Raw genomic sequence first — 144,179 nt, 5'->3', positions numbered from 1 at the left:
CACTCCCAGCCCTGTCCTGCACAGCTTCCCGTGTACTGTTAGGTCTCCATGAACCCCACACCCAAGATGACGCCAGCAACTTGGCGTGAGGGTTTAGAGCCCAGGCTGTGCTCCACTGTGGGAGTGACAGGCTAAGATGCACAAACCCACTTCAACATTGACAAATCATAAGGCCCAGGACGCATTCCACATTGACTCCCACCCTAACACCATCCAGGCTCTCAGCCTGGGCTTCTGTTCCTACGGGCTACGGGGCAGCATTCCTGCACAATGGCCCGATTAACAGAATTCCTTTCCCGCTCCCATCTTTTGCCCAAGACTCTTCTTCTACGTAGCGAGCATGGGGTCCTGTGTGTAGGGCTGGGAGAAGTGACTCTCAGGGAACAATCTCATCAGAGCCGTGCCTTCCGTTGTGGAGCAGCCCTTTCCAACAGCGGCCTCAAGAACCCCTAAGTGTCCTCCTGAGGAGCAGGGAAGCCTGCTCGTCGTGAAAGGGAACTGGGAAGAGCTCAAAATAGTCCAGCCCACCAGGTCAGCCCAGCCAAGGTCAGTTCCGCACAGACTAGAGAAAAGACCCCAGCCAGAGAAGTAATGGAGAAGTTCAGACCCAGCTCACAGCCCATCGGTCCATCCCCGACCTGGGGCCTGGGGCCTGGGACCTGAGACCTGGTACATGGGACCTGAGACCTGGGACCTGGGGCCTGGGGCCTGGGACCTGGGACCTGAGACCTGGTACCTGAGATCTGGGGCCTGGCTGTCCCAGGCCGGGGTGGACCAATGGGCCGTGAGCTGGGTCTGAACAGCCTTAAGTCTTGTCCAACAGGGGTCTGGGTGTCTGGTGTCCCAAAGGGTGGAGCTTGAAGGAAGAGGATGAGACTCTCCCCGTCTCCTGCCTGGAGGATCGATGACAGCTGAGAGCTGACACGTGGCTAGATCTGGCCTAGGCCTCCCTGCAGCCTAACAGCGAGCCCCCCTGTTCTTGGTGAGAAGTGAGCACAGGCACAGCCATGGAAGCCACTGGAGACCCTTTTTCTGGTCATCTTGGGTTACCTCATGTCACCGCTCACCTCTCACCCCTCTGAGCCTATCTGCTATCAGATCAGCCAGCCCCACACCACCACACCAAGCCGTCTGAGTATCAGCATTCTTCAGACTTGACTTTCCCCAGGGAAAAAAAAAAAATCCAATCCATTCAACTTCCCTCTCAAAAAGATCTGCATCGCCAGAAGCCACTCGCCCCTCCCAGGGAAGGGCCTGACAGGCCGAGAGCCACGGCAGAAGAGCACCTCCCTGCCTCCCCACCGCCCTGGAGACCAGGGTGGCACAAAAGCTCCAGTGACAAGAAAACATAATCCCGTATTGCGAGGTGCTGAATGATTCTAGAATGAGGTTGAAAGGAGATCTGAGTCACTCGGGGGCCAGCCTCTCTCGCACGGTGAATAATTCAGGCTGCCCGTGTGGTGGGGCCCTGGATCACAGGGCTGGCCACAGCGGGAAGTCGGGCGGAATGCCGCCCCCATCCCGCGGGACCTTTTCCTCCCTGCCACTGTGTAGCCTTGGGCAGACCGGCCCTTGTTGACCTTGTCCCTTTGCCACATATAAAGAGAATTCTCAGGGCTCCTTTCACCCTGACAGCTGCCTGGCGTTGCCTTCATTCACACTTCCTCCCCTTTTTGGTAAATGGAGGGCTTGGTCTGCCTATATGCAGGAGGGGTTGGACCCACTCCCCAAAGTCTCTTCCAGCACCGCCTCCCAAGAGCCCACCAGGTCCTCTACTGAGAGTTGGGAAAGCGGAGGCATAAGGAGCGTAAGAGACATCTCCAAGCTGACCCAGCTCCCGGCCGAGGCCAGCCAACAGGGCAGTTCCCCATGGGAGCAAAAGGGCTCGCCACAGTCTGTGAAACACAGGCTGACAAACTCAGACCGACAAGCTCAGGCACCAGTGAGGCTGTTTAAGACTCAGCAGGCCTGCATTCCAGCAGAGCTCTTCTCTTATCGGGGACCCCAGCAAGGTCACAGAGACTTACCTGGGGGAGGTAGAACAACTGTCGAGGCCTCCAACTCCAGGTCTAACCACTCAGCACTCAGCGGTGACTCTGACTGGTAGGGATGCTGTCACCAGGCTTGACCCTGGCTTCCCAGAACATAGCCTCGGGTATCCCAGGAAGATCTGGCCTCGGCCTCCCTGCAGCCTGAGTGTTGCTAAGGCCCCATATGGTGCTACCTAAAGTCACCTCGGCACCCCCACCCCACCCGCACCCTCCTCCGGGGCCAGGGGTGTACTCACAGGAGACCTGCCTCCACTGCAGGGCCAGCCTGCCCCTCTGCTCAGGGCTGCTGCCCGGCGCCAGCATGGTGAGGCCCACGGCTCTCTGGGCCCTGTCGCTCTGGGGAGAGAGGAGCCCCTGGGTGCACCGCCCGTCAGTCCTGAGGGAGGGAGGAGCACTGAGCGCAGGCCGGCGCAGGAGCCCCGTTCCAGCCCAGGGGTTAGGGAGAGGGCCCAGGTGTCTCTTTACACTCCTCATGCCCTCTCCTGTTCCTCTCAGTTATGATTCCCTGGGTGGGGGGAGAAGAGGAGCCGGGAAGCCTTCAACCCCCTGGGGTGGGGGGAACAGGCTTCGGCTTGCCAGGAGCCCGAGGGTCAGGCACAGCGCTGCAGGGCTGGGGGCGCACCCGAGTGCCCACCCAGCCTCCTCTGCCTTCTTGTTGATCACTCAAATGTTTTCATGACAACCTGGTCTCCCATCTGGGCATTCCTTGAGTTATAGGTGGAGAAACTGAGTTGTCTCTGCAAGGTGAGCAGAGTAGGGTCACAGGCCACAGCTGTCACCTGTCCCTGGAGGCTCCCCTCACCTGGGTCCCAGTTTCTCCAGCCCCACCACAGCTCACCATGGCCCCAGGGAGGCAGGGGCCAGGCCCTTGGCAGCTGCAGTCGCGTACGGTGTGAGCCACTGGACGGCCTGCCGCTTCCCCCTGCACCACCGCCGCCCGCGCAGAGGTGAACAGCAGCGCTCTGTCTTCCGCCAGCCGGGCTATAATAAGACTCATCAGCTCAGGGGTTCATGCTGCGGCAGCTGCTAGGAAGAGACGGGGACACAGAGGAGAGGTGAGATCTCAGAGCAGGGGCGCTGAGGCAGCCGGGGTGCAGGAGCAGGCTTCCTTCTGAGGGGACAAGGGGGCACTTACCCTTTCTAGGGTCTGCCCCCCAGTGTCTCCCAACTGGGACACAGGACGTGTGCTGGGGTCTCCACTTCCTTCCAGATGGGAGGCCCAGGCTGCCAGCCCATCAGAGACGGGGACAGGGGACTGGCATGTGTTTACCTGCTGCAGCTGGCAGGGGCGGGGACGGCTGGGGAAGGAGGGAGTATGCCCGCACCCCTCTCCTTCGCCCTCCACGGGCTCCCTGCGTCAGCCCACAGCTCCAGGCGGCTCCAGCCTCTGACCTTTCTTGGTTGCCAGATTTGTGCCTGGGTGACTCCGGGTTGCGGCCTGCCTCTCCCTGCCCCATGGGCCTATGTAGTTCTGGGAGCCCAGGAGACAATGTCAGAGTGAAAAAGACAGGCCCCGAGGTAGATGGAGTTGCCAGGAAGCGTCAGTGCTGAGCCCAGAATCTCTGCCTGTTTGTGCAGGTTTCCACTCGGGCGTTAGGGTCCTGCTGCGAACCCTGTTGCCCCCGTCTTCTCCCCTCGGCCCCCTCAGCCCCTCCTTCCTTGGGTGCTCCTCAGGCAGCCACAGCAGTGCCCAGTTAGAACAGGACAGTCGGCTCTGACCCCGGCAAGGGCAGCCTGCTGAGGGGCGGAGCGCTGCCCTCTCGGCTGCCTTTCCACCCCTCCCCCACACAGTAAGGGTGCCAGTCCGCCCAGGGCCCCGCAGGCGCTGGCAGGGGGGTCACAAGACTGGGCCCAAGTGTGGGATTGCAGGCAGCCCGGGACCCCCCACCATGCAGCCTTCAGGAGGACAAACGTCCCTGGCATGAGGGGTGGAGGAGGCCCTGAGGGTGGCGATGTCATGGTTCTCTAACCACTGTCTCAAGGCCAGGCCCAAGTGGGCTCCTGGTGCCAGTTGGCAGGGGTGGGGGCTCTGGGTTCAAATCTCTGGCCAGTTCTTTAAACAAACTGCTCAAACCCTCTGGGCCTCAGCTTCTTTATGCCTAGAAATGGTGACCGCAATACCTGCTTGGTGGAATTTCTATGAGGATCAGTCTAGTGAAGGGAAGAGAGTTGACACACTCAGTGCACATCACCATGGAAATCCAGGCAGAGGCTCCTGCTCCAAGCTTGGACTTGAGCCCAAGACGGGCATGAGGGAGCAGCGGTTCCTCCCTCGGGGGAGAGGGTGTCAGCAGCAGGTCGGTGTGGCGGCTTTCTTTCCCCATCCCACCAACCTCACATGTGAGGTTATTTCTCCTTCCTGAGCACCGCGGGCCTGTGGAGTCTGTGTATTTCTGCCCCACACCTATGGCCCTCGCAGACCTGCCTTGCAGCGTCCACGCTGTCTGTCCCTCGAGCCCTGACCTTCAGCACAATCTCTCTTACTCAATCAAGAATGCCCATATCAAGAGCTCACAGTCCACGGCCACCCAAGGCATAGATGACGATCCCTTGCCCCAGGTCACACGGTAAATAAGGGACTGGATTGCAGGTTTCGGAGCCAGGCTGCCCATCACTCCCTGGCGACTGTCACCGGGCAGTGGCCCTTTCAGGGAGATACTTATGTGTGCACAGAGCAGGGCACACACACAGGCCTCCCAGACATGTGCTTGGAGCTCTGTACACAGCACGGGATGCACACACACCCACAGAGAGCTGTGCAGCTAGGCGTGTGCTAACATACATGGGCCCACATGCCTGCACACACGCACACGCACCTTGATGGCAGCACTCCAGCACTTCTCAAATGCCAACACTCAGGCAACCGAATGAGATGCCTCTAAGTTCCCAAGTGCCCCCAGCAGCCGTATGTGTAAGCCACCTCCAGCTTGGAGCTAAGGTCTAGAGAGAACCTCTGCAGGGCAGTCCCTAACCCATGAGATACTTCCTATGCTCAGGGGCCACGTTGAGGCTGGAGGCCCCATCCAGGCATCTGCTCCCACTCCTCCCGGCTTGCTGCAGGCAGATAGATAGTGGAGAAGCCCTCCCACCCTAGCTCAGGCCAGTTTCCACCTAAGGCTTCTGCCTCCCCTGGGTAGGCTCCTGTTTTGCCTCCCACCCCACCCTTTCCCGTCCCTCAGTGTCTCCCACACTGTGAGCCCAGGGGTTAACCAGCAAACAGGCTGGCGAAGGTGGCCTCTTGTGCAGGTCTGGAGGTCCCATCTCCAGCCTCGAATGGGATGTCACCTGCACAAGCCAGGCAAGTCCCCACAGTGCAGACACACAGGTGTTGTCTTGCAAGGTGGCAGGACACTGTTGACCCTGGTATTGTCTAGAGAAATGTGATGCAAACAGGGCCCGCAGGTCCATGCGGATATGCCCCTTGCCGTCTGAGCAGCAAATCCTGCTTTCCTGGGTTCTTGGGCTTCCTCCTGGACACCAGGACCTTCCCAAGAGCGAGAAAAGCAGCGCAGCTCGCAGAGGACACCAGTCATACGCGTGTGGCGTCACAAAAGGACTCCTAGGGGGAGGTGGGGCTGCAGCCAGCACTCCCTAGTTCCTGAGCCTCTGTCTACCAACACCTCCATCTAAAGGGCCCCTTCCCACCCCCAGAAGAGTGGAGCCTCCTTAAGGAAAGGGGGTGACCTACATTGGGAAGCTGGGAGAGCAGCTGCCGTGGCAGGCGCTGACAGCTGCTGAAATAAATTCACAGTCTGGGAGGGAAGTCCCTACCCAGCGTGCAGCATGGCGGACAGCGAGATCTCCGGTCTCCAAGTCCCATGGCCTCATCCACTCTGGATGCTGGGCCTGCTCCTGACCCAGTCCTAGAGACAGGGAGACCAAAGATGAGGGGCTAGGCCTCCACGGAAGCCCTGGCCTCGCTTCCAGAGAGCCAGGATGGGAGAATGAGGCTGAAGAGCTCAACGCAGTCCAATGAGGAACTCTGGAGGGCCAGAAACACGGGGCTTTGAGTGTAGCCCATTGCAACTCAAAGTGCGGTCCATGGATCAGCAGCATTGGTCTAGCTCGGGAGCCTTGTAAGAAGGCAGGCTCAGGTCCCACCCAGAATGACCGAGTCAGAATCTGCATTTTAACAAGATCCCCAGGTGATTTTCATGCATATTCAAGTTTTATGCTACTAGGCCGGGCACCTCTCAGCAGGGCAAATGGCCACCGAGGAGACCATGCTGGCCTGTCCCTGAGCCTCCAGGACCCACTGAGAGGTTAACTGGGATCTGGGGAGAAAAAATTACCACAGTCGCAAACCTGTGTAGTTTTCTTAATCCTTGTAACAGCTCCCTGGGGTTCGTGTTCTTGTTACTATCATTTTGCAGATGTAGGAAACTGAGGCAACAGAAATTAATTAACTCGCCTAAAGTTAGGCAAATGGAATTATATGGCTCTGAACCCGAGCTCTCTGGCTCCCAACTCAGTTGTCTGGCTGCTTACACGTGGGGGTGACTGTGCAGGAGGCCGAGGTAGCAAAGGATAGACGTCACCTTTCCTCGGAACGGTCCTCTGCAGTGCCCATGGCAGTGCCTGATCCACTCTCGCTGGAGCTGAGAAGGCAGCTGGTTTTGTCCCCACTGCCCTGATGAAGGAACAGACTTTGTGACTTGCTGGACTGAGATGCAAGCAAGCCAAGTTCTCCTCTTCCCAGCCTCCCTTCTTGAAGTCCTGGGAGGCCCAGATCTCACAGAGGGTGGAGGGGGCTTTCTAGAAACCTTTCTGGCTGGGGGTTGTGTGCTGAGGTGAGGGGAGTAGGCCGGAGCTCTGCTGTGGGGGAGTCAAGGCTGGGGAGGCCATGGGGGAGCAAGAGGCCCCCGTAGGAGCAGGGGGTTCCACGTGCAGAGCTGAGTGGGCTGCAGCCACCCCTAGAGACTGGGGGTGGGAGCTGCCTCCCTGCTAGCGCCCCACCCGGCCCCTCAGAGCATGGAACAGCCGCACGCACTCACTCACTGCAGAGAGCTAGGCTGGGACGGCAGGAGCCTGGACCGCTCCATGCACCTGCCCCTTCCATTTCTCCTCAGATGGAGGTTAATTAATCTCGTCTCAGACTCTAGCTAGAAACCTCCAGCACACTCACCACAGACCTGGTGTCCGCGCCCTTCCTCTCACGCTTCTGCTCATGTCTATCCCTCCACATCAAGCATCCAAGACATGCAGCCAGATAATGCTCATCGGGCCTCCACCTCTGAATTCCTGACTCCTGGGCCATCACGCTAGCCCTAAGGTGCACCCACTCCCCTGGCATCTCCCCTTGGTCAAGGGTCCCTGACTCAAGACAAGGCCTCCACACCCCTCAGCATGGAAGAGTCACAGGACTCAGGGGTAAAAGGGGCATTGGCAGCCTACTCTGCCACCCCCTTCACTCTGCAGAGGGCCAGAGAGAGGCAGAGCAGCACTGGGCCCACGCCCTGGGCCTGCAGGGGCAGTGCCCTTCCGCCAACCCCAGGAAGGCTGAGAGGGAGCCCGGAGAGTGGGCAGCCAGAGCCCCGGGCCAAAGACAGCCCGAGATTCCATATGCCCAGGACGCAGGGAGGCTGCCATGCCGTCTAGACTGGGCTTCCCTTGCTGCTGCCCGTCTGGGCACCCAGGCCCGCTAGGACACATGCTCGATCTCTTTCCTGCCCGTCACCCCCATCACACACACTGCCCAGGCAGCAAGGAACTAGGTTTTTACAATTCCTATGTTTGTACTTGGAACAGCCATATGCCCTCCTGGTTCATTTTAAAACACATGCCCCATCCTCACCCCCAGCCTCCTGCACCCCCGTTTTCTTGTCAGATATCCCCCATCTCAAACAGACCCTCTGGGAAGCACAGCAGAGAAGCCTCCTGAGTGACTCCTCATGGGAGCTGCTCCCTGACATGAGGGAGGCTCAGGTGTCCACTGGGCCCTGGGGCTGGGCTCAGGGTGGTTCCCCAGGCAGGGCTCAGGGGAAGCCTGGCCGGGGGAGGAAGGAGGAAGACCAGAGGGTCAGACGGCCTCTATGCTGGCTCCTTCCTCCTCTGCCCACCCCCAGAGCTCCCAGACACCCCCAGCCATCACATACACGCCGTCCCCTCCTCCTTCCTACACTGCCCACTGAGGCCAAAGCAGCCCAGAGGCGGCCCCTGGGCTCTGGTGCCTGGGAAATGGGAGCAGGATTTGCTCCTCCTGGGCCCAGACAAGCTTCCATCAAACCCCAAAGACACCAGATCAGCAACTGAAGCAGCCTCTCTCCTCCCCCCTCCCCACGGGCCTGGCTTTCCTGGTCTCCCTCTTTTGGCAGCGCCGGTGGGGAGGTGGGGGTGGGAAGAGCTGGGCTCTTCTTGGCAGCTCGGAAGCTGCTGTCGGGTTTCCCTACCAGCTGGACTTCCCCCGCCTCAGCTCCACGTGCTCGGCTCCCTCCCCGCCCCCACCTGAGGCAGTTATCTAAGCTGCAGGGGTGTCATCTGAGTCACAAAGAGGCACTGCCCAAGTAGCCCTGACAGCCAGGTGCCAACACCCCCCCAGAAATGTGGACAGCTTGGGGGTGGGGGAGAGACAGAGCCACCAACTGGAACCCAGCCCCGGACCTGCGGGGAGGTGCAGGAATATGAACGTCTGGCTCCTGGTCAGGCTGCTCCCCTCTCCGGCACTGTTCAAATGAGCCGGGAGATTGGGAGTGACTGTCCCGCTCTGCTCAGGAGGTCCATGCCCCCTGCCTGGGTCAAGAAGCCAGGCAGGCCTGGCCCCGCTGTGTACCCCCAACCCAAGCTCAGTGCACAGGCCCCCCTAAAGCTCCCTGACCCATTTGCAGATGAACGGTTGGGTGGACAGCCGCGGGACACCCCAGCAGGTTCTCACAGGCCTGATTTTCCTGCCTTGCCCTTGGGCTAGCAGGGAAGGGCTGCAATACTCCTCTCTCTTGCCCACTCCCAGCCTCACCCTCACCAGGGAGGCTTCGTGCACAGCCAAGTGGACCCATGCTCAGCTGGGGGAGGGTTCCTCCACACCCTTGTCCAAGGACAGCCACCTGCAGGCAAGCCATGGGGAGGCCCAGGCCCTGGGTGGGTGTCTGTGCCCATGCCTCTGACATCCAGGCCCTCCACCCTGCCGGCCTCCACCCCAAGCCTTCCTCTGGCCCTGTCCCCAGCACCCGGCTGCTGTCCCATCCACTTCCCATGACCCCTGAGTTTCTTGGGGCTGTCTGTGCAGAGCCGGGCACAACGACAGCACAAGGCTCGTGGCTGCTTCTCCCGTGCTGCAGGGACCGTTTCTATGCCACCCGGACTGCCATCTGGCGCCAGCGCTGCCCTTCTCCCCACTTCCCAGCAGAATCCACAGCTCTTGTCCCCAGCGCTGTGGGCTCAGAGTCCCTGGAGTCGTGCACCTTTGGATTCTCCCGGTGCCTGAGCCCGAGCTGCTTCTTGGCCCCAGCGATTGCCCCCAGGCGGGAAGCAACTGCAGCTATTCCTGCAGGGCAGAGATGGCCGGTCCCCACTTCAGATGCCCGGACCACCCCCTGTCCCCACCAACCCTCCATTCCTTCCTACCAGTCACTTGGCACTCACCGTCTTTACTCTGACCGCAAACGCCTTCAATCAGGTGGCTCTCAACCCTCCAGTAAGACCCTCCTGGGATTCCCAGAGAAATCCAGACACCACCGGCAGGCAGAGCGCAGTGGGCACTGATGCCAGAGTCTCCACTCAGCGGGAGCAGGGGCTGGCACGCAGCACACAGCACCGGGAGGTGGAATGCTTGCGGCAGGCAGGGGGCTGCTGGGTCAGTCCCAAACTGAGAAGGAGAGAGGGATGGAGGGAGAGAGAGAGGAGAGACGGAAGAAAGGGGCGAGGGAGGAGAGCGCGCGTGTGCGCGAGCGACGAGCCGACGAGCCGGAGCAGAGCGGGGAGTGACAGCTGGGGTGCATCTGTGATGACAGCGGCAGCAGCACACACAGGCACACACCAGAGGCGCCTCGGCCGCGAGGGCAGTGCTCACCCCGGCCACGCTCACGTATCAGTGGAAAAAGGCGCCTGTGGATGAATCGCTGCCGACCCCGGGGAGGAGGAAAGCTGTTTCACCACCACCTCCATCTTCCATCCTGCGCCTCCAGGCTCTGCCTCACCCCCCGGCTGCACCTGTCTTCTGTGCCTCTCTCCTCTCTTCCCTTCCATCTGGGGAAAGAGGGACAGGCGCAGACACTGAGCAAGCGGCTGACTTTTGTTCCCATTGAGGCCCCCCCGGGAAGCTGGTCTTTCTCCTGTTTTAGAGACATGCAAGGCAGAGTCTCCCATCCTGCCTGAGAGAAGGAAAAACCGAACCCTCCTCTCAGTCATACAAAACAAGGGTGCACAGGGGTGTCCATGTGCCAGATGGCCCTACAGGAAAGGGCCCTGAGCCCCCGAAAAGCCAGGGATCACATGGTCATGCAGAGGTCACTGAGCCTCAGGGTCTGACCACCCCAGGCCAGGACTACTTTAGGAAGCAGAATACCAGAGTTGGCAGCTGGGAGCTTGGGCACAGGGCAGCCTGCAGCAGCTGCTTGCAGACCTTTCTCAGTGCCAGGGACGAGCTTGGCTTCTCAGGGCTCCTTGCTCTTATCTGTGATGGGTCAGGCATGCGAAGGGAAGAGACTGTCATTCAAGAACTTGGAGGCCTCTTTCTTAACCAATCAGGACAAAGCAAGTCAGAAAAATTGATATCCTAAGAGATGGGAAGTGGCTGATCTGAAGGCCAAGTGAGTCAGGGACCAAGCTAGAAGGAAGCCAGGGCCCCCCCAGCCTGGAGCACGAACCCTAAGTCCCCCTTCCTTTGCGTCCACTGCCTGTAGACAGATGAAGCAGTGTGCTAGCAATACATCACCATGTCCTACGTCCCTCTTCCATTTTGCCTGCTTTCCTGGGAAGATTCATAACCAGGACTGGGGTGGGGGTAGAGGAACCCCCTGGACTCAGGATGTCCCTAGAAGGATGCTCCTGCACACTCCTTTCCGTCTGTTCTGCTGGGCCCCCGGGCAGCACAAGGCTTCAGCTGCAGTGTCTTTTCCCTCTGGGGAATCCCCTGCCTCTCACCTCTCTTGTTGGTGCCTCCCACACATCCCACTTTCAAGCAAAAGAGGCTCCCACCTCCCCATAAACACACTTCCTGCTTCTCCATCTCCGTGAAAGCGTGGCCTTCCCTGAAAGCGTGGCCTTCCCTGGGCCTGCAATGCTCTCCCGCCCTTAGGTGGCCTCCCCCTTCCTTAAAATCTCAACCAGAATGTCACCTGCAAGGCGACGTTTCCCCGGAATACCGCAGGACTGGCCCTGCTCCTCCTCTGATCTCTGGTATTCTCTTTGGGCCACGCTCACATTGTGCAGAGGCTTTCCGTGGCCTGCTTCATCTCCTTCCCTATGCAGAGCTGTTCAAGCAGAGGGACCGGCCTCACCTGTTCCATGTCCTTCAGGCCCCAGCACCTTTGTGTCAACTGAGTGAGGAATGGAGGACATGAAAGAGCTCAAGACTGGGCATCAGGGGACCCAGACTCCAGACTCTGTTGCTCAGTGACTAGCTAGCTAGTGAGTTCACTCAGCAGCCCTGGGCCTTGCTGGCTGGGATTCCTGCCCTGCAGAATGAGGAGATGGGTTGAGATCTCTGGTCTCCCTTCTGGCACTGGCCTTCTGTGACCTAAGCATTCACTGTGCACCTGCCGGGTCCGCAGCATGTGTTACAAAAGATGATCCCTCTCATGCCCCACAGTCTCCATCCCGTGCAACACGCAGTCTCAGTCTCCCGGTTAGGTTTTCAAGACAGAGGAGGAGGAAAGAGAAGTAGATACAAGGGCTGGGAGGGCAAAGCTGGAGCTTCTGACTCCTGGCACCACAGCACTCAACAGTGTGCAAACTCATATGTTCATGTGCATGCTATGTGTGTGCATGTGTGTGTACGTGTGTGCATGTGTATGGTGTGCATGCGTGTGCAGGTGTGTGTGCATGCATGTGTGTTTGTGTGTGCATGCATGTGTGTGTGCATGTGCAGCTGTTTGGTTTTGCCATCTGTGGTGACACAGCAGCACCAAGGTGACAGTCTGCATGCAGAGCAAAGATGTACAGCTTGATAAGCCGCTTGCCGGCCTGGCCTTATTGAGGCTCTTTGTTATGTTGTCGGCCAGCGGAGCTGAGCTGAGATCTTACAGGAAAGCTGCATGGAGGAAGGCACGAGATCAATGTGGAGAGGCAGGCCAGAGAGGGAAGGCAGGGGACAGCCCGGAGAGGGAGGACAGGAGGGAGGGAAGGGATTCAGGCCAGCTGGGGCAGGAAGGGGTCTGAGATTTGTCTTCCTCTTTCGGGTCATGACAGACCCCCTGGGGACCAGCGTCGGGGTCTAAAACAGGGGCCCAGCGTGCACAGGCATGAGGGAAGTTTACCTGGTAACTCCCAGGAAAGCAACTGGAAAAGCCGAGTGCCTTGCATTCCCTCAGGCCCTTGGCCTGAATTTCTCTTCACCAAAAGGTGTGAGCTTGTCTGCAAACATAATATCATAAGGTGTTGTCTCCTACACACAGCTGGCTAGCAGGAGATGATGGGAGGAAGGGCAGTCCTCCCCACAAGTAGCCACTCACCTGAATGAGCAGAGCAGGGATTCTGGGGGAGAAGATTCAGTTCCCTGGGTGTCTGGAATGGAAAAACACAACTTGGGTTGTGGGACAGGAGTTGATAGAAGGATTCAGTATGATGCAAGCCAAAGGGTGCAAGCGGTTGGGTGCCGCAGAACACTGTTGACTCACTGGTAAATATATTTCCGTGCCTCACCGCCTTTACTCCCAATACCACATCTTGTCTTCAGCATCCTACAGTTCTTCTTCGTGTCTCACTTAAATCCCCATTCCTCAGTGGATTGCCTCCGAGGTCTTCAAGGGACCCAGAGCACAGCTAAAGCTCCAGGATCTCAAGTTCAGGGACAGTGAGAAGGCACAGCAAAATGGAGAGGAAGGAGATCAGCAAGGCCCCTGAAGCTTGGAGGGAAGGGACAGTGAGACCTGCTAGAATTCTGCTTCCCTGTCAAGTGGCTGGCTCAGATTGAATTAGCTTACATAGCTCAAGAACGATGTATGGAGCCACACTGTGATAGGAACGGGTTCTAGGTGCTGGGGATCAAAACTCAATCCCCTGCCTGGTATTAGCCCCAGGCAGACAATAAATGAGAAATCAAATAGATGAACAAATCATGTCACTTAGAAAATTCAAAAAGTAATGAGATAGAGAGTGAAAGGTGGTGGCGGAGGGAACCTGCTTTGTCTCGGGAGGCCAGGGACAGCCACTCCCTATAGGAGATGGTGTTGGGCTGAGACCTGATCATGGGAAGGAGCCAGCCATGTAAAATTCTAGGGGAAGAGCATTCCAGGAGGAGAAAACAGTTGGTACAAATGCCCTGGGGTTAGAATGAGCTTAATATGTTTGAGAGATGAAGTGTTTCTGGTTGAAATGAGAGAAATCAGCAGGGCCAGTTCACGTGGCCATCTTACAAGTTTAGATTTTAAGATCAATGGGGGCCAGGCGCGATGACTCACGCCTGTAATTTCTGAAGTGTTCAGCACTTTGGGAGACTGAGGCGGGTAGATCACTTGAGGTCAGGAGTTTGAGACCAGCCTGGCCAATGTGGTGAAACCCCATCTCTACCAGAAATACAAAAATTAGCCATGCATGGTGTCACACGCACCTGTAATCCTAGCTACCCGGGAGGCTGAGGCAGGAGAATCAGTTGAACCAGGGAGGCAGAGGTTGCAATGAGCTGAGATCATGCCACTGTGCTCCAGCCTGGGTGACAGAGTGAGACTCCGTCTCAAAAAAACAAAACGAAAAAGAGCAATGGGACGACATTAGAGGGTTTTAAGCCAGGGAGTGGTGTGATTTGATCTTCAGAAAGATCACTCTCGCGGCTATGTGGAGAATGGATTAGAGAGAGGTGGGATGGAAAGCGGTGGACAGCTCGGGGGTACTTGCATTAATCCAAGTGAGGGCAATGTTGGCTTGGCCAAGGGTGGTAACCGTGGAGATGGAGGGAAGCGGACAGATTTATAAAATTTTGGCACTAAGGTGTGCAGACCTTAGATGGGAGGAGGGAAAATGATAGCAATCAGGTAGAAAATGTGTTGTGAAATGGAGACGTCTCAAGGAGGGTCAGGTTTAGGGAAGAACATGGCAAGTTCAAAGTAAGAGGTGAAGCCAGCTGGACTTCTTGGGTTGAGTGGGGACTTTGAGAACTTTTTTATCTTACAAGAGGATTGTAAAACGCACTCATTAGCGCTCTGTGACCCAAGGGCAGATGACATGCCAATAGGCGGTTGCAATGCCCTAAATTTCGCAAAGGACACCGAGGCAAGACACACAGCTTGCCTTGGAGGAGCTTGGAATGGAACCAAGTGGGGGAAAATCTGCTCTGTGCCCTGCTCCCCCCATTTCTGCCCAAGGAACCTCAAAACCTACACCCCCACCCTCTCCAGACTCCCCATGTTAGAATCATAGAATTTCTTCCAGCTCAGAAATCTCATGATTCTATGCGACTTGACACTGAGCCATCCAATGGAAAGGCAGAGTCTCATTCTAGGAACAATGTGAGACCTCTTTGACCGTGGAGGCCAAGGGCAGGATGGAGGAAACTCTCTTCGATCCCGAAGAGCGGGTGGTTCTGAACACCAGCGTGATTCACTCTGATGATCCTCTTTCATTCAGCCTTTTCTGAAAGAAATCTGTCTAAAATGAATATCTAGGGTGGTCTTACAAGGGAAAAGAAGGAGAAGAGACGGAGGGGTCCCCGCAACCTGAGAGGGGCACATGAGCGGGAGGAGGAGCACGACCGTGCTAGGCCCTGAGCACACCTCACCTGCTGCTGTGCACTGTGTCTGCAGCTCTCATCTTTGTCATGAGCCAACAAATGGGTCTACCCATCCCCTTCCAGCCCACTCCTTTCAGCCACCTGGACCTCAAAGCAACAAAGACACCCCCAAAGAATTGAAATGTTCCCATATCGTAGGACCTGTTCAAGAAGGCCAGCCAGCCAGATACCACCCCAGGATTGCCGTGAGACTCCAAGGGAGGGGAGGGGCCCCTCAGGGCCTCGGTTGCTTCATCTGCAAACTCAGATTAGCTCTAGAATAACACTGTCCAAAACAGTGGCCAAAAACCATACGTGGCTATTTAAATTTAAGTTAATTGAAATTAAAATGTTTTAAAATTCAGGTCCTCAGGCGTGCTAGCCACACTCCGAGTTCTCGGTAGCCACGTGTGGCTATTGGCTACTGTTTAGGACAGCACAGCTGTAGGCCATCTTCATCATCTTAGAAGGTTCAGTGGGTAAGGCTTTGGACAGGGGTTCCCTAAATATGGTGCCTGTACTAGCAGCATCGGCCACCCCTGGGAACACTTCAGAAATTCTCAGGCCCACCCTGGAGCCCCTGAAGGAGAAACTCTGGGGGTGGGGTTCTAACAAACCTTCCAGGCGATTGTGATGCACGCTGAAATTTAAAAACCAAGGCTCTAGTCTGGAGTGACAGCCTCACACATTATCTCACTTGAGCCTCAACAATCTTATGCTCCTTCGGCCCTTCAAGGGGAAGTAGAAGTGTGACTCATCTTGCAGCTGAGAAGACAAAATTCAAAGATCACAATCCTGGAAAACGCAGGGCTGGACCTCTGGCCTGTCACCCTTCCCTGCTCCCATTTTACCCATCAAATTTCTCTAAGATCATTCCAGATTGAAAAAGCGAAAACACAATTCTGTATCTCTGTGCCGTACTGGAACTCCCGCCAACTGGGTACTGGAGAAGTGGGAATGATTGTGATGGACACAGCGTAATGGTTAAGAAGCCACATCTGCTCACGTTTCACAGATGAGGAAACCGGAGCCTGAGTAGAGAGTGGCTTGCCTGTGCCCGCCGCTCCTTCCCGACCGCCAGGACTCAGTCCAGGTCGAGAGGAGGCAGGTTCAGGGATAGGTAGGCTGCAGTCCTGCTTCTGTTATTAACAAGCTGGTGACTTGGGCAAGCCACGTGACTCTGAAAAGCCACCATTTCTTCAGCTTGGAAAGTCAGAATAATAATAGGACTGGCCTGCTGTGGGATTCAATACACTCATGCATGTGAGGTGCCGGACACGTTCTAAGCGCCCGGCGCAGTTTTGATATTATTATACCAGACACTAGGAAGCTGGCCTAGTTTTGAAATTCTTCTTCTTTTCAATATAACCCGCCTCTTCTTTCTATTCATTGGCCCCAAGTTTTCCTGGAGCTCTTTGTCCCAGATTTCTCTTGATATGTCAGCACCCGTTTGGGTTCTCCAAGCCTATTTGGGAACCAGAAAGGCAAGGGTGGCCCTTGTAAGCAGTCATCAAAAGAGAACTCTTTGCCAGCTGGTGGTGCCTGTAGTTTCCTGGAACCTGCCTGCAGCCCCAGGCAAATCCGATCCTGGCTTTGAGCTGGAAAAGGGCCTCCTTATAAAGCGGGGAAGAGCCTGAGCAGGCAGAGGGTGTGAAAGAAATGGTTACACCAGGTTCAGATCCAAGGAGCCCATGAGTTGCTGGGCCATGGCCCTGAATTCCAGTCTCCGGGCGCCACTCTTGGTCATGTGATTTGGTCAAAAGGGTGGGTCTCTCTGGCCTCTATATTCCCATCTACCGGAGAGGGGAGACTGAGCCGTCCCATCCACCGGCCGTGAGTTCCCAGAGATCTAGGGTGAATCTGCCCTCATTGTTCTCTGGAACGGGAGCCTCCTCGCTGCCGGGCTGCGTCTCTCTTCTTCCCCCACCCCTCCCGCTCCCCAGGAACCTCGGTGGCACTCTGCCCTCTGACTCAGTCCTCCCGTCCGCTACTGTCTCTCTCCTCAATTCCGGCGGAAGCACCTCCTCTCTTTAACTCGACTCTGTTTTTTTCTCTCCCTGTCTCTTCCCTGGCCTTGCCCTCTCTCTTCCTGCCCTGTAGCCGTGGGCGTCCAAATGAAGCTGGAATTCCTCCAGCGCAAATTCTGGGCGGCAACACGGCAGGTAGGTGTCAATGCGGCAGGTCGGTGTGATGTCAGGCCAGGTCGGGTGGGGAACTCACTGTGCTTCCCTGGGTGTAGACCCTCTCGTATCCCCTTGGATGCTCCACTGCCTTGAGACTCTCAGGATGCCCTCCCAGCCCCCTCCCGCTTCTCAGCCCCTCACTCCCCAGCCTGCAGGCCGGGCCTCAGCGCTGGTCCCCAGCCCCTCCCAGCCCAGTGCTGAGGGGCACGACCCAGAGTCACCCCCTCTCGCCATCCCAAAGTCACTGGGTCACCTCCCCGCTGCAGAAGGAGAGCCATCTCACTCCACTGTCCGAGGTCCAAGGTCCAGGCCCTGATGGCTGGCAAGAGATGCCAGAGACAAGAGCGGCTTCTGACCAAGAACTCCCAGCTCTGCCTGGCCCGGTCCTGTCCGTTCTGCTGGCTCCTTTCCCCTCTGCTTCCCCAGAGCCCTCAGGTCCCTCTGGGCTTCTGAGCTGCCCCCATCACCTCCCTCAAGCTCCCTCAGCCCCAATGTCCTGCAACGCCGACCCCCTCGGCCCCCATCACTCATTGCTGCGGCCTGGCTTTGGGCAAGTGCAGGGAGCCCAAGAATGAATGGGGAGGGATGGAGGGCAGGGGGCTGCGGTCACCCTCCGCCTCACCGGACAGCCAGTGCAGAGTCCACAAAGCCCCCTCCCCACACCAGCATTGAGGCGCGGGGGCTGCAGGGCCTGCACCTCTAGAAGGGCTACCTGGGCCACTCCACCAGCCAGGGCCTGCAACATGCAGCACCCACAGGCCACATACCACACACACAGAGCTAACACACACCACACGCATGTACCCTCCGCATACAGACACACATGCACACACCTCACACATGTGCTGTCTGCATACGACACATACATCCCACACCCCACACACATGCCCTCTGCATACAGATACACACCCCATGCACACACGCACACACGCACTGCAAACGCACCCCACACACAGCGTTCCCACTTACATGCGCCATTTCTACCACACACATGCATGCGGTCTCCACATTCAGTCTCTCCTCTTCCTTCCAGTGCAGCACTGTGGACGGGCCGTGCACACAGAGCTGTGAGGACAGTGTAAGTTCTGCCCGAGTGAGGAAACTGGAGGAGGGAGCCATGGCCCTCCACCCGGTCCTGCTTGCGGGCCAGCTTCCCTCTCCCAAATCCCCTCCGTCCCTGCAGTGAAGGCTCCCCACGCTGCCTTCCAGAGCTGGGGGACAGGCCGGGGCGGGTGAGGGTCCTGGCGTAACCTCCCTTCTGGGTTTCCCCCAGGATCTGGACTGCTTCGTCATCGACAACAATGGGTTCATTCTGATCTCCAAGAGGTCCCATGAGGTGAGTCAGTGGGGACGTGGAATGAGGGGGAGAGGGCAGCAGGAGGACTGGAGACATCGGGCAGCCACTCCAGCCAAAGAGAGCCCCACGGCCCCAGGAGGGAACCCTGCTCAGGGCCAATTCAGCTGAAAGGTCTGAGGTGTTCTTAAAGCCAAAGTCAACAGAGCAAGATGGCAGAGTTTGGAGCACTTTTCAACTCCGAGAGTCAGAGAAAATATTACTTCTTCATTTTACCTGTCACTAGCCTGGCCTCCTCCCATCCCTGGCAGGAGCCACTCAGTAACCCCATCTCAGGGCCCTGCCTGGCCACACTGACCCAGCCTCACGCGGGGCCTCCCCGCAGGGATCCAAGCACACCCACTCATCAGATCACGCCCCAACCCCCTCCTGCCTTTCTACCATCGTGGGGCCAGAAGACACGTCTTCCCCACTTCCTGTTCTTGTCCCATCTGGACCTTATGGAAAATTATACTCTCGCCCACCACGCGCGGCCTTCGGTGTGCCGGGGAAGAAATGGGGGGTGGATGTGACGCCTTCTCACCTGAACGCCTGGCTCGCACATCCTAACCTTCCCCTGCCCGCTGGGTGTGGGCATCTCTCCGAACTGAGCATGTACTCAGACAGGAAAAAGAGAAAGTACAGTAATATTTTTATACTTGCTGGGCTCCAAGAGGGGCCTCAAAATGGATTATTCCTTTAGCCAGGAATCAAACTGAGAAAGAAGCCCATTCCAACCTGAAGCAAATCCAGATCTATTCACCAGACATATTTCCTTGAAGCGAGGCAGAGCATCCGACCGGCCTCCTGCCTGAGCCTCGGGGAAAGGGGCATAGTATTTGGTTCTGTGTGAGCTTCACTACTAATTAGAAATGTAGGCCGGGCGCGGTGGCTCAAGCCTGTAATCCCAGCACTTTGGGAGGCCGAGACGGGCGGATCACGAGGTCAGGAGATCGAGACCATCCTGGCTAACATGGTGAAACCCCGTCTCTACTAAAAAATACAAAAAACTAGCCGGGCGAGGTGGCGGGCGCCTGTAGTCCCAGCTACTCGGGAGGCTGAGGCAGGAGAATGGCGTAAACCCGGGAGGCGGAGCTTGTAGTGAGCTGAGATCCGGCCACTGCACTCCAGCCTGGGTGACAGCGAGACTCCGTCTCAAAAAAAAAAAAAAAAAAAAATGTGATGTGGGCAAGCGACTTCCGCTCACCATGTCTCGCTGGTGGCTGGACTCCACAGTGTCTAAGCAGCCCCAGCTGAAGGCTCGCACCGCCTGGGATGTGGAGGCAGATGCAGAGGTCGTGGTCAAGGCCGCCTGCGCGCATCTCAGGGCTGTGGTCTGGCCTGACCGGGATGCGGCTTCCGATCCAAAGAAGTCATTGGAACAGGGCAGAAACCGGAGCAGGGGTTTCGGAAGGAGACTTGGGAAAGAGGACAAGTGAGGACAAAGGGGGCACCAGTGGGTCATGAAATCTAACTCCTTGGGGTAGTGTTTAAATGACCCACTTAACGAGCAGCCGTTCTCAGCCACAAGAGCAGAGAAGCCCAAGACGGTTTCATTCAACTTCCTCTTGGTGGGAGTGGGGGCGGGGCTTTGCAGGACTTAGCTCATTGTTCATCGTGGCCACCTGGGCGCCTGCGTCTGGTTTCCCCCTTCTCCCTTTCATGCCCCCTTTTGGCCATTTCACTCCTCCCCAGACAGAGTCCGGGCCTTTGTATTTTTCCATTGTTCTGGGAGAAAGCCAGTGATGACAGGAGTTGAAACCAGTGGTTGGTGTGAGGCTCTGGGATTACCTGATGCCCCCTCGTTCGTGCTCTGACCCCCTTGCCCTGGGTAACTGAGCCTGACCACGGCCCCAGGCCTCCCGTGGTGTTGGCTTTCAAGGGCCAGAGCATGGGCTAAGGCGTCCCAGAGAGAGCTTGGATTCTGGACACTGGGATGGGAGGTGGCAGGACAGAGGGACGGGATGGCCAAGCCTGAGAGCAAGCTCTGGAGCAGGGGTCGGCGAGCATTTCCTAAAGGGGAGGATGCACATTTTGGTTTTGAACTTCATGAGACTCAGCCCTGCTACTGCAGCAAGAAAGCAGCCACGGGCCATCTGTGAGCAAATGCACGCGGCACGGCTCCAGTAAAGCCTTTGAATACTGAAATGTGAATTTCAGATCAATTTCATGTGTCATGAGATGTTATCAATCTTTTGACTTTTTTTCCCCAACCACTTGAACACGGAAAAGCCAGTCTTAGATCAAGGTCCCACACGAATCAACAGTGAGCCAGGCTTGACCTGTGGGCTGTGGTTGCCAGCCCCTGCTCCAGAGGCAGCGGACAACCGTGCAGGGAGCCAGCCCTGGAGGGGAACCACTCCAATCTTGAGAGAAGCTGGCAAGCGTGTGGCATCTCGAGATAGGAACCCCTCGAGGGAACCTCTCATAACCCACTGGGCCACTTTGGTCCTATTCTGTCCAGACCACATTTGCTCACGTCTTCACAGATTGTAAAATCACTGAGAACAAGTTTGGATTAGATGTGGTAGCAGTCAGTTACTCAGAGATTTATATTTTATAATGTATTTGTTTACTTAACTCATTCACCCCCATTTTCTCAGTGATTCTATTACCTTTTTACCCTGTGTGTAGTTTTACATGCCATCCCAAATCCTCCATGAAATGAAACAGGAGAGACATGAACTGACCTTCTAGAGGCTCCTACCAGGTCCCCCACTCCCGCCGTGCTTGGCTCACCTTTGCTTCCCCAACGGTGAGGCCCCAGAAGTGAGGACGGCCCCCCACATCATCTGCTGGGACCTTATTAGTCTCACTTTACACAGGATGGGAAAATGAGGTCCTGCAAGGTTAGGGCATTAACCCAAAAACTCACAGCCACAGAAAAGCCAGAATTCAAACCCAGAAAGTCAACTGAAGAGCAGCAAAGAAGAGGGGGAAGAAGATTCTAGAAAAGACCTCTTGGAAGGGGAACTGAGCTGGGAGAACACTGGTCTTGATGGGACCTGAGCATCTGCAGGGCACAGTTCATGACCCCAGCTAGACTGGCCTCCTCTGGTGGGTGTGGAGGCTGCAAGTCCCGGCCCCCTGGGTGACACTCCTGGCCCTGAGCCCCACCCAGGTCACTCTGTCACCGCTTAAAGTGGAGTTCATTCACTTGTTGCGCTCAGCTGAGTCTCATGGAATTAGGACCGATGCCTGTAGGACCTGAAAGGCAAGGCCCAGGAATCCCAACCCTGTGTTAAGCTCTGGGCTAGTGTCAAGCCCTGGGAGTCAAGACACTGTGACAGGGCTCACTTCCTCTTTCCTCACTCTGGACAGCTCTGACCATGCAGCCTGAACTGTGTCAGGTTATGGGAGGGCAGCAGGCCAGAGACCCCACCTGGCATGGTGCCTGACACACAGCAGACACTCGATAACTGTGTGGAGAACTGAACTGGCCTGAGAGTGAGGGCTGGAGGTAGCAGGTGCTGGACTGGGAGGTGAGTGGAAGACAGGGCGGTAGAGAGTCTGGGGCTAATGCCACTTGTTCAACTGTCCAACCCTCTGTCCATCCATCTGTTTTTGCTATTTTTGAAAAAAACGTATTCATTTAACAACTCTGTAGCAGTTACCTATTGCTGCGTAACAAATTATCGCAAAAGGAGTGGCTTACAACCAGAAGACTTAAAATCTGGCAGTTTCTGTGGGTAAGGGATCTGGGTGCAGCTGGCTCAGGGTCTTGCACAAGGCTACAGCACCAAGGTCCCCAGGGCTGCTGTCATTTCCAGGCTGGACCTGAGAAGGATCTGCATCCGGTCCTACGTTGGCGGGATTCAGTTGCTCCAGGGCTGTGAGGCGGAAGCATAGGGCGGCTCACAGCAGGCGGCTTCCTTCATCAAACTGAGCAAGCCAAGGTGGAAGTCGGTCTTTTGGAACCTGATTTCAGAAAGGACACCCCATCACTTTTACCGTAGTCTGTTTGCTAGAAACAAGGTACTATGTCCCACCTACACTCAAGAGGAGGGGCTTACACAAGGGCAGGACTCCCAGGCGGCCGGGATCATTGTGAACCACTTTAGAGTCTGCCCACCACCAACTCCCACCAACCGACCCAAACCCGCCCCTCTTCCCCAAACACACAAGCGCCATCGAGGGCCACAGGGTCTGGCCTCCCCTACTCATCCACTCCTTACTGCTCCTCCCTGCTCATCTCTAGGCCTCCAGTGCCACTGAAGGATGGAAGCCCCAGCATCTGGGAGCTTGTCAGAGATGCAGATTTGCCAGGGCCCCACCCAGACCTACGGACTCAGGCACTTTGGGACTGGGGTCCAGCAGTCTGCTCAAAGGGGCCCTCCAGGTGACTGGGTGCGTGATGGGTTGAGAACCCTCCCCAGGCCTCATGGCTGCTGTGGAGCTGGATGCACTTTAGCTGGCTGCTGTCGCCTTCCTGACTGGGCAAATGTGTCCAAAGCTTCCAGCGACTCCTTGTCCCTGCTAGGGTTCACCCAGGGGCCTGGAGAGAGAAGCCTGTTGAGCTACAGATGCAAAGATTCTTCCCAAAGTCCTTCCACATCCTCCTCCCCACAGTCAGTGAGTGGGGAAACCACAAGGGTCCCGAGGGAGTGGCTGCTTGGCTCTCCTGGCGCCAGTGGTGTTCCAGGCCTGCTGATTAGACATTTGGCCTCTCTTCCAGGCCGGGGCTCATTCTTATAATAAAGAGTTATGGATGACAAGATTGCAACCCTTGATGTGGGGCCTAGAAAGAGAAGCAGACAGCTGGGGACAATGACAGCAGATTTGTGGAGCTTTGTCATATTTATAGTGGATCTGTCACCCTGAATCTGGGGACTCTGATTCCTGTCATTTGCTTCCTGACAGCACCCACCCATGGGGGCTTCAAAGTGGATCTCCAAGGGGCAGCAACTGCAGCCTAGAGAATCCGAGGCTCCATCCCAGCACCTTTCCCTGAGAGATTCCCTGGATCTCCTCCCTCCACGCCCTAGCCCAGTGAGCCAGGACCGGGCAGGCCCTCAGAGCAGGGCGTCCCTTTCTGCTATCAGGGGCGTCAGGCATGCCTGTTTGGGCCTTGGGTCCTGTTTCTCTGAATCCCTCTCACCTTCCCTGCCCCCTGCAGCCCACCCAGCCCAGGCTCCTCATCTTCAAGTCACTATCCCAGCCTGGCACGTGTTCCCATCCTTTCCACTCTGGGCAGCCTGCCTTGGCCATCTTCCGGGACACCACATGCCCTGGCAGCGGTGCTCCCTCTGCCTTCCTGGCATCCCAAATGGCCCTGCTCCACTGGGCCCTCCAGGAATAAAATTCATCCTGTCGTGGTCAGAGGCAGGCCCTCCAGGTGGCTTTCCAGGGAGTGCAGTGCTGCCCCATCCCCACCCCGCTCCTCGACATCCCTCCCAGGCACCCCTGAGTGTCCAAAACACTCCTTAAGAGACTGCAGCCTGGGGGACAGGGGGGCAGGAGAGGCTGCACAAGCCAGGAGCAGACAAAAGGAAACTGATTCCCACACGAGCCAGACACAGGGACTTGAGTCCTTAGGAGGATGAGCTCCCATCTTTAGAGAAGGAACGGAGGCTATCCCCAGGTAAGGAGGCCATGGGACATTTACTCCATCTGTCACCAGTGTCAAGAGCACCCCTTCTCTCTGGGCACAGCCTCCCACAGCCCTGCAAATTCGTCCAGGCCTGGGAGGGACTGCCCAGCGTCTCATCACTTGCTCGCCTGCCTCTGCCCCCATCTGCTCCCCCTGCAGGCTTCTGGGTGGTGCTCACAGGACCCGCCTCCCCCCGGCCTCCCTCCAGACTTGAAGGCTGGGCAGGGGGGTCCTCAACCCTTCTGACCCAGCCCCAGAGTTCAGGCAGCCCATGGGCCACTGCTTATTTGTGAATCGTCCCCCCTGAAAGGGGGCTGGGGCGGTCGGGCCCGGGCATCGTGCTATGCTTTGGGTGCCACTGCACGGCTGGTCTGGGGCTCCTAAATCGACAAGGCATCCCATGTCGACGTTTGGACCTTGGCTTTGCAGGTTCAGGGACTCTCTCTGAGTCGGGGATTTGCCCTGACAGACTTCAAAAGATACTATCAGCCAGGAATTGTGTTCTGCTGCCAGAAGAGAAGTGGCTTAAACAACTGAAGGTTTATTCTCTCATAAAAGAATAGATGAAGGCAGCCTGGGCCCAGCCTGTCCCCATCCGCACGATCCCAGCATTGCTGGAGGGGCTCCTGCCTTCGAGTCCACTTACCAGAGTGCAAGGGCAAGGATGGACATGGGGCATGGAGTATGGGGCATGGGGCAGGAGGTCCTGGGACCGCTTCCCGGAAGTCCCGCCCAGCGGCTCTGCTCACATCCATTGGCCGGTCCTTGCCGCAAGGGCTACTGGGAAATGTAGTCTTTTCGCTGAGCACATGGCTGCCATAATTAAAGTCAGGGTGTCTAACTAAAGAAGACGGGGAGAATGCATATTTTCTGCCAGCGTGACAAATCCTAGAAAAATCAAGCTATTTATTTATGGAGGGGGATACATTTTTCTAGTGTTCAGGATACACATCCTTGCTCTCAGGGACTTCTCAGAAGTCTAAACAACAGGGTTGTTAGTGAATAAGCCTAGAATTAGGAAGGAGAATGGGACAGACTTGTAGGAATTAAGACCAACCTCGTCAGAAGCCTTGTCTTCACCCCGCTGCACTTTCCCAGGGAGCAGAAGAGTCGGGTCATTCATTCCCTCACACATTCCTTCAGCAACTAGGCATGGAATAATAACTGTAAACAGGACATGGTGTGGTGCTGTGGGACAGAGGTGGATTTCTGTCCTCTAGAATCCTGCTGTCAGGTGAGGGAGTGACGGAGGAAACACACACACACACACACACACACACACACACACAGTAACTAGAATAGCGACAAGCAAGCCCCAGCTGAGAGAGTTTAGCTGGAGGCACCAGGGAGAGCTTTAGGGCTGCACCTTGAACAGGCGGGATTTCAATGCCTTTCACATTCCCATGTGCTGTTCTGTCCCTGGAATGCCCTTGACCCTCCCTGCTGTCTCCCTGCCATGTCCACTGCCTTCTTCCATGCAGCCTACCAGGGCTTTGGGTTCCCACTCCTTTCCGCCACTGTAGGAGGTGCCGGTTATCAGCCAGCCCTGTCTGAGAGTTTGCGTGTTCCCTGTCTGTCCGTGCAAACTAGTCTGAAGCTCTTGATTGGTGTCCATTTCATTCATTTTTGCATCAGACTCACCTGCTGAGTGCATTGTGAATAAAAGGTGTTATGAAATAGTTTTTGGTGGTCAGGCTATTCCAGGTGAAGAGCTAGCAGAATGTAGACAGGCAAGTCTGAGTACCTTTGTCTGCCTCTGTTTTCCTCCTGCTTACTTTTGTAATTGACCCGTCCATTTTTAGATTATAATTTGCCATGCATTTTTAGTGGGTTGCATCCTTACGTTTTAATTTTATAAGTCAGCTATTTCCACTTATACAGGAAATACTGTAGGATGTAAAGACTATGTTTTGTTATTTAATTCCAATTTGGAAAGTAATACTTCCTGACTTCATCCCGGATTCCTTGCATGGGTGCATCTGGGGACCTGTGGCCCCATATTGGCTGATTATAAGTCATAGCATTATGAACCATGGGCATAGTCCTGGGGTTATTGTCCTGAAGCTGCACCATCACCTCTTATTTGAGAGAGAACTTCTCTGATTTTTCACTGGGTGTTCAGGAGTTGTGCGTTCTGACTAGCCCTTGTCTGGAATAAATCTCTGTTCCCTTCAGAAGGCTTGCTGGAGTCTACTTGGCTGCCCAGGGCAGGCCCCAGGTGGGCACCCAGACAATGCCTACCTTTCCTTGAGATTGGCCAGACCCATGTGCCTCAGCTCCTGTACCAGCCTTGCATTTATTTTTATTGGTAGTTATCACACATGTCATCATTTTGGGACCAGGCAGCTAGAAAGATCTCCGTGAAGAACCTGACATGGCCATCAGCTTGGTTCCCACCTCCCTTCCCTACCAAAATTCCACACGGACTGAGTATGTCCAGGTACCAAGACACTTTGGGGAATTCAGAGATGAGTAAGACATGGTTCTGTTCTCAGACAGTTTTCTACCAAATATCTTATCTGGCAGAGTGAAACTGGGACTGCATGGGCATGCAGGTCACAGGCTGCCAGTGTGCAGAGGAAGGCCTCGTTCTGGCTGGAAAAGTTAGAATCGAAAGACTTCCCAGCGAGGGTGAGGAGAAAAGTTCCTCGGCACGAGGACAGAGAAAGGGTAATCAAGGCAGGGAGAACAGCCAAGCCCGACCCCAGACCTCTCCTCCTAACAATGGTTGCCATTTTTCAAGAATTTACTGGGAGCCACACGCTGGACACACGCTATCCCCAATCTTTAAAGACAGCCTACATTCAAGTTGAAATCCAACACCAAAGCCCAAGCTCTGCCACCCTGCCCTGCTGAGAAACGGCAGACTCAATAGGCCAAGGCAGGTACAGAGGCCATGAGAGGTGGCAGGATGGGGGCCTGAGGCCACTCTCAGCCAGCTAGGGGGCCGCTGCCTGGCACAGGGCACAGAAGCCACAAAGCACTGGCTGATGGACAACGAAAGGGGAGCCAGGGCAGGAGGGAGGGTCCTGTTTGTTTTTTGGAAGTGAAGACGAGAGTGACCCATTCATGCTGCATTTGAGGAAGGTGACTCTGGCAGTGCCACAGGGACTAGGGGAGAGGTCAGTGAGGAGGGCAGGTGGGCAGTGGAGACAGGGCAAGGGATCTGGTTAGGTCATTGTTGTGGAGGGGACAAATGACCTATCCACAGGGCACACTGATTGTGGGAGGTGATGGAGGGACACCAGCCCTCTCACACCGGGAGGATGAGGATACCAGTGTGCACGAGACAGGCGCTGCTTTTGACCTTCACCTGCAGAAACGTGTAAACGTGTTTTATATCTGACCCCACACACACACAGCACGTACAACAAATCCAGTTTCATAAAACATTCTTTAACCTTGCTGCAAGTGATTCACACAGAATTGTTCCAAGGAATTCTGTACCATTTAAAAATCATATTGCAACCTCTAGGCTGGTCTCATAGTCAGCTGGCCTGGAAAGCACCAGGCTGGACGGTAAGGAGGGAGCCAGGACCGGAGAGGGGCGTGGGTGGAAGGTTTCAGCTGGATGATGCTGAGATGCATTTAGAGGGAAAGCCCGACAGGCACCAAAAGCCTCGACCTGAGCTCAGTAAGTAATGCTGGACTCAGAAGGCTCCATCCTGCTCCATCTCTCTCCCTCCCTTTCTCTCTGCTCTCCCTCCCTCACAGACGGGAAGATTTCTGGGGGAGGTGGATGGTGCTGTCATGACCCAGCTGCTCAGCATGGGGGTGTTCAGCCAGTAAGTGGGGCACACTCCTTCCCCGTCCGAATAGACATAGCAAACCAAGAGCTGATGCTAAGTAGCCCAAGCGGATCTCGGGATCCTGACCTCCAAATCCCACAGTGGGTGCCCGTAAAGAGCTCCAAAAGCAACCTTTATGGAGCCAGGGCGTCAACATGATGTGGGGAGGGCTTAAGGTCATGTGGGCGTCCCTGGGAGGGACCCCACAGGTCAGACCCTAGAGGGAAAACCGTCCAACTCAGAGAGCAAGCCATTTGCTCTTCATTGTCTTTAAACCATTCCAAGTGCAGACATGTAATTTTCAGCATGAACTGTCTTCTGATCTGCTGTCCTAGCTCAGGTTCCTTTGGGAATTGCGGTAAATGGGCGCTCTGCTAGCAAAGCCTCCTGAGGCAGGGGCAGGGTGTGGGGCTGGCTTCGGACTCATCACAGCCTGCGTCTGATTTTCAGAGTGACCATGTATGACTATCAGGCCATGTGCAAACCCTCAAGTCACCACCACAGCGCGGCCCAGCCCCTGGTCAGCGTGAGTGTCACCCAGCCCTTCCCTCTGCCAGCCAGCCAGTCCTCTGCCCTCTCCTGGAATGAGGTCACTGGCCCTTGTTCTCACCCACCTTGGGTGTCTGGCCCCAGGGCCCTACCTTGACCATCTCCACCTTCTGCTCAGAGCCACTGCTCTCAGTCCCGCTCTCAGGCAGGCCTGTGGGTCTGGCTTTGGGGCTTCAAAGGGACTGCTCTGGTAGCCGTGACATAACAGGGCCTCTGACGGAGACAGAGAGAGCAACCTGCCCCAGCCTCAGCCCCTGACACTGCCACTTGATCACCAGTGATCCTCGGCAGTACAGCACCAGGATGAGGACTTGACTCATCTCCTGCAGGGGCGTGTCCAACCCCACCTGAGACGTCTGACCTGCAATAGGCATTTCCCAGCTAGCTCAGCTCTGCAGGGCAGATGGGAGGTAGGGGGATGGTGGGTGCTGGGCTGCGGGCCTGTGCTCTGCCGCCCCCACTCCCAGTGGCAGGGCAGCCCATTCTCTGGTCTCTCTGAGGGTGGTGCTGGGGTGTGGGGGGACCCTCAGCCTTGGACCTAGGTGTGAGTGGTGTGCACTCTCTCCTTCCCAGCCAATTTCTGCCTTCTTGACGGCGACCAGGTGGCTGCTGCAGGAGCTGGTGCTGTGAGTGGGGGTAGACATAGGGCTGGTGGAGGGCTGCATGCAAGGGTGGCTTAGGAGGGTGTCCTTGAGCAGGGGGCTGCAAGGTCTCCAGGACAACGCACTTGCTACCAGAACCCGGGGAAGGAGGGCACAATCCCTGGGCATGGACACCACCTCCTGCCCTCACGCTGCCCCTGGGAGGGACCTCACCGCTCACCCAGAGCCCTCAAGCAGGGAAGAGGGTGTCCTAGAGGAGAGGGGATGGCCCGGGGGCTGTCCGGGATACTCCAGCCCCCTGTAACCCAGGTCAGGAGGGTTCAGAGGTGTCCGAGATTCAGTCCTGTGTCCTACAGGTTCCTGCTGGAGTGGAGCGTCTGGGGCTCCCGGTACCACAGAGGGGCCGAGGGTGAGTGCATGGAGCGGCAGGGCCATGTGCTGAAGAGCAGTGGCGTTTTGGTCCACTCATGTGAGACCATTCCCCGTGGGGTGGGTGACAGTGGGGACAGGCGCATCGTTGTTCACATCTCACCCTGCGTGGCCTTCTCTCATCACCTCCCTCACTCCTGGCTCTGTGTGACATCATCTGGGGACACCGCCACTCCATGTGCCATCATCACCACCCCCTGACATCCTGCCCTCCTATGCCACCGTGTTCTTCCTGTACCGTGTCCACCCTGTGCTGGGCTCATGTCCCGGCCAGCCAAAAGTGTCTTCCATCACTGTAAGTAGTTCTGCTGAGGCAATCCCTGCTGGCGGTGGTTTGGGGACAAAGCAGGAGCTACAAAGAACCCGCCCTCCATGACCCGTCCCAGGAATCACCCCAAGCAGGGCTGAGCTGTCCCGGTCTAAAGCACCGTTCCTGGGGGCTGGGGGACTGGGGAGTCTAGCCCAGATCTCATCTCACACGAGGACAGTCAGGCCCCAGGGAAAATGAGAAACTCCAGCCTCCCCTTGGGTGAGAACATGTAAGATTCCAAGAGGAAGGGTGGTGTGGCTGGGTGGCCATGAGCCAGTATGAGTGAGCAACCGCCAGCCCACCCCTTGGAGAAGCAAACAGCGGCACCCCAGCCCGGGCATCGCCAGCCCTCAGCGGGACTCCTGGTTCCAGATGTCCCAGGAGGCGCTCAGGACGATTCCCCTCTGGGACCCTGTGTCTGAGGACAGAGTCCCCCAGAGGCAGCGACCATGAGAGGCCCCAACACAAAGCCCGGTGGCTCTGGCCACACGCACAGGGCGGTAATGAGCCTGGCCTTTCAAAGCACTCACTGCCTGGGCGCCTGGGCACTCCATGACCACAGGAGGTCATCTGCCTCAGTGGGCTCTGCTCAGCTCCTCCGTGTTCATAGAACCTTCGCCACGGGGTTCCAAAACCTCCCACCACCTGGGCTGTCCCCAGCTTATCCCATCTCTTCATCTCTGCTGTGGTCCCCTCTCTGGCTTGCTCTTTGTTCTCTCCTGCTGGCCTTGGCTTGGGGCTTCTTCTGCCCCTGGGCTCAGGGCAGTTAGGGCTGTGTCTCCAGACTCCTGGACTCACACCCAGGATCGATTGGGTGGGACTGCTCTGGGGCGTTTGCAGTCAATAGGTGTCAGTGACAGGAACCAGGAACGCTGTGTCACTTAGAAGCAGGTCCCCACCCCCCTGCACAGAAACACAGGGCTTCACCGTGATGTGGGGGCACTGTCCCCTCTGTCTCTGTCAGCAGCTGCATCTTGAGGATGGTCCCCCTCAATCTGCCTACTCAGAATTTCTCTTCTCTGGGGCACCTGTTCCCTGGAGCTCCTCCCCCTGGCCTGCCAGGTGTCAGTGTCCTCAGTGAAGGAGCACTGGACTTGGAGTCCCAGGCCGGGCTGTAGGTGCTGCAGCCCCGTCCACTGCGTGACCTTGGGGACGCCACTCAACCCTGCCGCTGTCAGGCCTCTGTGTCCAGCCCTGGGGACAAAACTCACAGCCCTGGCCGCTGTGGGCTTGCCCTTCTCAGCGAGGGTTTTCTGCATGCCGGCTGGTGTCCCCTCTGGGTTTCGAGCTCTGGCTGGAAGTTTCTGGGTCTGGAAGTTGAGGAGACCCATGCTGATCTGTGGGACCCCACATGAGCCTGGAAAGGTAGCTCACACTTGTGCCCCCCACCTCTAGGTCTATCCCTGGGGGCCACGGCCAGGCCCTGAGAACAGAAGGGCCATGCAGAGAGCCTTGGGAGGAACAGGAGCGCTGGGCACAGTCCCCACCTGTGCGGCGGGGCCCTGCTCTGCCATGTGCCCACCTCAGGAGGCTCCAGGAGGGAACAGACTTGGGTCCCCAGAGCGGGGCTGAGGCACTCGCCTCTGCCTTCGGTTGAGTCCACTGTCCTTGTCCCAGGGAGCTAGGACAAATCGCACTGCCCCCAAGGAGCCCCGTGCCAGGCGGCTGTGCCTTCTGGGCTTCGGCTGCCCAGGCCTGGAGCCCACCTGCCCGGCTGCCCCCACCCCAGGCGCTCAGGTGGGCCTGGCTATGCGGGAGAGGAGGGCAGGATTGCCCAGGAACTGCGCTAGGTCTGTCCACAGTGAGGGGAGGGTGGTGGGCCTAAGTACCCCCAAGCCACCCCTTGGTGCCCCTCCTGCTTCTGCTCCCCGCTCAGACCCTCCCCGGGATCTGAGTGCTGGAAGGAGCCCTGGCGATGGTGCACCGCCCCCAGCTCACAGCCAGGGCCAGGCTCCACCGTGGAGCAGCCTTTCCCTCCACCGAGACCCAGGGCCCCTGCGGCGCCCCCCGTGTGAAGCCACGCTCTGTGCCTTCCCCTCCCTTCACCCCCACCGGCTCCTCCACACGGGTCCCGAGAACTGCCTGAGGAGGGACCATCTGCAGACGGACTGGGGGGGACTCTGGCCCTGGGAGTGCTGAGGCGAGGTCACCCCAGGCCATGCCCTCCGAGGCCCCTTCCGTGGCCTGATGTCCCTTCTCTGCCCGCAGCCCACAAACAGAAGAAGCAGGACCAGCTGCAGCCCTGCGACACCGAGTACCCCGTGTTCGTGTACCAGCCGGCCATCCGGGAGGCCAACGGGATCATCGAGTGCGGACCCTGCCAGAAGTAAGGCCCCGGGGCGGCGCCACACTCCGCCCTCCCTCGCGACGGAAGTCGGGGCGGGGCCGGCACCCCCAGGGAGGAGGCGGAGCTTCCAGGCGCGAGCCCGCGCTCCAGGGTCTTTCCCCGCCGTCCTCCGGGCAGGAGACACGCAGGAGGCGGAAGGTCTGCGGCGGGCAGGACGCTGGGGACCGGGACAGCCGGGGGCGCTGCCGTAGGGGAGCGGGGAGAGGCGGCGAGCCCGGCCCACCCCACCCCACCAGGGCCGCGGCCGTCACCCCGCGGCGTCTCTGGGCGAGGGCCCTTCAGCGGGTCTCCCCCACCCCTGCTCGGGCACAGGCCGGGCCCCAGGGCGGTGCCAGTGCCCGCGGCTGAGCTGCACGGGGAGCACTTGGAAGGCAGAGGGAGGTGCGAGAAGAGAAGCCGGAAAGTGTGCGCTGTCCTCGGGCCGCTGGGAGCCTTGGGAGGAAGCGGAGCGCTGGGCACAGTCCCCGCCTGTATGGCGCGGCCCTGCTCTGCCGTGTGCCCACCTCTGCCGTGTGCCCACCTCAGGAGGCTCCAGGCCCAGAGCGCGGACAGCAGCGCGGTCAGGCTTCCTGCTGTGTAGAAGCCGCTAGTTACAACCCGCCCTGGCCCGGGGAGGCCGGACGGAAGGGTCTCTCCTGCTGACCCCCGCCGCCGAGCCCGGGAGGACCCCACCCCGGGAACGCAGCGGCCTCCTCGAGGGTCGCCTCAGCCAGACCCCCAGGCCGTGGCACCCCATTGAACAGTGCGGCCCCTGCGGCGCTGGCACGGGGGCTCCCTTCTCCCCCTCCCTGCGCGTCATGCCGCGCGGGTGTCTCCCCGGGTTCTGTGCAGGGTTGAGGGTTGAGATGAGCGTCCCCTGTGCACTGGTCTCCAAGGCTCGGTGAGAGGACAGAGCCGCGGTCTCGGAGGGAAGCGAGGGCCTCAGAGTAGAGAGACCTGAGTTTAAAACTGGCTCTGCTCTTCCTGGCTCTTGACCGTGGGCCAGTGACTTCGCCGGCTCTCGTCTCCGTTTGCTCATCTACAAAATGGGCACAATGGCAGCCCCGTGGAGAGCCGTGAAGGCTTAGAGTGTACACGGCTGTGGTGTGCACGTGTGAACGTGGGAGCCCACCAGTCCGGCGGAGGCGCTCGGCAGGCGGCCGCTGGGACTGCTGGGAAGGCGGTGGGCCCGGTGGGCGGGCTCCGCCCCACTCCGCGCCACTCCTCGCAGGGCGGCCTCGCCGAGCGCGGGACCACCGCGCCACCTGGTGGCCAAGCTCCAGCACTGCCGCTTCGCCCCGGCCTGCCCCCGCCACCCTCACCCAAAGCAAGTGTTGCCGCCCCTCCCATTTGCTCTGGATGGTCTTGATTGATGCCTGTTGTCCCTGCATATATTAATAACGACTCTGCACTCTCCAAAGCGGCCCAGTTTGGACTTCCTCACTTTCTCCAATCTGCTAGGAAAGGAAATGCAGCAGCAAAGGCTTGTGGGGAAAGCCAGTAGAACTGAACCATCTGCCCGGGCCCGTTCCCGTAGCTGCCCCGACCGCACTGCCTCTTGGTTCCGGGCTTCCCTGCCACCCTAACGCCACACTAAAGTCTCCAGAAGTTCCTTCCCTAGAAGCCCTTCTCGTGGTCGCCACGGAGCCGTCCTCGACTCCCTTTCTTTGCTGCAGGGTATTTGTGGTGCAACAGATTCCCAACAGTAACCTCCTCCTCCTGGTGACAGACCCCACCTGTGACTGCAGCATCTTCCCGCCAGTGCTGCAGGAGGCCACAGAGGTCAAATATATCCTGCAGTCCTCGGGATGTGTGCGGTGGGGGCGGGGCTGTAGGAGGCGTCTGTGGGGCTCAGATTTTGAGCAGCGGGGCCAGCCTCCTCCACCACCATCCTGTCCTCCACGGGGCTCCGTCATTTGTTCTCTAACCCTTCCCTGGGCCTCGGTGCTGCCTCCTGACCCCAAAGCTGCTTGCAGGGCAACTGGTGGCACCAGAGCAGGTTCTTCCAGACCTTGTTCCAGTCTTCAGAATGGGCTCCGCTCCTGAGCTATTGACCTTAACAGTGGCTTCTGCACATAATGCCTCTGTCAAATGTGACCGGATGCGCTCCCAGAAGCTCCGCAGGCGACCAGACTCCTGCCACGCCTTCCATCCAGAGGTACGGGTTGAGGCGGGTCCAGGGTGGGCTGGATCTTCACCCCCAAGCCCTGTGTGCCTGGGTCTGTGCCCTGCAGACAGGAGCGTGCCAGTGAACACACCGGTGCCTGGGCTGTTCGGGGGAAACATTTGCGTTTGTGCCCTGTGACACTGTGATAGAAGAAGAAACAGATATTTGGTCTTTCTCCTGATTCCTGGCAAGCTCCTAAAACCCTTGTTATTTGCTGAATGATTAGGGTGATAGGTGCATCTTTCGGTACAGTGTTTGGTCTTAGTCCCTGGTTCCTTCGCAGGTGCCTCTAAGACCTTTGGAATGCTAGGGTTATCTTTGAATGCTAATTAGACGACTGGTGGCGGGGGGCACTAGACAGGATGGGGGCTGGCCACAGGAAACACCAAGGCAGGATTAGAGGGTTGGGACTTTTGGCTCCAACGCCCGGCTTCTGGGAAAGGAAGGGGGCTGGAGATTGAGTTGATCAGCAGTGGCCAAAGATGTAATCAATCGTGCCTGTCGTAACGAAGCCTCCATGAAATCCCTGAACAATGGTATTTGGAGAGTGTCCGAGTTGGTGAAAGGGTGTGGGAGCTCTGCGCACCCCATGCCTTGGCCTATGTGTCTCTTCCACTCAGCTGCCTGAGCTGTGTCCTTTATAATAAACTGGTAATGGTGAGGGAAGCACCTTCCTGAGCTTAGTGAGCCACACTAACAGATCACGGAGCCTGAGACGGGGTCGTGGGAACCCTAGATTTACAGCCAGTCTGTCAGAAGGACAGCAGACCTGGGGCTTGCAATTAGCATCTGAGGTGAGGGCCACCTTGTGGGACTGAGCCCTGTAACTTGCGGGGTCTAATGCTAATTCTCGATAGTGTCAGACTTGAATTGAATTTCAGGACAGACACCCAGTTGGTGTCCAGAGAGTGGGGTGGGAAAAACCCTTCACGTTTGTTGAAGTGGTGGTGTGAAAACACAGCACAGCCCATGTCATTAAAATACGAAGTCAACCAGGATCCAAAGGTGCTTTCACAAAGAGCCACACTTCCTAGGGCTTGGGCGCTAGGTGAATTAGAATGCAGCTGTGCCATCTTGTCCTCATTCCCGCTACGCTTAGTTCGGAATGACCTGAGCAGCGTGAGGAGGCCGTCATGTGGATGATAGTCATAGTGGCTGGAACGGATCCAGAACCGAGACCCACGTGTCAGGCCCTGAGCTGGGCACTTCATACACAGTCCCGTCTGCTGGGACAATAATCCCCATCAGAGATGCTCCCGGAGTTGAGGACTTTCCTGAAGCCATTCTGAGAGGATGACCCCGCAGCCACTCCAAGCCTGGGGGCAGGCAGAGAAGGCTCGTGCCCCCTTCCCAGGCTGCGGGGCCAGCCTTGGCTTTTCCCCCAAAAGGGAGGGGTCTAAGAAAGGTAGCAGTGCTTCCCCTGCTTTCTGAAACTCCGCTTTCCCCAGGATTTTGGCCCCATTCGTGGTGGAAGCCCCTCCCTTTTCGAGGGTCCCCCTCTGAGTGCTGCCCTCTCACCTCTTCTCTGGGTTCGCAGGAGAATGCCCAGGACTGCGGCGGCGCCTCGGACACCTCAGCCTCGCTGCCCCTACTCCTGCTGCCTCTGTGTGTCTGGGGGCTACTGCCCCACCTCCTGCGGTGACACCACCTAGCCTGGCCTGTGTTTTGGCAAGGTGATCCTTCCAGAGCCATCCCAAAAAGTCAGCACGGACATGGGATGCAGCTAACTGCAGTTGGGTCACTCCCAGGGCTCCTCTCAATCCTGGGCTGGTGGCCCCTGCCACCGGAGAATGCTGGATGGAACAAGAAACCAATCCCCTGGCACCACTTTCAAGACGCTTCATGGTGCCCGGTACCATCTGCCCTAGGTCTCAAAATGAGCATACTTCTTTTTTTTTTTTTTTTTGAGATGGAGTCTTGCTCTGTCCCCCTGGCTGGAGCGCAGTGGCGCGATCTCGGCTCACTGCAAGCTCCACCTCCCAGGTTCACGCCATTCTCCTGCCTCAGCCTCCTGAGTAGCTGGGACTACAGGCGCCCGCCACCGCGCCCGGCTAATTTTTTGTATTTTTAGTAGAGACGGGGTTTCACCGTGGTCTCGATCTCCTGACCTTGTGATCCGCCCGCCTCGGCCTCCCAAAGTGCTGGGATTACAGGCGTGAGCCACCGCGCCCGGCCTAAAATGAGCATACTTCTAACCTAACCTTCCTGTCTCCTCTTCGGGAAGCCAGCATGAGCTCAGCTTGGAACAAGACGAAATAACTTACTTCCCCCTGTACTCCCGAGTCCAGACCCAGCCTGACCCTTTCTGTCAGAGTGGTCCCTGGTAGAACCTAAGGACTTCCGGGCACTGAGAAAAAGCAGCAGAATGAGGCCAAATGCAGAGAGGAGGCTAAGGCAAGAACATGCCCCAACTAAAGCATAGATTCCCCAAAGTGAGGCTCAGGGTAGAAGGCAGTTCACTTTCCTAGCTGATGCTCAAAAAGGTTTTGACGGTGTTGGGGTGGGGGTTGGATAAGGGAATGGTCAAGACTGAGAAAGGAATGAAATCCATTCAGGAAATATCGACAGGGCTGCATGTGATGTCCCCAAACTGCTACTATTGAACTTCCCAAAACTTCTTTACAAAGCCCTAAAGGAAAGTCTGCGTCTATGAAAAGCCAACAGGCTGAGCCATCCAATTGCTGCATGGAAATTGATGTACATTCAGGGGACGGCAAAAACAGCTGTCAAATAGTGAAAAAGAGCAGTCATTGTGCTCTTTTTCTGGCCAATGATTTACAAAAGAATCTACTTGACTCTGTCCCCGGAGTGAAATCCTTAGGGTTGGAACTTGTGGGAACATTCCAACTTGCTAAGCAGCGTCCACTGAGAGGGAAGGCCTGTTGGGGAACTCACCCCCAGCGCACACACATCTCCCCCAGGGTCCCAAGGCCCCACAGCTTCCTCCCGCCACCAAACCCCAAGACCTGGATCCCAGGTGACAACGGTCTCCACAGTGAGAGCAACATTAAGGGCAAAACCATGGAGAAATTTGGGAGAGGCCTCAAATCTTTCCGTTTAACAAACCCCAGTGATGGGCATGGATAGTGTGCAGGGATTTGGGGGCCCTTCCCCCTGCTCCTCCATCACCCTCAGCCTCCACACTTCAAAGTACAAGCTGTTCAAGTTTCCTACCAGCAAATAGCCCTAACTTGCCTCTAGAGTAGGCCAAATGCCAACTCTGTAAAACACACTTACATTGTAGGTTACAGAATGTCACTTAGTCATGTCTTGCAACAACCCTGTGAGGGTGGTAGTAATGCCCCCTTACAGCAGAAGACACTGCAGCTCGGAGAAGCCAGCTTAAGTGGCAGAATAATGCTAGAACAGCTAAGGTTTACACGTACCGAATAACATGTTTCAGCTCATTCTATCCTCACAACAGCCTCTTGAAAGTGGGTACGTCCCATATTATAGAAACTGCAGCAGAGTTGAAAATTGCCTCCAAATTATTGGAAGAGTATTGTGAAGATTGAATGTGATATATTCACGTAACATGCTTGAAACTGCCTGGCATATAGTAAATGCTAAATAAATATATGCTAACTGCTATCATTACATTACCTTGTTTCATGGAGGTGGGGACAAAGAAATTACAATTTAGATGCCAGGAACAGTAAGGTGTCCAGCAAGCCCAGCAGGGTTAAGAAAGCAGCAAGGAGCCCTTTCCAGCCCCTGGGCTGCCATCACTGAGTGTCACAACCATGTGTCACGAGGCCCCACCTGTGCTGCGCACAGCAGGGTGAGCACTCTCGCCCTGCCACTCCCTGCCAAGGCCGTGGCTGCCCACCTGCCGTTCATTCTTTGGCATTAAGGCACATTCTCACCTCCAACTGCATTTGACCCCAACTACCAACTCACAGACACCAACCAGCAGTCTCTCTAGGACAATAACCCAGTGTTATCTTTTGGAAGGCTTATCTTCCCCACCCAAACAGGAAGAGCACTTTCAGGCAAATTTATCAACTCTTAAAAAGCCAAGCTTAGGAAGCTGGAGCAGCTTCTGGCCTTGTTTTGTCTGCTTCCTCTGGGCCCCATGTCTCTGCATGGCCAAGGGGAATCCCTTTCAAGACCATTGGAAGGAGAACCCGTTTCTGATAAAGTAACCTTCTCTACTTTGGAGAACAAAATATTCTCGTAAGTTTTGCCTTTGAAGCTCAGAACGATTCCTCCTTTTCTACTCTTAGCAGAACCACTAGAGGACAGCAGGTGGCAGCCTGGCTCACTCTAAAGCCCATCACCTGCTTTCAGAGGCATGAAGTTGGAACCTAAGTCATTTAATAAATTTGAATGCGGAATTTTGAAATCTTATGTTGTACACCTTTGGAGGACCAGGAACTTAAGGATGCTGCCAGATCCTCCTTCCTCAGTACCAAGGATATGTTAACTACTAAATCCACCTAATACTGTTGTGTATTTCAATAGAAGAGCTTTCAGGGGAAATGCTTCAACCACTTCATAAAGCTCAGTGAAGTTTTGGTTCAGGGGGTGGGAGGGAGGCAAGAAAGTGGGCACAACATAAGGCCAGAAAAATAAATGAAGTCCACAAAAGGACAGAATTGGAGTGAGGGTTTGGCAGAAACCCCAGCCAATCACTATGGAAAAGTTTGAGCAAAGAATCTGTAGGAGCCACAGCATCTCAGTGAGGGATCTAGAGGATGTATCCTTGGCCTCATTTTGACAGAACACCGAGGCTAGACAAGCTACACGGCAAATGGCACAACCAAGATCTGAAGTTACGCTTTTTCATTTCCAGGTAGCGTAGCAGGGTAGGGACGGTGGTACAGTAGGATGGCAGTGACAAGAGGCCACCGTATATGAAGCTTCCTTCCTGCCCCATGCCATCATAAGCAGCCTCTACATGAGCCAGCCAGGCTGCCCTTGTTTCACCAGCTGAAGGCAGAGAGATTTGTACATTAGATAGGGTGTTGGTGGGGGCTGGGGGGCGGTGCTGGCTAGCAAATTGTTCATGCCCTCTGAGAGGAGGACAAAATGAAACACTACAATTGAAGCCGAATATTCAAGAAGAGGATGTTGTTTCCGGGATAATTTTAAAGTAACATTGCCCACAGGCTTCTCTAGGCACCCAGAGCCTAGCACTCTGTAGTGAGAATCCAAACTTGTCCTTATCTACTTCCTCTACAACATCCACATAACATCACCTGAGTATCAGGAACCATACAGATACCGTTGGTTTTTTTTTTAATGAGATGGAGTCTCGCTCTGTCACCCAGGCTGAAGTGCTGTGGTGTGGACTCAGCTCACTGCAACCTCCACCTCCCAGGTTCAAGCGATTCTCCTGCCTCAGCCTCCCGAGTAGCTGGGATTACAGGTGCCCGCCACCACGCCCAGCTAATTTTTAGTAGAGACAGGGTTTCACCATGTTGTCCAGGCTGGTCTGGAACTCCTGACCTTTTGATCTCCCCACCTCAGCCTTCCAAAGTGCTGGGATTACAGGCATCAGCCACCAACCCCAGCTCAGACACCTTTTGGTAAGAGACTAGGAAAAGACAAAGTGGGTTATTAGTAGGCTTCAGCTAATATTGTTTGTCAAAAGCAGGAAATAATCCAGTGTCTATGCCCAGATAAGGTATGGAACACTCTAACGTTAAATCTATACTTAAAAATGAGAATTCAGAATGAACATTTTATCCCAATACTGGAAATGCCCTTCCAAAAACTAAATTTACCTAAGGCAAATGGGTTGGAATTTATTTCAAACACCAGCTTGAACCAGATCCTCTTCTTATATAGAAGGGACTAGGTTAATGAACTCCAAAACCTTTAAGTCAGTGTACGAGACTGTTTAATCAGAATAATAAATACAGAAAGGTTTTCTCAAATTTTCTCTCCACTCGTTTCTCCAATACAGTGCCGGCACTAGAGTCATTCTTAAACTTCCTAAGCTTCAGTTTCCCCCTGTATAAAATGAGAGTGAATATACTCCTGACTGGCTCAGAGGGTTGAGTATGATCATGTGACACTGACAGTTCTCTAACACATCCCTTGACATCAAGTGTTACATTAGAGACTATTTTTATAAAGTTCAACAATAAGTAAGAACTGCCTCTTAGGGCTGCTCTCCCCTCCATTCTAAACCTGGTCCAAGTTACGATGAAAGCTTGAGTTAGGAAACAGGAGTTGGGCATGAGCACTTTGATTTGTGCATCCCGAATGGCAAGTTTCCAAATATTTCTTAAATCTCAGTGTCTACATTAGAGCTTCGAAAAAGTGCCAAAAGCTAAGGGGAGGTAAGCGGAACGGCAATAAAAAACACACAACAGGTCCTATTTCATTTGGTTCTTTTTATTAGAAACTGAAAATACAGCAAGTAGGGAAACCCCACATCAATGGAACCATCACACAGATGCCCTTCTGGAACCCCAACCTTCTATGATCCCCAAAAATGTGCTTTGTGGCTTTAGCAATTTATAAAGGGGAAGAGGGAAAATACTGAAAAAGGCCACTATTTAATGGTGAAAGAATGAAGCTGTAGAGGTCCCAACCAGCCTAGGGCCAAAAAAGAAAATTAAAAATCTGCACAGAGCAAGCAAGCCTCTGACTGCTGAGAGTAAGGCATTCAGGCGCCAACCTGGTGAGAGTTCTCAGCGAGCACTGTCAGGTCAAGTGCACATGAGGCTGTTGGTAGTGAGTTGCACGTAGACACACATAGAAATGGGCACACACATGCCCACATACACACCCAAAAGAGGGAGATTTTACTGGATTACACATCAGTGATGTTAATTTCATTTTTCCTAAGGGTTTGTGCTATGTTGAACCAGATCCTTCCAGCTTTGGGGTGTGGGTGACTGCACCCAGAGAGCTGCTACTTCTGTTGGTGTTGTGACAGGGCTGCACCTGTACCCTGTATCCCAAAGGGCATGACCAAAGAGCAAGTCTGGCTTCTGATCTGTGCTATTGCTCCCAAGAAACTAAGTGGGCTTCTGTCCAAATGGCCACTGTCCTGCTGGACTATGCTTTCTCAAAGGGATTAATACTGTTCTTTATTCTGTCAGGCACTGCATCAGTTCATCCACTGAGTCTTTTGCTCGGTCCACCTAGCACCTAGGGCAGTGACCTTATCCAGAACCAAAAGGCTCAAGTTCTTCTCAACTTCTACACTGGATTGTTTCTTCCTGGATCCCAGCTTTTGCTGGAGATTGGAAGGGCAAGGGAGGAAAATAACTGAGAAAACTCTATTGAATAGGAGGCCCTTCCTATATTCCCAGACACCTACTGAGGATGCCAGTCCCCATGCTCAGGACTTCCATGTTTAGTTCTAATACCCACAATCCCAGGATATAATGGAGTCATCCCAAGTCTCTGATGACAGTAACCTAACACTCAAGCGCTATTTTGGTGGTTCACCTATGGGCCAAGATCAGAATTCCATAAACCAGATCCTTTCCCCACCACTTTCTCTGACACCGTATCAGGTTAGGCCTGGGACATGAGCCACTGTCTTGTACCTCACTCCCTGGCAACAACATACCATTGTCTTTAAAATGCCATGTCACTCTATCCCTGTAAAGTGGGGTTCAGTGAGTGCTGACAACTTGGTACTACAATTGGCTTTAAGAGTTCTGCTGGCTTCCTTGTTCAAGGAGAGCTGAGGTGTCTGTCACATCCAGGCTTACCACGACAGTGTACCAGAGGTAAAACTCATCTTTCCTAATCCAAAGGAAAGGTCTCCCAATCTATGTAGACGAGCTCAGGAGAAACCTGGACATGTCAGAATCTCATTTCTGGCTGGCTCCATGCCAAGAACTATGTCAGAGAAAGGTCCATTTCTATTCCCTCAAGGAGGAAGGATAGTTGGGGCAGTGTTTTTTAATAGAGGGAAATTTAGAGAGTGTTCCAGAGCTCCACAGCAAGGACATGGAAAACTGTCACATCCCTCTAATAAGACTTTCCATAAAAGTGAGCGGGATGCCAGGAAATAACCAGATCAGCCCGTGCTAATGTTTCCAGGGCTCCTCCGTTGTCTCCAGCACCCCTTTACCAGCTGGTAGGAGTACATCAGTCTCTCAAATGACAATGACACCCTAACTAGAGCCTTTATCTAACACATCCTATCAGCCATTCGTGTGCTGCTTCCACTGAGAAAACACATACCACTCCCCTCTACTTCAGATCTCTCAAAGGCTCCCAGGCTTGACCGTGGTCATGTGACCACTGGGCTAGGGCTGTACTCTCTGCCCCATTAGGGTCCAAGGTATGTCAGCCTTTAGAAGGCACCTTGGTGCACCAAGACACGGTGCATTCTGGGGCTATCACCTGAGCCTCCTCCAGTCACTTTTTGTGCAAAATTCAAACAGTGTGTGGTACTTGCATGTTTCATTCTATACAAAAATTCTCCCTCCCTCCCTTACCCCATTTTAAACATGTATATAAAGTCTTAAACAGTTAGAAATCTTATTTACATTAATTTCTTTGTTCTCCCGAGAGCATTTAAAATCACACTCCCACCCCTTATTGGATATAAATGTTCACCTAAATTGGTTTGTATTATTGTTATACAGAGAGAGAAAGGGAGAAGAACGAATCACCAAACTGTTTTGCCATCTTCTACAAATAAATATGATATGGATCAGAAGCCAGTTTGCCAAGGGTCTTGCAGAGCCCGCAATCAGTAGATCCCAAGAAAAAGCCAGGGTTTGGGCTATGTCTCCTTTTCTCCCAATTGATGCATTCCATCCTTTGAGGTATGATTTATTTTTGTTTGTTTTTCTCTTCTCAGTCATGTACCACGCAGAGCCCCTGGGCCATCACAAAGCCCACGAGGCTGTCAAAGTTTTGGGGCTCCTCTGGTACTGGCATCAGTAGCCGGCAGGGAGGCCCGCAAGTGCTGCAGGCCCTGGTTTAGGGTCATAGTCCCTGGCTACTGGTAGGTATCACAGTGCATCCTCTTCACTGCAGCCCCCACCGATCATGAAACGAAACTCCTGGAGGTTTGAGACACCATGGAAGTGAACAAAAGCTCCAGCAACCACAAAGATATGAAACAGCTGATGAGAGTGAAACTGGAGAGGGAAAAAAAAGAGAAGGGGATAGATAAATCCATACATTATTAAGACTGCTAAAGATTCTTAGAAATGTTTAATCCTGGTTCACGCTGAGCAGAAGGCAGGGAATGGATGTGGCAGAGCTCAAATTCAAGGTGTCCACAGGTCCTGGAACATCCATTAGGTGTATCACATTCTGCTGAGCTGAAAGTCAGCTGTTCCCGAAGAAATCAAGGCGCTGCCACTCAGCTCTACACATAAACACCTACACACTTAACACTGAAACCAGTGGCAAATGACATACAGACTCTCTTGCTAACAGGCCACAAAGGCCCCAAGGATCCCTGGACACCTAGCCATGGACTATGATTACACACAGTCCTTTTCCTACTCACTGCTGAGGGACATTTTGTCATGGACAAGAGGACTAGAGCTATGGTCATTTACATGTTGCTCTCTTGTTAGAAAAACTAAAGAGGATTCCAGGATCGTGTGTGGAATGTCACAACATATGGTCCCCAGAGTTTCTCCTTCAGTGCTACGATTCTGAAATTTGATGAACTACATAATGTGTCAAAAACTAAGCAAACAGGCCCTTTTACTTCACAAGTCAGAAGCTGGTCTACAAGCAAGTGACATTATTTCTGATTTTACCTGTTCTGTTGAATGCTATTCCACATCTCAAGAAGGGTAATCAGTTGCTTGCTGCACTTCAAAAATTACACTATTCTGTCATTATAATCCCAAAATGAAAAAGTACAGTGGCTAAGCAGGATTTATCAAGAGAAAAACACTGATTTTGGAAGCAAAAACTAGAAGAAATTAAGTCACATCCCAAGAGATGTTTCCCAGGAAACCAAAGGGGATTAATTTCCTCAAAGAAAGGGGACAAAGGGCAAAAACCCCTCCTTACCAACGTCAAAATTATGATGATGCAATCAGAAAGATGAATGAGCTAATTTGAAGCTAAAAAAAACTGCTTAAGTTCAAGATCTTCTTCATTTTACAGATAGCTAAACTAAACTTTAAAGAGATGAGATGATCAGCTTAGTCTATAATAATCAGCAATAGGCTGAGGAACAGAATTCCAAAGGTCAGATTTTACATTAAGCATATTTCCAATTTTGTCTTGTTAAAAATATTTCAGGCCCTCTTTGGTTATAAGTTTTTCTATCTATATCAGTCCATATATTTTCTTTTCCCTCCTCTCTTTTGTCGTCTCTTACCAATGACCACAATCTAGTTCAATCCAGTTCCCTCTTCTTCACAATCCCTCTTCTTCCACCAGACATACATACACTCAGTCTCTCATTACAAATCACTAAATTTCGATATAAAAAAAGACCCTGGTAGAAATCTGGTCCTAAAAAGGACTCTGGTAAAAATCTGGTCTATCATCCTCATTTCATAAATAAGGAAACTGAGACAAAGAATGGCAAAATGACTTTCCATTGTCAAAAGGAGCACAGATTCTGATATTAAAAGTAGCCTAATTCAAATTCCAGTTCTACCACTTAATAGCCACACAGCTTGGACAAGTGGCCTCACCTCCCTAAGCCTTAGTCTCCTGATTTGTAAAATGAAGACACGAACAAGAGTTATCATACCACATAGGGCTAATGTATTAAAGGAGGTAATCCATGCAAAGCATTCTGTACTATGCTGAGCATCAAGGAAGTGCTCACTAAATGTTAGTTATTACTGTACTTATTGTCCACAGAAAGACAGCTAAACAAGGAATAAGAACCAGAATACAACTCTCCTAACTTTGAGTCTAAAACTTTCTCTATTGCATCACTCTGCAGTATGCCAATAACCCATGAGCAGATACCTACACACACTCAATCACCCCTGACATACTTACCCAGATGTCACATTTGCCAGGAAAAAAGCGTTCGGGGATCCGGGCAGCATACAGGGCAGCTCCTGTGATGTAGAGGCTGGCCATCAGCATCAACCAGCCTATCTGCCCTATGGTGGCAGCCTTGAGGAACCCCTCCGAGATGACATAGTGCAAGGTCGGAATGATTCCACTCAGGCCCAGGCCCAGAAACACTCCTAGGAGTCACAAGAAGAGAGTGAAGTAACGCAGAAGAGAAACAAAGAACCAGAAGTCAATATTACAGCACAGTCCCATTAACTCTGTAAACTGAATATTTCCAAGTAGCATACAAAATTAGCTTCCAGTTTTAAAGGAAAAAGAAGGTTCTTCAAACTCTAGGACGCTGTCACACAAGACAACACAGCTATATTCTAAAGATTTACAAATGCAAGGAGCCAGCTGGGTGCAGTGGCTCACACCTGTAATCCCAGCACTTTGGGAGGCCAAAGCGGGCAGACCATCTGAGGTCAGGAGTTCAAGACCAGCCTGGCTAACAGGGTGAAACCCCATTTCTACTAAACATCCAAAAAGTAGCCAGGCATGGTAGCGCATACCTGTAATCCCAGCTACTCAGGAGGCTGAGACAGGAGAATCGCCTAGCCTGAACCCGAGAGGCAGAGGATGCAGTGAGCCGAGATCACACCATTGCACTCCAGCTTGGGCAACAAGAGTGAGATTCTGTCTCAAAACAAAAAAAGCAAGGAGCCTTGCTAAGAGAGGTCTAGCTTAGTAAGTCAGCAGTGTTCAAGGGTTTTGAATTAATGTTGCTAAATGTTTGCAGAAAGGACAGCTCCAGGAGTTTATTTAAACTGTCCTAGCCTGTCCTTTTACAGACACAGGTTACGATACAAGCTATTTTACGTATCTCATCTTCTCTTTGAAGCAACAGACGTTCCTGGGGTGGAGAGGCAATGAATGATCATATCACCTGGCATCACCTATTTTTAATAGGAATCTAGGGCTGGGCGCAGTGGCTCACACCTGTCATCCGAGCACTTTGGGAGGCCAAGGCAGGCGGATCACTTGAGGTCAGGAGCCAAGATGGCACCCCTGCACTCCAGCCTGGACCACAAAGCAAAACTTCATCTCAAAAAAAAAAAAAAGAAAAGAAAAGAAAAAAAAAAATTTAATCTAAATCTGTGACCTCTAACTGGACACTTAAAAATTGTTCAATGCCTTTAACAAATGACCTAATGGGGGTGGGGGATGGGAGAGAATACTATACTAAGATGAGAGAGAGTGAGAGAGATTTCTGAAAGCTCCCAGGCCCCTAAATAACAATCAGGTACAAAAGTCCGGCAAATCACTCAGCCACAGCCCTACTGCCTTACTGCCTCCAGAAATCTAGAGTAATGTTTTTTTAAACTTCTAAATATGACCTAAGTTCTAAGATGAATTAAATGAGTCTCAACCAGCATTTTTTTAAATGAACTGGAATAAAATTAAAATATCAGACTGTAACATAAGTGGAGTCTATTTTGTTAAAGTTTTGTAATTTATATATACATGAACTTATGTATAGATACACGTGTTCAGGACTGTAATAGAAAATGTCATGAAAGAAAAAAAAAATTTGAAGTCCACTAGTCTAAATCCACTTTGAAACCTGTGTATCAGCCAAAGCAACATAGGAGCTCCTTGCCTCAGCCAGTAACTAATTGCTCCTACATTTTGACACAGAGTTAACAATGACCCTTGCAAAACAAGCTGTCATTTGGTAAGCTTTCTCCACAGATAAAGAGCCTATGACTTGCTTTGGACATTACCAAATAAACTGCTGGTATACAGCAATATATGTAAGCACAGATACAGGATGCATACTCACAAATAAAATGGGCATCTAAAAGAGAAGAGGAAAATGGCAATGCTGCTCTCACAAAAGATAAGAACCAAGCAGGCCTAAAGAAAAACTATTTCCTACCTCTGCTCCTCTAAGGAATTATTATCATGACATTTCTTCACTTGTTCTTTTCCTCTACATGCTAAGCAAAGGCTGCTAATGGTTTCTGCCTATTCATTCTCTAAGTCAAAGGCTCAGGAATTTGGTTCTTCTGATGTATATAAATAGCAAAACGCTCAGCTCTACTCAGCAAAGACGTTCTTATCTCATGTGCTCAAACAGGCTTAACACCACTGTACTACTCAAGTACTGCTGAAAGCGGACCCTGACCAACGCTCATTTGCTCATACGAACACAAAAAGGAGGAGGGCAGAGTGTTGTAACAGCGGTCACTGACATGAAGTTACTTCTGTGTCTAACCTTCCAGGTACCTGCAGATGATCCAAGGCTTAGATTTTAATACTAAATGGTTTTGGGGGTTTAAGGATAAAAGGAAAAACACTCCTTGTTCATTCTCAATGGGCACGGAGTCTGACACTGAGTGGGAGACAAAAACACCTCTGCTAGCTCCACACCCTATAAGAAGACTCAGCCAAGGCACTGAGGGCCTTGTGGCTTTCTCTATGATCTCCAGCTAAACAGGCATTGTCCTAAATGTAAAAGTCCCTTTACCCTACATCAGAAGGGAGATATGTACACATATCAGTACGGGGGTGAAACACAATCAGTACGGGGGTGAAGCCTTAAGCAGATTATCCATTATAAAATAAAAATACAAAACAAAACAGAAAATGACAACGAAAAAAAGAATCACTACAAAAAGTACACTCCACGCTGAGTAAGAAAAATCATTGTTTACAAAAGTTACAGACTACCGCTTTCTGGATGGTGGTTAGCCATAAACTCAAGTAAGAACAGTCCCAAATTATATCACCTCATACTCACCATGACCCCTCAACCCTAATGCTTTAAGACAATTAATAAACACTACTGACAACAACAACTACTACTATTTCTACTACAACATAAAAAAAACCCTCAACAATAGGACTGTGATTTCTTCATCTTGGCATCACAAATACACAGCATAATGTTTGGCAAATGGTAGAACTTTAATAAATAGTGAATTTAACTAGTGAATAAATGAATGTCGAACGTAGAACCTCCAGTGTTCTTACCTGCTCTTACTCCCCGATACTGAGGGGTGGCAAACATGTCCCACTGGGAGACTATAATGGCTGCAATGCCCAGCACACAGATGACAATCAAGTAGATGAAGCAAGGTTGTGGATTACAGTAGAAAGAATAATAAAGCCAAGGAACAAAACTTCCCATAATCAGAAGAGCAATACCAGAGTAATCCAGTCTATGATAGGAAAAAAAAAAAAAAAAATCCATTTAATGCAGTAATTTAAAAATTACTGGCCACTACAGGTTCCAATTAATCCCTCATGACATAAGCCATCAACAACAGCTAAGAGCCAAACTGGGTTGCTATTTAAAAAAAAAAAAAGTTTCCATGAGATGATATTAAGAATTCTGCCAACTCTGCTGAATGTTTTTCCCTAATGCACTACCTCTAAATCATTGGCCAAAACACGGACTTTACAGATACTTACTTAGAGAAGAGCCGGGAGACCCCCTCTGAGTGGCAGTAGACTGTGTGGAAGAGCCATGAGAAAGAAAGGCAGAGAATGGCTCCTAAGAAAAATAATCCAAAGACCACCTTCTCTTGCAGAGGGGCCACAAAGGAGATATTTGGGCGAAACATATAAAAGATCCCCAGGCACAGGAAGAATACACAACCTAGGAAAAAGAGCACACAAAATAGATAAAATATCACCCTTTAAAAGAGACAATATTATGTATTGATTCTGTTTTCAATCCTTCAGCATCATAACAATATCTGAATCAAAAGTTCAATGAGAAAAATTTTCCAAGTAACTGAGGCCTATCCAAAATCGTGGTTTACTTCCAACATTGCTGGTATCAGAAATACTTCAGCTTCATAAACTGAATATACAGAATATAAAAACTCATCTAAGGGCATAATCTAAAAAGAAATCAGACAGTGTGGCTACTTCTTAGAAGAGATAATAAGAAGCCACTCCTACCTCTAGATGTAGAATAGTTTCATTTACACAGTTTTTGGCACATACATCCTAGTCCAGCTTTCAATGGTCCATTGTGCTTTTGCTTTTGTTTTTACAATGAATTCCAATACCCCTAATCCCTGCCAAGAAATACAGCTTTCCTCTACCAATAGCTGTCAGGGAGCATCATGCTGCTTCACTGGTCCTCATCAGCTGGTTCAGGAGATTCAAGAGTTAAGGACAGTAAAATGCCTACTCAGGCCATTTCCTAACCAATTCCTAAACTGTTCTACACAGAAAGATGCCACGTTCCTATTGTTTAGGGAAGGGCCACCTAACACAAGGCAGGCACAGAAATTTCAAGTTCAACATTTGTTAAGTAATTATCATTTTAACTAAAAATTATCCTTGAATTAGAAGTCAGCAACAAACTTGACTCTCTATTCTCCTCTCACTGTACTAGCAGGCAGGAACTTAGAGGCACCATGGAAATCAAATGTGTGGTAAGAAATACAAATCAAATGGAGTAAGGCCAGAAACTAGTATATTCACAAGGTTGTACAACCGTCACCACTAACTAATTCCAAAATATTTTCATCACCCCAAACAGAAGTACTATATCTGCTGTCATCCCCCATTCCCCACTCCTCACAGCCCTAAACAACCAGTAATCTGTCTTTATGGATTTTCCTGTCCTGGACATTTCATGCATGTAGAATCAAACAACATGTAACCTTTTGTGTCTGGCTTCTTAGCAAATGTTTTCAAGCCTCACCCATGTTGTGGCATGTATCAGTGCTTCACCCCTTTTTGCAGCTAAATAATACTCCGGTGTATGAATATACCATATTTTGTTTATCCATTACCAGTCGATAGCCATCTGGGTTGCTTCTACTTTTTAGCTATTATGAATAATGTTGCTATAAACTTCTGTGTTCGTGCTTTTATGTGAACATGTTTTCAGTCATCTTGGGTAATATACTAGGAGTGGATTCTGGTAACTCTGTTTAACTTTTTGAGGAACTGCCAGACTTTTCCATGGGGATTGCCCCATTTCACATTCCTACTGGCAAAGTATGAAAGTTCCAATTTCCCCACATCCTTGCCAAGACTTGTTATTTTTCATTTTCTTGATTATAGCCATCCTAGTGGGTGTGAAGTGGTGAGATTTCTCACTGCATTTCTCAAAGCATTTGATTTGCATTTTCCTAAATGCCTAATGATGATAAACATCTTTTCATGTGCTTATTGGCCATTTTAGATCTTCACTTGAAGAACATCTGTTCAGATGTTTTACCTATTTTTAAAATCAGTTGTCTTTATTGTTGAGTTGTAGGAGTTATTTATTAGATCCTTACCAACCAGCTGATTTGTAAATATTCTCTTCTCTATGGGTTGTCTTTTCACTTTCTTGATAATGCACTTTGATATACCAATGTTCTTACTTTTGATGAAGTCCAATTTATTTTTTCTTTGGTGGCAATTCTAAGAAAGAGTCACCAAATCCAAAGTCACAAGGATTTATATCTATGTTTTCTCCTAAGGATTTTATAGTTTTTGCTCTTATGTTTGGGTCTTTGATCCATTTTGGGTTCACTTTTGTATATGCGAGTTTGGGATCATTCTTTTACATATGGCTCAGCTATCCCAGCACCATTTGTTGGAAAGATCATTCTTTCCTCTATAATATTCTTTCTTTAATATACAATCATTACGGAGAAAAAATTACAGTCCATATTCTACTTCAGGCCAAACTGAAAATTAGCAGTGCATATAAGTAATGAATTCTAAAAGATCAGATTACTTCTATTAAATAATACCTTCTTCTCAGTGGTTACTACAATATGCAACCACATTTTGTATAGCAACTACTTTTACTTGGCCTGGTTTGAGGACAATATCTGAAAATCTAGTAGAGAGAAATACGACTTAAGTTATAACAAAATCATAGTGCAAACCAGGATAACCTAGGAGTAAACCAGTGAGAAAATTCATCATTAGAAATTCAGAGAACAAAATGACAAATCCAAATACATGTCTGAAGTTCTGTCCTTACCATCAAATACATGAAAATGAAAAGAAAGACCGTGAATCGCCAGCTCATCACATCACTGACATTACATACCTAAGAGATGTGTCCAAATGTTGCCTGTTTCTGTGTGTATTCTGAAAATGCTCTTAAAACAGGCCCGGAAAGAAGGCATAGGAGGCCGGTGTCCGTGCAGGAGGAAGTCATTGTCCTTGAGCCAGTCTGGTAGCACATCATGAGGGATCACTCGCCACCGACCTTCCCAGACCTGGCAGAGGGGTATTATCAAACATCTTTGTGATTTTGTCAATTTAGCAACACTGATCCCTAACAACTATGTCTTACCACACTGTTTTATAATGGGAAAAATAGTTCATTTTTTAAAAGGCAAACATCTCAAAATGTATAATGTCTTATATTCTGAGTTCTTTAAAAAGACTGATGAAAAAGATATTTTTGCCGGGAATGGTGGCTCAAGCCTGTAATCCCGGCACTTTGGGAGGCCGAAGGGGGCGGATCACCTGAGGTCAGGAGTTCGAGACCAGCCAGTTCGAGTTGTTCCTAACATACGATAAGATAAAATAATGCCAAAAGACTAATCTTTATTTTTAACATCTGCTGCTAACATCTGCTCCTGACCAACATGGAGAAGCCCTATCTCTACTAAAAATACAAAAAATTCGCCGGACGTGGTGGCACATGCCTGTAATCCCACCTGTTCGGGAGGCTGAGGCAGGAGAATTGCTTGAACCCAGGAGACGGAGGTTGTGGTGAGCTGAGATGACGCCACTGCACTCCAGCCTGGGCAACAAGAGCAAAACTCTGCCGCAAAAAGAAAAAAAAAAAAAAGAAAAGAAAAGAAAGAAAGAAAAAGGTATTTTTAAGCGGGGACCTTAGGAAAAAGAAAGAGTAAATAAATTTATAGGACATGCCCTAAAACAGTGGTTTCAAACTGTTTCAATCTGGCTAACGGTGGGATGAAGGTTCCAAAGTCTCACTCATACAGACCCCCTTCATCCTATGTAACAGACTTTACCCCTGATAAATCCCTGTGGTATTAAATATGAACGTTTTTATTTTTAATATTCCTATTAGTAAAAACAGAATTACATAGAATCACACTTTTGTGCCTTTTGCTAAAATCTCTCTCTCCATCTTACTCTTTCTTCTCTTCCCACCGCACAAATATGATGAAGCAGAAAAGAGAACAGGAGTCAGAAAATTGTGGATCCCTGGCATTAACTAGCTATATGAGATTTAATTAATTATAAAACCTCCAACCTGAAGTTCCTTCATTTGTAAAATAGTGCTTCAGCTACTTCATAAGGAAATCATGAAGATCAAACAAAATGACACAAAGCATTTCACGAATTAGTAATTCCTGGCATCTACTCCAAAGATAGTATATGACTATCCCCAGGGGCTATCTCCTGTGGGACAGTTAAGTGTCTAATCCACCTTCCTGCTCGTGCTGCAGAGAGATGGTAAAGCAGCTCAGCCCTAACCGCCCTTTCAGTCCCTCAGCGCCCTTTCCTCCCTTTTCCTCATGGTCCCTCCCGCATCAGATTCTAGAGGAAAAGGGATCAGGAATCCGATATCCCCTCTGTAGGAAGTCTGTCAGCCTCTGCACCCTGCTTCTTTTAATGTCTCATAGCCCCAAGAGCTCACACCACAAGGACCACTCATCTTATCTAACTTGCTTCTGCTAGACAGAAGGATGCAAGGAAAAATGGCAGGCACATGGTCTATCTTCCAGCTAATGTGGGCTGAGCAGTTCTTCCAGTCTATTACCCTATAAAGCAAGAATCCAGGCTACAAATCAGCAAGATTCACCTTCAGACCTCCACCCTACCCACTACAGGGGTCTTGTGACATTATGGGTAAGCCACAGAAACTTGGCTCTCTCTCTACTCTGTGGAAACACTGCCACTTACTCCCAGCTACTGTGCCCATTCCTTTTGCTCCACAACCTGTTTCTTGTTCTGTGCTCTCTTACTTCCTTACAGATATTTGTAAAAGAACTAATCCTCTGTGTAACATCTCCACCTCCAAAGGAAGTGAGGACTAACAATTTAAGAACAGATGTGTCCCTCTTAACACTCTATCCAAACTAGCCCCCCAGCCTCTTGCCTGCTCTTCCTGCCCCCAGCCATACATAACCTCTCCTCCCTCCCCTTCCAACTCAAAACTTGGGGTCTATGGTTACTGGTGCAAATCTGGCTATTCTATGCTTGTTCCTAACATACGATAAAATAAAATAATGCCAAAAGACTAATGTTTATTTTTAACATCTGCTGCTAATAGTACTACCACTTACAAAAGTAGCTGTATAAGATCTTCCACAGGACTTTAGGGAGAGAAAGAGAGAAAGGGGATCAGGGATCCAGTATCCCTTCTGTTGGAACTGTTGGAAGTCTGTCAACCTCTGCAGTCTGCTTCTTTTAGTGTCAGAGAGAGACCAAGATACTGAATTTTTTGCATCAAATTTGAATTTGGGGAAAGACCACTATTGTTGAGATTAACCTTACAAAATGTTGCTATTACCTTATTTTAGGGGAATTTTATTTTCTGAAAGGGAGAGGAAGATAGAAATCAATTCTTACATCTTCAAGGCAATTCACAATGTGCACACAGCTCTGCTGTATCCGAAGTGCTACTCTGCTACCCCACATAGACAAAAGAGTCATATGTTCCCTTTTTACATTCAAAAAGAATATGTGAGTTTCTTACTGGTTATATATGCATATAATTTCAGAGTGATTTTCCCTGTTATTTCTAAACAAATGTTCTAGTGGTCTAAATACTGAGACAAGGAGCTATACTTTCTTAATTACACTGCAATTAGTGACACATTCAACAGACACTGCACCCTCATTCTCAACTTGGAGTCATATATAGTCAGCCAAATTCCAACACAAATCCTCTTTTACCCCCTAGAATAAAAGAAGAAGATCACAGCTTAGCCAAAGATGTATTTATTTATAAGCTTGACAAAGACACTGCCTACCTTCAAATATCTTAGCAATAATCCACTGGGTATGTGGGTATATTAGACCATAAAATAAAATGCACAGAAACATTTCTTAAAAAAAACAGCCGGGCGCAGTGGCTCACACCTGTAATCCCAGCACTATGGGAGGCCGAGGCGGGCGGATCACAAGGTCAGGAGATCGAGACCATCCTGGTCAACATGGTGAAACCCCATCTCTACTAAAAGTACAAAAATTAGCCGGGCATGGTAGCACATGCCTGTAATTCCAGCTACTCAGGAGGCTGAGGCAGGAGAATCACTTGAACCCGGGAGTCAGAGGTTGCAGTGAGTGGAGACTGTGCCACTGCACTCCAGTCTTGCGACAGAGTGAGACTCAAAAATAAATAAATCTCAAAAACAAATAAACTGCCCGTAGCATACATCCTATTCCCACATGGACCTGGTTATGCTGGTAAAATAGCAAAAATTGAAGTCTAGGGGCAAAAAGAGTGACCAAGATCACAGCACATTTCATATTAAACTGTCTCTGTTTACTTGCTTCCAATCCAAGAAATAGAATCCCTGTACCACTAGACATGGCTGGTTTTCAAGTGTGGTCAGTTGCACTGCCATGGCAGGGCAGAGCCACACCAGACAACACTGTGTAACAGGACGCCTCTTCATTCTGCTGTCATCAACAAACTGCTAAGGGATATTTAAAACACTCCTTTTTCTTCAGAAGATCATAGTTTGTAGCAAACAAATGTCCTGCCCTATTTATTCTCCGATCCACTGTTTAATTTAGAGTTTTCGTTGCTTTATTCTTTGCTCTCTGTTCAGAAAGGGAGGACAAAAAGGCAGTTAAGTCAGCTACAGCACCCCGCTGATCTCTAAATATTCAAATTCCCTAAAGGCCCAGATACTAAATTTGCCAACTTTGAGAGATTTCTTCACACCAAATTTTCATTTTAAAAACAAAATAATCTTTTGTATCCCTTTGTGCTAATTCTCCTGAGACAGTGATCACTAGAACGAATCTAGTGTTTTGTTCAGTTTCTTCACTCATTTTCAAACTGGCTAAAATTTTCTATTTCAGACCCATAAATGTTTAAACTCCCCCTGAAAACCCACTAGAGCCTTAGTCTTGGAAAGGATGTCTATGTTCAGATCACAATGTTCTCTTTTCATACCCTGGTCCAAAGTGATAGTATTCTAAGTCCACTGATCCCAATTATTTCCAGCATTATTGTGAATGTAAGAAAACCTATAGTCTCCTGGATCTAAGACCACGTGCATAAAAAGTTTTGGTTTCATAAAAGCCATGAAAAGCTACGTGTCACAAAAATTTCTCTCTATTAAATAGTAGTTCTCCAGAAATGTTTAATAAATCAATTTATATACACACAGACAGACTGACTTATGTTAATTAGATCCTACCTGCCAGGGCCCTTATTGATCTGATTGATCAAGTACCTACAAGTTTACCAATGTGTCTATTTTCTCTAAGCAAGCAAACTCAACTCTAAATTACTATTCTAGGGAAAAAAAAAAAGAGAATCCCACAATAGGTCCTAGGGAATCAGACAATGGACTGGAAGAAAAACCTTAGAGACAGAATATATACCAGCTGAACTGAAAATACCAGATGTACATGAAAAATGGAAAATTTCTCTCTCAAGAGTAGCCTGATTACTCAGAATTCCTAGAATCCCTAGAAAGAACAGTACATTTGCCATGGCAGTCAGTCAGCAGAACATTTAAGATTTAAGGGACCTGAGGAGGGCATTTTCCTATCTCCAGGCGTCAACCACTTCTGATTATGTTTCATTCTGTTTGTCTAAACCACCAATAAGACATTTACTCTCTTAACCTACATTAGGAAATATTTGTTTCCCAGCTGGATATCCTAGTTTTATCAGAGCTTTATCCTGGCTACTACAAGCCAACAAATGTATTGTGTCTTCAACAAGATTAGAGTCCCAAGACCACCTCTGTCCCCATCTTGCCACAGATCTTCCTCAAAGCAAACCAAAGGCTACAGTGCTACCACTCTCTCTAAAGGTTTCTGTTTGGGAAGGGCTGAATACATAGCATGACAATGACAAGAAATTGCACTCTTACCTTACAAACAAATTCTTCCATTTTTTCCATAGCATGATGGGCTTGCAAGAGAGGGGACATGCCCATAAACCCCTCATCTTCCTGAGGAGCTTCATCACTGCACTCGTGTTCCTCAGAGCTCTGCAAGGCAATCACAGAAACAGTCAAGGACAGAGACTGGGAGCCAAATGACACAATCAATACATTTCCCTTGCAGAATTATAATGAAATTCTTAAGGTTAAAACAAGGCCTTAGACAAGAATCAACAATATAGTAAGTCAGTTTATTATAGAATTATTAGTATTAAAAATGAACTCTAGTACTCAATTCTTCTGTGACAGATGAATTAACTGTCTACTATAGCAGCATCTCTGTGTTTGTTTCAGTAGCAAATTCCTGGCTTTACTGGTTTGTTTTTTTAAGAATTATGTCATAGATCCATAATAATATTACATAAAATTGAGAAATTACTGAGGGGAAAACCTCCAAGACTCGCACCTGGGACACATGAAATAAATAACTGTGATACACAATGTGGTAAGTACTCTAGTGGCAGATAGAAAAAGGAGAGAAAAACATCTAACAAATTTAAAAAAAATATATATCCAACACGGAGGAAAAGGCTTTATATATAGGTCATCTAACTTAATCCCAACCACCTTATTAAGTATTCTCATTCCCATTTAACATATTAAGAGCATTAGGCAAAGAGGTTAAATAAGTTGTCCAAGGTTAAAGCTGAAGTGGAAAAGTCAAAAAGTCAAACTCCAAAACCCACTGCCTTTCCACATTCTTCTTTTTTTTTTTTTTTTTTTTTCTTGAGACGGAGTCTCGCTCTGTTGCCCCAGGCTGGAGTGCAGTGGCCGGATCTCGGCTCACTGCAAGCTCCGCCTCCCGGATTTACGCCATTCTCCTGCCTCAGCTTCCCGAGTAGCTAGGACTACAGGCGCCCACCACCTCACCCGGCTAGTTTTTTTGTATTTTTTTTTTAGTAGAGACGGGGTTTCACCGTGTTAGCCAGGATGGTCTTGATCTCCTGACCTCGTGATCCACCCGTCTCGGCCTCCCAAAGTGCTGGGATTACAGGCTTGAGCCACCGCGCCCGGCTGCCTTTCCACATTCTGAAGAAAATGACTGATTTGTCTAGGCAAATGGAAAAAGAAGTGACAATCCGGTATGGTCTAAAGAGATAAATTACTAAAATTAAAATTTCTGCCTCCAGACCAAGGTTCATACTGGTTTAGATACAATGATATTGTGAGAAGAAGGGCAGCAGACTAGAAGTCAGGAGACCAAAGTGGTGAGGCCAGCTCTACCACTAACATCAATGGATCCTCACTGCAGGTCCATTTTCTCCCTACATATCAAGGGAGGAGTTTAAACAATCTCTACAGTCTTCTACATCTCTAAAAAATTCTATAATTCTTTAACTCAATTAATAAGACAGCACAAGAGAACCACAATTCCCTATCTAACCAAGAGTCTGTTTAGACAAACAGTACTGCTAACATCACTGCACAAAGAAATGAATGAATCCTCTACCTCTAACTGAAAAACTAATTGTTAAAAATGAACACAGAGGCAATGGGTAATCTACTACAACACTTTAAATTTGATCTTGTTTAAAAGGAAATTCTGAGATTTTAATTTTCCTGTTCTCCAGTTTATAAGCACTAACTAGAGGCTATGATGTGGCATGTGAGACATGTTACACACCAGTCTGATTTTATAAAAACATATAATCTCCAAGAAAACCATCTTGAATAAAATAACCCTCCATCTAAAACGTACTCTCTATCCTTCAATGACTAACCTTCATAGTTCCTATTTAAAACCCTTCTTTAACTATCCTAAACTCGTGTTCTTCAACCTTTCTTTCATTACTGCTACCCCCAAGCCCGGGATCTTTTTTTTTTTTTATTTTGAGACGGGGTCTCAGTGGTGCGATCATGGCTCACTGCAGCCTCAACCTCCTGGGCTCAAGCAATCCTCCACCTCAGCCTCCTGAATAGCTGGGGCTACAGGCGTGCACCACTGTGTGCACGTGTGTGTGTGTGCACCACTGTGTGCACGTGTGTGTGTGCACCACCGTGGGCACATGTGTGTGCAGTGCGTACAAGTATGCACCACTGTATCTGTGTGTGCACATGCGTGTTTATGTGTGTGTAGAGACGAGGTCTATGTTGCTCAGGCTGGTCTTGAACTCCTGGCCTCAAGCAATCCTCCTGCCTCAGCTTCCAAATATATTGGGATTATAGGTATGAGCCGCTGCACCTGGCCCTGGGACATTTTTAGATTGCTTTCTTAATCCCCATGAATTTTAATAACACAGATATACTATCTATGTACTGTGGCCCTATGGGGGTTTACAAACCATAGTAGTATTTAATAGTTTTTCACCGCCCACCCCACCAAGAACCAATTTTCATTAGAGACTGCATAACCTGTCTAACCCACAGCAGTTGCTTCTTCTGACTTGTTTCTTCTTCTGACTTCTTCTTCTGATTTCTTTAGCACTTAAATCTGTGCCTCTCATTTGACAGTAATATCTGATTACAGCTTTTATTGATTTATACTGTTTTATTTCATGTCTAATAGAATTTTACATTTTTAGTGTATCATTTCCTAAACTAGATTTTAAGTGTCTATCTTCTTCCCCATGGCTTCTAGAACATACTTACATGATGGCTAAATTAATAAATGCTCTAGAAGACTTTCAACAATAGATTAAAGAGGGCTGTGCCTAATTAAACATGAAATTAAAATGATAAAATTCCATTAAAATTATATAAAACCTGAAAACGGGCAACAGCTTGAAACGATTACAGCAGACCAATTTTAAAATATAAAATTACATGTTATGTAAAATAGCTCAAATATTTACGCATATTCAATGTATTTGATTCTTCACAAAGAAACAGAAACAGTCTTTATTCTCATGCAAATTATTGTCAGCAGTTTCAAAACTACAAATATGCACATAAAACACAACATGGTTAATGTATACTACCATTAAGTAAAACCTGATGAAATTGCACTCTGAATCAATATGATTCAGTAAGTAACCAATGCGCTTACTCACAATCAGTAATTCTGATTATCAGACTAAATGCAACTGATTACATACAGGACTACTGATAGCAGCCAAGACAGGAGGATGGCTTGAGCCCAGGAGCTCAACATGGTAAAACCCCATCTCCACAAAAAATATAAAAATTAGCCAGGACTGGTGTTGTGTGGCTGTTTGCAGTACCAGCTACTCAAGAAGCTCAGGGGGAGGACTCCTTGAGCCCCAGGAGGTCAAGGTTGCAATGAGCTGTGATCACGCCACTGCATTCCAGCCTGGGCAACAGAGCTACACCCTGTCTCAAAAAAAAAAAAAAAAAATGACTTTAGTAAAAATAAATATTTCCATCCATCCCAATATGTGAGCAAGATTCAGAATCTTTATAAAAGAATTATTTCCGGCCAGGCACAGTGGCTTACGCCTGTAATCCTAGCACTTTGGGAGGCCAAGGTGGGTGCACCACCTGAGGTCAGGATGTTGAGACCAGCCTAGCCAACATGGTGAAATCCCATCTCTACTAAAAATACAAGAATTAGCCAGGTGAGGTGGCGCGCACCTGTAATCCCAGGTACTCAGGAGGCTGGAGACAGGAGAATCGCTTGAACCCAGGAGGTGGGGGTTGCAGTGAGCCGAGATCGTGCCACTGCACTCCAGCCTGGGCAACAAGAGAAACAAACAAAACAAAAATATTTCCTTCAGAAGGGCAAAGTATTAATAAATCTGTTGATTTAGCAAGTATTATGACCAATTCTCACCCTTGTATAATGGAATATTCACAAATGTGTTCTCAAAGGATAAATTAAAATACTAGACCATAATTAACTATTTCTTGTGTTCAAGTATTATGGAGTTGTTAACGAGGTATCCACATGGTGTGGGTGGTGGTAAATGCAGTTCCCCGGGTTAGAAAGAGGATAAAGTAGGAATACAGTGCCAGAGTTAAACACTGGCTAAAACACAGGATAAAAAATACTTTCCCTAGGGTATACCGTATGTCACATACTGATGGCTTGGAAAGACTATGCTAGACACTGTATTTAAAATAGTCTCTGTCTTCCAATATTAAGTCCAAATGACTATTTTATTATGAGTGAAATTACTATTTCCAACTTCCATCCAACAGCCACCAAACCACAGTACCCAAAGCTATCTCTCTGAACAACAAATTGTATCTATATTCAATGATCACATACATGCTATGTTCTGCTTCTGTTGTCATACTCCTTACCACATACCCTCAACAAAATTATGACAAGATACACGACATTGTGAAAGATTAAACAAAACCAAAGCTGCGAAGAATAAAGGCATAAAACTTAATTCTCCAGGTTTTTCTATGAATAACTATTATATTTAAATTTGTAGAGGTCAATGCTTTGAAATGAGCACACAGACATTTTGAAATATCTCTTCCCTCCCGCCATCTGTTTTCAGTAAAGTCCATCTGTGAGAACTTTGCTGACTGTATTTCAAAACATAGTAACACTTGACTTTGATGATCTGTCCAAACTGCAACCTAAAATGAGAATTTTCCAGAGTACACTTTACCTTTGGAAAGACAGAACCATAGTGATAAAGATAAAAGGTCTTTAAGATCAGCCTAATATGAAAATAATTCACAAACCTATTGGGTATTTATTGGTTTTGGCCCAACTCAATTCAACAGAGTAATTCAGTTTAACAAATATTTATTAGATGATTAAAAATAAGATGAATAAAACATAGTCTCTGTCTTCCATGGACTTACAATCTAATAAAGTGCTCATTTAGCCACATAAATAACTATCATAGGAAAAAAAGGTATAGCTAGTTCAAAGATAGAAATTGTAAGGCTCAGGAAAAGCTGCATGAAGAATAAAAATTTTGCAAAGACAAGATAAAGGAAAATAACCAAGTGGGAAAAGCAGAAGTACCATGTTGAGTAAAAGAGACTAGTTCAACTAAAGCTTCAGGTGCATTTAGGAAAGTAGCAAAACATAAATGATGTATTTAAATGTTAGTGGAAGTGCACAAAGTGCCACAAAGACTCTCAATCATGATACTATCTACCATCCACAATTAGACGAAAAAGGTCAAGAAATGGTACAGTATCCAGGGCTGGAAACAGTAAACCTTTGATTAAAATTTGTCTGCCTTTATAAATGTCATTGAGAATTGAGACCTTCTGCATTCACACAGCTTAATTATGAGGACTAAGATCTATGGCCCCTATATCAACATAACTTTATTATTTGTTCTAGGAAATTACTGCCCAGGAAGGTAAGAATGCAAACCAGTAAAGAACTTCATCATTAGCTTTAGGAATTTCTCAAAAACTCATTCAACTGAACAACAGACTGCACAATTCGATCCTTAGAACAATAAATTGCTCAACTGGGCAAACATGCTCACTTATCAAATAAGTATTGTTCATCAAGACTTGGTCCAAGAATTCTATCACCAACTTAGCACAGGGCCAAGTAAAATCTCCTTAAACTACTTGAACCCAGACCCCAAAACCCTGTAAATATCCATATCCAATACTTTCTTTCTGAAATACTTCTAGGACTCTTTAAGGCAGGGTTCACCCTTACTGGAGTATATAATAAACCTGGCTTAGTTTGATCAACAGGTGATTTTTATGGTCTTTTTCCAAGTTGACAGGTTGAAGCCAGCCTTAACTTTAGAAACTGGAAATGTGTACCAAGGGCATTAGCAAGCTGATATTACTAACAAATGAAAACAAAGAAGTTTGTGGAAACAAAGCTATCCACAAAAATAAAAATAAAAAAAGACAGCTGAAGAATAAGTATTGATGGATATATACCCAGTATTCTCCAAAAGAATAACTGCAATATGTAGTCTACATGAATATTCATTCTGGCCTGCCTAGAAATATACGTACTCTGACTTCCATCAAAGCTTGATGGAAAAGATCTTTAAAATCACTCAGTTTCTTTTTTTTTTTTCTTTTTTTTTTAAGACACAGTCTCACTCTGTCGCCCGGGCTGGAGTGCAGTGGCCTGATCTCAGCTCACTGCAAGCTCCGCCTCCCGGGTTTACGCCATTCTCCTGCCTCAGCCTCCCGAGTAGCTGGGACTACAGGCGCCCACCACCTCGCCCGGCTAATTTTTTGTATTTTTTTTTAGTAGAGACGGAGTTTCACCGTGTTAGCCAGGATGGTCTCGATCTCCTGACCTCGTGATCCGCCCATCTCGGCCTCCCAAAGTGCTGGGATTACAGGCTTGAGCCACCGCGCCCGGCCAAAATCACTCAGTTTCTTAAAAATTCTCAAATAGCAATTCTATCTTTTTTTTTTTTTTTTTTTTTTGAGACAAGGTCTCGCTCTTGTCCCCCCAGGCTGGAGTGTGATGGCGTGATCTCGGCTCTCTCGGCTCACTGCAACCTCTGCCTCCAGGGTTCAAGCGATTCTCCTGCTTCAGCCTCCCGAGAAGTTGGGATTACAGGGTTGAGCCACCACGCCCAGCCTCTCATCTTAATTGAATTTCTTAAGCAGACTTCTCCATGAAAATAAAATGAAGTGACTGACAAGAGTCTATTTACGAGTTAGGTTTCGTATAATAAACTATTATATAGTGGCATTCTTGAGTTTGGTTAAAGTAAACCAGTTTAACAGAATATGAAGGTTGAATGAATAAAAGTTCCTTATCTCCCAATTTATAAAGAAGAATCTGGAGCAGAGGAAAAGTAGGACAACCATAAAGGCTGATCTCTTTATTCAACCTAATATCTTGAAAGCTCAGAAAGGGAGCAGGAGGCAGAGGGGAGCCATAAATATAAAGAGTAGGACAACCTGGTTTGAAATGCCTCCGTATTTTTGTCCAAAAGCTTACAGAATGCCTCCTAACTATACACTTTAGCAAATATAGGTAAGAGTCCAGGCTTTAGGGTCAGAGGCCTAGAGGCAATGGTCTAATCATTTCGACAAGTACGCATTACACAAAATTTGAAACTGATATAAATTTCAAAAAGAAATTTGAATGATGGTATAATACTGGACCAGGAGGCTAAAAACCTAGATTTCAGGTCCTAGCTGTCTTGTCTTACTACCACATCGTCCACCCCACTGTACCCTGACTTTTCATTCCAGCTATGCTGGACATTTTTCAGGTTCAGACATCAGTATGTGCCAGTGTGTACTCAATAAACATCAGCTATTATTATTACTATTCCCTACAGGCACCATATTATATCTTGCTTCTGAATCTTCACATCTGCTGTTCCCTTTGTCTAGAATGTCCTTTAGTCCTTTCTTAGCTAAATCCATTTGCAGCTGGAGTTACTACCATAGTAATCTGTGCATAAAATCACACAGCACTCACCACAAATGTACTGATTTACCTGTCTCTCCAACTAAACTACATGCTGCTTAAGGGCAAAAACTATGTCTTCTCAAGTCCAAAGTGCCAACACATGGTAAAGAAACTAAAAACATTTGAAGAAGGATTAAAAGCATCCATGTGTCTACTAAACTAAATGACTTTTGGGATCCCTTCCACTTTGACAGTCTAGGAACCAAGTTTGAGTACGTGAAAGAAAGTTGGTACTATTTAAGAGAAATTAGGATTAGGAAGTTAGAACAGAAGGAAAAGCTGGTGGGGGAGTGGACAGTTAACCTTAGTTTAAAATTAGTTCAATTTGAAATGGTTAAAAGTCCAATAAAGAAGAAAGCACTTCTCATTTGAAGGGTCTAGGGGAAAAAAAAGAAGACAGCACTACAATGATAGATTTAGAAATCACCTTTATGGAAAAGGTTGTTGAAGTCAAGGGTGGCTGAGATATGTGGGTAACTTCAATGTGTTTATCACGATTTACTACAGTTATAGTAGTCAAGTACTATTACAAAGGAAGGACAGAGTAACAATTATTATTTATTATACACTACATGACAGACACTGTACTAAGTGATTTTTACAAATTAATCAAACCTTCATAACAAGTTTCTGAAATGAGTATATTTCTATTCCCATTTTATTAAGTGGAAATCTAGATCAAGTACGGTAAATGAAGAAACAGAAGCCACGAGAAGGAACACAGCTCTAAGTAGTACCTTAATTCCCAACACCACCATCTTGCCTAATTACTTCAAAAATTATGCAAGTGTATACACACATCAAATGTTTTCTGTAGACTGAATAAATGTCTCATTCATAAAGTAGGTATAACTACTTTAAAATACAGGTAGGTGCTGCGTGAATTACAAAATACAAATTCACTTAAGATGAACTGAATTCATAGCCAATTTCTATCATGTATTTTTTTCAAACTAATATTTAGAATGTATCATGTAGTGAGGTCTGTTAAATATTTCTGATGTTTAAAGGGAGAATGGGATCATCTTCCTAACCCAGTAACTCCACTCACAGGTATGTAGCTAATGGAAGTGTATACATTTGTTCCCTAAAAAACAAGTACTGGAATGTTCATAGCAACACTATTTATAATAGCCCCAAGTTAGATACAACCCAGATTGCCTTCATATAAATAAAATAAAAATTGGTACAGTAATATAAAGAAATACCACAGACCAATACAAACGAACAATCTACAGCTATACCCAGAAAATACAGATGAATTTCACAAACATGATACTGAACAAAAGAAGCCAGATATAAGAGTATATATGGAATCATTACAATAAGATAAAGTACAAAAGAAGCAAAATTAATCTATGCCATTAGAAGTCAGGGTAATGGTTCCCTCTGGGGGAGTGGGAATAGGCAGTTAGTATGAGGAGGTAATAAGGAACCTCCAGGAGTGCTGGTTATTCAGGAGTGTCTAGTTTATAAAAGTTTGCCAAACTATCCACTTATGATATACCTACGTGTGTATGTGTGTAATACTTTAATAAGGTTTTTGTCATTTTTCTTTGAAGGATCCTCCTTCGCAGAAGTTTGAAAAATAATGATATAGAAGAGATCAGGGATACAAATTCAGGTCACTCTGAGTACAAAACCCTGCTTTTTCCCTTTTACCAAACTGTTTCTACAAAATTACTTACTAGTCCACAGAAATGGCTTCACTAAATAAAACCAGGCATGATAAAAGTTATCAAAGAAGGCATTAAAAGGGCTGCTTAAGCAAAGATACCTAACTGGATTGATTTATGAAAAAAGTAAACTATGGCCCTCACTCATTTTTTATTCCATTACAAAAAAGTATTAATATAGTGTTGGGGACCACAGAATTTCTGAGGATAAGAAAATCTTAGCTGTTTATCACCCAGTTAAACATCTCCATTTTAATGTAAGGAAAATGAAACCCAAAGAAATCAAGAAAATTAGCCAAAGTCACACATCTGGCTGGCAATACAGCCAGGACTAAAACTCAGGTTTAATCATTCATTTCTTTACTTAAATACTGCACAAATACAATATTCTTGGAATATACATTTGTGTAATTTTCTGTTTTGAGCCAGGGTCTTACTCTGTTGCCAAGGTTAGAATGCAGTGGCACAATCATGGCTCACTGCAGCCTCAAATTCCTGGGCTCAAGTGATTCTCCCATCTCAGTCTCCCAAGTAGCTGGGGACTACAGGTACATGCCACCAGGCCCGGGTAATTTTTGTGTTCTTTGTAGAGATAAGGTTTTGCCATGTTGTCCAGTCTGATCTCGAACTCCTGGGCTCAAGCAATCTGCCTGCCTCAACCTCTCAAAGCTGTTAGGATTACAGGCGTGAGCCACCAGGTCCAGCCATTCCTAGACTATTTTGGATGCAGAGGATAAACATGTTCAAGTGAGTGGAGACAGATAACCACCAATCTATTTTTTATAAGATAAATACAAATCTAATAAAAACAAAAAGAAATAAAGAGAGATTAACTTTGTCCTTTGGATATAACAGAGGAAGTCTTTTCTTTTTGATCCAAATATACACCTCCAATGATATGCTACATCTAACATTTATTAAGTGCTTTCTCTATACCGGGCAGTTACACGCACTAAGTTATTCTCATTACAACCCTGTGAGACAAGAGGCATACTACTACATACTGCATTTACAAAAGAGGAAAACTCAGCTCCTCGAGGCCCAGCTTTACCCTGATGTAATTCCTGCTGGTCTGGAACTTACATATATATATTATGAAAAAAAAACTGTGATCATTGGCTCTCAATCTTTAAGTGTGTCTCACAATCACATAGGGGAGCTTGTGACAAATACAATTCCTACTGCAGATATTTCAATTTTAAAGTATTTAGTTTCTAATACTCTTTCTAAAAATCCATTCTGCTTCATAAGGAATCGAAGAGACTAACCTCTCCATCACCTCAAATAAGGAAGGGATTCCTATGCACAGGTAAGCGTAATCTAACTGTACACACAGGTACTTTATTTAATGTTACTTGAGAGCCAGTTCCACAACTACAATGGATCACTATCACCTATCACAGGGTCTCTTTTTCCACAAGTCTGATCATCTATGGAAATAATGTACTTTAAAATGTATTAAAGGTAAATAATCATTGAAATTGCCATATCGCACTTTTTACAATAAACCAATGAAAAGAAAATCCTGCCCCTCTGAAGAGAAAAAGTATATCATCCCCCTGGACAAGAGTCCCAGTGTATAATACACATACATTCACACGAAACCTCAGTTTCCTCATCTGTAAAACAGATTCTAATAATATCTATTCCAAAGGCTACCTTAGGAATGAATAATATATTCAAAAGAGCTCAAAAATTGCTTCATCCATTGTAAAAGATCAATTAAAGTGAACTACCATTATTCTCCTGATAAGAATGCATTTATTCTCTCGAAGATTAAAGAAGTAGAATAGTTAAGCTTCCCTAAGCATCTAAATAGTATACCTCCCCATGTGCTCCTTTTGTACATCTCTTTAAAGAAACTACTTGAAACCACTTAGACACAGAACTTTAAATTTGTTGCTGATAAATTCATTCAACAACTATTTGTTATATGCCACTCAAAGATCAGGTTAGACACTGAGGATACCAGGGGAAAACAAAAGGGCAAGATTCTTACCACCATGGAACTGGAGTCTACAAGCAAAAACAATTATTAAATAATTACAAATTTTTATAAAATATGTTGTGTATATATGTTTATAAACATAAATATATAAGTCACACAAATATATGTCACGATATGCACTGTAACGGAAAATAAAAGGTGATTAAAGATAACAATGGGAAACCTGATATAGAATGAAGTGGGGGTAGAGAACTTAACCTGAATACTGAAGGATGAGCAGCAATTAGGCAGAGGTGTGGGTGTAAGAACACTCCAGGCAGAGGAAAGAGCCATGTTTGAAGGCTCTGAAGCTGCAAAGAGCCCAGCCTGTTTAAGAAACTTAAATAAGGCCAATACGGTTGCAGCTCAATGAACACGGAGAACAATGTCCTGAAATGAAGTTGGACAGATAGGGTAGCAGTGAGATCACGCAGGATCCTACAGGTTATAGAAAGGATTTGGGATTTTACCAAAAGTGCAATGGGAAACAAATGAATTTCTTAAATGGGAATGGCATAATAAAGTTTGCATTTTTAAGAGCTCTCTCTAGGAACTGTGTGAAGAATATATTGGACAGTACAAGAAACAAAACAGAAGTCCTGACAGGAGGTGTATTCCAGATGGAAGGTGGTGGTGGCTTAAAGTAATGGCAGAACAGACAATGAGAAAACCATTTGAAGTTAAATTGACACAACTTGAGTTTTATAGTAAGTTTGAATTTAGCTTCTATTTCCAAATTCCTCAAAGAGGTTAATATTCAAAATCCTGAGCAAAGCTAACCTAGGCAGATCTCTTGATAAAAGCTCAAGAGTTAACTGGCTATGATGAAATACCATTCACGCCCACTAGGATAGTTACATTCAAAACATAGTAACAATAGTCAGTGTGGGTGTGCAGAAAGTGGAACCCCCACACACTGTTAGTGGGAATATACACTGGTGCAGCTGCTATGAAAAACACTCAAAATATTAAACACAGAGTTAACATATAATCCAGAAAAATCCCTCCTGAGTATATACCCAACAGAAATGAAAACAAATCCATAGAAAAGCTTTTACATGAATGATACAGCAACATTATTTGCAACAGTCGAAAAGTATAAACAACCCAAGTGTCCATCAATCATTATTGGATAGATAAACTATAGTACAGTAGCTTCCCCATCCACAGGAAATATGTTCTAAGACCCCCAGTGGATGCCTGAAATCATGCATACTGCTGGACTCTATATATGCTGTGTTTTTTCCTATACATACATACCAATAACAAAGTTTAATTTATAAATGAGGTATGGTAAGAGATTAACAACAACCAATAACAAAATAGAACAATTTTAACAATATGCTGTAAAAAAAAAAGTTATGTGAATAAGCCCTCTCACTCAAAATATCTTAGTGTACTGTACTCAGGCTTCTTGTGATCTGTGACCTTATAACAAGATGGCTACTAAGTAAGTAAGCAGCCAGCCATCTGCAGCATGGATATGCTGGACAAAGGGATGATTCATTTCCTGGGTAAGACAGGACAGGGCAAGGAAGGTGTGAGACTTCATCACACCACTCAGATCAGCACAAAGTTTAAAACATCAATTATTTCTGAATTTTTCATTTAATATTTTCAGATCTCAGTTGACCCAGGGGTAACTGAAACCACAGAATGTGAAACCACAAATAAGAAACGACCTCTGTAATCCATACAATGGAGTATTATTCAGTCATAAAAAGGAATGAAGTATTGGTACATACTACAATATTGATGAAACTTAAAAACATTATGCTAAGTAAAAGAAGCTAGATACGAAACACCACGTCTTACAATTCCATTTATTAAAAAGTCCAGAATAGACAAAGCCATAGAAACAGAAAGTAGACTAGAGGTTGCCTAGGGTTGGGGTTAGAGATGGGAAGTGATGGCAAATGGGTTAAGGGTTTTCTTTAGGGGATGATGAAAATGTCCTAAAGTCAGATTGAAGTGATGGTTGTAAAACCCTGTGACTAATAAAACCATTGAATTGTACACTTTAAATGGGTTAATTTTATGGTATGTAAAATTTATCTCAAAAAAAATTTTTAAGAGTCAACTGTGAGTAAATGTGATATTTTCCTTTAACAAACAGTAAATAAATCTAACTTCATTTCCCTAATAATCCTCAGAGAATGTGTTGAGATTTCTTTGCAAAGCATGTTGCTAAGAAGTTTTTAATACATTAACTATTTTAAATAAAATACTTATTTAAAATAAATAAATATTAAAAAATAGGGACTGGTTTGGTTTTGTTTATTATTATTATTTTTATTATTTTTCCTTAACTATCTCCTACCAGAAGGAGGTGTTTTGTTTTGTTTTGTTTTGTTTTGTTTTGTTTTGTTTTCCCTGAGACGGAGTTTTACTCTGTCGCCCAGGCTAGAGTGCAGTAGTGCCATCTCGGTTCACTGCAACCTCCACCTCCCAGGTTCAAGCGATTCTCCTACCTCAGCCTCCCAAGTAGCTGGGATTACAGGTGCCTGCCATCACACCCAGCTAATTTTTGTATTTTTAGTAGAGACAGGGTTTCACCATGATGGACACGCTGGTCTCAAACTCCTGACCTCGTGATCTGCCTGCCTCGGCCTCCCAAATTGCTGGCATTACAGGTGTGAGCCACTGCGCCTGGCCAGGAAGGAGGTTTTTAAACAGTAGTGAGCATCTTAGTTGTGAAACAAAAAAAATATACCCAGGATCCAAAGATTCCGATTCAGCAGGCCTGGAATAAAATCCTGGCATTTGTACTTTTCTATAAATGGCAATATGTGACCAGGTGGGCACTCCTAATAGGTTTATTGATTTAAAGAAACTTGGCAGTAAATAAAGACTTGTACAAAAAGATACCACAGTCTGTAATGCACATAATTACCTTAAATCTTACTTTATAAATTCAGAATTACACTGAATAAAAAACGAGACACCCCTGGTGCTTTTCCTATTTTGCTTTTATCCTTATTCACGATTGGCATGTGAATGCCAATCTCCACAACTTCAGACAGCCTAAGGGCTCCCATCATGTTTTAAATGAAGCCTAAGAAATTTAGTTAAGATCTGCATCTTCTAAAAAAGGGGAAAAAAACAAAGAAAATGATGCAAAATTGTTAGGAATGTGAACGACTGTACTATGATATATTCGTTTTATTTGCTTTCAAAATAAACAGAAAACCCATTACAAAGTTAGAATGCATCTGAGATGCAAAATTACCCTGGCCTAACAGAAAATGAGGTCTGCAACAACTTCTGTCAAAAAACAAGACCAACTACTGAATCTAACCTCTAGGTTCAATATAAACACTCAGGGACTGAGTTTGGAATTCAGAAACATTAAGTCAATCTGGTGCCAATTCTCATAAAGGCAGCTTTGTTCCGCAGAAAGAGCAGTCAGAAGACTTAACACATGCTCTCGTTTCGTCACATTACCTTGGGCAAATTACTAAACTAACCTTTCTAAATCCTTTTTTCGTCCACTTTCAAAAAGAAATCATATCTGCTCTATTTCAGAGCATAGTTTTGAGAAGCAAATGAGATAACGTCTATGAAAGTGATACAATTAAGGTCTTACTAGAATTACTGAGAAGGCTGCAGTCTACAGTTCAGATGTTTCAACTTCAAAACTGAAAAATTTTAAGAAATGAGTCCTTTCTCCAAACACAAACGAAAAATCAGTATATAGAACTCCTCAAATCATTAAGCTATTAATATTTTGCCTTTTATTTCAGTCTCAAAACTGCAGTTCTCTGTAACTCTATCCCCTTTCTTTTCTAGCTCCCATGTGCACTATACATTAACTGTGAAACTGGCAGCAAGGGACAGTACTGCATACAGATTCTCTTTTTCAGCAAGGAACTTCAACTCCAAAGAGAAACAACACACACAAGACAAACTTTCATAAGGAATAAAAACACAATTTCCTCACTGGTAAATTGAGGAAGGCAAACAAGATGACTCTGGAAGGCCTTTTCAGCTCTAACATTCCACAACCTATGGATCCTTTCATTCCTTGGCTCCTCATATAAAAATCTATTAAAACAAATGAAAGAAAAAATGGTTCTTTTGTTCATACTGCTAACTTTTGCATTAGCTCAAGATTAAACGAAAATCAAATAGAGGCTTTTGGGGCAATAAATGAGTTCATTCATAAGGATGGGAAAAATCCCATCCACCTAATTACTTATTAGTGAAATTCAAACACAAATATTATCCACAGAAGATAACACTCCAACCAGTGAAGACAGTAAACAAAAATATATAGTATTACAACACACAGAAAAATCAATTAATGTAAATCTGACACAAAAGTGATTGGGTGGGCAAGTTCTGGACTCTAAAAATATATTTTGCTTTCCTTGCCTAACGCAGCCATGGCGCATTGTCCCGAGAAGCATCGGAAGTGGGCAGCAGCTCCAAAGCATTAGATGCTGGATAAACTGACCGATGTGTTTGCTCCTCGTCCATCCACCAGTCCACACAAGTTGAGAGAGTTACTCCCATCATCTTTCTAAGGAACAGACTTAAGTATGCCCTGACAGGAGATGAAGTAAAGAAGATTACATGCAGAGGTTCACTAAGATCGATGGCAAGGTCTGAACTGATACAGCCTACCCTGCTGGATTCATGGATGTCATCAGCATTGACAAGACGGGAGAGAATTTCCGTCTGATCTATGACACCTAGGGTCGCTTTGCTGTACATCCTATTACACCTGAGGAGGCCAAATACAAAGTGAGAAAAATCTTTGTGGGCACAAAAGGAATCCCTCATCTGGTGACTCATGATGCTCGGCACCATGTGCTACCCTGATTCCCTCATCAAGGTGAACGATACCATTCAGATTGATTTGGAGACTGGCAAGATTACCGATTTCATCAAGTCTGCCACTGGTAACCTGTGTATGGTGACTGTAGGTGCTAACCTGGGAAGAACTGGTGTGATAATCAACAGAGAAAGGCACCCTGGATCTTTTGATGTCGTTCACATGAAAGATGCCAATGGCTTTGCCACTAAACTTTCCAACATTCTTGTTATTGGCAAGGGCAACAAACCACAGATTTCTCTTCCCTGAGGAAAGGATATCCGCTTCACCATTGCAGAAAAGAGAGACAAAAGACTGGTGACCAAACAGAGCAGTGGGTGAAATGGGCCCTGGGTGACAATTTAGATCTTTGTACGTAATTAAAAATAATGTGGAATGATAAACAGAATTTTATTGACATTATAAATCTCAAATTAGCTAGCCTGAAATTCTTTCAAGCTTGAAAATTCCTTAGATCCCGTAAGAACAGTATCAGTTTTAAAAATAGTTAAGAAACAGAGGTACATAAAAATCTTACAGTGATACAGTTACTACCTCCTCAATCTCTTCTAAGATATCTAATAAGAATCTCGAATCTCACATTTCCAAAACACCGCTCTTGATTTCCCTACTTTAAACCCGCTCCTCCCTCTTGCTTTACCATTTCAGTTCAGCTCAGAGAATCAGCCTTGATTCCTCTATTTTCCTCACTCTACAGCTAATCCATCAGGAGGTCTTGTTGATTTGGCCCACAAAATATACCCAGAATCTAACCATTTCCCTCCATTTCTGCTGCTCCCACCATGCTGTTTCAAGTGACATCATCTCTCATCTATATTCTAACACCTGGGTCCCTCTTCTATTCTGTCTTCAAATAATCCATTCCACAACCAGAGTGATATTTTTAAAAACACAAATGTCTCCATGTTTAAACACCCCAAAAGCTGCCCACTTGCCAGGCAATTTTATTAAAATACAATTTAAATTCATTCAATAAACCTGTATAACCTGTTCTCTGACTGGTCTACTGACCTCATCTCATATCACTCGTCCCTCTAGTTCCTCATGCTCTAACTATACTGGCCTTCTTTTGCTCCTTTTTTAAAAAAAAAGAAAAAGAAAAAAAACAAAACAAAAAAAAGAAGGCCGGGCACAGTGGCTCACGCCTGTAATCCCAGCACTTTGGGGGGCCAAGGTGGGCGGATCACTTGAGGTCAGGAGTTCAAGAGCAGCCTGGCCAACATGGTGAAACCCCGTCTCTACTGAAAATACAAAAATCAGTCGGACGTGGTTGCACAGGCCTGTAGTCCCAGCTACTCGGAAGGCTGAGACAGGGGAATCACTTGCACGTGGGAGGCGGAGGTTGCAGTGAGCCGAGATGATGTCACTGCACTCCAGCCTGGGTGACAGAGTGAGACTCCATCTCAAAATAATAATAAAATAAAATAAAATAAAGGAGAAGATCAAAGAAGAGAAAGATGATACAAGCAGGCGCAGGTGATGGTGGGAGGCAGGAGGGGAAGGCAAGGAAGGTAAGCATATTCTCACCTTCGGACCTCGGCACTAGCTTGTTTCCTCTACCTCGAAACACGCTTCCCCAAGCTGCTGTTCTAAGTAGAGGCTTTCAAAATGTTAACCACAACCCATAGTAAGAAATGCATTTCATATATTATTCATATTTATATACATAACTAAACTAACTAAAATAACAATTTAAATGTGTATTACTATATACACACTTCAATGTTTTCATTCTATTTTGATCTTTAATTTTTTAACACTTTATAATACATTAATTTCAAAACCCACTAATAGGTAAAACCTGCAGTTTGAGAAACACTGTATTGGTAATAAAACATTAAACACATGCTATATAATTTGGAAATTCCAAAGCACATAGCAAAACGTCTGTCACAATGACTTTCTGATACTTCTGCTCTATAGGTATAGTTGCCTAAAGGTTGCTCTTTTCTCTGGGAAATAGTAAAATCTGCTTCAGTTTTCAGAAATTCTACTGACTCCCATGGTATACACTGGAGGTAAACAATTTCTGGAAAAGTAGCTCCAACACGCAATTCAAATTCTCCAAAAATAACGGATAAGGTCATACTAAAGAGTATGGTTAAATTCGAAAGATTATATGGTACCCATAGAACACGACCTCTCCCTTCAACAAGATAAACCAGGTTAAGTATGCTTTTAAGACTCAGCAGAGGCCAGGCGCAGTGGTTCTCGCCTGTAATCCCAGCACTTTGGGAGGTCGAGGCAGGTGGATAAGGAAGTCGAGATCGAGACCATCCTAGCCAACATGGTGAAACCCCGTCTCTACTAAAAATACAAAAAATTAGCTGGACATGGTGGCAGGTGCCTGTAATCCCAGCTACTCGGGAGGCTGAGGCAGGAGAATCACTTGAACCTGGGAGGTACAGGTTGCGGTGAGCCGAGATCACGCCACTGCACTCCAGTCTGGTGACAGAGTGAGACTCCGTCTCCGGGGGGGGGGAAAAAAGAGTCAGCAGAAAGACATTAACTATAAAATCAAAATCAAGTAATATCTAAGCTAATTTAAGAATAAGAGGCCAGGCAGGATGGCTCACACCTGTAATCCCAGCACTTTGGGAGGCCGAGGTGGGAGGATACCTGAGGTAAGGAGTTCAAGACCAGCCTGGCCAAGATGGCGAAACCCCATGTCTACTAAAGCTACAAAAATTAGCCTAGCATGGTGGCATGTACCCAGTTACTCAGGAGGCCGAGGCACGAGAATCACATGAATCCGGGAGGCGGAGGTTGCAGTAAGCCGAGATCGTGCCACTGCACTCCAGCCTGGGTGACAAAGCGAGACTCCGTCTCAATAACAAGACGACGACGAAGAAGACGACGATGACGACAAAGAAGACAATGAAGACGAAGAAGAGGAGGAGGAAGAAGAGGAAAGAGGAAGAGGAAAGAGGAAGAAGAGGAGGAAAGAGGAAGAAGAAGAGGAAAGAGGAAGAAGAGGAAAGAGGAAGAAGAGGAAAGAGGAAGGAAGAAGAGGAAGAGGAAGAGGAAGAAGACGACTTCAAGTTATCCAGAAGAAAAAAATACAAATGTGCAAGTTTCCTTCTTACCACGCCATCCTCCCTCCAGCAATGGACCCACGCTTTTTTTTTTTCCCATATCCTCCCTCTGCCACACCCTCCACATTTTTTCCTTTGTTTACCATTCTTCCAATTTGACTTACTTTTTTATGATGGGAAGATAGAATGGATGCCTCTAAAGTGGGCTCCAAATCTCCCTGGTGGCTGTCATTATCACCTCTCCTTGTACCATCCAGGTGGTGCCCTTTTCTGAGCCTTACATCTGGCTCTGGAGTCCTGCTGCACCCCAATCGGTTTTCTGTTGGCTCGTTCATGGGATACCCAAGCCTTTCTTACAAACAGGTCTGTCTTTCTGTCCCTTCTTCTTGGGAGAATGGACCTTCAGGATAGTGAGTTGATCCTAAGAAGATGAAAGTTTTGAAAAAATGCATTAAAAAGAGTGCTGGGGGAAAAATACCAGTTATTATATATTCAAACAATAGAATATTCAGCAATCAATAACAATAAAAGAATAATGTATTCAAAAGCTATATTTGTTGATGGGAAGATAACCAAAAATCTTTTTTTAAATGAAAAACACAGGATACAAGGCAACATGAATAATATGCTCCCACTTACATGTTATAAAAATATGTAAGTATATGTAAGTGTATATGTACTAGAATAATTAATGCAAAATATTTAAAACCATACTCTTGGTACAGAAGAACATAGGGCAGAACCTCAGGTCTGAAGTGAGAAGAATATTTACTTTGCTCTGCCTGCATTTTTTTTTTTTTTTTTTTACCATGTATCATATTGTTTAATTTAAAAAATAGTATACAATTAGAAATTACAGGGCCGGGCGCGGTGGCTCGAGCCTGTAATCCCAGCACTTTGGGAGGCCGAGACGGGCAGATCACGAGGTCAGGAGATCGAGACCATCCTGGCTAACACGGTGAAACCCCGTCTCTACTAAAAAAATACAAAAAACTAGCCGGGCGAAGCGGCGGGCGCCTGTAGTCCCAGCTACTCGGGAGGCTGAGGCAGGAGAACGGCGTAAACCCGGGAGGCGGAGCTTGCAGTGAGGTGAGATCCGGCCACTGCACTCCAGCCTGGGCGACAGAGCGAGACTCGTCTCAAAAAGAAAAAAGAAATTAGAATTCTAAATACTAATTGTATATATTAGAAAGACTAGACTACCCTAGAAGGAAGAAACTCAGGACCAAAACATACACATTTTACATCCATCTGGGTTACCAGAAAGTGCTATGCATACAAATGTTTAATGAATATGTGATAATACTTCAATGCTCTTGAGTGCTAAGAACATTTTCAGAAATCATTAATTTCTCTCTAAACTGGACTGCAGCAAGTAAGTCTTAGGAGTTCAAGCTTTTCAAGTCCTTGGCACGCTACCTCTTAACTCATGGTCGTAAGCTTATTTTAGACAATTAGTTGATTATCCAATTAAGGATTATTAACCAGAAATACCAAAACAGGAAGAGACCAGGGTATATGCTAGCTAATAAATTCCATATGGTTCAAAGTTCTTAGTGGGGAAAGGAGAAGTAGGGCAAAGTAGGAGAACCTAGACACCATAAAAAGAAGGTAATAGGTGGATTAGTGTTCATATATATGGATACACAGACTAAGAATTAGTCAAAGAAATAGAATTAGAGTAAAAATTAGTCAACTGTTGGTTTCACAATTCATGTGAGTTTGCTACAGGATTTCTCGAAGGGCTTTCAAAGTATGTAGGGCAAGAAGAAACAAAAATCTAAAGAATACCAAACCTGGGCATATACTTGGCCAAGCACATAATACTACTGAGATTATAAATTATGTTGTTAATGTCCATTTCTGAAAGAAGAAACAGAACTAATAATGCCTTCTATTTAATTGTATTATTTAAAGCTCACAAAGCTATTCACACACACCATTTCATTTTGTTACAGGGGAGAGGCAGCAAACATTTACTGAGAATCAACAGAGGCAGCAAACATTTACTGACAATAAACAAAGGTAAATTCTGTACCAGATAATTTACATGTGGTATTTCATGCATCTTTAAATATAGCCCTCTGAGGTATTATTATCCTCCATTTTGAGGATTAGAGATTGGATAACTTATTCAAGGTCATTAGGATTCAAAGAGAAGCAGCTGTGTTATACCCAGTTTCTGAACCTCATGAAGTTTATGTGCTTTCCACTGTGCAACAAAATTAAGACTGGGGTGAGTAAAAGATAAGAAAATGAACCCTAAAGGTAGTTGGTTTACATCACAAGAAAACTACAGAGTCAGGATCTTGATGCTCAAGCTGTAGCAAGTGGAATAAAGCTTTGTAAAGTATTCTTGAAATATCATGACCGGGCGCGGTGGCTCTAGCCTGTAATCCCAGCACTTTGGGAGGCCGAGACGGGCGGATCACAAGGTCAGGAGATCGAGACCATCCTGGCTAACACAGTGAAACCCTGTCTCTACTAAAATACAAAAAAAAATTAGCCGGGCGTGTTGGCGGGCGCCTGTAGTCCCAGCTACTCGGGAGGCTGAGGCAGGAGAATGGCGTGAACCCGGGAGGCGGAGCTTGCAGTGAGCTGAGATCCAACCACTGCACTCCAGCCTGGGCGACAGAGTGAGACTCCGTCTCAAAAAAAAAAAAAAAAAACAAAAAAGAAATATCACCACACTAGGTCAGGCACAGTGGCTCATGCCTATAATCCCGGCACTCAGGGAGGACAAGGTGAGAGGATCACTTGAGTCCGGGAGGCAGAGGTTGCAGTGAGCCAAAAAAAAAAAAACAAGAGGCCAGGAGCGGTGGCTCACACCTGTAATCCCAGCACTTTGGGAGGCCAAGACAGGTGGATCACAAGGTCAGGAGATCTAGACCATCCTGGCCAACATAGTGAAACCCTCTACTAAAAATACAAAAAATCAGTCTCTACTAAAAATATAAGAAATTAGCTGGGTGTGGTGGCACGTGCCTGTAATCCCAGCTACTCGGGAGGTTGAGGCAGGAGAACTGCTCGAACCCGGGAGGCAGAGGTTGCAGTGAGCCGAGATCACGCCACTGCACTCCAGTCTGGCAACTCCGTCTCAAAAAGAAAAAAGAAAAGAAAAATATCACCACACCAAACTTCTCATCAGCAGGAGCTATTTATGGAGGAGTGTTGCTCATTTATGACTATAAATACATGCTCGGGCAGGCACAGTGGCTCACACCTGTAATCCCAGCACTTTGGGTAGCTGTGGCAGGAGGATCACTTGAGCCCAGCAGTTCAAAACCAGCTTGGGCAACAAAGTAAGACCCACCTCTACCAAAAAACAATTTTTTTTAATTAGCCGGGTGTGGTGGCACGTGGCTAGTAGCTGTAGTCCTAGCTACGCAAGAGGCGCAAGAGGCTGAAGTGGGAGGATCGCTTGAGCGCAGGAGTTCAAGGTTGCACTGAGCTCTAATGGCATTACTACACTCCAGCCTGAGTAACAAAGCAAAGACCCTGTCTCGTAATAAAAAAGAAAAAGAAAAACTGAAATGCTCTATTAGTTAGAATTGTTTTGTAATTCTCAGCTCAGAAAAAGAAATCAAATGACAAGAAATAAGATTTCCCCAATAATTTTTAAGGATCCTCCTTAAAATAAAAAGAAGAAAATCAACTCTCCAGTAAAGTCCTGAGATCAATAGACATTCCTATCAATAATGTTTTCTAAATTCACAAGTATGACAAAATGAGAATGAAGAAAATAAAGTGCCGCAAAATCTACAAAGAAATAAAATATTCGCCGCTCTACAGAAAACAGGAAGGCCTATGATACTGACTTTCAACAACAGAACTGTTGAAGTAAAAGTATGTCAACCTTCAGGTTCCCATAAATTTAACAAAACAGAATATTCCAATACTAGAACACACTAGAGAACTGAAATTTACTATATGTTTTACTTTATTTGCATTCTACCTACTGAAATAAAAAGAATTCCTACTAGCATGCAATGCCTTGAGGAGGAAAAAAAAAAAAGCAAACAAGCCTAAGAGTCTAAATAGTCAGAAGATGGTATTACCAGCATTATTTAACTCTATCTTGGAAGTCTTAGATAATTAAATGAGGGGGGAAAATGAGTACAAAAATTGGAAGAAAAAAAAGGTAAACTGTAACTATCTGCAGATTATATGACTCTTTTTTCTATTAAGCCCAGGAGAATCAACTAAAGAAAAATTTACAAATAAGAAAAATCATCAATGTGATTGGGCATAAAACTGACATATGGATTTCAACAGCCTTGATCCTAAAATCCCACAATATTTGGTCATTATGAAAGAAGAATATATCTCAATAGAAAAAAGATAAAACACTTCAAAATAAATCTTCAAATGTTACTGAGGATCTACAAAAAAAAAAAATTCTAGAAATAATGAGTTCAGCACGAATTCAACATCAACACTCAAATATCAATCACTTTTCTTTTTTTTCTAGAGACACAGGGTCTCACTGTTGCCCAGGCTGGAGTGCAATGGTGCAATCATACCTCACCGTAACCTTGAACTCCCGGGCTGAAGGAATCCTCCTGCCCTCCACCTCCTAAGTTCCCAGGATTATAGGTGCATGCCACCATACCTGGCCTTTTTTTTTTTTTTTTTTTCAATTTTTTGTAGTGATGGAGTCTCGCTATGTTGCCCAGGCTGGTCTTGAACTCCTGAACTCAAGTGATCCTCTCACGTTGGCCTCCCAAAGTGCTGGGATTAAAGGTATGAGCCACTGTGCCCAGCCATCATTTACTTTTCTATATATTAACAATAAACACGTAGAAACTGAAATTTTAAACAATACCATTTACATCTGCTCCATAGAAAATTAAATACTTTAAGTATACACTTAGCAAAATATGTATAGGCTCTGTACGCTAAAAATTCCAAAATGCTGATGGAAGAAATCAGAAATCTAAACAAATACAAGAGACTGAGGCAAGAGGATCACTTCAAGACCAGGAGTTTGAGACCAGCCTGGGCAACAAGACCATGTCACTAAAAAAAAAAAAAAAATTTTTTAAAGTTAGCTGAGTTTGGTGGCATGCACCTTTCAAAATTCTTTTTGAAAGAGATAGTTCAAATTTTCAAGAAGACACTCTTAACCTATTCCATTCATCTTTAGCTAACATTATTTTACGTAACATATCTACTTTCACAAAGTCTGGTCCATTTTTCAAAATGATTTACCTAGGAAAAAAGAACTCTAGCACTAAAGAAAATCACTTAATTGCATGCATAGTCAGTCATTCCATCAAACCTGACACTTGTTATTTTGTAATACTCTCCAGGGCTTTTTCATTCCAAACAGGTTATCTGTCCCAAAGGCATTTCCTTTGTTTTTTTTTTTTTTTTTTTGAGACGGAGTCTTGCTCTGACACCCAAGCTGGAGTGCAGTGGCTGGATCTCAGCTCACTGCAAGCTCCGCCTCCCGGGTTCATGCCATTCTCCTGCCTCAGCCTCCCGAATAGCTGGGACTACAGGCGCCCGCCACCTTGCCCGGCTGGTTTTTTGTATTTTTAGTAGAGACGTGGTTTCACCGTGTTAGCCAGGATGGTCTCGATCTCCTGACCTCGTGATCCGCCCGTCTCGGCCTCCCAAAGTGCTGGGATTACAGGCTTGAGCCACCGCGCCCGGCCGCCCAAAGGCGTTTTCTATGGCAGACTATGAATTCCCCACTGGTTTTCTAGTAGTTATAAGCCTGTAAGTTGAACATAATTAAACCATAACATTGTTTACCTGCCTTCTGTTTTCCTATTTAATGATTGAAGGCTTTTTTCCTTTCCAAATTGTATTCTATAACTTGCTGCTGCAGCAATCATCTATCTGATTTGCTAACACTATAGGTTCACTTGCTACAGTGGACAGTATCACACAACATTATTGTCAAAGATATTCTTCCCTCTTCCTAAGCCCCCATACTTAATCCATTAGTAAATAATACATGGATCTTATCTCCCAAAATCTCTCTCAAATTATTTCCCTTTCTTTTCCTCTTCCCTGACACTATCTTAGCTAAACCACCAATATCTCTGATCTACAATACTTTGATAATCCCAAACAGGCCTCCCTATCTTCTACTCTCATACCTGCAGTTTCTTCTCTTTATTTTGCAGCCAAAGTGCTCTTTCAAACAGAAAAATTTTGTCACTCCCCTGCTAAAATCCCTCCAGATTTTATTCCTTGTGCAAAAGGAGTCCAAATCTTTACCATAATTCCCACAAGGCCCTTAATGATTTTGCCCCACCAAGCTCTCCAACCTCAACTTATAAAGCTCCCTAATTGACTCACTCTTCTTTTAATCCTTTTCCATACCAATCTTGGTCAACATCAGGCCCTAGAAACATGCCTGGGAACTTAACCAGCCATCTATCCCTTACCATTTCAGCTCCCAGGTAAAAGGTCGCCTTTTCAGGAAGCCCTTAACTGACCATCCTTCACGCTAGTCATTCTAACACTTTACACTGTTTAATTTCCTACACAGTCCTTACCACTCTCTCAAATTATTTATTTTCCTTTTAATCATCTGTCTTTCTCAACTAAACCACCAGCCTTTTAAGTGTCAAATCTTGTTTGTCTTATTCATTATACGTATCTAAAACAGGATCTGTCACATAGTACACACACATCCATATGTAAAACAGGATCTGTCACACAGTACACACCCTCAAGATCTGCTTAATGCATAAACAAATGAAGTTTCTATCAGAAATTTCTTGGTGCTATGCACTGACTGTAGCCTCTCAAAATTCATACGTTAAGTCCTAACCCCCACTACTTTACAATGTGACTGTATTTGGAAACAGAGCCTTTAGAGAGGTAATCAAGGTTAAACGAAGTTACAAGGGTGGGGGGCCTAATCCACTATGACTGATGTCACTGTAAGAAGAGACACCAGGGAGGAATACATGCCCAGAGGAAAGGCCCTGTGAGGACAGAGAGAAGGCAACAATTGCAAGCCAAGGAGAGGGGTGATAGGAAAAACCAAACCTGCTGACATGGTGATCTTGAAACTCTAGCCTCCAGAACTGTGAGAAAATACATTTCTGCCATTCAAGCCACCGAGTCTGCAGTACTTTATGGCAGGCCTAGCAAATCAACACTTGGCTTTCAATAGAATAGCACATCACTTTAGCATTTTTCTGCAGAAATAACTGAAAAGTTACATCTCAAAGTTTACCATTCAAGGTAGGCATCATCATAATCCTTTACACAGCCACTTAAAATTTAACTTTTTTTTTTTTTTTTTTGAGATGGGAGCCTCGCTCTTGTCGCCCAGGCTGAAGTACAACAACGCGATCTCAGTTCACTGCAACCTCTGCCTCCCAGGTTCAAGCAATTCTCCTGCCTCAGCCTCCTGAGTAGCTAGGATTACAGGTATGTGCCACCACGTCTGTGTTAATTTTTTGTATTTTTAGTAGAGACGGAGTTTCACCATGTTGGTCAGGCTGGTCTCGAACTCCTGACTACAGGTCATCCACCCACCTCAGCCTCCCAGAGTGCTGGGATTACAGGCGTGAGCCACTGCACCCGGCTAATTTAAATTTTAAACATATAATAAGGAATTTAAGGAAGCTGCTTGTGTGATTGAGGTAATAAAAAGTCAGTGTTCATAACACTCTAAAGAAGGTTCAACAAACATTTTCTGTAAAAGGCCAGATTATAAATATTTTAGGTTTCGCGAGCCACAAAAGGTCTCTCCTACAAACAACTCAACTCAGCTAGTGCAGCACAAAAGTGGTCAGACAATATGTAAATGAATTAATGTGGCTGTGTTCCAATAAAACTTGTATTAACACTGAGATTTCCATTTCATTTAATTTTCATTCATCTATCACAAAACATTATTTTGTTTAAACTATTTTTAAATGTAAACACCAATCTTTGCTCATGAGCCATACAAAAACAGGTAGATAACCAGGGGCTAGCTATAGTTTGCTAACCTTGCCCTAAGGCAATAATTTTACTTTGAGAGAGGGAAATCTCAAGGCTTCTCCACATAGCTACAATTAACACAGCATCCCAATGGCTAGACTAGAAGCATATGCACCTACCTGTGTAACTACTACTATAATATATATATACCGTGATCCATTATTTCTTATTTACTTGTGTCTCCCATTAGACTACACACAAAGACATAAAGGCAAAGAGCAATAACTTAATCATTTTTTATGTTCAGAGCTAAGTAATGTTCCTGATGCACAGTAAATTTTTAACTGTCTTCTGAAAGAATTCATGTTTTACTGTTGACTTAAAATTCTTCTTCCAACTGCACTACTGCCCTCTAAAATAAAATTTTTTGAAGTTTTTTACTTAAAGTTATTTTCCCAAAAAATTTCATGGCAGCATAAAATTATAAAAAAAGAAATTTTGCTGAATATAATGACTCACACAAGAAATGTTATTCTTTGAAAATAATCTTGGCCAGGCGTCGTGGCTCAAGCCTGTAATCCCAGCACTTTGGGAGGCCGAGGCGGGCAGATCACGAGGTCAGGAGATCGAGACCATCCTGGCTAACACTGTGAAAACCCCATCTCTACTAAAAAAACACAAAAAACTAGCCGGGCGAGGTGGCGGCGCCTATAGTCCCAGCTACTCGGGAGGCTGAGGCAGGAGAATGGCGTGAACCCGGGAGGCGGAGCTTGCAGTGAGCTGAGATCCAGCCACTGCACTCCAGCCTGGGCGACAGAGCCAGACTCCGTCTCAAAAAAAAAAAAAAGAAAAGAAAAGAAAAAATAATCTCCCCAAATACATTTAACAGATTTTTTGTTGTTACTAATTAATGCTCCTGTTAATTCCCATTTTCGAGAAAAATATTCCTTTGTTCTTCAAAGGAAATAAAAATCAATCTAAAAATTCAGTCCCAGTCACAATAGAGAGAAATATCCAAAATGGTTTCTTCATCCAACACAAAAAATCTCTCTCTTAAGCATACTTACTCCTTTAATAAACACGTGTGAGACTGACAAGATAGTTTTGAGTGGAAAAGTTCATCCACCTCCAACAAGTGAAAGAAGGTGAAAATGGGGACCAGCGTAAAGCACTAGCAATTCAAGATAAGATGGTCTCTGTTGGCTGAAGAATTCATTTAATTACCTTTATTTTATTATTTTAGGCTCTGGAATTCTGCCAAACTCTCTTTAAAGAAAAAAACAGGAAGGCTGGGCGTGGTGGCTCAAGCCTGTAATCCCAGCACTTTGGGAGGCCGAGATGGGCGGATCACAAGGTCAGGAGATCGAGACCATCATGGCTAACACGGGGAAACCCTGTCTCTACTAAAAAAAAAAAATACAAAAAACACTAGCCGGGTGAGGTGGCGGACGCCTGTAGTCCCAGCTACCCAGGAGGCTGAGGCAGGAGAATGGCGTGAACCCGGGAGGCGGAGCTTGCAGTGAGCTGAGATCCGGCCACTGCACTCCAGCCTGGGTGACAGAGCGAGACTCCGTCTCAAAAAAAAAAAAAAAAAAACAGGAAAGAGAAACTCCTTGGGGAAGGAAAAAAATGAATGATTTTCTCTAAAATGAGAAATTACAGGGCTTGTGCTTTTCTGGCTCAATACGGAGTTAAATTTACAAACAAAACACAGAAACTACTAAAACATTTTTTTGAGACAAGATCTTACTCTGTCACCCAGGCTGGAGTATAGCAGTGCAATCACAGCTCATACTGCCACCAAAATTTCCCAGATTCAAGTGATCCTCCCACCTCAGTTTCCCGAGTAGCCGGGACCACAGGCACATACCACCGTGTCTGGTTAACCCTTTTTTTTTTTTTTTTTTTTTTTTTTTTAGAGACAGGGTTTCTTCATGTTGCCCAGGCCGGTCTCAAACTCCTGGGCTCAAGTGATCCATCCACCCCAGCCTCCCAAAGCACTGGCACTGGGACTACAAAAGCAAGAGCCACGGCACCCGGCCAGGCCATAAACTACTAAAACTAATAAGGTAGGAGTACAAGAGAGTAACACATTAAAATCAAATCAAGTAGTGGTAATGTTGTGACATTTATTGCCTTATGTATATAGAAGAGAAAAGAACCAATTATCAAAAAAGGGAACTTGATACACGGCAACTGTAATAAGTAATTGACAAAACCTTAAATTGGAAGCATGAATATGCAAGGAAGAGGAGTGATGCTGTAAAGGGTCAGTCTGGGTCAAGCGCGGTGGCTGCGCCTGTAATCCTAGCACTTTGGGAGGCCAAGGTTGGCAGAACACTTGAGGTCAGGAGTTCAAGACCAGCCTGGTCAACATGGTGAAACCCCATCTCTACTAAAAATACAAAATTACCCAAGCGTGAGGCTAGGGCACAAGAATTGCTCAAACCCAGGAGGCAGAGGTCACAGTGAGCCAAGATCACACCATAGCACTCTGGCCTGGGCGACAGAGTGAGACTCTGTCTCCAAAAAATATATAAACAAGGCCAGGCGCGGTGGCTCAAGCCTGTAATCCCAGCACTTTGGGAGGCCGAGACAGGCGGATCACGAGGTCAGCAGATCGAGACCATCCTGGCTAACACGGTGAAACCCCGTCTCTACTAAAAAATACAAAAAACTAGCCGGGCGAGGTGGCGGGAGCCTGTAGTCCCAGCTGCTCGGGAGGCTGAGGCAGGAGAATGGCATGAACCCGGGAGGCGGATCTTGCAGTGAGCTGAGATCCAGCCACTGCACTCCAGCCTGGGTGACAGAGCGAGACTCCGTCTCAAAAAAAAAAATATATATATATATATAAAGTCAGTCTGTGTGACAACTACAGGAAGATTAGCAAACAACTCACTGATGTAGTTTTTTCCCAAAATTTCATTAAGGGTTTTTCTATCTGGTAAACTTGGAAATGATTATCAATAACATGAAGACAACAAACTACCCATTCTAGAGGGAAATGACTTAATTTGAAACACACTGAGCAGAAAACCTAAACCCTGATAATAAACATGTATTTTCCATATGACAATACTGTAAAAAAAAAAAACCCACAAATAACTTCAGTCTTCTCTCAAAACAACTTCAACTATAAAAGATACATTGAGATGTACGTAAACTCTGTACCTGAGGAACAAGTACTTGGGCACGCTGCAAATATAACATATACAGGCTACAATTTCAAACAGCAATAATTATATATTCCTAACATAAATATATGCTGTCAGGTGCCCATTATCTCATTTATTCTTCATAACAATCTGAAGGATTCAACACCTCATTTCTGCAGCTGAAGAATTCAAGGCTAACACAGTTTGTGCAGACTGCTCAGTCTCATGGCTGGTAAGTGGGAGAAAAGTTCAAAATCAGGTCCTTCTGGCTTTTCACTCAGCCATAATGCCTGGGAGACAAGAAAACAGGCCCACTGTGTAGACACTAATTCTGACCAAATTTTCTGAATCAAAAATACGAACACATGGTTTAACTAGAAATATATTTTCCAAACCTGTACATGTATGTATTCGAAAGATATCTTTTAAAAACGGAATTTAATAACTTACAAAAAAGAAAGAAGAAACTGATCCAATAATTGTACTGATAATTAAGAAAAATAAAGAATGCAGGTCTCAAGAGTTTCACTGCTCTCAGGGTTATATCCAGGAGCATGCTGTCTCAAGGGAAGCCTCAGTTTCTCCACCTATATAAGTGAGCATCTGTGAATGATCATCTTAATTCACAACATTAAACATATATTTAGATTGTACCACAGTAAGACAAAGTCAAGCCCATGTTAGCTACCTGTACCTAAGAACTTCAACAAACTATTACATCAAGTTTGGAAGTAATCAAGAAGATGCAAATAGCAAACAGTGATTTTTGAACAAAACCAACATTAGGGAAGCCTACTACCACTTCAAAGAACCAGTGAAAAACTGTTTTTTCTAAGTAAAATTACACAGATAACTGGTGCTACTCTTGCCTGGAAGGCTACAAAACAAACTGCAGCAAAAACCTCCACTGTTAAATCTAACAAGGTTCCCCATTGTGAAACCCTACTGCATACCAAGAATTATCTAAAATGGCCTTGATCCCAATAATTGTACTCTTTACTGTTTCTCCTTGAATTTTATCCTAAAGCAATACAAAAGGGAAAACCTACACACACAAAAGTATTTACTAAGGCGGGGGGAAATGGAAGTAATTAATGAGTAACAGAAAAATTTAAAAAGTACATAGTAAATTCATTTTCCCATTTGAATATTAGGGAGCATTCAAAAACAGCATGAAGATTATTTCCAGTATCTTAAAACATAAAACAAAATTATTACAACTAGATAAAACTAAGTTTTACAACTATATATAATACAAGTTGTGTGCATAAATACAAGTTAGAAAGGCATATACAAAGGCTGGGCGCAGTGGCTCAAGCCTATAATCCCAGCACTTTGGGAAGCCGAGATGGGCGGATCATGAGGTCAGGAGATCGAGACCATCCTGGCTAAAACGGTGAAACCCCGTCTCTACCAAAAAATACAAAAAAGTAGCCGGGCAAGGTGGCAGGCACCTGTAGTCCCAGCTACTCGGGAGGCTGAGGCAGGAGAATGGCGTAAACCCGGGAGGCAGAGCTTGCAGTGAGCTGAGACCTGGCCACTGCACTTCAGCCTGGGTGACAGAGCAAGACTCCATCTCAAAAAAAAAAAAAGAAAGGCATATACAATTTACCCAAATGAGTTAAAAAACTTATATGCACACAAAAACTTGCATACAAGTGTTTACAGTAGCTTTATTCATAACTGCCAAAACTAGGGAGCAACCAAGATAGTCTTTAATAGGTGAATGAATAAACAAACTGTGGTACCCATCTATACAACAGTGTACTATTCAGCAATAAAAGGAAATGAGCTATGAAGTCACGAAAAGTCACGGAAGAACCTTAAGTGTATATTGCCAATGGAAAGAAATCAATCTGAAAAGATTACATATTACATGACTCCAATTATATGACATTTTGGAAAAGACAAAACTAGGGAGACAGTAAAAAGATCAGTGGTTGGCAGGGATTTAGGAATGAATAAATAGGTGAAACACTGAATGTTTAGAGCAGTGAAACTATTCTGTGATAACTGTAACAGTGGATACCTTTCATACATGTGCCAAAACCCACAGAATGTACAACACACTTAGTGAACCCTAATGCAAAACTATACAATTTAATTAAAAATGTATTACTATCAGCTCATCAACTGCAACAAATGTACCACACTAATGCAACATGTTAGTAACAGGAAACTGGTGGTACTAAGCAGCAGGTAGATATATGGAAACTGTACTTTTCACTCAATTTTTCTATAATCTAAAAATGCTCAAAAGAAAGTCTAAGCTTTTTTTTAAATAAACTTGGTGTTTTTTGTTTTTGTTTTCAGATCAAGTCTCACTCTGTCACGCAGGTTGGAGCGCAGCTGCACATTCTCGGCTCACTGCAACCTCTGCCCTGTGGGTTCCAGCAATTCTCCTGCCTCAGCCTCCCAAACAGCTGTGATTACAGGCATACGCCACCATGCCCAGCTAATTTTTGTTTTTTTAGTAGAGATGAGCTTTCACCATTTTGGCCAGGCTGGTCTCGAACTCCTGACCCCAAGTGATCCAAACACCTTGGCCTCCCAAAGTGCTGGGATTACAGGCATGAGCCACCACACCCCTCTTTAAGTAAACTTTTAAAATGGAGAGAAAGGAATGAAAAAGTGAAAATCATCTGGTTGGGGTAATGGATTAATGGATGTTTTTCTTTTTAAATTGTATTTTGTATTCTGATGTTATATTAATACATTTTTAGTAATCATTTCCTACAAAGAAAAAAATGAAATGAAATTCATTCTAGTAAAGTCTATACTAGCTGTCCAGTCCACAAAAACCAAAAAAAGGCACTTTAATCCTAGTTTTACTTATATAAAACTGAACACCTTATATTAATGTATTACCCTTCTGGGATTTTTCCTAAGTATCCTTAATTTAAAAACAAAACAAGGCCGGGCGCGGTGGCTCAAGCCCGTATCCCAGCACTTTGGGAGGCCGAGATGGGCGGATCACGAGGTCAGGAGATCGAGACCATCCTGGCTAACACGGTGAAACCCCGTCTCTACTAAAAATACAAAAAACTAGCCAGGCGAGGTGGCGGTGCCTGTAGTCCCAACTACTCGGGAGGCTGAGGCAGGAGAATGGCGTGAACCCGGGAGGCGGAGCTTGCAGTGAGCTGAGATCCGGCCACTGCACTCCAGCCTGGGTGACAGAGCGAGACTCCGTCTCAAAAAAAATAAAATAAAATAAAAATAAAAACAAAACAAAACAAAAAAAGAGTTGGGTAGAACTTTCAATTATTACAGCACATATTTTAAGAGAGGGGGGAGGGGAAATCCATAAAATTGTCAGTTAAACTCAGTCTCCTTAATCAGAGACGGGATTGGTGAGCCACTAACCAAGGAAGTAACGTTAAGGTAGTCAAGGCCAATGTGAATATCAGTAATACATGCCTTAGAATTTTAAGACTTTAGAAGAAATGAACTGTATCCTCTGTTTCTTTAATTGGTCTCTTACTGAATACCACACAAGCCAATTTAAAATTACCACAAAATCATCCATTAGAGTATACAATCTGATTGATAACAAGGTACACACTTACGTGAAAAGGCAATACTGGAAATGAACATCCAACTGAGTCTGTCACATTTTTCAAAAGCTAGTGATTTGTCCCAACACAACTGTCAAAAATAAGAATTTGCTTTTTCTGGGCATGAATTATACACAAGCTTCCTACGAATTCAATACAAAATTAAATCTCAAATCATTTTGAACATTTTATGACCAAAATTACATTAAGTTTTATTATCTGGGTTAACATTTACATAACTAAGTCACATAATGAAAAACCTAAAATGTCATTTTAAAAAAGAACATACATAGAAGCACTATTCATAAGAACAGCCCAAAGGCGGACGCAACCCAAATGTGAATGCACAAAATGTAGTATAATCATAAAACGTTCAGCCATAAAAAGGAACGAAATAAATTGGTCTTTATATATACAGTGGAGTATTATGCAGCCATAAAAAGAAATAAAATTCCTTTTTTTTTTTTTTTTTTGGAGACTGAGTCTTGCTCTGTAGCCCAGGCTGGAGTGCACTGGCACGATCTCAGCTTACTGCAACCTGCAACCTCTGCCTCCCAGGCTCAAGCAATTCTCCTGCTTCAGCCAACCAAGTAGCTGGGACTACAGGAGCAGGCCCCTATGCCCGGCTAATTTTTCATATTTTTAGTAAATACGTGGTTTCACCATGTTGGCCAGGCTGGTCTCAAACTCCTGACCTCACGTGATCCCCCTAGCTCGGCCTCCCAAGGGGCTGGGATTACAGGCATGAGCCACCGAACCCGAAGAAAAGGAATAAAAGTTTGATATATGCCATAACATGTATGCTACGTGAAATAAGCCAGACACAAAAAAGATGCTATATGACTCCATTTATACAATACCTGGAACAGACAAATTGATAGCATCATAAAGTGTCACAGAACTTACCAGGAGCCGGGAGAAGAGAACAATAAGGAGTTACTGCATAATGTACATAGTTTCTGATTGGGATGATAAAGTAGTTCTGGAATTAGGTAGTGTGATGATGGTACAACATTGTGAATATACCTAATGCCACTGAACTGTACCCTTTAAAATGGTTAATACAGTGAATTTTATATCATGTGTATTTTCCCACAATTTAAAAAAAGGAATCTGGCCCAGCACAGTGGCTCCCAAAACTTTGGGAGGCAGAAGCAGGAGAAAGTTCGAGACCAGCCTGGACAACATAATAAGATCTCGTCTCTACAAAATATTTAAAAATTAGCCGTGCATAGTGTCACATGCCTGTAGTCCCAGCTACTTGGAAGAGTGAGGAAGGAGGATCACTTGAGCCCAGCAGTTCGAGGCTTCAGTAAATCATGATCGCATCACTGCACTCCAGTCTGAGCAACAGTAAGACCCTCTCTCTAAACAAACAAATAAAATAAGGAATCTGAAATATTAAAATGTATGTTTTATTGTTAGCTTTGTCACAGTATAATGCCCTTCGTATATATGCAGTATAAACAAGTTTTTTGTTTTTTTGTTTTTTTTTTTGAGGCGGAGTCTTGCTCTGTCGCCCGGACTGGAGTGCAGTGGCCGGATCTCAGCTCACTGCAAGCTCCGCCTCCCGGGTTTACGCCATTCTCCTGCCTCAGCCTCCCAAGTAGCTGAGACTATAGGCGCCCGCCACCTCGCCCAGCTAGTTTTTGTATTTTTAGTAGAGACGGGGTTTCACCGTGTTAGCCAGGATGGTCTCGATCTCCTGACCTCGTGATCCGCCCGTCTCGGCCTCCCAAAGTGCTGGGATTACAGGCTTGAGCCACCGCGCCCGGCCAACAAGTTTTTAATAATAAACATAATTTTCTTGTTATCACTACAGACCAGAAACTTAAAATCAGCCTGCATTACATATAAGAGAGTTGATAACTCAAACTTTCACAAATCAGTCCACAGTTTCAATTTGCTTCTCTTCCAAACTTTTAATTAAGGAGAAGTTAAGTTTTTAAAAGTTATAATTTGCTCTCCCTTCCATTCTGTGCTTGCTTCTCTTAGAAGAGGTGCTAATGAGCCCAACTGATGCTAAAGGTTTCATCTAAAAACCAAGATAACAAAATGTTAGCTATAACAATATAGAGGGCTGGTTTCTACTGAAGTAGCATTGATTAAATAACTGTTTCAAATAATGTATCTCCTAAGATCTTGAGAACACTAAGAGAAAAAAATACTGATCAATCACAACTTTTCCCCCTAAGCTTTCGTTTAAAAAAAAATAAACTTTAGGCCGGGCACGGTGGCTCACGCCTGTAATCCCAGCACTTTGGGAGGCCGAGGCAGGCGGATCACGAGGTCAGGAGATGGAGACCATCCTGGCTAACACGGTGAAACCCCGTCTCTACTAAAAATACAAAAAACTAGCCGGGCGAGGTGGCGGCGCCTGTAGTCCCAGCTACACGGAGGCTGAGGCAGGAGAATGGCGTGAACCCGGGAGGCAGAGCTTGCAGTGAGCCGAGATCGAGCCACTGCACTCCAGCCTGGGTGACAGAGCGAGACTCCGTCTCAAAAAAATAAATAAATAAACTTCAATACTCCTAATAGAGATTATAATTATGTGAGGTCCTAGGGGGCTCTCGAGATGCCTAAGAATTCCCCCAGCTAACCAAATTAGCTTGAAATGTAAATGAGAATCACATCTCATGTTCAAGAGTGACAACATAATGTAATATTGTTGTAACACAGTCACTTAAATGATATATTAACACTTTTCTCTCACCTTTTTTGTGTGTGTTCCCTTCCAGTATGCCTTCGTTCTTGGCTAAGGATCACGAAATAATTGAACAGTACCACTAAATAGGGTGCAATCTTATCCTGCAAGTTCATTCATTCACTAATCTGTTTAAGCAACAAAATTTACTATGTGCCAAGTTTTGTGCTTTTCCCTGCTATCTTACTGCCCAGTATTACAAAATAACAACTGATTATATAAATGACATTTCTCTCTCCTAAGAAACAAACAAAAGAGATAGAACGTAAAGCAAAATACAGGAAATTAAGAGCGGGCTTTTGGGGAATCAAAACTAGTTCCTTAACTGATGCCAACTATTAGGGATAGGATAAGAAAATAATTAGAAGTTACCAAAAACAAAAACAAAACAAAACAAAACTGGCTGAGCTCATTGGCTCACGCCTGTAATACCAACCCTTTGGGAGATCAAGGCAGGAGAATCACTTGAGCCCAGAAGTTTGAGACCTGCTTGGGCAATGCAGTAAGATCCTGTTTCTTAAAAAAAATAAATAAATTTAAAAAAATTTAATAAATATATTATTTTTTAAAAGCTTTATAAGACATATCCCTTCCTGGCCGGGCGCGGTGGCTCAAGCCTGTAATCCCAGCACTTTGGGAGGCCGAGACGGGCGGATCACGAGGTCAGGAGATCCAGACCATCCTGGCTAACAGGGTGAAACCCCGTCTCTACTAAAAAATACAAAAAACTAGCCGGGCGAGGTGGTGGGCGCCTGTAGTCCCAGCTACTCTGGAGGCTGAGGCAGGAGAATGGCGGGAACCCGGGAGGCGGAGCTTGCAGTGAGCTGAGATCCGGCCACTGCACTCCAGCCTGAGCAACAGAGCGAGACTCCGTCTCAAAAAAAAAAAAAAAGACATATCCCTTCCTATCATTCCTTAAAGTCCCAATGAAACAGAAGGCTCCCTAATATTTAATAAATTTTTAACTATATTCTTTAACAATAAAAAATTATGACAAGTCAAGAAAGTCTAGAAATATTTCCTTTCTCCAAAAACTAAATAACACAAAAAAATACACAAAAGTCGGTATTCCAATATTGATTACAATATAATTCTAGGAATGAAGAAATTAACCTCAGTCCTGATAGCTTCCAGCATATTCCAGTAAGAATGGGGAAGACCAACAGTCTTGAGGTGCAATATCATTACCTATGATGATGCTCTACTGACAAAGTTTACAAAGGGAAACTATGGGTAGAGGGGGAAAAAAGATTTAAAGGACACAGAACCAAAGTATTAACAATGAACTGCCCCGTTGTACTCAGACAAATGACTGTCTTGTTTAAAAAAAAAAAAAAAGTGTAGAACTAGGAAAAGTATTTGGAACTGGCTTTACTTTGTTTACTTTAGATTTTTAAGAGTAAAAGAGAGTCAAGATGGAAGATGGAAAGACCAGACTATCAACACCTGTAAATTATAAGAGCTCATTTTTATTCTACTAACACAGAAAATTTTCACTGGCCAAAATTCTATGAATACTGTATTGTATCATGCAGACCTTTTTTTTTTTTTTTTTCTTTAAGACGGAGTCTCTCCCTGTCGCCCAGCCTAGAGTGCATTGGCACTGTCTCGGCTCATTGTAACCTCTGCCTCCCAGGTTCAAGCAATTCTCCTGCCTCAGCCTCTGGAGTAGCTGGGATTACAGGCACGCACCACCACGCCCGGCTAATTTTTTGTATCTTTAGTAGAGACGGGGTTTCACCATATTGGCCAAGCTGGTCTGGAACTCCTGACCTCAGGTGATCCGCCCACCTCAGCCTCTCAAAATGCTGGGATTACAGGCGTGAGCCACTGGGCCCGGCCATGTTAAGATGTTTTTTTTTTTTTTAAAGCTCTGCATGAGGCCAGGCATGGTTGTTCACGCCTGTAATCCAGCACTTTGGGATACCGAGGTGGGCGGGCGGATCTGAGGTCAGGAGTTCCAGACCAGCCTGGTCAACATGGTGAAACCCCATCTCTACTAAAAATACAAAAATTAGCCGGGCGTAGTGGCAGGCGCCTAAAATCCCAGCTACCCGGGAGGCTGAGGCAGGAGAATCGCTTGAACCTGGGAGGTGGAGGTTGCAGTGAGCTGAGATCGCGCCACTGCACTCCAGCCCAAGGGACAAGAGTGAGACTTCATCTCCAAGAAAAAAAAAAAAAACTAACACAAACAGAAAACAGCTGGTAGGAAGGAACAAGTAATAGAAAGTGTTCTGAGCCCATAAAAAGATGTGGAAATCGACACAAATTTGACCAATGCATTTTCAACAAGTAGGGGAGCTCAGTTTTCCTTCAATATCTCTGGGTAGCTAGGAAATGACAATGAGGAAAGAAAGAAAATACATATGAGTTTTCAATTCCTAAACCTCCTCAGTTACAAAGTCCCTCCCACTATATCCTTTTTTTTTTGAAGTGTTCCTGTGTGCATGGGCATCTGGAGTTCGGCCTGTGGGGGACTGCTCCCCCAAGATGTTGGGGGTCTTTCCAGGAGAGTGGTGAGTTCGGAAGTTGCCCTGGTGCGTAGGAAGAGAATACCCCAAGGGGCTACTGAAAGGGCCTTGGGTAGGTAAGAATGGGATAGAAACATTCTGGTGCAGAGGGACAGCCGACCATGGGTTTCAATTCTTGGAATACACTGCGGCTCAGGTGCTGCTGCTCTGGGAGAGGCAGGGGCTGACGCCAGGGAGCACATGGGGCTTCAGATTCCTCTGGAGGGTGGGGATGAGGGAGGCCACGGAAGACTTCTGGAGAGACCAGAGTGGTCTTTAATTAATAATTATACATGCAATGAGTGAATGATTATACATGCAATGTTCATTGGAAAAAGATACTCAAACATACTATACACCCCACTACATTTCACTTTAAAAAGTATGTTCTCACAAACAAATGTATGCTTAGGCACAAAATGACTTATTTCAAAATTTTGCTAAGGCTGTCTTCCCCTTGACAATAATAAAGTCTAATCTATAGACAATCGAATAAAAAACTGTGAAAGAACAGAAATATAGTAGACACCTGACCTACATGCTCTAAGAGCAGAGACTCAGGAATCACTAATTCTGCCTAAAAGAAATGGTGAAGGTTTTATAGGAGTTAATATTTGAGCTGGACATTAACCAATGAGCTGGAGTTTGCCAACTAAAGAAAAGGTATTCTGTGCAAAGAATGTAGAATATGCAGGACAAAGAGTGTCAGTTCTGTTCAGAAATTAGAGCATAAAGGATAGATTCAAGATATACTCAAGAGAAGCAATATTTGAATGACTGAATGAGGGTCAATGAAACAGAGAAAGATGACTCAGGGTTTTTCCTTAGGCAGCTGGGAACATAGCAATGCCATTTGCTGAGATGAAAAGATCATTAAGAAGGGAAGCAAATTCAAAGCGGAACAATAATGAGTTTCTTTTTGGAAATGGAGTATGAAATGACAGAAATGTTCCGCTGGCACTAGGAAACACAAATTTAAATTCAGGAAAGAGAATGAACTTGAAAATAGAACTATTACTAGCATAAAAAGTGACACTAGCATAGTTACTGGCAAAACAGTGGATAAAATTCTTCAAAAAAAAAAAAAGCTATACAAAGGAGTGAGGACAAGCAAGGATGACTGTGAAGAATTCTGGAACACACAAAGTATTAGATGATTAAGTTAGGATTAGAACCCAGATCTCTTGACTCTCAGTCAAATATAGTCACACCAGGTTGCCTTCCTAATGGGAAAGCTATGGAAAATTAAAAATCCCAACTCAGCCAGGGGTGGTGGCTCACGCCTGTAATCCCAGCACTTTGGGAGGCCGATGCTGGCAGATCACCTGAGGTCAGGAGTTCGAGACTAGCCTGGCCAAGATGGTGAAACCCCATCTCTACTAAAAATACAAAAATTAGCTGACTGTGGTGGCATGCGCCTGTAATCCCAGCTACTCAGGAGGGTGAGGCAGAAGAATCCCTTGAACCCAGGAAGCGGAGGTTGCAGTGAGCCAAGATGGTGCCACTGCACTCCAGCCTGGGCAAGAAGAGTGAAACTCCATCTCAAAAAAAAAAAAGAAAAAAAAAATTCCCAACTCTATTTTTTATACTTCACTTCCCTTCAGTTCATACCTCAAAAGGCAGTTATGTTGCTTAGAAGCACTAAGGTTGCTTAAGTGATACCTCAAAAGCAATTTTCTCTGCCTGAAGAAATTGTTAAACTTAACTGACCCTTCTGGTCTAGAAACCTAACACTAATCCAGGAGAGATTTTTTTTTTTTTTAACTAACAGACTGTAGGTTCCATAAAGGCAAGCATTTATGTTTTGTTCACCACTGAATCCCAAACTGCAACTGATACACAGTAGACATTCAATAAAGATTTCTTGAGTGAATGAATAAATTAATGAATAAACATCACATTCTCTAGGGGAAAAAAAGAAAATAAATTAAAAGCATTTCTACTATATCTTCATAGTTAAATTGGACTTCTCACCAAGACAGATTAGTACAATGTATTAATGTAGGCTTTATTATTAATTTGTGTATTTGTATTATAAGGAAAACAAATTTTTAGTAAAATATAATGTGTTTTGTTCATTTTGTTTAGTTCATTGCTGGACTGCCGGTCTCTAGAACATTGCCTGGCACAGAATAAACATATAAAAGTATTTTTAAATGATGTACTTAGTTTTATTATCCTACCATGCTTGAAACTGTGACTTTATATTAAAGGTAAAACTGTAGTCAATATATAGACTATATACAAATTTTTAAAAATCTTCATTTACTGTAATGTAATAGCATCATTTTACATGTATACCAGTTTTTCAGGGAATTGCTTTGTAGTCCATTTGGTTTAAGTCTGGGACATGGGGCCAAGTGTGGTGGCTCACACCTGCAATCCCAGCACTTTGGGAGGCCAAGATGGGTGCATCACCTGGGGTCAGTAGTTCAAGACCAGCCTGGCCAACATATAGTAAAACCCCATCTCTACTATACAAAAATCAGCCAGGCATGGTAGCGCGCACCTGTAATCCCAGCTACTCGGGAGGCTGATGCAGGAGAATCGCTGGAACCCAGGAGGCGGAGGCTGCAGTGAGCCCAGATCGCGCCATTGCACTCCAGCCTGGGCAACAAGAGTGAAACGCTGTCTCAAAAAAAAGAAAAAAAAAAAAAAAAGTAAGTTTGGGGTATGTGGATGTTTCTGATGTTGAACGATAAAATGTAGGCTTAAAAAAATCTGTTTACAGTTTTATACTGCTGTATTGTGTATAGCCTCTCTTTCATAATGACACTTGGGACTGTGATGGTATAGAGTGACTCTTAATAGTCTGCTCCCAGGAATAATATATAATAACTAGTAATACCTAACAGCTGTTCAATCATCATCTGTTAAATGAATGAATGAATACTGAAAGGAGGCAGAAAAGGGAGTGAGTTAGTAAAAATCAGCCAGGAGTGGTGGTGCACACCTGTAGTATCAGCTACTTGGGAGGCTGAGATCACTTGAGTGATCTCAAGGGAGGATCACTTGAGTCCAGGAAGTCAAGGCTACAGTGAGCCATGATTGTGCCACTGCATTCCAGCCTGGGCGACAGAGTGAGACCCTGTCACCAAAAAATCAAAAAAAAAAAACTAAAAATTAGCTGGGCCTGATGGTGTAGTAAAATACACATAACATACAATGTACCACCTAAATTATTTTTAAGTGCACAGTTCAATGTTACTGAGTACATTTATATTGTTGTGTGACCATTACAACCATCTATCTCTAGAACTCTACAACTTGCAAAACTGAAACTAAACCCGTTAAACAGTAACTCTGCATTCCCTCTCCCCTCAGCCCCTGGTAACCACCATTCTACTGTCTGTCTCTGTGATGTGTACTACTCTAAGCACCTCATTAAAGTGGAATCAGACAGTGTTTGTCTTCTTGTGACTGGTTTGACTGGCCAGTTTCACTTAGCGTATTGTTCTCAAGATCCATCCAGTTTGTAGCATGTCAGAATTTCTTTCCTTTCAAAGATGAAATAAGATTCCATTTTGTGGCTGGGTGCGGTGGCTCACACCTGTAATCCCAGTGCTTTGGGAGGCCAAGGCAGGTGGATCACAAGGTCAGGAGTTCGAGACCAGCCTAGCCAACATACTGAAACCTCGTCTCTACTAAAAATACAAAAAATTAGCTGGGCATGGTGGTGGGCACCTTAATCCCAGCTACTAGGGAGGCTGAAGCAGGAGAATCGCTTGAACCAGGGAGGCAGAAGTTAGGGTGAGCCAAGATCACGCCATTGCACTCCAGCCCAGGCAACAGTGCAAGACTCCATCTCAAAAAAAAAAAAAAGATTCCACTTTGTATGTATACTGGTAACATTTTGCTTATCTGTTCCTCCATTTGTGGACAGCTGGACTACTTCCAGGGTTTAGCTGTTGTCAATAATGCTGCTATGAGCATGGGTGTACAAATACCCCTTCAAGACCCTGCTTTCAGTTCTTTTGAGTATATACCCAGAAGTAGAATTGCTGGATCATAGGGCAATTCTATTTAAGGACTCACCTTACTGTTTTCCACAGCTTTTCTGCTCTTTTAAACTCAGGGGCAACATAAAAATTAAAATCACAAAATAGGTGGTACATGCCTGTAGTTCCAGCTACAGGAGGCTGAGGTGGAAGGATCGCTTGAGCATGGGAGGTCGAGGCTGCAGTGAGCTGTGTTTATGATGCCACACTCCAGCCTAGACAGCAGAGTGAAACCTTGTCTTCAAAAAAAGAAGTTATATAAATGGAATGATATAGTTTGTAACCTTTCAGGATTGGCTTTTTTGCAGTTTTTTTAAGTTACTTCCACTTTTGTTGTTGTTCTGTTTTGTTTTTGAGATGGAATCTTGCTCTGTCACCCAGGCTAGAATGCAGTGGCACGATCTTGGCTCACTGCAACCTCCACCTCTCACTTCAAGCAATTCTTCCGCCTCCGTCTCCTGAGTAACTGGGATTACAGGCACCCACTACCACACTGGGCTATTTTTTTTTTTTTTTTTTTTTTCAGTAGAGACAGGGTTTCACTATGTTGGCCAGGCTCCAATTCCTGACCTCAGGTGATCCACCCGCCTCAGCATCCCAAAGTGCTGGGATTACAGGCGTGAGCCACTGCACTCAGCCCCCTCCACATTTTTAGAAGGAATTATTTTTGGAAGAGTTCCTTTGGGGAGGATTATGGGACCTTACGGAACATGCAAAGGAGACAAGATCATTAAACCAGGTAAAAATGTTCAATTAAACATGATCCAGATTCGATTCATGTGCCATAGGTAGCTTTGACAGGTTCTATGTCTTTAACAATCTGCTTACATCCTCTGGGCTCTAAAGAGGTAGGCTATGATCCAAAATGAACTTCAAGGCCACTGCCTACTATGTTCTAAAAAATCATGTACAAAGAAGACATAATGGGGATTTTAAAGTAAGGAATTTCTATATTTGTGTAACAATGTACAGCTTGCAAAGAATTTTCACATCTCCCATCTTGTAATCCTTCCAAAAACTCTAAGGTATACTGGATTTGACCAAGATAATAAAAGTTTAAGGAGCATTTTGGTATAATGAAAAGTACTCCGCACCTAGTTACAGTGAGTGAGTCCAAATACAGGTTCTACTTGGACTGTCACTTAACTTCCCTAAACTAAGGGCTCTCATGTCACAGAAGGAAAAGTATCACCTAGATACCTCAATATTTGTAGAGAGGACTGAGTAGGGTACATAAAATATCTTTCGAATACACTCACATAATAACTGTATCCAGGCAAGTATAAAAGTAAGACTCGAATCTGGGCCTTACTTGTGGACACAACCATTTTTCTGCTTCCCTTTTCACAGGAAAATTTTTTAGGAGTCTATTGTCACTGTCTCCATTCCCCAACTTCATATTCTCATGCCATCCTTCACCGATACTTCTCTACAATCTAGTTTCCATTCCCACTAAGACTACACTTGTCAAGGTCACTTAGGAACTCCTTATTACCAAATCTAGCAGATAATGTCAGTTACTCCTAAATATTTATCCCTGGCCCTAAACTCTCACTGAATTCCAGAGTACTACTATTACCTACCACCAAGTATGACATCTCCACATAGATGTCTAATTGGCACCTCAAACTTAAAAAAATAGAACTCATGATTGTCCCACCAAATCTGCTCTCCCCTCCAGTCTTACCCATTTCAGTAAACTGCACCACCAATCTTCTAAGTGCTCAAGTCCTAGGATTTGCCTTGATCACATGCAGTCAGCAAGTCCTGTTGATTCGGTCTTCAAAACACAGCCCAAATCAATCTGTTTTTCTCTACTAGTTTACTCTCCGGCCCAAGCCACCACCACCTCTCACCTATGCTAATACAACAGCCTCCAAAGGTCTCCTAAATTCTACCCTTGTTACCCTTATCCTCAGAATCCAGTCCTCACACAATAGTGACAGTCATCTTTTTCAAAAGGCACTCCCCCCGCTAACAGCCCTCCAATGGCTTTCCTTTACACCTAGAAACCCCTTACTCTGGCTTACAAACCCTTAAATGATTTAGACCCTGACTATCTCTGATCTCATTTTGCACCACTCTACTCCTTGCCCACTACATTCCAGCCACACTGACCTGTCTGCTCCTTACATGTGCCAAAAGCTTAAGGAGGTTTGTGTAACATGGTTCCCTACGGCAGAATGCTCATCTCTCTAATACTTGCCATGGCTGACTCCTCTGTATGAAGATCTCAAAGGTTACCTACTCAAAGGATCCTTCCCTGACCATAAAATGTAAAGCAACTCCTCAGTCTCTCCTTATTACATCACCTTTTAGTCTCTTTCATAGCACTTGTCTCTGATATTTTTATCTGTTTACTACTGATCTTTTCCCACTAGACTGAGCTCCTGAGATTAGAGACATCATCTGTCTTCTTTACTCTGTGAACCCTGAAAATTCGAGACAGGTCTCAGTTAATTTAGAAAGTTTATTCTGCAGGCTGGGCACAGTGGCTCATGCCTGTAATCCCAGCACTGTGGCAGGGCTGAATTCCTGACCTCAAGTGATCCACTTGAGGTCAGGAATTCAAGACAAGCCTGGCCAACATGGTAAAACCCCATCTATACTAAAAATACAAGAATTAGCCAGGTGTGGTAGCATGCGCCTATAATCCCAGCTACTGAGGAGGCTGAGGGAAGAGAATCATTTGAACCCGGGAGGTGGAGGTTGCAGTGAGCCGAGATCATGCCACTGCACTCCAGCCTGGGTGACAGAGCGAGACTCCATCTCAAAAAAAAAAAAAAAAAAAGTTTATTTTATTTTACCAATGTTGAGGACGCTCCCATGACACAGCCTCAGGAAGTCCTGACAACATGTGCCCAAGGTGGCTGGGGCACAGCTTAGTTGTATACATTTTGGGGAGATGTGAGACACCAATCAATGCATGTAAGAAGTACGTTGGTTTGGTCTGGAAAGGCAGGACAACTTGAAGCAAAGGCAGGAAGACTCCAATCGGGGAGGGGCTTCCAGGTTACAGATAAGTGAGAGACCAATGGCTGCACTGCATTCTTTGGAGTTTCTGATCAGCCTTTCCAAGGGAGGCAATCAGATATGTATTTATCTCAGTGAGCAGAGGGATGACTTTTGAATAGAATGGAAGGCAGGTTTGCCCTAAGCAGTTCCCAACTTGACTTTTCCCTTTAGTTTAGGAAATGGGGGCCCCAAGATTTAATTTCCTTACACAACTCTTACACAGCAGGGGTCCCCAACCCCTAGGCTACAAGCTAATTCCCGTGGCCTTTTAGGAACCTGGCCTCACAGCAGGAGGTGAGGGGCTGGAAAGCTTCCTCTGTGTTTACAGCTGCTCCCCACTGCTTGCATCACCACTGAGCTCCGCCTCCTGTAAAATCAGCGGTGGCATCAGATTCTCCTAGAAGCCTGAACCCTGCTGTGATCTAGGCTGCATGCTCCTTATGAGAATCTAACCTGATGATCTGCCACTGACTCCCATCACTCCCATACAGGACAGTCCAGCTGCGGAAAAACGAGCTCAGGGCTCCCACTGATTCTACATGATGTTCAGTTACATAATTACTGCATTATATATTACAATGTAGTAATAACAGAAATAAAGTACACAATAAATGTAATACGCTTGGATCATCCCGAAACCATCCACTCTACCCCCCGCCCACCAGGCCATGGAAAAACTGTCTTCCATGAAACCAGTGGTATTCCCAGCACCTAAAATAGCGCCTGGCAAAAGTAAAGTGTATTCAGTAAATATCTGCCAAATAAGTCAACAGGAAACTACTCTTCACACATCAAAAATAAGTCAGAGATAGAAATGTCTTTCCCTGACCTCCCCAGGCTTATGATACTAACTCTATTCTTTTCATTTGTTTCTGATATAGTATACGTCACAACTGTTTACTGCCTGTCTTCCCTCTTGAACTATGAAACTTCTTAAGATGGGGAAGGCTTCCTTAGAATCCATTTTGTATCTACAACACCAAGCATGGTCTGGGATGCAAAGTAAGAGCTCAAAAACCTCTGCTAGGGCCAGGCATGGTGGCTCAAGCCTGTAATTCCAACACTTAGGGAGGCCGAGGCAGGCGGATCACTTGAGGTCAGGAGTTCGAGATCAGCCTGGCCAACACGGTAAAACCCCATCGCTGCTTAAAAAAAATATAACAATTAGCTGGGCATGGTGGTATATGTCTGTAATCCCAGCTACTCCACAGGCTGACACAGGAGAATTGCTTGAACCTCGGAGGCGGAGGCTGCAGTGAGCTGAGATTGCACCACTGCAGGCCAGCCTGGCGACAGAACAAGAGTGTCTCCAAAAAAAAAAAAAAAGACGAAAACAAAAAAACTTCTGTTGAGTGAGGATGACAGGAGCAGCTAACATGCTCTGAGTGCTTACTACATGCAATACAATATTTCCCATTGATTATCTCTTTAATCCTGACAACAATACTGGAAGATACATATGATTATTTTCCCCATTTGGCAGATGACAAAACAGTTAGAGCGGTTATAATTAATTTATCCATGTTCATATAGTTAATAAATGGCAGAGTCAGATTAAATTTATTCTGCCTGACACCTAAGTCAATGCTCTTACCCACAACGTCTGAATGAGCCATAAACTGCTCTCAAATAAATGCATGATAGCACTTAAATGCCAAAGCCAAGTATTTCAACACAGATAGTACATTATACTCTACAACGTTTGACGATATTAAGAAACTGTCAAGAAATAGGAAAGAACATGGAGCCTTGCTACATTTCAGAAGCAATAAAAAGAATGATTACAATTGGAGTACTTTCCAAATACTCAGAACCTTTCTGAGTAGAAAAGTCTCAATAAAACAAAACTGATAACTGAAAAAGCTTAACTGATAACATGCGAAAAGTTCCCAACATATGTTACTAATATGGCCCTTAAAAAAAGGTATAGTTGATAGTTGAGAAGGAGTGTTAATAAAATCTTAACTGCCATAACACAAAGAAGCATTTCGAATCAAACAGCAATCTATTTCCTTAAAATTATTTTGAAAATGTAAAGGCAGGCAACATGTTGTATCACTACACTGCTTTTTCCCCCAGCATTAAGTAGACCAACCTTTAAATAAAATCACAAGGAACCCATTCTAGCTTAACCCTACCCCAATGGATGACTTTCCTAAGAAAACAGGAAAATCTTACCATTATGGGAAGTAGAGTTGGGGGAAAAAGCCAGCGAAAGCCTGCCACACTGCTGGTCTCTTATTGTACCCACGAAAAAATACCAATGAGAATCTTCCCGAAATGATAAAAAGATATTTTAATTTCTAAGTTGCTACTTTAGCACTGTCTGCTAGTTAGCAGTCCACTTTAGCCATTTCAGTAATGTTTGTCAAAATTCACAGAACCATACATCTAAAATGGGTGAATTTTACTGAGTGTAAACTATACCTCAACAAATTTGACTTTCTAAAAAGAGACAAAATACTATAAACATCACAAAATTTTTTTGAAGTCCTCAGTTAAAAAAAAAAATCTAAATTTGTTTTGTCACCTCACCAAAGAGTACAAAGTTCTAAAGCTTTAAAAAACAAGTTGTTGAAAATAGATGCTAGACTTTCTCTGAGGTTTTTAAGTTTTAGGATCTCTGCTTTAAAAATATGATGATGACCATCCCAAGAAGTGTAACAGTCTTTCAAGAACTTGAAATATCTCGAATGCATCCAGATTAAAATAAGAGTCACTCTATACCATCACAGTCCAAGTATCATTATGAAAGAGAAGCTATACACAACACAGCAGTATAAAACTCAAAGGAGAATTTTTTAAGCCTACATTGTATCATTCAACATCAGAAACATCCAAATGCCCCAAACTTAAACCAAATGAGTTACAAATCTGAAAAGCAGGTATACGTGTAAAATGACGCTATTACATTACAGTAAATGAAGAATTTTAAAAATTTATTTACAGTCTATATATTGACTGTAGTTTTACCTTTTGCTAAAGGAAACTATAATATAAAGTCACAGTTTCAGCATGGTAGGGTAATAAAATTAAGTACATCATTTAAAAAATACTTATGTTTATTCTGTGCCAGGAAAAGTTCTAGAGACTGGCAATCCAGCAATGTACTAAATAAAATGAACAAAATATATTATATTTTACTAAAATTTTGTTTTCCTTATAATACAAATACACAAATCTAATAATAAAGCCTACAGAATCAAATTGCTTAGTCCCTAGTGCTTTTCAGAGGCTCAGTGAATTTTTTTTTCCTTGAGATGGAATTTCGCTCTCCTTGCCCAGGTTGGAGTACAATGGCACGATCTCAGCTCACCGCAACCTCCGCCTCCGAGGTTCAAGTAATTCTCCAGCCACAGCCTCCCAGTAGCTGGGATCACAGGCATGTGCCACCACGCCTGGCTAATTTTGTATTTTTAGCAGAGACAGGGTTTATCTGTGTTGGTCAGGCTGGTCTCGAACTCCTGATCTCAGGTGATCCACCCGCCTCAGCCTCCCAAAGTGCTGGGATTACACGCGTGAGCCACCGTGCCCAGCGGCTCAGTGACATTTTAACCAAATATCAACATTATGTCCTAAGCAACATAACCTAAGCAGAGACAACCACTAAAGATGAGGGTATTAGATTTTAAAGGATAAAAAGGCAATATTTCTCTTAATAGGAATAGCCTAGAAAATAAAGAAGTAACTCAGAACCTTTTAAAGGACTTTAAACAGTCTGAAAATTCCAAAGTGAACAACTTCAAGAGAAAAGTGCCTCTCTTTCCACTCAAATGCTTATCAACTTAGGACAGGAAAAAACTTCCAAGTCTTACAACCATTCCTATCACAGTAAGCTAGGCAGATGATCAACAAGTTGACTCATCTTGACTTAACACTAATTTTATTTCTTACTTCACAGTAGCAAAGCTCATGTTTGAGTGTTTATACCCAAAGTCAGAATATCACCTTAACTCCTATTGACTGCTTATTAAAGTTTACTTAAGTTTTTCTTGCTGAATTTGGTCAGGGATCAATTAAAGCATTTTCGCCACATATTCTCTACCACGAAAAATATTCTAACCATCTCTTGGCAAAAAATCAAATAAGTTTTCCAGTAATGCTGCCTAGTTGGATATAGCGTGTGGTAAAATCACACAAGCAAATGATTATAACATGAAAAAGAACTGGATGAAAAATTGCTAAGGTTTTAAAGAAAATTAACCTTCAGGAAATAAAGACTGAAAATAAATACTGAGTAAATAAATAATGAAAATGTAATTCAGGTGCAGTACTGTATTTGCGAAACCAGATGCATCTCCTAGATGCATCACACATAAGTGCTGAAAGTGTGAAGTGTGAAGAAAAAAGTTTTAAAGCAGGAAACTTCCTAAACTTGAAATTTCATATGCTTTCTGCAATGCAGTTCTAACATAGTTCTAAATGCATTATTTTTTATTCACTATCCTTTTAGTCAGGAATGTTAGGAATACCATATTACAAACAATCGAAGGTTAAATCCAAACATCAACATCTCTTACGTAATGACTAACAGCAATACTACTACTAATCTCTCCTGTGCCAGACTGAAACAGTTCCAGTTTCTGGTCATATTAATAACTACAAACATTCTCAAAGGTTTGTCCTTCAGTTATCACAAATCCAAAAGATAATATAAAAGGCGATAAACCCATCTTCAATTTCATCCCATTTTTATAATAGACAAACGCCTGTATGTATCATCAGAATTACACTGCTCTCAGAGACCACCACATTCAGCAATGCTAAGTGCACTTAAGAGTAAGGTCTTCAAAACCTTTTAAAGAACAATTTTCCTCATCTTTATGTGTCTGCAGTTCGTTCCTTCCAGTGGGTTTGTGGTCTTGCTGACTTCAAGAATGAAGCCGCAGACCTTCGCGGTGAGTGTTACAGCTCTTAAAGGTGGCATGGACCCAAAGAGTGAGCAGCAGCAAGATTTACTGTGAAGAGTAAAAGAACAAAGCTTCCACAGTGTCAAAGGAGACCCCACGAGGTTGCCGCTGCTGGCTGGGGTGGCCAGTTTTTATTCCCTTATTTGTCCCCCTCCATGTCCTGCTGATTGGTCCATTTAACAAAGTGCTAATAGGTCCAGTTTACAGAGCGCTGATTGGTCCATTTTACAGGGTGATGACTGGTCCATTTTACAAACCTCTAGCTAGCCACAGAGCGCTGATTGGTGCATTTTTAGAGTGCTGACTGGCGCATTTTACAATCTTCTCCTAAGACAGAAAAATTCTCCAAGTCCCCACCCAACCCAGAAGTCCAGCTGGCTTCACCTCTCAATTCCCTCTCTAAACAGGACACCCCAACTGCTGCTGGGAATTGGGCGACGCCCGCTCTAGCTACTTCCTGCTGGCTAGGGGCAAAGAAGGGGCCCTGCAGTGGTAGTGTCCTCCAAAGGGGAATTCTCTAGGCCAGCCAAAGCGACAATTGTCTGGCTTTTAAAGCCACGATAACTCAGGGTTAGGGGATGGGGGGGGAACAAAACAAAACCATGGGTGTTTTTTTCTTTCAGATGGGAAACACGCAGGCATCAACAGGCTCACCCTTGAAATGCATCATAAGCCACTAGGACCAATTTGACCTGCAAACCCTGAAAAAGAGGCGGCTCATTTTTTTCTGCACTACGGCCTGGCCCCAATATTCTCTCTCTGATGGGGAAAAATGGCCACCTGAGGGAAGTATAAATTATAATACTATCCTGCAGCTTGACCTTTTCTGTAAGAAGGAAGACAAATGGAGTGGAATACCTTATGTCCAAGCATTCTTTTCATTGAAGGATAATCCACAACTATGCAACGCTTGCAATGTTGTGGAGGAGGACCTCTGAGCTTACCTCCATATCCCAGCCTTCCCATAGCTCCACTTCCTATTAATGATAAGCGTCCTCTAATCTCCCCACCCCCAGAAGGAAACAAGCAAAGAAATCTCCAAAGGACCACAAAAACTCCCAGGCTATTGGTTATGTCCCCTTCAAGCTGTAGGGGGAGGGGAATTTGGCCCAACCCAGGCACATGTCCCCTTCTCTCTCTCTCTGATTTAAAGCAGATTACAGTAGACCTGGGGAAGTTCTCAGATGATCCTGATAGGTACATAGATGTCCTACAGGGTCTAGGGCAACCCTACAGGGTCTAGGGCAAACCATCTCTCCAAGGACCTCACTTGGAGAGATGTCATGCTATTGTTAGATCAAACCCTGGCCTTTAATGAAAAGAATGCAGCTTTAGATGCAGCCCAAGAGTTTGGAGATACCTGGTATCTTAGTCAAGTAAATGACAGAATGACAGTCGAAGAAAGGGACAAATTCCCTACTGGTCAGCAAGCCATCCTCAGTATGGATACCCACCGGGTTCTCGACTCAGATCATGGGGACTGGAGTCGCAACCATCTGTTGACCTGTGTTCTAGAAGGACTAAGGAGAATTAGGAAAAGGCCCATGAATTATTCAATGATGTCCACCACAACTCAGGGAAAGGAAGAAAATCCTACCGCCTTCCTCGAGCAGCTAAGGGAAGCCTTAAGAAAATATACTACCCTGTTACCCGACTCACTCGAGGGTCAACTGATTCTAAAAGATAAGTTTATTACCCAATCAGCCACAGGTTATCAGGAGAAAGCTCCAAAATCTAGCCCTGGTACCTGAACAAAATTTGGAGGCATTATTAAACCTGGCAACCTTGGTGTTCTATAGTAGGGACCAAGAGGAACAGACTGAAAAGCAAAAGCGAGATAAGAGAAAGGCCACAACCTTAGTCATGGCCCTCAAACAGACCTTGGTGGTTCAGAAAGGACAGAAAATGGAGCAGGCCAATCATCTGGTAGGGCTTGTTATCAGTGTGGTTTGCAAGGACACTTTAAAAAAGATTGTCCAACGAGAAACAAGCTGCCCCCTCGCCCATGTCCACTATGCCGAGGCAATCACTGGAAGGCACAGTGCCCCAGAGGACAAAGGTTCTCTGGGCCAGAAGCCCCCAACCAGATGATCCAATAACAGGACTGAGGGTGCCCGGGGCAAGCATCAGTTCATGTCATCACCCTCACTGAACCCCAGGTACGTTTAACCATTGAGGGCCAGGAAATTGACTTCCTCCTGGACACTGGCACGGCTTTCTTGGTGTTAAACTCCTGCCCTAGACGGCTGTCCTCAAGGTCCATTACCATCCAAGGCTCAGTGTTAATCTCCTGTCCCGGACAGCTGTCCTCAAGGTCCATTACCATCCGAGGAATCCCGGGACAGCCTGTAACCAGGCTGTAGTTCTCCCACCTCCTCAGTGGTAATTGGAAGACTGCTCTTTTCACATGCCTTTCTTATTATGCCGAAAGTTCCATACCCTTATTAGGGAAGGACGTATTAGCCAAAGCTGGAGCTATTATCTGCATGAATATGGGGACAAATTACCCATTTGTTGTCCCCTACTTGAGGAGGGAATCAACTCTGAAGTCTGGGCATTAGAAGGACAATTAGGAAGGGCAAAAGGTGCCCGCCCTCTCCAAATAAGGCTAAAAGACCCCACAGTTTTTCCTTATCAAAGGCAATATCCCTTAAGACCTGAAGTTCATAAAGGATTACATGATATTGTTAGACATCTAAAAGCTCAAGGCTTAGTAAGAAAATGCAGCAGTCCCTGCAACACCCCAATTCTAGGAGTACAAAAACCGGTCAGTGGAGACTAGTGCAAGATCTTAGACTCATCAATAAGGCAGTAATTCCTCTGTATCCAGTTGTACCCAACCCCTATCTCCTGCTCTCTCAAATACCAGAGGAAGCACAATCGTTCACAGTTCTCGACCTCAAGGATGCCTTCTTCTGTATTCCCCTGCACTCTGACTCCCCTGCAGTTTCTCTTTGCCTTTGAGGATCCCACAGACCACACGTCCCAACTTACGTGAACGGTCTTGCCCCAAGGGTTCAGGGATAGCCCTCATCTGTTTGGTCAGGCACTGGCCCAAGATCTAGGTCACTTCTCAAGCCCAGGCACTCTGGTCCTTCAATATGTGGATGATTTACTTTTGGCTACCAGTTCGGAAGCCTCATGCCAGTAAGCTACTGTAGATCTCTTGAACTTTCTAGCTAATCAAGGGTATAAGGCATCTAAATCGAAGGCCCAGCTCTGCCTATGACAAGTTAAATATCTAGGCCTAATCTTAGCCAGAGGAACCAGGGCCCTTAGCAAGGAACGAATACAGCCTATACTGGCTTATCCTCGCCCTAAGACACTAAAACAGTTGCGGGGGTTCCTTGGAATCACCGGCTTTCGCCAACTATGGATCCCCAGATACAGCGAGATAGCCAGGCCCCTCTATACTCTAATCAAGGAGACCCAGAAGGCAAATACTCATCTAGTAGAATGGGAACCAGAGGCAGAAACAGCCTTCAAAACCTTAAAGTAAGTCCTAGTATAAGCTCCAGCCTTAAGCCTTCCCACCGGACAAAACTTCTCTTTATACGTCTCAACTTGAGAGCAGGAATAGTTCTTGGAGTCCTTACTCCGACTCGCGGGACAACCCCACAACCAGTGGCAAAAGGCTGGCCTGTTTACAGGTAGTTGCAGTGGTGGCCGTCTTAGTATCAGAGGCTATCAAAATAATACTAGGAAAGGATCTCACTGTCTGGACTACTCATGATGTAAATGGCACACTAGGTGCCAAAGGAAGTTTATGGCTATCAGAAAACCGCCTGCTTAGACACCAGGCACTACTCCTCGAGGGACCGGTGCTTCAAATATGCACATGTGTGGCCCTCAACCCTGTCACTTTTCTCCCACAGGATGGGGAACCAACCAAGCATGACTGCCAACAAATTATAGTCCAGACTTACGCCGCCTGAGATGATCTCTTAGAAGTCCTCTCAGCTAATCCTGACCTTGACCTATATACCGATGGAAGTTCATTTGTAGAGAATGGGATACAAGGGGCAGGTTATGCCATAGCGAGTGATGTAACAGTACTTAAAAGCAAGCCTCTTCCCCCAGGGACCAGTGGCCAGATAGCAGAATTAGTGGCACTTACCCAAGTCTTAGAACTGGGAAAGGGAAAAAGAAAAAATGTGTATACAGATAGTAAGTACGCTTATCTAATCCTACATGCCCATGATGCAATATGGAAAGAAAGAGAGTTCCTAACCTCTGGGGGAACCCCCATTAAATACCACAAGGAAATCATGGAGTTATTGCACGCAGTGCAAAAACCCAAGGAAGTGGCAGTCTTACACTGCTGAAGCCACCAAAAAGGGAAAGGAAAGGGGAGAACAGCAGCATAAGCAGCTGGCAGAGGCAGGGAAAGACCAGCAGAGAGGAAAGAGAAAGAGGAACAGACAAAAAGGGAGTCAGAAAGAGAGAAACGGAGAGAGGAAGAGACAGACAAAGAAGTCAGAAAGACAGAAAGAGAAAGAGGGGAAAGAGAGAGAGAGAGGAACAAAGAGACAAAAAGAGAGATAGCAGTAGTAAAGAAAAAACAGTATACCCTATTCCTTTAAAAGCCAGGGTAAATTTCTGTCCACCCAGCCAAGGCATATTCTTCTTATGTGGAACTTCAACCTATATCTGCCTCCCCACCAACTGGACAGGCACCTGCACCTTAGTCTTCCTAACTCCCAACATTAACATTGCCCCAGGAAATCAGACTCTATCAGTGCCTCTTCAAAGCTCAAGCCCGTCAGCGCAGAGCCATACAACTAATACCCCTATTTATAGGGTTAGGAATGGTCACTGCTACAGGAATTGGAATAGCAGGTTTATCTACTTCATTATCCTACTACCACACACTCTCAAACGATTTCTCAGACAGTTTGCAAGAAATAACAAAATCTGGCCGGGCACGGTGGCTCAAGCCTGTAATCCCAGCACTTTGGGAGGCCGAGGTAGGCGGATCACGAGGTCAGGAGATCGAGACCATCCTGGCTAACCCGGTGAAACCCTGTCTCTACTAAAAAATACAAAAAACTAGCCGGGCGAGGTGGCGGGCGCCTGTAGTCCCAGCTACTAGGGAGGCTGAGGCAGGAGAATGGCCTAAAGCCAGGAGGCGGAGCTTGCAGTAAGCTGAAATCCGGCCACTGTAGTCCAGCCTGGGCGACAGAGCGAGACTCCGTCTCCAAAAAAAAAAAAAAAGAAATAACAAAATCTATCCTTACTCTACAATCCCAGATAGACTCTTTGGCAGCAGGGACTCTCCAAATCTGCCAAGGCCTAGACTTCCTCACTGCTGAGAAAGGAGGACTGTGCACCTTCTTAGGGGAAGGGTGTTGCTTTTACACTAACCAGGAAGGGATAGTACGAGACGCCACCCGGCCTTTACAGGAAAAGGCTTCTGAAATCAGATGCCTTTCAAACTCTTATATCAACCTCTGGAGCTGGGCGACATGGCTTCTCCCCTTTCTAGGTCCCATAACAGCTATCTTGCTATTACTCGCCCATCGGGCCCTGTATTTTTAACCTCCTTGTCAAATTTGTTTCCTCCAGAATCGATGCCACCAAGCTGCAGATGGTCTTACAAATGGAACCCCAAATGAGTTCAACTAACAACTTCTACTGAGGACCCCTGGACCAACCCACAGACCCTTTGACTGACCTACAGTTTCCCTCATAGCTACATGGTCAACCAACTTTTTGTCAGGACCCCACAGCTGAATGGCTTTCCTCTCGTCGATCCTTGGCTCAGCCTGGAAGTACAGGAAAAGAGGAAGCTGGTTCCAGGCAAACCAATGCTCCCAACTCTGAAGAGTCGGGGGTTGTTAGAGAGCCCTTTCCCAGAAAGCCTGACATCCGTGTCTTTAGTCTGGCAGCACTGCTAGTGGTTTTTAACTGGCCAACAGGTGCCCAGTGTTTAGCCCCTGGATTCTAAGGCAAAATAGGACAGAATAGCAAGCGAAAGGGGTCCAATGGTACTCACCACTTGGCGATAGTCCCATCTGGGTCACCAAGATGTGTCGAGAGTTGATTCCTTCCTGTGGGTTCGTGGCCTTGCTGACTTCAAGAATGAAGCCGCAGACCTACGCGGTGAGTGTTACAGCTCTTAAAGGTGGCATGGACCCAAAGAGTGAGCAGCAGCAAGATTTATTGTGAAGAAAGAACAAAGCTTCCACAGCGTGGCAGGGGACCCAACTGGCTTGCAGCTGCTGGCTGGGGTGACCAGCTTTTATTCCCTTATTTGTGCCCGCCCATGTCCTGCTGATTGGTCCATTTTACAGAGAGCTGATTTCCATTTTACAGTGTGCAGATTGGTCCATTTTACAAACCTCTAGCTAGCCACAGAGCACTGATTGGTGCATTTTTACAGAATGCTGATTGGCGCATTTTACAATCCTTTCATTTACACCATGTTTTAGAACCAACCACAGACAACTGTGTGAGAACACAATCTTCTGGGCAGGATGAACAGAAATACTATCAAGGACACAGCTTAAAAGAGAGAACAGAACTGGGCCAACCAATCAGGTTTGGCTGGGAAATGGTAAATCATCTGACAGTATATACAAAGAAAAATACTTAAGCCAGTAACAGACATTCTTGTAGGCTAAAATGTATTCAAATGAAAACAAGATTCCTCTTTTTAATCATACTACTCAAGCACTTTCTACTTTAAAATATTTATATTTAATATAAATATTGAATATTATTTTACCATCTAAAAATTTTCAACTCTGCTTTTCTACAACTATATCCTCTTATCTGTTGAATGACTTCTACTTGTCTCCACTTACATCTATTATTGTACATTTTATCATAAAATCCAAATGTACTTCTATATTTCAAATTCAGAGAAATTAAAATAAGGCACACAGTCATACAAATTTCAAACCCATTCAAATTCAGAGATAATCTTTTGTTGTTTTAGATTATTATTTCCCCAGAAAGTTAGATGAGAACAAATTAAATTCCATCTGACTACTTATTAAGGAATTTCTATATGCTAGACAGACCACCAATCAATTGTAATCTACATACTAGCACCAAACTGGAGAAAATGAAACTTAAAAAAAATTCTCATTTAAGCACTTAAAATAATTAGGAATAAATCCAATAAAAGATGTCCAACACGTCCTACACTGAAAACTACAAAACACTGCTGAGAGAAACTAAAGAACCTTAAAAAATAATAACATACACCATTTTCAAGGACCAGAAGACTCAATATTTTTAAAACGGCAGTTCTCTCCCAAATCATCTATATACTTAATACAATGCCAACTGAAATTCCAGCAGGCTTTCTGATAGAAACTGACACTATTAATACCAAAATTTATGGAAATGCAAAGAATCTAGAGTAACCAAAATTTACCATAAAGCCACAGTAATCAAATGTAGTACTGGCATAAGCATAGATACCCAGGGCCAGGTGCGGTGGCTCACACATGTAATCCAGCACTTTGGGAGGTGCAGGCAGGTGGATTACCTGAAGTCAGGAGTTCGAGACCAGCCTGGCCAACATGGTAAAACCCCATCTCTACTAAAAATATGAAAATTAGCTGGGCGTGGTGGTGCATGCCTGTAATCCCAGCTACTCGTGAGGCTGAGGCAGGAGAATCGCTTGAACCTGAGAGGCAGACGTTGCAGTGACCCAAGATCATGCCACTGCCCTCCAACCTAGGTGACAGAGCAAGACTCTGTCTCCAAAAAAAAAATAGTATAGGTATACAGATCAATGCAATAATAAAAAGACCTACTCATTTATGAAAAACTGATTTTCAACAAAGGTCAAAGTAATTAAATGAGAAAAGGATAGTCTTTTTACCAAATGGTGCTTGAACAATTGGATATTCATATGGGAGAGGAGAACCTGAACTTTCACCTCACATCATACACAAAAATTAACTTGAAATAGATCATAGGCTTAAACGTAATATCTAAAACTGTAAGGCTTCCAAAATAAACACAGGTGAAAATCTTTACAACCTTGGTGTAGCTAAATACTTCTTAAGACACAAAAAGCATTAACTGTAAGTAAAAAGTGATAAACTAGACTCAACAAAATTAAGAAACGTCTGCTCTTCCAAAGACTGTTAAGAAAATGAAAGGCAAGCCACAGAACAAAAGAATACAGTCATCTCTCGGTATCCTTTCCTTGGGGGACTGGTTTCAAGAACCCCTCTCTACCCTCCTAATCCACCCAAAACTCAAGGATGCTCAAGTCCCTTATTAAAAAAAAAAAAAAAAATCATATTTGCATATAACCTATGCACATCTTCCTTACACTTTAAATCAATCTCTAGATTATTCAGAATACCTAATATGATTAAATGCTATATAAATAGCTGTTATACTGTACTTTTTATTTGTATTATTTTTATTCTCATATTGTTGTTTTTTTAACCAAACATTTTCTATCCTAGATTTGTTAAATCCGTGGATGTAGAACCCTCAGAAAAGGAGGGCTGACTGTATATTCAAAATTCACACGGCTGATAAAGTACTTGTATCCACAACATATAAAGAACTTGTAACTCAGTAATTTTTAAAAACGTTATTTTCAAAATGAATTAAGAATCAGACACTTCATCTAATAAAAGGATATACAAATTGCCAATAAACACATGAAAAAGTGTTCAACATCATTTGCTACCAGAAAAATGCAAATAGGCGAGGCATGGTGGCTGACACCTATAATTCCAGCACTTACGGAGACTGAGGCAGAAGGATCACTTGAGCCCCAGATTTAAAGACCAGCCTGGGCACATAGCAAGATCTCATCTCTACATAAAAATTGTTACAAAATAAAATTAGCTGGGTTTGGTGGCATGCACCTATAGTCCCAGCTACTTGGGAGGCTGGGGTGGAAGGATTCCTTGAGGCTGGGAAGTCAAGACTGCAGTGAGCCAGGATCACCGCAACCTAGGCAACAGACAAGACCCTGTCTCAAAACAAAAAGCAAAGCATTCAAAAAGAAAAATGTAAATAAAAACCACAATAAGATATCAATTCACACACACACACAAAAAAAAAACAGTTAAAATTAAAAACACAGCATATAACATAAATGAGATTACAGGAAGATAAAATGGCACAATCAGTTTGAAAAACTGTTTAACTTACTAAGAAACTGCAAAATATACACCATATGACTCAGCTATTCTACTCCCATTTGCTCAAGAGAAATAAAAACTTAAGTCCACAAAAAGACTTGTACATCAATGTTCACTGCCACTTTAATCATCATAGCCAAAAACTGGAAACCCAAATATCAGGTGAATGAAGAAACAAATTGTGGTATAGCCATACCACAGTGAATACTACTCAGCAATAAAAGGCAACAAACTACTGGAACACAAAGCAACATGGAAGACTCAAAAACATGCGGAGTGAAAGCAGCCAGACATTAAAGAATATGTACAGCATGATTCCATTTACACACACAAAAAAAATTTTTTGGAGACCGGGTCTCACTCTGTCACTAGGCTGGACTGCAGTGGTATGATCCTGGCCCACCGCAGCCTCGCACTCCTGGCTCAAGAGATCCTCCCACCTCAGCCTCTCAAAGTGATGGGAATATGGGCATGAGCCACCTTGCCCAGCCCACTTACATGAAATTCTAAGAGACAAAACGAATGTATACAAATCAGTGGTTTCCTTGAACCAGAGGAGGGGAGGGGTGTGGTGCACTGACTGTGAGGGACACAAGGAAGGTTTTGGAGATAACAGAAATTCCATTACCTTGATTAGGATGATGGTTATCTGGGTATGTACATTATCAAAAGTTATCTAACTGCACCCTTAAAACGAGTATATTTCGTTGTTTAAATTATACTTCAATAAAGTTGATTTTAAATCCTAATAAAACAACAGTAAAGTTTATTTACAAGCCTTGATCACACAAAATTTTGAGAAACTATTATTCGAGTCATATTATTTGTGTTTTGGCCAAGTAATAGTAGCCTCCTAAACAGTCTTCCTTCAATTAACACTCCCTAGTCTTTACTCCCTCAAAGTAAACACGGACTAATTCATAACCATTCTGGTTTCTCCAACCAAAAGCCCTTCTTGTTACCTACTTCAGAAGCATAATATTACTGCCTATTACCATAAAAATGTATTCACAGAAGTTACCATGTTACTATGCGCCAGATAAGGTGAGCTTTTATAAATATTCTCATTTAACTTTAAAACTCTGCCTGTTACATAGGTAGCATTATCTCTATTTACCAATGAGAAGATTGAGGTTTTGTAAAACTTTCTGGATAATCTCCCTAAGGTTACACAATGTACAAAACAGAGAAGCAAGAAATGGCCTATTACACAACACTGCCTCCCACAAAAGTAAGTAGTTTCTTTCTTCCCACATCATGATGTTATCTCTCTGAAGGAGAAGGTGAATTGTACTTTACTACTGAAGACAACTTTGAACAAAGCCCAGTAGTTCACCCTTCACCTATCATCTCAAACAATCCTTAAGAACGGGGTCCCATTTTACAGATAAAGAAACTGAGGTTCATGGAGATAATGCAATTCATCAAAACAGAAACTTAAGTGGAAGACCCTGAATTCAAATCTTTATCTCTCTGACTTCAAAGTCCATGCTTTTACCACCATCTTATAGGACTTCAATAAAGGCAGAAACAATGCATTATAGCCATTGGTAGTGGTCAAAGCTAAAAACACAATGTCTTTAAAGAAGGAAAGTCTTTCTACAACTCTTTTACAGCCATATTAAAATGGTTATCCTCATTTCCCAAGATCTATAATAATGACTGAGTATTGTTTTTGAAACAAAGATTAGTACCCAGAAGTGTTTTGGATTTAGAATTGTTTCCGATTTTGGAATACTTGTATATACATAATAAAATATCATGGGGATATAACCCAAGTCTAAACACAAAATGCATTTTGTCTCATAGACTGCAGGTAAATTTATACAATGTTTTGTAATTGCGTGCATGAAACAAAGTTCTGACTGCAACTTGTCACTGGAAGTCAGGTGTGGAATTTTCCACTTGCAACGTCAAAAAAGTTTCAGGTTTGGGAGCATTTCAGATTTCAGATTTTTGGATCAGAGATGCTCAATCGGTACATAAAAATGCTAATATAAGGAACAACAGTTACAAATATTATAGTCAGGGAAATCCTGAAAAATCTAGGATTATATATTTTGTGCCAAAATGTATCAAATATGTAAAGACTTCCTTCCATAAATCATCTGTACTATAATACCACATAACCCACTGTTTAAACTACTTCAAAAGTAAAATCTGTTCAGATAAAACATGTGGCCTGTACAGTTAACCTTTCAGGCAAAATCAAAACCCTATTTTGAAGTGATAAAGCACCTTTTTCCCATTATTAAATAGCAATCATTCCAGGCTCTACCTCATCTCACATATTACCCTCCAGAACACGTCTGTTTTGTTTGTTTGTTTGTTTTTTGCTTTATAATGCTGCAGATGGAAAATTCAAGGAAGTGGTTAGTTATCTTTCTCAATATTACAAATCTAAGAAATCTAGAAATAAACTTCTATCTACAATATTTCTCAATATTGCTCAATTCCACTAAATCATAAGGCCTTCTTCTGACCACCAGTATGAGAAAGGAATAAAAAGAAAAAAGAAAAACTTAGAATATACATCTGAAGGCCTCAGCAGCAACACTCCTTAGACTACAAGTATAATAAAAACTCTCTTAAGGGCCAGGCGCGGTGGCTCAAGCCTGTAATCCCAGCACTTTGGGAGGCCGAGATGGGCGGATCACGAGGTCAGGAGATCGAGACCATCCTGGCTAACACGGTGAAACCCCGTCTCTACTAAAAAATACAAAAAACTAGCCGGGCAAGGTGGCGGGCGCCTGTAGTCCCAGCTACTCTGGAGGCTGAGGCAGGAGAATGGCATAAACCCGGGAGGCAGAGCTTGCAGTGACCTGAGATCCAGCCACTGCACTCTGCACTCCAGCCTGGGCGACAGAGCAAGACTCCGTCTCAAAAAAAAAAAAAAAAAACCCTCTTAAGATGAAAGAAAAATAGTCTTCACACTAAACTAAGTGATTTACAGTGTTTTATATCACACACCTCAGAAAGTTAAGACAACTTTATTGATATACATCCCCTAAAGTCAAAATTAAAAGTCTCAAATGTTAGAATATATATGTGATAATAGCTGGATGACCAAACACATGTAAGTATGCTCAAGTTTTAAAACAAGATATCAATCAATCAACCATCTGCTTCTCTAGTTTCCAAGGTCTGTAGCCAGCAATGCAAAAAACCAGCAATCTGTTTCCTCATTAATGTATATCCTCAAACTGTCTGCAATCCAATTGCTTTTTTTTTTTTTTTGAGACGGAGTCTCGCTCCGTCGCCCAGGCTGGAGTGCTGTGGCCGGATCTCAGCTCACTGCAAGCTCCGCCTCCCGGGTTCACACCATTCTCCTGCCTCAGCCTCCCGGGTAGCTGGGACTACAGGCGCCGCCACCTCGCCCGGCTAGTGTTTTTTTGTAGTTTTTAGTAGAGACGGGGTTTCACCGTGTTAGCCAGGATGGTCTCGATCTCCTGACCTCGTGATCCGCCCGTCTCGGCCTCCCAAAGTGCTGGGATTACAAGCTTGAGCCACCGCGCCCGGCCTCCAATTGCTTTTTTAAGTGAAAGCAAGTTTATTAGAGAAGAAAGTGCAATATAATTTCTATTTAAATAGTGAGAGAAATGACATTTGGGTGAGACCTACAAAATACACTCTGTATCTACTCTTCTAGGTTCTATTTCTGGATCAAGTAATCCACCAATCATATCACAGAGATCACAAACTTGAATATATGAAGCAGCCTGGTGAAGGACAAAAAGACTGTAATTGTGCTTAACGAGAAACCATGAGCTGCTTTTAAAAATTATAATTCAAAAACTCAAAACACTCTGTTAACAGTAATATGGTTATTGGGTATGCATATAATAAAATTAAATTTGATCCCTACCTCACATCACACACCAAAAAAAAAAAAAAAAAATTCCAGGTAGAATCAAGACCCAAGTATTAAAAAAAAAAAAAAAAAAAAACTTCTAAAACTTTAAAAAAAAAAAAAAATTGGTGGGACACAGTGGTTCACATCTGTAATCCCAGCACTTTGGGAGGCTGAGGCAGGAGGATCACTTGAGGCCAGGAGTTTGAGACCAGCCTGGGCAACACAGTGAGATTCTGTCTTCACAAAATTAAATTAATCATGTGTGGTAGCACATGCCTCTAGTCTTAGCTACTAGAGAGGCTGAGGTGGTAGGATTACTTGAGCCCTGTCTCAAACAAAAAACCAAACAAATCTATTCCATACTCCAAGATTATTAAGATTCTCCTATTTATTTATTTATTTATGAGACAGACTCTTGCTCTGTCACACAGGCTGGAGTGCAGTGGCTCAATCACGGCTCACTGAAGCCTTGACCTCCCAGGTTCAAGCGATCCTACCACCTCAGTCCCCAGCATGCACTACCACACTTGGCTAATTTTTTAATTTTTTTGTAGAGACAGGTCTCGCTCAGCTGCCCAGGCTGGTCTCAAACCCTTGGGCTCAAGCAAACTTCCTATCTCCACCTCCCAAAGTACTGAGATTACAGCCATGAGCCACCACACCCAGCCGAATTTCTTTTAAATTGTTTTTTTATTTTTGTTTAATTGTGTACTGAAAAAAATTAAAGCAACGCAAACAAACATACCACTCCAGTGGCAACTATTATATATTTTCAGACCCTTCTATATGCATATATAGATTGCATATACCATATACATATGTGCCCACAAAAATTTTGCACCATATGATATACTGTGCATATTTTCTCTGCAACATACTTTTTAAAAAACTTAACTAGTATATAGTAGGCATTTTCATGTCACAATGTACAGCTCTAGCTTATTCTCTTAATGTCTACAAAATCTAAGTCTGGATACATATAACAACGTATTTTTAACATTTAGATTGTTTTAACTTTTTTCACTAGTCAAGCAATGTCAGAGAGCATCTTTGTACACCAATTTGAGACTTTATGTAAGAGTTCCTAAGAGTTTTTAATAAACATTTTAAAGACAATTCACAAGAAGGCTTACTAACCCAGGAAGTTTTGAATAGCAGCGTAGGAGCCAAGGGAAAACTTCTCCTTTGCTCTTTAATGGTTCACTTAAAAACCAACTCACAAGAGAGAAATCAACTGAAGAAATGGAGTAACAAATCTATTAATGTGCATGAGAAAAACCAGAGTGATCACCCTAGATTTCTTAAATAAAACACAAACAAGAAAATAGTGATATATTTTATAATAATCATTTATATTTAACAAAACAAACCATATAAAAAGTTAAGAGATAAGTCACACAGACTGAGAAAAGACAGTTGCAATTCACTTAACAAACATAATCAGAGTATATAATGAACTTAAAACTTTCTAGGCCAGGCGCGGTGGCTCAAGCCTGTAATCCCAGCACTTTGGAAGGCCGAGACGGGTGGATCAGGAGGTCAGGAGATCGAAACCATCCTGGCTAATAGGGTGAAACCCCGTCTCTATTAAAAAATACAAAAAAAGCTAGCCGGGTGAGGTGGCGGGCGCCTGTAGTCCCAGCTACTAGGGAGGCTGAGGCAGGAGAATGGCGTAAACCTGGGAGGCGGAGCTTGCAGTGAGCTGAGATCCGGCCACTGCACTCCAGCCTGGGCGACAGAGCGAGACTCCATCTCAAAAAAAAAAAAAAAAAAAAAACTTTCTAAAATCAATTTAGAAAGACCACCCAAATGGCTGTGGAAGGAAAAGAACAGTCAACTCAAGGAACAAACACTTGAATAGTCATCTAACATTTGAAAACATACTCAACCCCATAATCAAAATAAAAATTAAGACAATGTGGTACCATTTCACACTCATCTGATTCGTAAACAAAAAAATCTGACAATGCCATGAATCATAACAATCGGAAGATAGCAAATCTAGTGCTAAAATATGCAAAGTGACAGCAAATTTGACAATATTCAATACAGATTAAAAAATTCCCATAACCTCCAAAATTTTCAGCCCAATAATTGCACTTCTGGGTAATTTACCATAGAGGGCTTCATTTCAAACTTAATAACCACATACATACACACAGAAATAAAAATTTCACAAAACATTTTATCCTTATTGTTTGCAATACAACCTGATACTTTTCTATGCTAATTCCTAAACTGATTTCACAACCCATTAGGGAGTTAGTTTTTTTTCGTTTGTTCATTTGTTTTTCCCAAACTGGAGTGCAATGGCGCCATTTCGGTTCACCACAACTTCTGCCTCCCAGGTTCAAGGGATTCTCCTGCCTCAGCCTCCTGAGTAGCTGGGATTTCAGGCACCCGCCACCCCGCCCAGCTAATGTTTGTATTTTTAGTAGAGATGGAGTTTCACCATGTTGGCCAGGTTGGTCTCAAACTCCTGACCTCAGGTGATCCATCCACCTCAGCCTCCCAAAGTACTGATATTACAGGTTCAAGCCACCATGCCCGGCCACAACATGCAGTTTTTAAAACTTGCCAAAAATCTTAAATGTAAGCACAATGATTCCTAATAAGGAATGTTCAATGTAACATTGTTTTTCATACACGAAAATTTAGAAACAATCTAAATGCCTATCAACATGAGAATAAATAAATTTAATCTGGCTATATTCATATAATAGAAAATAATTTTACAGCAGATAAAAGTAATGACTATTAGGGTGGGTCATATAAAACTGTCATTTTTGTAGGTCAAAAATGGTAACATATCAGCAGTTTCATATAAATCAAAAAAATTTCATGAAAGACAAATTATAGAATAGGCAGAATATATCATTTACATCAAATCTGAAAATATGCAAAGCAATACTATGATTTGTTTGTGAATATATACCCATGCAGTAATTATATAAAAACATGCATTAAAAATGATCAGGCCAGGAGTGGTGGCTCACACCCATAATCCCAGCACTTTTGGGAGGCCAAGGTGGATGGACTGCTTGAGCACAGGAGACCAGCCTGGGCAACAGGCGAAACCCAACCTCCACAAAAAATACAAACATTAGCCAGGCACACTGGTGTACGCCTCTATTCCCAGCTACTTGGAAGGCTGAAGTGGGAGGACTGCTTGAGCAAAGGAGATGGGCTTCAGTGAGCCATGATCATGCCCCTGTACTCTAGCCCGGGTGACAGAGTGAGACCCTGTCTCAAAAAAAAAAAAAAAATTATCAACACCATACTCGAATAACAGCTAACTTCTGGGAAGAAAGTAAACTGTAATCTAAGAAGTTGCTTCAACTGTACATGATATTTTCCTCAAAAAAATGAGAAATATGGGAACATGCTAAGATGTCCTACAGTTGTATGGTTAATGCATGAATGTTAATTATATTGGTCTCTGTAGTCTCATGTACGTTTGAAATATTTTAAGAAAAAAAAAACCTACATTGGCCAAATAAAACACACATCTGCAGCCTAAATTCAAATCAACCCCTAAAACATATTTCATTGGCTTGAAATCTTAATGTTTAGCCCTCACCTTTTTTTTTTTTTAATCTAGGGCCACTAACAACAACAAAATAGCTTTTGTACAATGTCCAGTTTAAATAGTTTCTTAAAATCTGTCAAGAGAGGATTTCACCCTTGAAAAATTGGTCTTGTTCCTCCTTTTAGTTTAGTGCTATGTATTTTACCATATTTCCATTTTTACTCTCGCTGCCAAGCAAATTCAAACCCAATTTTTATTCTTAGTCATTGAATTATGCTGTCACTTGGGAAAAGAATATATGCTTTGTCCTTTCCCTGATTTCTTCTTTTTACACATATTTTATTACACTTCCAGATCTTTTAAGTTACCAGAAATTCTTTCTGGAAGAAATAGGATAAAATAAATTTCAAGAAAATAAAGTCAACCTTCTGTTCCATTCTGCTGAAGTTTTCATAATGTAACCCCTACCACCAAGACATCCTCCTTAACCAAAGGAATGGATATATGGATACAACTAAGCATACATGTGCACTAAACTTAATTTCAAAACATACAAGATTAAAGTGAATATGCTGCCAATGAAAAATAATTAGCTGATATACTAACAAACATCCAAAAGAAAGGCCTAAATGGCCAAAGTGTAATAAGCTAACTAATTTTGCCCCTTTTAAGACCATATGCTTTGTATGTTTGTTTTCCAGTACATACTGTGGAAATAAGAATATTCTTATATTCAATAAATCCAGTAATAATGTATAATATAATCAGTCAGTTATAAAGAAAATACCATTTTGTTGTAGTCTTCCATTAAAAAATTTAAAAGTGTCCTTTTCTGCAGGTTTTTTTCCCACGCCTGAAGATAATCTGGCAATTCTCGGAATTTAGCTTCCCTATCCCATCTGTCTGGACACTTGACTAATTAAGCCAATCTACAATATCATTAGCCAACATATATCCCCTTCTAACACATGGTATACTCCAATCCAGAAAATTCAAAACCAGAAGTAATGTTTTTTTTTTTTTTTTTTTTGAGACGGAGTCTCGCTCTGTCGCCTGGGCTGGAGTGCAGTGGCCAGATCTCAGCTCACTGCAAGCTCCGCCTCCCGGGTTCCCGCCATTCTCCTGCCTCAGCCTCCCTCCCGAGTAGCTGGGACTACAGGCGCCGCCACCTCGCCCGGCTAGTTTTTTGTATTTTTTTTTTAGTAGAGACGGGGTTTCACCGTGTTAGCCAGGATGGTCTCGATCTCCTGACCTCGTGATCCGCCCGTCTCGGCCTCCCAAAGTGCTGGGATTACAGGCTTGAGCCACCGCGCCCGGCACCAGAAGTAATGTTAAACAAATCCCCTTTTTAATAAATTCCTCAACTTCCAATTTCTAAATAACAAATGTACTTATAAAATAGGCTAATTATTTCCTAACAGGTCCTAAGATATCAATTCATCCTATTTAACTGATTTTAGAGATGAAAGATAAGAGATAACATACACCAAAGTGACAATTTCATACTGCAGTTTTTCTTTTCCTTTTAAGATGGAGCTTTGCTCTTGTTGCCCAGGCTGGAATGCAATGGCGCAATCTCGGTTCACCGCAACCTCTGCCTCCCGGGTTCAAGTGATTCCCCTGCCTCAGTCTCCCAAGTAGCTGGGATTACAGGCACCAGTCACCATGCCTGGCTAATTATTTTTTATTTTTTATTTTTTTGGTATTTCAGCAGAGACGGGGGTTTCACCATGTTGGGCAGGCTGGTCTCGAACTCCTGACCTCAGGTGATCCACCCACCTTGGTGTCCCAAAGTGCTGGGATTACAGGCCTGGGCCACCGCGCCCAGCATACACTGTAGTTTTTCAAGTTTATATTTCACAATTTGAAAATATTATTTTTAACAAAATTAAAGCACTTCACTCAGCAGTAACCCCAACAGAACATGAACCAATTTAGGTTTTTAAAAGACCATTTACTCACCACCTGCTATATACCAGAGCCGCCAGTAAATACGAAGAAAGTTACACATTCCTTACCCTCAAGAAATATATAGTCTATTAGGCAGGCACCCAGATTCTTTTTGATCAGTGACAGCGAAACCATATGCTTTCAAGAGCCACAGAACGTAAATAGGTGGAGCAGCTCCACCTAAGGGAGGACCAGGAACAGAATGCATGCTCCACCTGAAGTAATCGTAAACCAACATTAAAAGAATGCTATTGAAACAAAGCACATCTCCCAGTTAGATAGAATATACTGCAAATGCTTAACCTCCTATTAGATAAAAGAAGTTGTTTTTTTTTTTTTGTTTTTTTTTTGAGACGGAGTCTCGCTCTGTCACCCAGGCTGGAGTGCTGTGGCCGGATCTCAGCTCACTGCAAGCTCCGCCTCCCGGGTTCATGCCATTCTCCTGCCTCAGCCTCCCGGGTAGCTGGGACTACAGGCGCCCGCCATCTCGCCCGGCTAGTTTTTTGTAGCTTTTAGTAGAGATGGGGTTTCACCGTGTTAGCCAGGATGGTCTCGATCTCCTGACCTCGTGATCCGCCCGTCTCGGCCTCCCAAAGTGCTGGGATTACAGGCTTGAGCCATCGCGCCCCGCCGAAGTTTTTTTTTTTTAAGTTTGTAATGACACAGAGAAGCTTGACTCCACCCCCATTTCTGGTGAGAGTTTACATTGTTGTGACCTTTCTGGATGGCAGTCTAATAATATACATCAAAACGAAAAACATGTTTTCTTCAACTATTACAAAATCACTGAAGCGGAATTAGCTTGCAATAAATGTACATAAAATGTATGGACAATCTACAATCCATTTATATAATCTAAGTATCTATCAATAAAAGCAGTATTAAGTCATAGCATAACCATTTAATAATACACTAGGAGTCCAGGAGTTCAAGGCCAGCCTGGGCAACATGGCAAAATCTCATCTCTATTAAAAATGCAAAAATTAGCCTGGCGTGCATCTATAGTCCCAGCTACGTGGGAGTCTGAGGCGGGAGGACTGCTTGAGTTCAAGAGTTCAGTGAGCCATGATTGTGCCATGGCACTCCAGCCTGGGTGACAGAGCAACACCCTGTCTCAGAAATGAAATAAAATACACACACACACATACACACAAAATCAGTCAAGACAGCATCACCTGCTGAGCTGCCAAATGCTGTTTCTCGTCACAACCAGAAGTACAACTCCACAACTCCACACCACAGCTGAGATGGGTTTGCAAGTGTCAGAAGTACGGGTTCTCTGAGAACTACTCACTGCGGATCCAGTCTACAGCCAACATGTTCTGCAGAAACTAGCTGCCCAGTAACAAGCAGCAGTTACAGAATCTAATAAAGTGGAGCCACTGGTTGACATTAAAGGGTTTCTACAGCAATACTATATGCACTACAAATCCAATATGGAGATTATCAAATTAAAACCAATAAACCTGGTAAAGAATTGACAGAGCTGGTGATATTTATGGCACAGATTGGTCACTGTTACCCAGAACATCTAAGTAACTTTCCTCAAGAGCTAAAAGTTCTACTTTCCTACAATTATACTTTCTTGAATCAAGATCATCTAATAACATTTGGCAAAGCTTTGATCTTGCTGAGAAGCATCACATCTATCCACCAAGTTTGCTAAAGCTCTTCTTTGAACTTCCAAGTTGCCATAATAAGCTTTCCAGACTTTACATACTCATGTTGTGACTGATAGCAAGAATATAACAGTAAAACACAAGAATAAAGTGGATACAGTACTGCAGAATTTCATATACACCCTGTTAAAAGACAGCAATGTAACTGCAGCCAAGTTATCTTTGGATGTGATGAGTGAACTCTACAAGAAACATCTGGACTGATGCCAAAACTGTCAATGTCATCACAACTGCATGTTTCAAGATACTGGTTGCCACTGTGACATTCTTCCTAGGATAAGATGAAGAAGAGAAACAAATAGGACAGACTCAGAATCTGAGAATAAAATGACAAGAGATCTACTATTGCAGTATGTCACTGGAAACAGTGGCTCCAAACACAAAACACTGAAAAGGTTATGAAAAGTGCCCGAGAAACAAAAGAACAAAAAACTCAAGGTGTTTAACTTTTAAGCTATTAGTTTTATTCATGATCCTCAAAGTTTTACCAAAACACTCCTGAAGCACACAGCCAGAAATCTCTAAGCAGAGGTTTGAAGTAACATGATGCTCATAAATCTTATCTCCAGATTGGTAGGAGTTCATAAGCCTTCTAACTTCTATGCCTTAGGCCAAAAGTTTCTGCTGCTGCACCACAAAGAAGTAACAGAAGTCACTGTTTGCTAAACATGCACTTCATCATCTGTTAGTCCCAGAGATCACTTAGTTATTGCTCATGACTGTGACCAACCATTATGTTATGGACAAGAACTTTGGGGAAGACATGACAGTCTGAATCAGCGCTATAAGAGGTAATATAGCTCAATGTCCCCTAGCCATGATAGAAAAACTTCCTCAAGACTCAAGACCTGTCCCAGTATAAAATATACAAGGATAAGAAGACGATGCTGTCTACTACAACTGTGATTCAGCTCTTCCAAATCCTCAGATGATGCAGAATAAATTCCAGGGTAAGCTGACAGAGGCCCCAATAAAATCAAGAGTGCACGAACATGGCCAGGCACAATGGCTCCTGCCTGTTAAATCCAGCTATTCAAGAAGCTGAGGGACGAGGATCGCTTGAGGCCAGGAGTTTAAGACCAGCCCGGACAACATGGCAAAACCCTGTTTCTACAAAAAATACAAACATTAGCCAGGCATGATGGTGCATGCCTGTAATCCCAGCTACTTGGGAAGCTGAAGTGGGAGGATCACTTGAGCCCATGAAGCAGAGGTTGCAGTGAGCTATGATTGCACCACTGCACTCCAGCCTGGGCAACAGAGTAAGATCCTGTCTCAAAAAAAAAAAAGAAAGAAAAAAGAAAAGAAAAAGAAAAAGAGAAGGCTGAAAATGATAAAGATAGGTGGGGAAGCACCAGTATCAGTGAGGAGGAGGGTGCTGCTGGTGAATCTGTTGACAAATAGAAACTGCAAGAAATCTCCTAGAAGCTGAACAGCACCTATGGAGGAGTGAAAAGCCAAACTAAAGGATGACTTTTAGAAAATCTGCATGGCTCAACTAAGGAAAAAATTCAGTGCTGCCCCCAGGGAAAGCCCAAAAGGAAATGTATTGAAATAGATAGTGATAAAGAGCAAGTAATTTTTTCTAACATCGATGACTTTCATGAAAAGCCAAAGTCTGACAAGGAGACATGACTAGCAATTGCAATGGCTGGACAGACCAGAAAGAATTTATGAGGAAGAAAACCAAAATGAATCCATTTTCCAAATCCAGAGATAAAGAGAAAAAAGAAAAACTTTGATGATTAGGTATAGCCAAAATGTCCAGTCAAAAAAATAAGCATTCCTTTGGGAAAAAGCTGCTGCCACTATGAGATACACTTAAAAAATAAAATAAAACAAAAAATAAAAAAAGAGAAAGTAACAACCCAGCCAGCCTTCCATTCCCAAAACTAAATTGTCATTAATCTTAAAATTAGTAAATCAAGAATGTTTACATTAAAAAGTCCAAAAGCAGTGTATCCTGAAAACCACCAAAAAAGGTGAATGACTGCTGAATGACTGGTTTCGCCCTTTTTTTTTTTTTGAGATGGAGTTTTGCTCTCGTCGCCCAGGCTGGCACAATCTCGGCTCACTGCAACCTCTGCCTCCCAGGTTCAAGTGATTCTCCTGCCTCAGCCTCCTGAGTAGCTGGGATTAAAGGCCCGTACCAACCATACCCAGATTTTTTTTTTTGTTTTGGATTTTTAGTAGAGATGGGGTTTCATCATGTTGGCCAGCCTGGTCTCCAACTCCTGACCTCAGGCGATCACCTGCCTTGGCCTCCTAAAGTGCAAGGATTACAGGTGTGAACCACCGCCCCCAGCCCACTTTTTTTTTTTTTTTTTTTTTTTGAAGAAACAGAGACATGCTGTGTTGCCCAGACTGGTCTCAAACTCCTAGCCTCAAGCAATCCTCCCACCTCAACCTCCCAAGTAGCTGGGACTACAGGCACAAGCCACCACTGGGCTTGATCCCATTTTCTTTAAAAACAATTCTCGGCCAAGCGTGGTGGCTCATGCCTGTAACCCCAGCACTTTGGGAGGCTAAGGTGGGAGGATCACTTGAGCCCAGGAGGTCGAGGCTGCAGAGCCATGATGGCACCAGTGCATTCTAACCTGAGCTACAGAGTGAGATCTTAAAAAAAAAAAAAAAACTGCAACACAAAGAACAAGCCCTATGTAAACTATGGACTAACAAACAATAACACTGATATTGGCTCATCAAATGGCAATAAATGTGCCAAATTAATGCAAGATGTACACAACAGGAGAAATGAGGGGAGGGAAGGCAATATGGGCACTTTCTGAACTATCGGCTCAAACTTCTGTACATCTAAAGCTGTTTAAAAAAAAAGGTTAATTTGCCGGGCGCGGTGGCTCAAGCCTGTAATCCCAGCACTTTGGGAGGCCGAGACGGGCGGATCACGAGGTCAGGAGATCGAGACCATCCTGGCTAACACAGTGAAACCCCGTCTCTACTAAAAATACAAAAAAAACTAGCCGGGCGACGTGGCGGGTGCCCGTAGTCCCAGCTACTCGGGAGGCTGAGGCAGGAGAATGGTGCAAACCTGGGAGGCAGAGCTTGCAGTGAGCTGAGATCCGGCCACTGCACTCCAGTCCAGGCGACAGAGCGAGACTCCGCCTCAAAAAAAAAGGTTAATTTTTAAATTCTGCATATGCAAACAAATTTGCAAATAATTACTTGTATATGCATACAAACAGAGGTTTAAAAGACCTGTATCAAACTGCTGCCCATGCTTACCCACAAAGCATGAAACTGGAAACAAGTGCATGAGGAGGAATTTTTTTTTACATTATACAACTGGCCCTTCATATCCATGGGCTCTATGTCTGTGGATTCAACCAAGCTTGGATCCAAAAAGTTTAATATAGCATCTGTATTTGAATCGTGCAGACTTTTTTTTTTGTCTTTATTCCCTAAACAATACAGTGTAACAACTATTTACATAGCATTTATGTTGTATTAGGTATTAAAAGTAATCTAGAAATGATATAAAGTATTTGGGAGGATATGCACAGGTTATATGCAAATACTATGCCATTTACATCAGAGATTTGAGCATCTGTGGATCTTGGTATCCACCAAAGGTCCTAGAAACAATTCCTACAGACACCAAGGGATAACCGTTTATCTCTGGACTGTGCAAACTTTCTATACTGAGCAATAATATAAGGAGAGGCTCTGTAGCATATTAAGAATTTGGGTTTCTCAAATCAGACTGCATGAAATCAAATCATAACTCCACCATCTGCTAGCTGATAAACTTCAACAGTTACTTAATTTTTCTCCTTGACTTAGTTTCCTCACCTGTAAAACAGAAATCACAGTGAACACTCACAGAGCTGCCACAGCAATTAAATAATTTAATACACGTAAAGTAGTGGAAATTGTCTAGTACACAGTAAGTGCTCCATAAATGTTAACCAGCATCTTCATTACCAAGCATTTATTATTCCTGGATTTTCTTTCTAAATCTTGACTGGTAAGACTAATCAGGAAAAGCCGGTTCATAAGCCTCTTTCTAGAAAGACCTCCAATGTAGAAAATACAAAAGCAATCAAAACCCAACTACGAATAATGAAATACTTTTGAAAAAAGCAGATTACAGGGCTGGGCACAGTTGCTCACACCTGTAATCCCTGCACTTTGAGGGGTGAGGCGGGTGGATTACCTGTGGTTAGGAGTTCAAGACCAGCCTGGCCGACATGATGAAACCCTGCCTTTACTAAAAATACACACACAAAACAAAATTAGCCAGGTGTGGTGGTGCACGCCTGTAATCCCAGCTACTCGGGAGGCTGAGGCAGGAGAATCGCTTGAACCCGGGAGGTGGAGGTTGCAGTCAGCCAAGATCATGCCGTTGCACTCCAGCCTGGGCAACAAGAGAAAACTCCATCTCAAAAAACAAAACAAACCAAAAAAGCAGATTATAAACCAACATTTAACAATTTTAGTTCATTTATATAAAAAATAACCACCAACACATTCTATAAACATAATCACACAAAAAAATCCCCAAGCGGTGTACTTGTAAATAACTTTTACTTTCTCCTTTACAATTTTCTGACTCATTATAATTTTCAACATTGACTAAGTTATCATTTTTAACGGAGCTCAGCAAACTTTTTACATTAAGGTCCACATAGTAAATAAATATTTAGGTGTTACAGGCCATATGGCTCTCTGGCACAACTACTCAACTCTGCTGCTGTACCCCAAAAGAAACCACAGACAATACCTAAACGACTGCATATGGCTATGTTCTAACAAAAACTTTTTTTTCTTTTTTTAAGACGGAGTTTCACTCTTGTTGCCCAGGCAGGAGTGCAATGGCGCAATCTTGGCTCACTGCAACTTCCACCTCCTGGGTTTAAACGATACTCCTGCTTCAGTCTCCTGAGAAGCTGGGATTACAAGCGTGCACCACCATACCCAGCTAATTTTTGTAGTTTTAATAGGGACGGGGTTTCACCATGTTGGCCAAGCTGGTCTCGAACTCCTGATCTCAGGTTATCTGACCGCTTTGGCCTCCCAAAGTGCTGGGATTACCAGCGTGAGTTACCACACCAGGGCTAACAAAATGTTTATTTACAAAAGGAGGCAACAGGCAGGACTTAGCCTGCAGGCTTTAAAATCTGTCAATCCCTGAAATAAATACAATTATTTTCATTTTCCGAAACAAAATGTGATTTATACTAAAAAAAAAGTGCACCAGCTAAATTGATACTACTGATAGAAAAAACACTTATTTATAAATTCATACAAGGAGCCTAGGGATAGAAAAAAAAAAACTCTCTTTTAGGCTCTGGAAATTCTACTCTCATTCCTAGTGCCAAGTGAAAAGAGGAAATCTGCTAAGCAGACCAAAGTTCAGATAGGAACGTATACTGGTGGGCAGAGAGTTACAATGAGAAGTTAAAAGAAATATGCCTCTCACATTTAATTTGCAATTTTTTCAAATTTCATAATTCACCAACAAGCAGCTGCCACATGTGTGTAAATTTTTACTGATGAAATAATTTTAGTTACAGATCATCACAATCAGCACTGACAACAAATTTATTAGAACAGATGAAAACACCTAGGAATTACCTAAGAGTCGTTTAAGGAGACATAAGGGTAGCCTTTGATAAGAGGACACTTCAAACTTCGGAACTGACAAGACTTATAATCTCCCCCCCAAAAAAGAATGATATGGGTAGATGGATGTTTTTTCTGAAGGAATTTTTAGCATTTCATTTGGAAAAGTTTTGTAATCAAATAAATTTAAATGTCGTGACAGATTTTTCGGCGTTTACAGGGATTCTCTTGCTGAGGCGAAGGGGTAATAAAAAGTCTGCTTCTGGAACAGAAATGGGAACAACGACCAAGTCTCAGAAACCCAGAGTCAAAAAATCAAAAGAACATCTCATTAAAAAAAAAAAAAAAAAAGTCAACCTGCAATGAAATCACCGTACCCCATAAAATCCCAATTGTGCATTTAAATCTTTCTACCAAAATTCACTTTTGGACCATCTTATGAAGTTGTTAAAATTTCAGAGGCAAACGTTTAAATCAAGGTCAAAAGCCAGGAGGAAAAAAAGGGTTATCAGTTTCCAACCCAAACTCTCTCCGAGCCCCCTAAAAACTGACTTGTAACCCTGTTACCGGTAATTTTAAAAGAAGCGAACACGGACGGACGGGGGCCTGGGAAGACAGGACACACGGCCCCCAGCAGGCTGCCCCACGCGCCACCTGAGAAAGGTGAGGGAACTCGCCCCACCCGTCACTGTGAAAGTGGTGCTAAGAGAACCCATCCCAAGCCTCCACCAAAGAAATTCCTAGAAGTGACAAACACAGAGACCAAGAAGGGCGGGCAGATCCTCTCCGCGGCCAAGGAGCTGGAGCAACTGCACCCGAAGGTGAGTCGAGGGCAGCGGGCTCCGACCCTCCGCCGCGAGAAGCCAGGCGAGCGGGGCGGTGGGCGCCGGACTCCTCCGACAGCGGTCGCAAGGAGGGCGGCTCCAGGCCCCCACACGGCCGCCCCTCGGGCCACGGCGCGCCGGCAGCAGGTCAGAGTTAGGGATCAAGTTGCGGGCCGGGCCGAGAGCGCGCTCTCCGGCCCGCGCCAGGGACATTCGCCCCCTCAGTTCTCACCTCCCGCCGACCCCAGGCTCTCCCTCTACGCCGAGGAAACGGCGCCCACACTCCAGAGACCCTCACCAGGAGCCCGTCGCCGCCTCGCCGCGCGTCTCGGACTTCTTGGGAGCCACCGCTGAGGGGAGGGGGAAGGAGGGGGAAACGGAGGAGGGAGGGGGCCCAGCCCGGTGTAGCCGCCGCCGCTGCCGCCGCCGCGATACCGCTTCTGGAATCGCGCTCGCGCCGCCGCTACCGCGACCGCCGCGTCTCCCCGCCCCCACGACCGTACGTCGTCGTGACGCGCATCGCACGAGGCGGTTCGAGCCAATAAGACCACACGCCGTGCGCAGCCGCGCTGTCCTAAACCGGAAGCTGCCCCTCTGACCGCTCTAGAAGCTTGGTGCATCGTGGGATCTGTGGTTCGGCCAGGAACTTAGCGAAAACTGTAGTGGGCGTTGAGGGACCGAAGAGCGTGTGCTCCTTAGGCGCCCACACAACTCCTCGGAGTTTTTCCTCCCACCGAAAAAGGAAGCAATTTGGGGCTGAGGAGGAGGGGGCCGCCCCGTCTCGCGGATGCTTTTCGCAGTCTCTATGGATACTTGCTACACACTTGGGGCGAGAGCCAGAATTTGAGGATTTAGGCTGGATCGTGTATCTCTGCCAAGGGCTGATAGGATGCTGAGCGTCGTCTGTGAAGATTTCCCAATTAAATCCAAAAGCATTAGCCAAGTTTTGCCCAGAGCAATAGTGTTTGCCTTTTATTACCTTATTAAAGATTATGATTTATGCTCTAACACTTCTATTTTTTTTAAAACCCAGTCACTCTTAAAATACATATAATTCAGAGCGATTTTTAAAATGATGTTAATGTAATGGTATATCAGAAACTACTTAAGCACTAAATACCTGTGTCCATTTACCCAGAATGAGTAAGTAATTTTCTACAAGTCAGCTTTACATTGAGTTCTAACTTCTTAGAAGCCAAGAACAGATTTGGTTGCATACTTATTCTATAAGAAAAGTGAATATGAGTTAGTCTGCATAGAAAAATACTTTACATTTAGTAGGAGGGGGATTTATCACATTCTTAAGGCGTAAATGCCTTAACTATCAAAATTCTTGTTATTGACTAAAGGAAATCCATACGATTTAGGAAAAGTCTGTGCCCACGGCTTACTGTCCTTGCCATTGGACCACGGCAAGAGATAACAAAGGATGCAGGGAACAGCTGACAGGTCTGAGGGAGCTGGGGTAGGATATATGAAGAAAAAAGCAAAAATACAGAAGTCTTCATTCTGGAAATGTAAGTTTTAAAAAGTAAAGCTACTAAACTCACAAAGAACATGATTAAGATGGCAATGATACAGAACTAAGGCCCACTCATTTAAGCTTGAAAGAAAAAACTAGTAGAAATTAAAATTAGGAAATAAATGTTAAAGGAACCAGTTTCCTCCAAGGAGTAGTTTACATCGAAAATATATATAATTTTTTTAAGTTTACATAATTTGTGAAAGACATAATAATCATGACTTCTATGTTCCCAGGTAAAGATATAAAGCTTTTGAGGTTGAAATCAAGGAAGACAATCATACACCTCCTCAGCACATCAGAAACAGAATACAGGCGTTTCTAGATTGCGAATTTGACCCATTATGCCAACTCACATAGAACAAAGGTAAGAAGTATCAGATTCGCAGGCTTAATAAAGAGTCTATTAAAGGTGACAGAACTACAGCGAAAGAGATGATTTTTTTAAAAAAGAGATTCTTCAAAGATCTCCAATCTTTCCTGCATCCCTTTCTCTTAAAGACTGGTATCCAGGCCAAGCGTGGTGGCTCACACCTGTAATCCCAGCACTTTGGGAGGCCGAGACGGGCAGATCACTTGAGATCAGGAGTTCAAAACCAGCCTGGCCAACATGGCGAAACCCCGTCTCTACAAAAATACAAAAAATTTGTCGGGCATGGTGGTGTGTGCCTGTACTCCCAGCTACTCTGGAGGCTGAGGCAGGAGAATCACTTGAACCTGAGAGGCAGAGGTTGCAGTGAGCTGAGATCATGCCACTGCATTCCAGCCTGTGTGACAGAGCAAGACTCTGTCTCAAAAAAAAAAAAAAAAAAGATTCTGCTTTGACAAAACGAAGGGCTTTAAGAAGCTACATCTGGAACAGTTCACTGTATGCTGAACCAGGTAAAAGACAGCCTTATCATTTCCCTAAAGTTCCACACCTTGTTCTCAGTCACCTTGATCCCATTCACATATCAGTACTGCCAGTTCCTGATGTTCATATAGCGATGAAACAAACCACATGGTTTCCTCAAAACACCCACACCTCCTTAGCTATTGAGGATGTTGCCACTGTCCCTGACCTGAGCACCTGAGGAACATTCCCCTGATCCCCACATCCATAAGGCTGGCTTCACCCTTAACCCTTATCTAAATGTCACCGTCAAATATTCCAAAGCAGATTTTTCAGGCCCTCTCCCTGACCATACTTCAGTTACTAAACTTTATATATTGTCTTCTGATTAGCTTTCCAAAAAACAAGAAAAAGTCAGTAAGATTCTCTATCCTCCGGCATCAGCTGCGTATCTTGAGAATTTCTGTTCTCTCCATTCTTGGGGTATCACACTACTCCACAAGAGGGTAGAGCCCCTTCTACAGCACCAAAAAAAGATTCCCTTCCACCCCTATCCCACGTGCCAGTCACCAGTGACCCAACAGAATCCTGCAGCTCAACTAGTCTGATGTAGTCATCTCTGCAATTATCAGATGTTATTGAAAAGGATGGCGCATCACTAGGTGAGTCACATTCATAATCCAGTTGTGGCTCCAGTGACACTATAGTATGTTGCTGACATGATGGCCAGAGTTAAACTCCATTGTGATATCCAAGGCAATAGCCAATGAGATTTGAATATGTATCTAAGCCTTGGTAGTGCACACCTGTAGTCCCAGCTACTCCAGAGGCCAAAGCTGGAAGATCACTGGGTCCAGCAGTTCCAGGCTGCAGTGAGCTATGATGGCACCACTGCACTCCAGCCTGGGCAACAGAGTGAGACCCCATCTCTTAAAGAAAAAAAAAAAGAATATGTATCTAAAGCTACAAGCAAATGAACATTCAGCTTTCCATTTTTTTTTTTTTTTTCATAAATATAGAGTCTCACTATGTTGCCCAGGCTAGTCTCAAACTCCTGGGCTCCAGCAATCCTCCTTCTCCCAAAGTGCTGGGATTATAGGCGTGAGCCACTGTACCTAGCCAAATTTCAAATTCTAAAAGAAAAGATACCCTAGACCCCAGTGTGAATTTAAACTTGAGTTTGAAACTGGTTTGTATTGCTTCTCTTACAGAGAAAAGATAACCTATTTCATTTATTATTTTTCTTATCAGAATCATATCTATTTTTAAGAAGGAAAAAAGAAAAATTACTTTGCCAATGAAAACCAGAATTAGTAGTGTTCTTTCAGAGACATGTGTCTGTAAGTTTATTTATTTATTTATTTATTTATTGTTGTTTTTTTGAGACAGAGTCTTGCTCTGTCTCCCAGGCTGGACTGCAGTGGCCGGATCTCAGCTCACTGCAAGCTCCGCCTCCCGGGTTTACGCCGTTCTCCTGCCTCAGCCTCCCTAGTAGCTGGGACTACAGGCGCCCGCCACCTCGCCCGGCTAGTTTTTTGTATTTTTTAGTAGAGACGGGGTTTCACCGTGTTAGCCAGGATGGTCTTGATCTCCTGACGTCATGATCCGCCCATCTCGGCCTCCCAAAGTGCTGGGATTACAGGCTTGAGCCACCGTGCCCGGCCGTGTCTGTAAGTTTAAAAAAAAATTACAAAGGGAAATTAACAGCTTCATTATTACAAAATAATACTAGCCTAAACTCTTCTTTTCAGCTCCAATACTTATCAACTTTAAAAATATAAACATTAGAACTGAGGGGGAAATCTGGGCAACATAGAAGATACACCATAAAAAAGATAAATCAAAAGAAAGGGCGAGGAATGTCGTCAAATCAGTCCCTCTGATTGTCTCATAGTATCCATAGAACAGTGAAATCCAGCCAGCTATTTAGGATTCAGTGGTGTTAGGTGCTTTGCAAATAGTCTAGTAATCTATCTGAGAAAATTAGAGGGAAATACATAAATATCTATGTTCCATCTTAATTGCAATTAAATCACTGATATCAAATTTTTATACTGTTTAAAACTACATTAATCAGGGCTGGGTGCGGTGGCTCACGCCTGTAATCCCAGCACTTTGGGAGGCCGAGGTAGGTGGATCACCAGGTCAGGAGATCAAGACCATCCTTGCTAACACGGTGAAACCCCATCTCTACTAAAAACACAAAAAATTAGCCGGGCGAGGTGGCAGGTGCCTGTAGTCCCAGCTACTTAGGAGGCTGAAGCAGGAGAATGGCATGAACCCAGGAGGTGGAGCTTGCAGTGAGCCGAGATGGAGCCACTGCACTCTAGCCTGGGCAGCAGAGTGAGACTCCATCTCACAAAAAAAAAAAAAAAAAACCTTCATTAATCTTGGATTTGAAAATTTATAAGCAGTGCATTTTGGAAATTTAGAGAAACATCATGACACACTAAACTCTGATTTGTGCCAAGTTGTAATCACGTTTAAAACTGAAGAGAAAGACCAGTATAAACAGTGCAATAATTACGTAAATTACATTAGCAGCTCCTCAAACCCAGGTTGGTAACATAGCCCTGCAGATCGAACTTCAGATAGAGCATCATTACAGGCTGTGCTGCTGACGAGGCCATTGTTTATCTGTGGCTTGTGCATTAGCTCTTGTTAAGCTTTGATATTTTCATCAATAAAATGAAGGTGTCTGTGAATACATAGTTTAGATGGACAGAAAGGATAAATACAACTTTAGGAATGTACTTGCCGGTGGGAAGGGGTGAAAAATAGGCCTGGGATCTATGGAGACATCATCTTTATCTGTAATATTTCATTTCTTCTATATGAAAAAGATGAAGCAAGTAACAAAACATTTAACATTTATTAATCCTAGGTGGTATGTGCATGTATATGTATTAGAGACTTCTCTGAACTTTTTTAGTAGTTGAAAAAACAACTTTATTGAAGTATATTTTATATAAATGCACCCATTTTTTTAAGTGTACAGTTCAAATGAGGTTTGACAAATGTGTACTCCCATGGAAGCATAACCTCAGTCAAAATATACAACGTTTCCAACACCCCCCACAATCCCCCCATGCCTATTTGGAGTCAGCAGTTCCTCTCCCAAGCCTGGCTCCAAGCAACCACTGGTATTCTTTTCTGCCACTATAGAATGCTTTTGCCTCTTCTAGAATTTCCCATTAATGGAATCGTGCGATATGTACTCTTTTGTTCTGTTGACTTTCTCTCAGCATGGGGTTTTCAAGTTTCATTCATGCTATTGCATTCATCATAGTTCATCACTTTCTGTTGCTAGGTAGTATTCCATTTGTTTATCCATTCACTTATTGATGAATGTTTGGGTAATTTCTTTCTTTTTTTTTTTTTTTTGAGATGGAGTCTTGCTCTATCACCCAGGCTGGAGTGCAGTGGCGCGATCTCGGCTCACTGCAAGCTCTGCTTCCCAGGCTCAAGGAATTCTCCTGCCTCAGCCTCCTGAGTAGCTGGGACTACAGGCACCCGCCACCACGCCCGGCTCATTTTTTGTATTTTTAGTAGAGACGGGGTTTCACCGTGTTAGCCAGGATGGTCTAGATCTCCTGACCTCATGATCCACCCGCCTCGGCCTCCCAAAGTGCTGGGATTACAGGCTTGAGCCACTGCGCCCAGCCTGTTTGGGTAATTTCTTGTTTTTGTTGTTGTTGTTTTGTGAGACAGGGTCTCACTCTGTCACCCAGGATGGAGTGCAGTGATGCAATCGTAGCTCACTGCAGCCTTGATCTCCTGGGCACAAACAATCCTCCTATATCAGCCTCCCAAGTAGCAGGGACTACAGGCATGTGCCACCACACCTCGCTAATTTTATTATTTTTTATAAAGACAGGATCTTGCTCAATTGCCCAGGCTGGCCTCAAACTCCTGGCCTCAAGGGATCCTCCCATGTTGGCCTCCCAAAGTGCTGGGATTACAAACGTGAGCCACTGTGTCCGACGTCTAGTCCCTGATTACTATAAATAAAGCTATTGTGAACATTTATGTACAAATCTTTAAGAGGACATGTGTTTTCCTCTACTTTTGATAAGTAGGGGTGAATTAGCAAAATCATATAAATTTATGTTTAACTTTATGAGAAACCGCCAAATGGTTTTTTTTTTTTTGAGACAGAGTTTCACTTTTTCACCCAAGCTGGCGTGCAGTGGTGCAATCTCTACTCACTGCAACCTCTGCTTCCTGAGTTCAAGCAATTCTCATACCTCAGCCTCCCAAGTAGCTGGAATCACAGGTGTGTGCCACCACACCCTGTTAACTTCTGTATTTTTAGTAGAGACAGGGTTTCACCATGTTGACCATGCTGGTCTCGAACTTCTGACCTCAAGTGATCTGCCTGCCTCGGCCTCCCAAAGTGCCTGGATTACAAATGTGAGCCACCGTGTCTGGCCATCAGTGTTCTTTACATATCTTTAGATACAAGTGTTTTGCCAAAGTAAAAGGCAAGCAAAAAATTCTTTTAAGAATGTCAGGATTACATAATATTTCAAAGTTATAAAAGGTTGTTTCCATTTAATCTCTCCTTGGCTGTGAGAATGAAAATAGAAACACAAAGTTTTCATTACCTTAAAAATATAGAGTAATAAAGATGTGTGTTAGAAGCTACAACTACGGAAAAGCAGGAAATACAGGTGAAATCAATAAAGAAAATGTCATTTCTTAAGTAATTTAGAAGCACCTAGTAATTAAAAATCTGTCATCTTTTTATTAAGAAAAGAATTCAAGACAGCATCTGTTCCAGTCAGTGACTGCTTAAGCGCTCACCCACACATACAGAACTGTAAGCCAAAAAAAGAGCATTTTATTTGTTGTGCTAAAATTTTAAATCCGTAATATAAAGAGGTTTATTAACCTTGCAATATCTCAATGATGTATAGCTAAACTCAGAACTCAGGACCAGGTTTAGTCAGGATAGTTTGATATAAATACTTTCATCAAGTTACACGGGATGTATTCCTGAGCCCTTGAGGTCGCAATCTGGTGAAGTGACAATTTGCAGAAATAAGTTGCAAGGACTGGCAGGCATTTACTGTGGAGGAGGAAGAACTGATCTGGAATTGAATTCCAATGATTGTGACTAAATAATCACTGAGGTAGCTTTGTTTCTCAATTTTGTTTTTTTTTTTTTTTCTTTTTTACTTTTCTGTCGGTTTAGATTAGAAGCAAAAGCAAACTGGGTAGGAAAAGCAGGCTGTAGCAAAAATAAAATTCTTAACGAAAAATCCAACTATCAAAAGTCTTACTCCTTCCCCTCAAACTTTCTCTAATAATTTCATATGCCTTGGATGTCGTCAGCCAAGTCTAGCCACACCTGAGGTATTGCAGGCAGGCCCAAGACAAGCGTAAAACAAAAGAGGATGGGGAGAAAGAGGAAAACAGAAAACGTGTGAGAGAGCTCAAAGAAATGCTGCTAGAGATGCAACGTAAGTGCTGTCAGTTGCGCATCTAGGAAAGCAAGCAGAACACTTTTAAAAGAGAATTGGGGCCAGGCACAGTGGCTTCTTCAGGAGGCAGAGGTAGACGGATCACCTAAGGTTAGGAGTTTGAGACCAGCCAACATGTCAAAACCCTGTCTCTAACAAAAATGCAAAATTTAGCCAAGCATGGTGGCACACACCTGTAATCCCAGCTACTCCATGGATGACGCACAAGAATTGCTTGAAACCAGGAGGCGGAGGCTGCAGTGAGTCGAATTCCCACCACTGTACTCCAGCCTGGGCAACAGAACCAGACTCTGTCTCAGAAAAAAGAAAAGAAAAGAAAAGATAATTGGCCAGGCATGGTCAATTCCAGCACTTTGGAATGCCAGGGCAGGAGGATCACTTGAGCCCAGGAGTTCAAGACCAGCCTGGGCAGCATAGTGAGACTCCATCTCTACAAAAACTAAAATAAAAAGCATGGTGGCTGGCACACACCTGTAGTCCCAGCTATTCAGGAGGCTGAGGTGGGAGGATCACCTGAGCCCAGGAGATAGAGACTGCATTGAGCTATGATCACGCCACTGCACTCCAGCCTGGGTGACAGAGGGTGACTCTGTCTCTTAAGAAAAAAAAATGAGCCAGCCAGGTGCGGTGGCTCACGCCTGTAATCCCAGCACTTTGGGGGGCCGAGGCGGGTGGATCATGAGGTCAGGAGATCGAGACCATCCTGGCTAACACAGTGAAACCCCGTCTCTACTAAAAAATACAAAAAAAAATTAGCCGGGTGTGGTGGTGGGCGCCTGTAGTCCCAGCTACTCAGGAGGCTGAGGCAGGAGCATGGCGTGAACCCAGGAGGCAGAGCTTGCAGTGAACCAAGATCGCGCCACTGCACTCCAGCCTGGGCGACAGAGTGAGACTCCATCTCCAAAAAAAAAAAAACGAGCCAGGCGCAGTGGTTCATGCATGAAATCCCAACACTTTGGGAGGCCAAGGTGAACAGATCACAAGATCAGGAGATCAAGACCATCCTGGCCAACATGGTGAAACCTTGTCTCTACTAAACAATACAAAAAATTAGCCAGACGTGGTAGTGCACCTGTAGTCCCAGCTACTCTGGAGGCTGAGGCAGGGGAATCACTTGAACCCAGGAGGCAGGGGTTACAGTCAGCCAAGATCACACCATTGCTCTCCAGCCTGGGAACAGAGCAAGACTCCATCTCAAGAACAAAAACAAAAACAAAAACAAAAAACATTGCTCTATCTTCTTCCCAAGCAAACAAAGAAAATAGGTGTGAGATTCTCAAAAGTCAACATCTAGAGAGTTTATTAAGAATGTTAATTCTGGGCCAGGCACAGTGGCTCAAGCCTGTAATCCCAGCACTTTGGGAGGCCAAGACGGGCAGATCACGAGGTCAGGAGATCGAGACCATCCTGGCTCACACTGTGAAACCCCGTCTCTACTAAAAAAATACAAAAAGCTAGCCGGGCGAGGTGGCAGGCGCCTGTAGTCCCAGCTACTCGGGAGGCTGAGGCAGGAGAATGGCGTAAACCCAGGAGGCGGAGCTTGCAGTGAGCTGAGATCCAGCCACTGCACTCCAGCCCGGGCGACAGAGCGAGACTCCGTCTCAAAAAAAAAAGAATGTTAATTCTGACTGGGCATGGTGGCTGACACCTGTCATCCCAGCACTTTGGGAGGCCGAGGCGGGAGGATCACTTGAGTCCAGGAGTTCAAGACCAGCCTGAGCAACATAGTGAGACCCTTTTAAAAATAACCAGTGTGAGCACACCTGTAGTCCCAGCTACTTGGAAGGCTGAGGTTGGAGGTTTGCTTGAGTCCAGGAGGTTGAGGCTGCAGTGAGCCATGATCAAGCCACCGCACTCCAGTCTGGGCAACAGAGCAAGATCCTGTATTCAAAAAAAAAAAAAGAAGTCAATTCCCGTATATTATCTGAGAGATTCTGGTAGGCCCCAGAAATCAGATTCTTTTTCCAGTCAGATTCCAAAGATTCTGATTCGTGGGCTCCATGCAGGCCTGGCTTCCTGGGTGGGGACCTACGCAGTTAGTTGCTCAGGGTCCTATACTCAAAAGGGCCGTATGCTTGGGTTTTGTTTTTGTTTTTTTGTGTCTTTTTTGAGACTGCATTTCGCTCTTCTTGCCCAAGCTATCATGCAATGGCACGATCTCGCCTCACTGCAACCTCAGCCTCTGAGGTTCAAGCGATTCTCCTGCCTCAGCCTCCCAAGTAGCTGGGATTACAAATATGCACCAGCACACCCAGCTAATTTTGTATTTTTAGTAGAGATGGGGTTTCACCATGTTGTCAGGCTGGTCTCGAACTCCTGACCTCAGGTGATCTGCCCGCCTCAGCCTCCCAAAGTGCTGGGATTACAGCCATGAGCCACCGCGCCTGGCCCCTGTTCTTGGTTTGATGCTCTGTTGTTACTGTCTTGAAATTTTTAATAACTTTTGAATAAGAGACCCCTCATCTCTTTGCACTAGGCCCTGCAATTTTGTAGTCCATGGGGACTACAAAACTGCAATGGGAGTTAGATCTTAGCCTTCAATCTTTTACTGCGGAAAATATTCAGACAATTACCTACATACCTATTGGATTTTAAGCCTGATATGCAGCATCTGAATTAAATCACTTTATACAATTTCTGCTTGGCACTTTGGAATCAGGGGATACTTGAATGAGCTTTTTCCAGAGGGAGAGTCCAGAGAATAGCTATTGTTACAGGAAGCAAATTCTTGGGGGCAGTGGCTTCAGTAACTGGCAGTTATTTGTGCAAGGAAGGGATAAAGAAAAAAAAGTAGAGACCCCAAAAATAATACATGAAAAAATATCATTCTCAGGCATTTGAGGAGAGGCAAAATTGACCCAACAAAGGTGATCAGATAGCCCTGAAACACAATTATCTAAAAACTTTGGTCATTAAAAGCTAGAAAAAGTCAAAGACTTATGGAATGAATTCTAATCTGATTTACTTTGCCTAACCCTTTCAGCTGGGG

At 45.1% G+C, this 144,179-nt stretch overlaps 3 protein-coding genes and 2 pseudogenes across 4 annotated transcripts in view; 3 read left to right on the top strand and 2 right to left on the bottom strand.

Moving 5' to 3' along the window:
• Nucleotides 1-2,398, bottom strand: part of LRTM2 (leucine rich repeats and transmembrane domains 2) — a 9,501-nt gene extending 7,103 nt beyond the window's left edge. Inside the window, exon 1 of the mRNA XM_023183004.2 lies at nucleotides 2,288-2,398. Coding sequence (XP_023038772.2) covers nucleotides 2,288-2,354 — 67 coding nt within the window. The 5' untranslated portion in view covers nucleotides 2,355-2,398. The remainder of the gene's footprint in view (nucleotides 1-2,287) is intronic.
• The window catches only part of CACNA2D4 (calcium voltage-gated channel auxiliary subunit alpha2delta 4), a 126,874-nt gene extending 90,799 nt beyond the window's left edge, over nucleotides 1-36,075 (top strand). The window contains exons 27-38 of the mRNA XM_026447804.1: nucleotides 17,011-17,072; nucleotides 18,127-18,171; nucleotides 18,367-18,429; nucleotides 27,731-27,801; nucleotides 28,255-28,330; nucleotides 28,927-28,979; nucleotides 29,312-29,364; nucleotides 29,659-29,679; nucleotides 31,903-32,020; nucleotides 33,697-33,809; nucleotides 34,096-34,178; nucleotides 35,725-36,075. Coding sequence (XP_026303589.1) covers nucleotides 17,011-17,072; nucleotides 18,127-18,171; nucleotides 18,367-18,429; nucleotides 27,731-27,801; nucleotides 28,255-28,330; nucleotides 28,927-28,979; nucleotides 29,312-29,364; nucleotides 29,659-29,679; nucleotides 31,903-32,020; nucleotides 33,697-33,809; nucleotides 34,096-34,178; nucleotides 35,725-35,829 — 863 coding nt within the window. The 3' untranslated portion in view covers nucleotides 35,830-36,075. The remainder of the gene's footprint in view (nucleotides 1-17,010; nucleotides 17,073-18,126; nucleotides 18,172-18,366; nucleotides 18,430-27,730; nucleotides 27,802-28,254; nucleotides 28,331-28,926; nucleotides 28,980-29,311; nucleotides 29,365-29,658; nucleotides 29,680-31,902; nucleotides 32,021-33,696; nucleotides 33,810-34,095; nucleotides 34,179-35,724) is intronic.
• Nucleotides 36,076-40,514: 4,439 nt separating this feature from the next.
• Nucleotides 40,515-133,792, bottom strand: ADIPOR2 (adiponectin receptor 2). 2 transcript variants are annotated; one of them, XM_023182910.3, is made up of 8 exons: nucleotides 133,649-133,792; nucleotides 75,230-75,486; nucleotides 56,171-56,290; nucleotides 51,175-51,346; nucleotides 48,576-48,762; nucleotides 48,135-48,322; nucleotides 45,099-45,292; nucleotides 40,515-43,252 (listed from the first exon to the last, which is right to left on the bottom strand). In XM_023182910.3, exons 2-8 carry the CDS (start codon nucleotides 75,398-75,400, stop codon nucleotides 43,124-43,126), a joined length of 1,161 nt encoding a protein of 386 aa, XP_023038678.1. In that variant the 5' UTR covers nucleotides 75,401-75,486; nucleotides 133,649-133,792; the 3' UTR covers nucleotides 40,515-43,123. The 2 variants fall into 2 exon arrangements, with proteins under 2 accessions (XP_023038678.1, XP_023038679.1); XM_023182911.3 differs by lacking the exon at nucleotides 133,649-133,792 and adding an exon at nucleotides 133,583-133,601 and having other exon boundaries at nucleotides 40,517-43,252.
• On the top strand, nucleotides 71,579-72,351 carry LOC111520284 (annotated as a pseudogene).
• LOC111520324 lies at nucleotides 124,283-127,396 on the top strand (annotated as a pseudogene).
• Nucleotides 133,793-144,179: the final 10,387 nt, after the last annotated feature.

The sequence above is a fragment of the Piliocolobus tephrosceles genome, chromosome 10, assembly GCF_002776525.5.
Source record: "Piliocolobus tephrosceles isolate RC106 chromosome 10, ASM277652v3, whole genome shotgun sequence".
Taxonomy (NCBI): Eukaryota; Metazoa; Chordata; class Mammalia; order Primates; family Cercopithecidae; genus Piliocolobus; species Piliocolobus tephrosceles.
Note: the sequence above shows the minus strand (reverse complement) of the source record. Positions and strands in the feature narration are given on the sequence as shown.

Coding starts and splice junctions, on each gene's coding strand:
- ADIPOR2 (XM_023182910.3), bottom strand. CDS start 75,400: ATGAACGAGCCAACAGAAAACCGATTGGGGTGCAGCAGGACTCCAGAG. Junction 48,763..51,174: donor CATTTGGACACATCTCTTAG/GTATGTAATGTC, acceptor TCTTTTTCCTAG/GTTGTGTATTCTTCCTGTGC. Junction 43,253..45,098: donor CTGGCAAATGTGACATCTGG/GTAAGTATGTCA, acceptor TTCCCTCTCCAG/TTTCACTCTCATCAGCTGTT.